This window comes from Garra rufa, chromosome 10 (assembly GCF_049309525.1).
Source record: "Garra rufa chromosome 10, GarRuf1.0, whole genome shotgun sequence".
NCBI classification, from domain to species: Eukaryota; Metazoa; Chordata; class Actinopteri; order Cypriniformes; family Cyprinidae; genus Garra; species Garra rufa.
The window spans coordinates 26,730,329-26,845,772 of NC_133370.1; the positions used below are offsets into that span (position 1 = coordinate 26,730,329).

The 115,444-nt window shown below is 36.4% G+C and overlaps 2 protein-coding genes across 2 annotated transcripts; one reads left to right on the plus strand and one right to left on the minus strand.

The window, feature by feature from the left end:
• Window positions 1-1,564: 1,564 nt before the first annotated feature.
• Window positions 1,565-4,115, plus strand: ghsra (growth hormone secretagogue receptor a). Its single transcript, XM_073849604.1, has 2 exons — window positions 1,565-2,342; window positions 3,539-4,115. The coding sequence occupies exons 1-2, from the start codon at window positions 1,565-1,567 to the stop codon at window positions 3,841-3,843; spliced, it is 1,083 nt and encodes a 360-aa protein (XP_073705705.1). The 3' UTR covers window positions 3,844-4,115.
• A 5,514-nt stretch (window positions 4,116-9,629) lies between these two features.
• On the minus strand, window positions 9,630-89,120 carry fndc3ba (fibronectin type III domain containing 3Ba). Its single transcript, XM_073849411.1, has 24 exons — window positions 88,970-89,120; window positions 88,289-88,365; window positions 82,646-82,877; window positions 80,925-81,206; window positions 64,055-64,113; window positions 59,317-59,474; window positions 56,421-56,480; window positions 55,290-55,428; window positions 53,042-53,095; window positions 52,562-52,686; window positions 50,361-50,535; window positions 49,834-49,920; window positions 47,133-47,271; window positions 46,166-46,237; window positions 45,618-45,736; window positions 43,156-43,261; window positions 42,180-42,352; window positions 39,533-39,646; window positions 38,476-38,625; window positions 36,095-36,375; window positions 25,108-25,323; window positions 22,912-23,078; window positions 22,247-22,374; window positions 9,630-13,115 (listed from the first exon to the last, which is right to left on the minus strand). The coding sequence occupies exons 1-24, from the start codon at window positions 89,118-89,120 to the stop codon at window positions 12,804-12,806; spliced, it is 3,576 nt and encodes a 1,191-aa protein (XP_073705512.1). The 3' UTR covers window positions 9,630-12,803.
• Between the last annotated feature and the right edge of the window lie 26,324 nt (window positions 89,121-115,444).

Consider the following 115,444-nt stretch of genomic DNA (forward strand, 5'->3'; position numbering starts at 1 on the left):
AAAAACGTTACCTACAGGTAATAAATATTTCAATAGAAAGACAAAAATATCATTCATTACTAGTCAAACAGATTTCACCAATCAGCTGTAAGAAAAGTGACACACTTCTGACGTAAAACGTCACACCCCCTGAATCTCTCTCTCTCTCTCTCTCTCTCTCTCTCTCTCTCTCACACACACACACACACACACACACACACACACACACACACACACACACAAACACACTCCAATTTAAAGCGCACTTCTCCATTTTTATAAACCCACAAATCGTCTTTTTAATTTTATGATAACCCCCTCATTCTAGATATGTGACCCTAGACCACAAAACCTAAACTGCTTTTCGTTGCCTTGTACTTGTACATGTGTAATGACAATAAAGTTGAATCTAATCTAATCTAAAAAAAAAAAACAGTCATAAGGGTAAATTTTTCGAAATTGTGATTAGCAATGCATATTACTAATCAAAAATTAAGTTTTGATATATTTACGGTAGGAAATTAGATCTATTATTATTATTATTATTATTATTATTATTTTAAATAAATAGTGAGTTTCCAGCTGAAACGAATGCGTTGCACTGCATTCTATCCTATTACCATACGATGGCAGTGTTCAACAAGTATCCATCCTCATACAATTCGCTATTTTGTCTTTTAAATAATGTGAATGTATATTTTCCGTCTTCTTACGAAACTACCCATATTCCGCATCCACTTACTCAGTGATGAGTCAATGACATCAATGAAAGTGTTCCTCAGCACTGCGCAGCTGACAGGCAGCGCGCATTACGCGCGTCTCTCATCCTCTGCGAGGTGATTTCATCTCTCCGGCTCTCACCTTGTACACTTATCTATCTTCCTACACCAAAGTTGCCTTAAATAGCTTCAAGACTAACGATTTTCTGTCTAGTGTGGACAGATAACTTGGAGCTGAATTGCCATCCTTAAATCTTTAGAGTTTTCCTATCAGTTGGAACCGTTTTTAGATGTGGAACGGATGTGTCATGAGGACATTTATTTGACAACTACAAATAGAGTACAACAGGGAAATACTGAACGACCTTCAGAGGAGTCGACTTTTTAAAGGAAATCTCTGCGCGTAAGCGACAACAACTGCGCCTCTGAAAGTTAGCCGTCAGGTATTATACAGACTTTTAAACACTAGCCAAACATTTGTGTGGCTATATGTAACCTTATGGCAGTTTTGTCGTTTTCACGCACAATGCTGAATGGAGAGAGCAGTGTACTGTTGCTATGGTTACTTTTGCGCGCGGACGAGACTTCTGTTAGTGAACTTTTATTTAGCGCGCTAATGTGGAAACATATAGTGTAAAAGAACATACTTTGAAGATTCATTATACTTTATTGTTTCGACTGCTTATTGGAGGCTTTAGACCCTCTAACGCCAGCATAGGTCGCATCCTGCGGTACAGGTTGTATAAGTTAGCTACATTGTAAATGTCGGGTAGCCCTGAGCGCAGCACGATGGGGAGTCGGTGGGGAGACTGTCCTCCCCGAGCTCTCTCTCACTGGACAATCTAGACGCTCCATGATCTCTCAGCATGCCTACCTGGACGAACCGGTCCAACTGTTCCTTCAACTGCAGTTGGGATGATAACGCGACATACTGGGGATATGAGCACCCGGTCACCATTTTCCCCATTCCAGTGCTAACCGGGGTCACCGTCACCTGTGTGCTCTTCTTCTTTGTGGGTGTAACGGGGAATCTCATGACTATTTTGGTGGTGACAAAATACAAGGACATGCGAACCACCACCAACTTGTACCTGTCCAGCATGGCCTTTTCGGATTTACTCATTTTCCTCTGCATGCCTTTGGACTTGTACAGAATCTGGAGGTATCGACCTTGGAATTTCGGCAACATACTTTGTAAACTCTTTCAGTTTGTGAGCGAGTGTTGCACGTACTCGACCATTCTGAACATCACTGCTCTTAGTGTGGAAAGATACTTTGCTATTTGTTTTCCTCTGAGAGCAAAAGTAGTCGTGACCAAGGGTCGCGTACGCGGGGTCATTTTGGTCCTCTGGATAGTATCTTTTTTCAGTGCAGGACCTGTGTTTGTGCTCGTCGGGGTTGAGCATGAAAACGGGACAAACTCGTGGGATACTAACGAATGCAAAGCGACGGAATATGCCATTAGGTCTGGGCTCTTAACCATCATGGTTTGGGTCTCCAGCATCTTTTTCTTCTTGCCTGTGTTCTGCTTAACTGTACTGTATAGTCTCATTGGGCGAAAGCTCTGGAAGAGAAAGAGGGAGACGATTGGGGAAAACGCATCGAGTCGTGATAAAAACAATAGACAGACAGTCAAAATGCTGGGTAAGTGCCCGGTTTCTCCACAGGCGCAGGTAACCGCGATTAAGTTGTTTATCATTTGCGCACTTTACGCACAAGCGCACCCATTACGCACGGGATGCGCGTGGCACAAAACAACAGCACAGTTCTGCATACCATGAAATTGTTTAATTAGGGAACCTAAAATGTATTTTATGTGGTAACACCTATAATTAAATAATTGTATTGAAGTAAAATAATATTATTAATACGTTTTTTTAAATATCAACTTTCTAACTTCCTAATTGCTAATTCAAATGTGCTGTGCCATATCAAATATTCATTAAGTAGTTATTTTATCTTATTAAATCAAGGTAACAGGGTTGAATAATTAAACTCCTTTAAGAACAAACAAAGATAAAGGGGTAAAAAAGAGAATTTGTGTTATGTAAGGGTGAAGTTATTTATAAAAATGTACAAAATTTTAATAAGGGGGAGTTGTAACAGGGTTGACACAAAACTTTTGAATAAAATCTGTCCACTAGAATCTAACCATATATATATACATATATATATATATATATATATATATATATATATATATATATATATATATTATTTAAAATATATTTAAAATAAAATAAAATGTAAATTTACAGCAGAAAATTGGTTATAATGACAGTAAAAAAAGCGAGCTTTTTATGTTTAAGTCTATGTTCACACACATATGTGACCCTGGACCACAAAACAAGACATAAGGGTCAATTTTTGGGGGGTCAATCTCATGAAAGCTGAATAAATAAGCCATTTTTTATTGATGTGGTTTGTTAGCATAGGAGAATATTTGGTTGAGATACAACTATTTAAAAAATCTGGAATCTGAGGATGCAAAAAATCTAAATATTGGGGAAATCGCCTTTAAAGTTGTCCAAATGAAGTTCTTAGCAATGCATGATACTAATCAAAAATTACGTTTTGATATCTTAATATCCTAATGGCAAAATTTTGACCCATACAATGTATTGTTGGCTATTGCTACTAATATACCTGTGCTACTTATGACTGGTTTTGTGGTCCAGCGTGACATACTGTATATCCACGAGATTCTTTTGATTTTTCCAAATGGTATTTTTGCATGACTAATATATATTTTTTTGTACTAATAATATTTGCTTTCTGCAGCAGGGTGAGGAAACTGCTATTACACTGTTGAGTTACTTTGATTCCCTCTCTTCTAACAGCTGTGGTGGTGTTTGCCTTCGTGCTCTGCTGGCTTCCCTTTCATGTCGGACGTTACCTGATCTCCAAATCCACAGAGATGGGCTCTCCCATCATGTCTGTCATCAGCCAGTACTGTAATCTCATCTCCTTTGTACTCTTTTACCTGAGTGCAGCAATCAACCCCATTCTGTACAACATCATGTCTAAGAAGTACAGGATGGCAGCTTGCAAACTTTTCGGACTGCAGCATTCTCCACGAAGAAGCACATCGGTGGTGAAAGGAGAAAGTTCCCCATGCTGGACGGAATCCACTGCCAGCCTGTGACTCTGACAGACTGTCTTTTGCATTAACATCAATTTCACCTCATCTACTGCTGCCACCATTTTGTAAAATAATAGCTTCTTAATTAGACTGAAGATCTACATGGATATCTCATACATTTTCAGACAGATCAGGGAGTAGTTTAGATAATATTCTATTCATGAACAGCCATTAGACCATCCAAGCTCAACATTTCATTAGATGCCTTGACGTTTTATAAAAATATGCTTGTAAAAAGGGAAAGGATAAAAAGATAACTTCAGTTGCCTTAACTCTATAATGAAATCTGGAAGACAAAATTAGCACTGTAGATACAGCAACCTTGTGCACCCGATGACAGGGACTGCAGAGGTGATGCCATTCATTTGCATTGTGCCTGAATGCACGTCATGCTCTCTTACCAAGTGTTGTCACTTTCTTTATGTGTGTTCATAAGGCTCGGCTCCAGACATGAAGCAATACAAAGAACTCAAAAGCTTCTGAGGAAAGTTAATTAAAAACAAAGAAACATAAAAGTCAGAATTGCATTGGTGCATTTAAGTACTCAAGCATCATAAAAGCTTGCTTTTTTGTTCTGAGTGTTTCATGTGCTAAATGTATACACTACTGATATGGAATTACCCAGTTATACAGAAGAGTTTTATTCAAAACCACTGCAATAAATGTTGTGACAGTATTTGTATGTTACATCCAGTAGTATCTGTTGTGGAAACTGCATGTCTTGTATACTAAATGTTGTACAGTATAGAAACTTACATATTTGTATATTGTAAATATGTAAATATACCCATGTTCCATTGGCTATTGGTTGTGTTGGAGGTTTTCTTTTATAAATGTTGGTTTTGACAGTATTTTATGAATATTTTACCTCAAAATATGCTAGTAGGCTAAATTTCACAATTAATTATAAAGAAACGTAACAGCGAATTAAATGTGAAATTTTTAAGTAGGACTAAAATAGTATGTTCTTAGTAAAACATACTTCAGCATGTTTTTATTCACAACTTTGAAAACCGTTTTTGTTTTAAGAACAATGACTATCGATTTTAATTCATTCTAATTTTTATGAATTGATTCTTAAATACCTAGAATCGATTAGTCCAGCCTGTTTTCAGTTAAGGAACGCACCTCACAGCTTTGTGCTTTATAGCTTTTGATATAAAACAAAGTTTCACATTTTAAATTCTCTCAATTTTTTTATGGTATTCAAACAATAAATGACGTTTTGGCGCTGTTTGATGTGGAGTGACAGATCGCTGTAGCGCCTCAGTTCAAAAGAAGCGGCAGAGAAGAGAACGCAAACTGACCATCTCCTCTGCCTTAAATACCAGTTTCAGCACGAAATAATTTAAACATGAACATCTGAAGGTATGTTAAAAGAAGGAGTACAGCTTGCCGAAACCTGTTTGTCTCATGTAATCGCTCAAACCCTGTTTCAACCGCGAAAAGTCGTCAATATAACAGCTTGTAAACAATATGTCACGTAACGTCACATTACCTCAGAAAACATATTCGGTGACCATAAACTTGTTAGTCAGCTAGAAAAATCAACTGAAATGACGATTTTGCTAAATACATATACACCATATAAAATATTAATACATATTTGTACTGTTATTCAATGTTTGTTTGAATAAACCTGTCAAGTTTTCATGACAGACACCATTTAAATGTTTATATTTCAATTAGAGTAGAAATATAATTATGTAACTGAAACTTTATTATTATAAAACTTCATAGAGTGTAAATCATGCATTCGTATACAAATCAGTTAATATTAAAGGAACATTCCCCTTTTTTTGGAAATATGCTCATTCTCCAACTCCCCCCGAGTTAATAAATTGAGTTTTACCGTTTTGAAATCCATTCAGCCATTCTCCTGTTCTGGCGATATCACTTTTAGCATAGCTTAGCATAGATCTTTGAATCCTATGAGACCAATATAACATCGCGTTCATGACCAATGAGTTTCGATATTTGTCCTATTTAAAACTTGACTCTTCTGTAGTTATATCCTGTACTAAGACTGGCGGAAAATGTAAAGCTGCAATTTTCTAGGCCAATAAGATAAGGAACTACAATATGGATGCTATATTGGGCTCAATCCCAATTCTACCCCTTACCCCTACATTTAGCCCTACCCCTCCATTTGGCGCGTTCACGTGAAGGGGTAGGGGTGTCTCATTTCTCTTTTGGTTGGAGGGGTAGGGGTAAGGGGAATGGCCAGATAGCCCTCCAAATGAAGATTTTTCGGGACCTCACTTCAAACGAAGGGCTAAGAGAAATTTCCAACATGGCTGCTCACTCGAGCAAGCAGACTAGTAATTTTTGCCTTTAATAAGGATTTGTATGACAATGTTTCATTATATGTATATTACCTTCAATATTGTGTTTGTGTTTATGGTGTTGTTTTGTAAATAAATGTTTGCAAAAAAATCGCTAAAGTTTGCTAGCAGACAGCACTGATTGCACGATATTACAAAATATATTTTTATGTCATATACACTTGACTGCATGTTAGAAACACGAAAGACCAGTGGCACGGCAATTTGCAACAGTGGTATAGTGGAGGGTGTACGCAGGTATACGGTGTATACACACTTCCACTTTCCCCTCTGATGTGCATTATTCAGTAGTGTCCTGTATTCGCCAAAATCATGGCAGTCCACCACATCCAGTCATGTGAATAAATGTAAATATTCGCTAAAAACACCCAATAAAGGCAGTGATGATGCAGTCAGGACCGTGGCGCCGGTATTGTGCCGAATTCTGACCCCCGCCAGATTACTACCCCCCTAGTATTGGTAGGTTTAGGGTTAGGTGTGGGGGAGGGGTTAGGATTAGGGGTGGGGTTAGAATTAGGCAATCAGGTAGCGCTTTCAATGAGAGGGGGTGATAATTTGGCAGGGGTCGAAAAAAGGCACAACACCGGCTTGCTTTGAAATGTATTTAATGATTGCGCATAATGCACCTGCGCCCGCCCTGTCTCCCGCACCAGTAATTTAAATCAGTACATAATAATGAAAACAATACCTTACAAATGAAAAGAAGCAAATTTTTACGATCAGAAATTTCTTAAACCAGTGAACCCCTGTAAACATTTTAGTCCAAGGATCCAGTAAACGAATGCGATCAAATAGAAAGTTCAAAACGAAATTCACAAATGAAGCATATACCCACTTCTCCCTTCTCTTGTTTGTTTTGATTTCGGACATATATGTACATGTGAATGAATGGTACATACACCGTACATTTGTACTTTTTGCAACATGACAACATTTTTGACATCTTGGAATGTGTGATAAACATCTGCGCATGTCCTCTGACGTAACATTAGGAACTAGCGACAACGTATGATGACGCACAACAGTGTTGTAGTGGTGTCCCATTTCTTAGGGGAAATATTTTAACCCTTCCCCTTTCCACTTTGTTTCAAGGGACAAGGGGAAGGGGCGAGGGGTAGGTGAAGGGGTAGAAAATAGAATTGGGATTGGGCCTTGGTCTCATAGGATTCAATGATCTATGCTAAAAGTGATATCGCCAGAACAGGCGAACGGCTGAATGGATTTCAAAACGATAAAACTCAACTTATTAACTCGGGGGGAGTTGGAGAATGAGCCTATTTCCAAAAAGAGTGGAGTGTTCCTTTAACCTTCAATATTAGGCTAGTAGTATGTATAGAACCAACAGACTCTCATGTATTTTACAGCATTAGTTGAGAGATTTTTTTTCTTGATAAAATGTGGCATGTACTGTACTTGATACACTATATTGCCAAATGTATTGGGACACCCCGTTCTAATGAACAGGTTTGACTACTGTAGTAATTCCCATGGGTACAAATCCTAATGTTTAAGCATATAATGATATTGTAGGGGATTGTGTTCTTCCAATTTGATAGCAACAGCTTTGACAGGACCCTTTTCTGTTCTTTCGTGCCTCTGTGTTTAAGGCAAGGTTCAAAAAGAAATGATTGATTCAGTCAGTGTGGAAACACTTGACTGGTCTGCAGAAAGCAAAGTCCTAATCCCAGTTGAACATCTCTGGAGTGACTTTAAATGCAGACTTTGAGCCAAAAACTCAAAAAAAAAAAAATAATAATAATAATAATTTTCAGTCATTTTTGACACTTCCAAAACAGTCCAATGGAAATACAATCTATAAATACATGAATTGTTTCCATCTTTGTTGCCACCATTTTGGAAGTGCCTTTTTTCTGTTCTAAGAAAGGAGTGTCCCAATAATTTTGTCCATATAGTGTATGTACAAGTCATTGGTGTTTGGTAATGGGTTTTTGGCTCAAGGTCTGCATTTAAAGTCACACCTGAGGTGTTCAGCTGAGATTGGGACTTTGCTTTCTGCAGACCAGTCAAGTTCTTCCACACTGACTGAATCAATCTTTTCTTTTTGATCCTTGCCTTATATACAAAGGCATTGTCATGTTAGAAGGGTCCAAACCTGTTCATTAGAAGGGGGTGTCCCAATACTTTTGGGAACATTGTGTATATATCCAAAATAATCGACATCGACAAATCAGACATTGAATTGTAAACCCAGGCCTTATATATATATATATAGACTGAAATCTACCCACATCACATTTCTGTAGATATACAGATATAGACAGAAAGACAAATAGATGTGTCAGATAATAGCTGGAATAGTAATTAAATCTAAGACTGTGTGGTCATTTACAGAAATTATAATGGGCTTTAAATAAATAATTTGGAATGCTCTTATACTTCATGACGGTTTCACGACATCTCGTTACAAAGCCTGCTTTCTTCTGTCCTGTGTCCATGTGCAATGTCTGACTGTTGGTGTTTTATTGATGTCAAATGAAGGTCAGAGCCTCCAGACTGGATAGCAAGAGAATGAAAGAGGAGGGCAGTTTCATAAATCAGTCAGATCTCCTTATGAGGCAGAAGGTGATGCTGGAAAATGAGATTGTCCATTCACACATGCCACTTCTGCCTTCCCTTACTATAAAACACAAGAAAAAAATACCACAGCCCTGATGGAGAGGGGGGAGTGTAAACACTCTTCAAAGTGTCAATTACAGGTAAATTTAAAATAAATGAGCACCATACCTGGGCAATTAAAAGTACAGGCTAATAAAGGTCAGATTTTAATTAGTGATTGTAGTCAATTTCCAGAGTGTCTTCACTGTTCAAGACAGTCACAAACTGAGATTAGTTGCACAGACAGTACAAAACAACCTTTTATTTTCACTGTTTGTATGATGCAAATGCTTTGGCAGTAGTGTAACTGGTCATGTCAATAAAGAAAACTGAACGGCGAAATGGAAAAACGAGACCGAAAGAAAACATTCTGTTGCTTTGATGTGTCAACTCCAACAAGCAACAAGTACTTACCACAAAAATACTCCAACATAATGTAACACGAACATTCATTTTAATGTAAATGATACAAAATAAGCACTTTGCTTTTTAGGCAATTAGATGTGTTATTCAGTATGATTTATTATTCATTAAAAATCTTTACACTGATGTGTTCATTGAATATTTGCTTCAACAGGTTCATATGAAGCACTTTTGGTGGTGGATGAAATTGGACTAGCTGCCTCAATGAACAACATCTTTCCACGTCAAACACCTCAGCCTTTAAATAATTTCAACTTGGTGGGTTTTGGAGAATAAGGACATAATTTGAAGGTAGGAATGTGAAGTATTGTGCTATGATCAGTATTTGTATTTACTGCAGGGGCTTTAATATTCATGACATGCAACAGATGAGTGACTTCAATAACATCTCCAGTACAAAGCACGTTTCAGAAAAAATTAAAACATTTATTGGGTATAAATATATTACATACACGCTACAGATACAGTTAAGTCTTACATACATAGGGTAGTATTTGCAAAAATCTATACATTAACATTGATATGGCAGTTTTTCTTTTATATATATGCATATGAAATCGTCTAACATTTACAATACGAGAAAAATGTATGACTTTAAAAATTGTAGATCATGACAAGCCTGGAATGTTTTGTATATTTTTCCTTTTTCTTTTTTTCTTTCTTTTTTTCCTTTTTTTAACTGTGAGGTAAAAATACACTTTTTTTGGAAAATAGTTGAATACACTTACGGTTCTATACATTTCTCTGGGATGACTCATGTTCAAATTCATTTTCATATTTAAAACAGAGCACAGATAAAATGAAATAAAATACAATATAAAAATACAAAACTGCACTTGGGCCATAAAAAAAAAATTGTGAAAATCTTTTGAAATTTTACAAGGACCAATATGAAAAACAAACAAATTAAAAAATACTTAAAAGAAAGAAAATTAATAAAAATCGAGATCACCAGTTAGGACCAAACACGACTGGGCGAAAAAAAAAAAAAAAAAGTCATTAAAACATTAAAACAACGCCAATGGACTTTCAGACTTGGGCCAGTTTGACAGACATTTCTGACTGCATGATACTCTCGAATTGAAAGCAACAGCAACAATGACTAGGAAATACAGTTTGACCAAGATAAATCTAATAAAGATTAATGTTTCGCTTTAAAAAGTGCTTCATTTCTGTTAGTCGTCATACTATATATCTATATATCTCTATATATAATTCCTTAGCAAAAATACTGGAATAAATTCACTATTGCGCTATGTCTGGAAAAAAAGGAAATGAGAAATGTCACTTGCCTCGAAACAGTTTGATTGTTTTGTTTTCCTCTCGGTGTGAAACGGCATGTAAGATTTCACCTCGGAAGGCTTATTCAAAATAATGGCACAATTTTCACTACCAAAAAAAAGTGTAGTCACAGATGAAGTTTAACTTAAACGTATGTTTTAACGTATGTTCTAGTGTCACAAGAAAGGATTTCTCAAGTAACCCTTTAAATAACAACAACAAGCAACGTAAAAGTGGACAAGCCTGCGCTTTGGCAAACAGTAAGATAAGCGTCATAACACTCTTTTTAGCAATGCCAAATGTAGCTACGTACGTATGTCCCATTACATTAAAAAGAAAACAGATTAAACATCTGCTACAGTTCTCTACGAAGCTGGAGTTCGGCACTTTCTGATAGGAGATGAACAGGCATTTGGTTATACATAAATGTTTCAGCATGGTACATGCTACATGTTCCCAATTAATGAAAGACATAAACATAACCAGAATTATGAACAAAAGGAATGCTGGCCTTAATCGTTAATCTACAATACATAACTGGAAAACAAAAACATGCTACGAGAGATAGAGAGAGAGAGAGAGAGAAAAAAAAATAGTACATAACTACATCTCTTAATTTTGAAAAATAAATAAATGAAGATTGCACTTTAATTGCCATTTAAAGTACTGTATGCAATAGATAGTATAAATAACCCTAAAGAATGATACCTTACTTTCCCATTAACTTTGGCAAAGGTATTCTGAGCTAGTAAACGCTTACGAACAACTGGAGCAAGGCACAGCTTAGGTGAGAAAACAGATCAAATAAATGCATTTTAAACCGCAGAGGCAAATACAACGGAATGACGCTACTGATGACAGCAATATCAGGATCATTCGGCAACGTTTAGTGTTTTTCGCAGCACCCTCTCAGAAACATAGTATTTACTTCTTCACCTCTGAAAAGTCCATGTCCCTGAGGTACAATACAGGCTGTCAGTCAAGGAGAAGAAGAGCCCTTCCCCAGTTTTTCTGTTCTGCAAGTGTAACGTGGGAGAAACTCTTTGGATCGACGGGAACTGCTGGTTTGTACCTTTTACTTGGCTAAAGATGCACCGCAAGGCTGTTTTGGCATGGCGCGGCAGCCGGAGGAACTCACTGCCGCTTTTGACGATAACCTCGATAAAGCACCTTAGAAATGTCCGACTGGCTTTCACGGATTCAGAGAAGACGAAACATTCAACGACGTTGAAGTCCCGAGGGCCAACGCCATTCACAGAGTGACGAAACAGGCTAATTCGGTTTCACAGCTACGCACTGGCTATTGTGACTCCAGCCATCAAGCTGGTCCCTGGATCTACAGACACCACGCAGAGCCCAAAGTCAGTCTGAGAGGGCGGCGTTAGACTAGCCAAAGTCATTCGGGGGCGGGAAGGCGAGGAAGTAGCCCTGTGTCACTGCACCTTAGGACTAGATGGCCAGAGAAAGAGGGTGGCAACGTCCGACTTCCCCTACTCTCGTCCGCCACCGCTACTGACCACAGATAAAGCACCATAGATTGTGAACTGACACGCTCCATTAGAGAGATCGACTTCAAACTTGTTACTTATATTACAATAGCTCTATAGAATCTTATATACTTATATCTCTATATATTAGATAACTGATTCCGCTCGTAGGAAAAATAAAACACACAATAGCAGCATCACTTAAACCACACTTGGATTGCAACTTGCTTTGGCAGCTTAAATGCAGGGGGCTTTACAACAGCCTTACTACGGTAACAGTATTTTGTGTTTCTGAGAAGGATCGTGGTGATGCGAACATCGTGTGATATCTGGGTGAACTGTGATCGTGGGTGTTACGTCATGATAAAGCTATGATTCCAACAACTCGTGTATATATGGCTGTGAAACAAATGCACACTTGATAAAAACAAAGTAAGGCCATGAATGCGGAGAAAATACCGATACATTTTCCTCCCAACGTATACGTACACTTAAAGGGATACAAAAAACGAAGCATGCAAAAACAGGCCGTCGCGCAACTCTTCGTAAGGCTTGATGATGTGGTTTTGCAGAGTTCGGAGCAAAATCCACATGCTGTAAAAGAGTGAGTGACACAGCGATGCACAGGCAGGCTGGAAGGCATCAGAGAGAGAGAGAAGAGAAGATAAAAGAATAAGAGAAAGAAGAGCCTGTATAACATACTCAGCCTACAGTACGTCGCGTCGGATGTATACTTTAAGTGTTCGTGTGTTTCTCAAAAACGTTTTTTCTTGGCTGGCTGCTGGATCTGAGTTCATTTTGATGTTTGTCTTCACTTCATGAAGAAGTATTCCACCACAAATGCGATGAGGAAAGACAGGGCCGCGAAGGCCCCGACTAAGACCGCCGCGAAGCGTTCGTCTGTGGCGAACATGCCGCTGGGTTTCAGGGTCTCGGCCGAGTTGAGATCTCCGGGTAGGACGAGCTCCGTACGCCGCAGGGTGAAGAGTGAGGATGGGCTGAGGGGGCTGCACAGCTCCTGCGTGCTGTCCTGACACCGGCGACACACGTACACGCGGAAGCGATAGTCTGTGTTGTTCTGCAGGCCAGATATCTGGAAGCTGGTGTCCTCTCCCTTATATAACTGAAAGAGAGAGAGAACGTTTGTGAAAAATGTTGCTTATTTTCAACAACATCCAACTGGGCACAATCAGCAATTGTTTGTGTTACGGGTTCAGTACAACTGCAGTAAATTGCACTTATGGCAGTATGTTGATGACCACAGAAGAAATTTCAGTTGTAATTTTCAAATTATGTAAGCTATGAAGGACGCCACTGTTTCTGTGGTATAAAAACAGTAATGTGAAGCTCTAATGTTAGCAAAATTAAAAATAAAAACATTCAAAATATTAATTTTAACTATAATATTATCTCAATGATAACTAAAATAGCACTGCTTACCTATAAGCAGTATAATAATATATACAGTATAACAAAGATGCATGTTATTAACACTAATAATAATAATAATAATAATAACAATAATAAATAAATGTAACTGAACTAAATCATGAAAAAAAATCATTGAAGTAAATTAAATGTGAAGCTTGTATTATTGTTGATGCATTTGCGGTTAATAATATTAATAATAACTATCATTATTAACAGCATAATTACTAATATTATTAGTACTATTATGATTGTTAACACCAAATACAAATAAATGTAATGTCTTTAAAATAAAATAACAAAATAAAATGAATTAATTCATTTGAAAGAGTGGCTATGATTAGTCATTTTATCTATTGGGATAAAGTAATAATAGTTGCAGCTATAAGTAATAATAATAATAGTCATATATAGATTAAAAAAAGACAAAAAGGAAATAAAAATGAACAAAAACACAGCAAAATTACTAGAACTTTGGTGAAAAAGGGAAAAAAAAAACATTCGAAATATTAATAAAAACTATACCAGTATCTCAAAGATAACTTAAAAATTATATAATAATGATGATGAAGATATTGATGATGATTAATATAATATACATTATAACAAATAATTAATGTTAGTAACACTAACAATAATAATAAACAAATGCAATTGTGAAATAAATTTAAAAAAAATCATTAAAATAATTTAAATGTAAAGCTTGTATTTTTGTTAAAGCATTTGCATTTAATTATAGTATGTATCATTAATAACAGTATAATTAGTAATATTATTACAACTATTATTATTTAATACAAATAAATGTAATTTATTTAAAATAAAATAAAATAAAATAAAATATGACATGAAGGTTTGGCTATAACTAGTAATTCAGTCAACTAATATAAAATGTAATAAACACACACACACACACACACACACACACACACACACACACAAATAAAAATGAACAGAAAAATTACAAAATCTTTAACTGAAATTTGAGAAGAAAACACAAAAATAAAAAACTGATTCAAAATATTATTAAAAAACAAAATCGTATCAAGGATTATACTGCTTATAATAATGATTATAATAAATAACATAATATATAAAATATATTATATATACATAATATTAATAATAATAATAATAATAAATACAGATGTAAAATAAATGTAAACATTAAAATAAAAAGTGAGAAGCTTGTATTTTTGTTAAAGTATTTGCATTTAATAATAATACTGTTATTAATAGTATAATTACTAATATTATTACCAATAAAAATAAATGTAATTAATAGACAGCTGAAAAAGAATCTGTCATATTTACAGCTGTGATGATGAGCGCTTATCAAGATCAACTAAACGCTGGTTTTTTAAAAGTATAGGAAAAATGTAAAGTTCACAGAATAGAATCTTTAAAATATGTCTAAGAGTTTTAGACGCCGGTCTGTTATTGTGGCAACATTTCCACACCCATAAACATGACGCGGCACAAAACGAAACATGATTGGTTCCTTTACATGTCAGTCATATGGCCTCTTGGGCGGGCCTTGGCCATTCAAAGAGACCAAGGTTCCCAGACCTTCTGCCGTCAGTCTGAACAAGAAACATTCAACACACATCACAGAAGTTTAATTAAATTGCAGAATAGATTGCATGTGGGGAGAAAAGTCCTTTCTAACTGATGTAATACAGAGCACTTTCTATGAACGAGGATTTTCACATGTGGCTGCTTTTGTCAAACAACAGCTGTTCAGTTTCTATGAAGCCACCCACAATTTGTAACCTTTCTTATTCCCGGTGAAGATGGAGGACACGTTTTCTTTTGTTGACACAAACGAAACAGAGAAAAGTCAATGTAAGCCAAAACGTGCCCGAGCTTCACATCACCATGCTGCTCTAATAGCCCAGAGAAGCCTGGAGTTAAATATTAAGACCTTTATTGTTTATTCCAGATGCACGGATAGAGTGCCACGGCACGATCGCTTTAGAAGAGAATTCCACTGAGAACTGGAGTCATTTTTTCCAACTCCAAACACCTTTTTGCCTGTTTTTCAGTGAAGAAAAGAAGTTCAGTTTACAGTGCACACCAGACTCTGGCTACTTTTGATTTCCAAAGAAAAACCACTAATGTATCAAAGAAATACACACGCTATGCAAATACATTTGGAAACTGTCCCTCTCAGCATTATAATGCATTAAAAAAGATAAACTTAATATAAGTTGTTTGTGGCAACCCCTTTTGACAGCTACTATTTCATTTTTCCATTTGCAGAGAGGAATGAAACAGATGCCATTTGAGTTCAGAGGAGCATGTAAAACTGAGACTGCCACGGCCTCCCTTAATGAAAGCTGGCAAAAACAAGCCAATTACTCATGAGCAGACAAAATAAAACAAAAAAAGCTAAATCTAATAGAATAAAAATGAAAATAAAATAAAACAGTTTATTCAACTCCGTGAGTAATGACATTTTTTATACAGTACCAGCATAGGAAGGCTTCACTATTTGTCTCACTTAGCTTGTATGTTTTCAATACAATACTGGATATTCATCAGTCGATATTGAATTTTAAAAATTCATACTCATTTATTTTACTATTGCTGTTATCTATTGGTAACATAAAATCAATCTAATTGAAAAAACTGTTAATCCAGCATATCTCAAACTGAATATTCATTTTCATCTTGTATATTATAATACAGTGATGCCTAAATTCACTTGTAACATTTAAAACAGTTGATTTAAGTGTTTTGTGTTTTATTTTTAATTTATATAGAGGGAAAGAAGTGTTGAATTAAAAAAATGGTTTGTAGAATTTATAGGGGCCTATGAAATCTGCTTTGTTTTTTTTCCCAAATTACATTTTGTTTTGTTTTTTTTTTCAAATTTTTCTGGATTCCATTTTTCCGTTTTAATTTTTCTAGACAATTTAACAGCACTTTATGAAAAGTTTATCCAAAAAACCAAATTATTTTTTAAGGTTCTATGAAATGCATTTTTCTTTCTCAAATTTAGTTTTATTTTTACCGAATTCTGCATTTTCTATTAATTGTCTGGGTTCCATTTTAATGGTTTCATTAAATTTTAATAATCAAAAGCATCTCTAAATAATACATTTTATTAAAAAAATAATTTTATATTATTCAATTCCTTTTTTTTCTCAGAAATACTGTGTTGTGTATTTTTATTTTTTTCTGGTAAATAAATTCTAGCAAATAATTTAAAAAAAATTCCTTAAAAATAATGTTTAGTAGTAGTAGTAGTAGTAGTACTGTTATCATACATTAGTCTCGCGTAGCCAGACCTTCAGACTGACGGCTGAAGGTCTGGAATTCATGGCAGCTTTCATTGGCCAAGGCCCGCCCATAAGACCGTTTGACTGACATGTCAAACAACCAATCACGGTTTGTTTCGTTCAGCGTAACGTTTTGGTGCGTGGAAATGCCCCCACAACAACAGACTGGCGTGCAACAAGTCAGCCATAGAAATAACCAGCACTGAAAGTTAAATAAGAAGAGGGAGAACAAGCAGTAAGTCAGTAATTTGTTTGCGAACGTCACAAATGTGTTTAACAACAACGGCGTCTGCATAAGCACATTTTAGCAAAACGCAGAGTAAATCAGTCTGCGCTTTGTTTCCCGGCGGACCGAAAGTAAACACGACACTCGCGTCTCCCTGAAATCCGGTCAAATTCAACTAATCAGATGACGACTTCGACATTCCTGAAGTATTTCCAGTTAAGTGTACCATATGCATCAGATGTTTAGCCAGCGTTCCATGGGCATGACGTCTGAGGCTGAGACTAATCATACATTAACATTTCTGTCACAGTTTCTTTAAGTTGAAACAAACTTTTATTTTGACAGCTTGCTGTGAACCTTTAAGTTTCTGTTTGTATATGATATGATGGTAGCAGGGATGGAAATTAACTTTTTTGTCCACCGGCCAGTGTGGCTGGTGGATTTCAAAATCTACCAGCCACTAAAAGTTTTTACCAGCCACTTTAGTGTAGCTGCATGTGAAAATTAATACTACACGATCTACTATACTTGAGCATTTATTTAATCTCAAGTCTCAATAAAATACTGACATTTTCTCTCTCTCTCTTACAAACCCAGGGATCAAAGCAAAAAAAAAAAAAAAATAAATAAATAAAAACTTCTGACTTAAAATTTTTCCTCCAAAAAATCTTTGCCAAACACCATTCCACAGCCACCTGTCACACACCCACTTTATAAGCAGTTTTTTTTCCTTCTTACAGTGCGTGTCCTACTGATTTAAAACATGTTGAAGCATCTTCTGATCAATAATAAAAAATTCTGATAAAAAATTAGCCTTGAGGTGATAATTGACTCATTAATGTGATTTACAGTGGCAGTTTCTTTTTACCTTTGTTATGCCATTTTTTTAATTAAATGTCATTATATGTCAATTAAAGAAAATTATTATATTTTATTTTTAAAATTTCTAATTAAAACAATTTAATAGCAGAGTAAGACAACCATATTACCAATCATATAAAATTAGTATTAATAAAAAATAATTTGCACTACAGAGGTGGCACAAAGGAACACAATAGTGGCTTGTAGGTGCAATTTCAGACATTTAATGAGGCTCAGGGGTGGCATAAGTGCAAATAAATTCATGTTGAGATAAATTTATTAAATATACATTTTTTTATATAAAAATATTACGTTTTAAATAACTAAGTATACGTTACAATGACACTAAATCCACCAGCAGGTGGCAGTAAGACAAATTATCTGTTTGAATGCCTGATTCATTCGGGAATGAAGCAAGTGACTGTCTTATTGAACGGATAATAATGAACTGAAGATTGGTTCAAAACGTGCTTTCATTCATGAATGAAACACCGCTGGTTTGCTTTTAGAGATGCGCAGCGGCTGAGCTGTTACTCATTTAGAAATATTTTCATTTAAAGAAATAGAGTAAAATCTGGCAATAGAGATATAGTCAGACAACGCAAGTCATTTTATATTTTCTTGTTTTTGAACTGTTGTATTAAATCAGTATTACATTTGCTTACTCCCTTAACAATTGTTTAAATCTGTCACTCTCCTTTTCGCGTTCTGTGGGCGCACAGACAATAATCTATAAGAGAGCACGCAAATGAGTCTCTCTTTCACTTTAAATAAGCAGGACTCAAAAGCACGTGCAAATGATAGATTCCAATGTGTAAATAACGAATTGTGAATGATGCCGAGATGATTTTTTGGTTTGCCGTCAGAACAACAACAATGTATATACGTATACGTTTATATATAGACGTTACACATTTTTTTTGAAGGTGTGCCTCCGCTAAAAGTGTCCGCCGTCTTCTTCTTCTTCGTGTATTTTAACGGCAGTTCGCAACCAACGTTAAGGTGCATTACCGCCTCACGCAGTCTGGTTGAAGTATGTTATTTTTATTTACCCGCCACGGTGGCCGGTGGGTGAAGCGAGTTTACCCGCCACAACACAAAATCACCCGCATTTGGCTGGTGGCGGGTGTTAATTTCCATCCCTGGATGGTAGTTTTAGTTTTTCTCACAAGAAATGGTAAAATGATCATAAAGTGACTCTCAGAGCAGTTCTAGAGATTTTACGTTTATAGGCGGCAGAGGCTAAAATCACTGCGAACGTCACTCGCGCTTCAGTATGTGTGTAGTAAATAAAACCGGGCATCTGCGCTATTCACATTTAAATAGTATTTTGTGGCCTAATATTCACAGACACTACTCCATATCACATTTTGATTTAAGTGTACTGACCTACTTTTGACTTATTCAAATATTTAATTTAAATATAGCTGCAAGTAACAATTAAGGGGCCAAGCACTAGGCAAGCAAGGCAGAGCATCAGAGTTCGAAAACGTAGGTTTTCAATGTAAATCAAAAAGGCAGACAAGAAGTTCGGGCTGACTATGGCAAAACTGGCATCTATGTTCTTGGCATGACCCAAAGAATACATTGAGACCAGTTTCATTACAATTTATTCAAACGTTATTAGCATTTTTTTGTAACTTCTTTATAACTTTTGGCCACAAGGTGGTGCTGACCCCAAACTTTTTGAGTACTGTCAGAGCATGGTGCCAAAGATACATACAGTGTTTTGCAACGATATGACAATGCGTTCATAAAATAAAGCATTTTACAACAAAATCCGGTCAACGCCCAAAATGGCTGACATGTGAAAATTGGGTATGGTTCGACTTGGCATGCACCACCAAATCTAAAGAGACAAGTTTTGGCCAAACCATTCAGAATTTCTGGGCAAAAATAGCCATTATTCATATCTCCTGATCACTAGGTGGCCAGGAGGTGGAAACTGTGCAAGTAACCTCAGGTCATGCTTGTCCACAAAGATTGGTCTCAATATGCCAAACCATTGTGGAGATATAGCCTCACATCCATTTTTGCGTACTTTTCATCAAATTTCTGCGTTATTAGAAAATGGTTTGTCCAACTCGAATTCTATAAGTTTTTGCTAGCATGGTCTGAAGATGATCTGAGCCAATTTTAATTAAAATTCGACAAACCATCTAGGATGAGTTCGAAAAAGTAGGTTTTACGAACTATTAAAAGTAGTGAAAAACTAAACCTTACAATTTTTAGATTTTGGTGTTCATTCGACTCAACATTAGCCAAGAATTAACAGAGGAATTTTCCTTCTAGACCTTACGGTTTTAAAAGTTATTAGCAAGCAACTTTCCCGCAAGCAGTTCTATGGGCTGCTACAGACTCGAGCAGAAGAAATGGAAGAACAAGAATAAGAAGAAATCTAATGGTTTCAAAAGGTTCCGAAATGCGATTAACTTGAATATTAAATTATGAATTGATATCTGCATGTGCTCATTAATGTACAGTTAACAAGCATTATCTAGGTGAAAATGCACACAGGATTTGTGCTGAGCCCCTTTCACGTTTTTTTATAGTAGATGCTATTTACAAGTTCACACAGATGCCCTAGAACCAGAGCAAACAGAAGATGGCATCTGCTGCCATTAAACCCTTGCTTCTCTTTACATGCAGACAACACACTTCTCACATCCATTTTAACAGCTCACAGGACAAGGAACACATTAACACAGTAATAGGAACCATGCCAGCTAAATTAGACATCAGAGCAGCAGCAGCTCGTACCCCTAACAGAAAAATATCCTAGTCAAGGAAGGGATCCGATTGGCTTGCTCTGGAGATTGCAACTCCCTGGAGAGACTTTGCGGCCTTCACAAGCAGTCAATGGATTTATGATTCACAGGCTGATCTACTAATGTGGCCATTAAATGCAAAATGACGGCACATTTGTAACCGAACTGACAAAAATGTGTGCAATAATGTCACTTGTGCAGTGAATGATAATAATCCTCTCTCTGAATCACAAAAGTCACTGATTCTTAGAAAGGCAGGTTGCAATATTAAGAACAAGGTTGTGTAAACTTCAGAATATTTAGGACTTTGTGTAAATATCTGTTTTGCCCAATAGTTTCATCAGCCTAAACTTTATGCTGTTTCCCTGTATAAATAGAATTTCAACAACCAGGAATGCAAAATAACCTGAAATAGATTTAAATGTTTTAAATGCATGCTGTTGTTTTCCTTCAAATTTATGAAGTATGATCGATGAGCCGGGTGTTGGTCTCTTTTAAGCCATCAGCAGTGGCATCAACATCAGTCGCAGAATACTAATAGTCTCAGGCAGAGGATGCAGACCTATCATCCCACTTCTATCTCCGACCTAGTCTGTGGGGATGACGTCTTGATCTTTTTCACTTTCCTTGAATAACAATGCACTGCAAAGACTAGCAAGAAACTTCATGCATTTCTGTTTTGCCTACAAGTGTGGATATATTAATACAAATTTAAATAAAATGAAATTTAAAAAATAATAATAAATATAGCTGCAAGCAGCAATTACCAGGGTCCAAGCTCTTTAAAGCATTTAGGCACATATGAAAAACATGCCATATTATTTATAAAGCCTGTAACGACCAAAATCAATGACCAAAAAAAGCATTTTTGGAAAATCCAAGTCGTTTACCATTGAAATATGATGTTTTTTTTTTTTTACATTTATGACTGTTACAGTGTTACAGCGGCAGCTGTGGCCTAATCTTCCTAAAACTTTGTATGCTTGTTTAGAATCAACTGTCGCATGTGCCCACCAGGTTTTGTGAAGTTTTGAGTTTTTGTTTAGGCTTTATAGGCTTTTGGGTATATTTGGACAGGCCGCTTTTCTAAACGACCCCATTATAGCTTCCCAAAGGGTACATTTTTTTTTTTAAAATTTATGTTGTCCGTGCATATCAATTTTCACATTGATAGGACCTATTGCATAGTTATGGCAGTTTTTGTGTTTTTTCCCTTTTATAGTGCCACCAAGTGGCCAAGCTCTGTGATTTTTTTTCATGTGACCTTGGATTCAGCCATTACATACGCAGTGTTTGGCCAAGATATCTCATTTCTTTCAAAAGTATGTTTTTCCAAAAATGCAAAATACCTGAAAATGTTGCCAGGGTGACAAATGAATCCGAGGCATGCGTTTTGTCCGGCGTGAGCCAAGGATTCCAACGCAATAAGAACGGTTAAGGAGTCACAAGCGATTTCCCACTTTTGATCGCTATAGTGCCCCCATCAGGCCGATTAGGGCGAGCCTTGGTGATGTTGTAGAGGGTTTGAGTACTACCATCCCTCCAAGTTTCAAGTCTCTACAACTTACGTTTTGGTCTGCCTGCCTGATCAGTTTTATCTGGAGATTGCTGATTCTTGGCCACTCTAACAATTACAATAGGGTTTCAGTGTTACGTGCTTGAACCTCTAAAAAAAATGCAATCTCACCTGTTTGTAATCGGACTCCCGGCCCACCAGCACCTGTAGGATGTAGTAAATGGGGTCTCCTCTCATAGGTGGAATGCTCTCCCAGCTCACCTCACACACATTCCCTTCTAGCTGTACCACTTTGGGAGCTAAAAATACAATAATACACAAGTTTAGCTGTAAGCATCCAATATGTGCCCATCCAACACATGAACACATACGTGACCCTGGACCACAAAACCAGTCATAAGGGTCAATTTTTCGAAATTGAGATTTATACAAGATCTGAAAGCTGAATAAATAAGCTTTCCATTGATGTGTGTTTTTGGCAATATTTGGCTGAGATAAAACTATTTTAATACCTGGAATCTGAGGGTGCAAAAAAATCTAATTATTGAGAATATCGCCTTTAAAGTTGTCCAAATGAAGTTCTTAGCAATGCATATTACTAAATTAAAACTTAAGTTTTGACATATTTGCGGTAGGAAATTTACAAAATATCTTCATGAAACATGATCTTTACTTCATTTTCAGCATAAAACAAAAATCGTTCATTTTGATTCATTCAATGTTTTGTTGGATATCGCTACAAATATACCCATGCTACTTATGACTGGTTTTGTGGTCCAGGGTCACATATGTGGCATGAAGCAATGTGCAAATATTCTTGCATAAATATACTTTACCCTTGAGAGCTGGAGGAACAGACTTGGTCGTATGAAAGGTGTGTACTTCAGAGAACAGGCCCTCTCCTGCCTCGCTCACAGCTTGAATCCTGAGACAGTAGCTGCTTGACTCATTTAGTCTCTGTACCTTATATGTGTGGCTCGGGCCTCTGTAGATTGTGACAAACCTAAAACATAAACATTTCACTCATGTTAACGGTGTGTAATTTAACCTTGGCACCATAAAACCATAAACAACCACACAATGTTAAAGAATGCTCTTTTATGCCCATTTGTGGGCTTCTAAGACAAATAAAGGACATAATGACATTGTAGACCAGCCCCAGACTTCTAAAATTTAATTTAACCTTTTTTGGTCTCAATTACAATAAATTAGGTGCAGATTTCTGCTATTGGCCCATCCTAGTGCAACACCATCAGACTACACAAACAACTCAGGTCAAAACAGAGAACAAAGCAGCAGCTGCTATTTAATGACTGCTTCCAGACATATTTTGCCAATCTCAAGAAACCCTTGCCAGCTTGATGTCTGACTAATGAGATGGAAGTAACAGACCATTGACCTGCAGTTTGTACTTAATATTCACACTATAGCCTGTCAAACTCTCTTCATGTTCTTCTCATCCAAGTCTGTGTTGGAATGCTGGCTTGGATTGATAGTGTTTTATGTGAATATGAAGGAACAGTACTAAGCAGAGTCTTTTGTGCAGGTCCAGCTCCAACACGCAGTACCAGATCACCTACTGAATTATAAAATGAACTTTAGAAGAAAACAAGAAAAAGAGGAGTAGTCCACAGAGAGGGGCTCTAATACAAAAGCTGCTATTGTTGGTTTGATGGATAGTACATCTGTGGTTACTATGGCAATCTGACCAGAAATAAAAATGTATAATAGCAGAACAATTAAGAGCCCATTTTAGAGCCATGCTGAATCTAGTCCTGCCCGATTGGGCAGTTGGCATTTTATTTTGATTAAGCAGATAAATCAATCATTGTTAACATAGCAAATACTACTAAAAATAAGAAAAAAACACTATAATGCACACAGATGAGGGCAGTTGGACCTTAGGCCCATAGTAAATATGCTTATTGCTATAATTTTATCAGGACTAACACAAAGTGAAGTGTTACCAATTGTTACCTCTGTTATCAAAAATAGTTTGTAATAATAAATAAGTAAAAAATAAATAAATAAATGCTTTTATTCAGAAAGGATGCATTAAATTGATTAAAATCACAGTTTCCACACACACAAAAAAAAACCTTCAGTGTTGACAAAAACAAAAAATGTTTTGTGAGCAGCAAATCAGCATATTAGAATGATTTCTGAAGGAACATGTGACACTGAAGACTGAAGTAATGGCTGCTAAAAATTCAGCTTTAGAAAGAATAGAAATTATTTTTAACTGTAATAATATTTTACAATATTACCGTTTTACTTTATTTTTCATCAAATAAATACAGCCTTGGTGACCATCAAGAAACTCTCTATGTCCAAATATTTAAAAAATTAATAAAACTACTGACTCTAAACATATGAAAGTTAATAGTATACATAATTTATACAAAGTTTGAGCTAGAGTATATAAACTATATACACCCTTGGTGCATGTTTGTTAAAGATGAATACTTTTATCACCTCTCCCCTTGTAAAAAAAAACTGTTACTAGCTAAAGAGAATCATTAGAATAATAAAAAAAATTAACCAGTCTACCACTGACAGTGTCAGTTGGGGAATTCATTATATTTTCAATTAAATGCCCATCTGTCAGGCCTGTTGCCCACTCACAAATACTGCCAAAACGCCACTCTGCCAAGGAAAACAATCAACAGTTACAATTAAATTAGGATGTGAGTCAAATTGAAACTTGGGGAGGTTAAAAATGTAGTGGCCTGGTTGATTTAAAGGTATGTCTATAATAGTAAGACCTAAAGACCTATAACATTAATTACACCCTTAAATCACTAATTCTTAAAGGATCAAATCTGTCAGCTGTTGAGGTAAAAAAAAATAACTACACAAGCTGAAATGTTTCAAAACAAAATGATATAATGCCAAAACATTGCTGCCATCTAATGAGGGTTCACCTTGACTAAATTACATCAGTGCTCACAGTGCGCTTTCAAAATGAATTCAATTTCCCTTTTAGCGGTGCATATATTGCCATTTATGAGGTGTAATCGAGATGAACTGACCTTCTGTTCTTGTCCTCCATCTGCAAGTTGTAGACCATCTCTTCTGCAAGCAAGCTTCTGGCATTGCTGCTGTCTCCCCACTTGAGTTTGAGGCTCTGGGGTCCGGCGGCAGTGCATTCCAGTCGGGGCGGGACAGGGGGTAGCGGCCTGGTGCGGGCCAGCAGGGGAGGGCAGAAGGGACCGGCACCAATCTCATTCACTGCCTGAATCTGCAGACTGACAAAGCAAAGAGAGTCTCATTTAAACCTTGTACATCAGGTGATCCTTAGGGCTGGGCGATTTGAACTGTACACAGTGCAGAGCTAGAAATGCGTATACTGTTAGAGATATAGTGTTTATATTTGTGCTGATATCAGTGAGCAGGACTGCCTTATGTCATGTTAAAGTATCACATCTACTGGGGTATCAAAGCAGGTATTATCACATGGTTATTTTAGCTGAATTTCCTCCAATAATATCATGATACATCACAATTACTGTCTAGAGTCATTTTAAATCACATTAATAGTAAATAAGATTTTGGTCACTCCTTCTAATCCTACATGATATATAGAAAGAAAAATCCTGAGACTGAAAACCTCTGACAGCGAGTAATAACACAGAGCAATGTGATTGATAGGCTCCGTAGGAAATTCTTCTTTACTATAAAATTACATTTTCGTGCATGTGTGTCACAAAAACATAACAGTCGTGGCATTACAAGAGTCAGAAGTAAGGTGAAAGCTTCAAGGATCAGTACGACAGACCTGACCTTTCCCACAAGACCTGCTGATTGAGACAAAGCAGCTTTGTGACTTAAATCAATAACTCATTAAGAACGTAATTCTTCATAAACCGGCTCTTTCATCAAAACCTTTCAAGAACATGTTGTATGCCACACATTGTATTGCAAGCTTTGAGTGAGCTGAGACAATAATCAGATACATTTCCTCAGCTCCTCAGTCAGTAGCATTTGGGAAGTCTGACTCATTTCAAACACAAAACACAACACAAAACAACAAAACAAAAACAAAATGCAAGAAAACAAAATCAAACAAAACAATACAAAACACAAAAACAAGACAAAAAAACTTGATGTTCCGCATTTTGAAAGTCTAACTCATTTCAGGGAATTAAAAAAAATCTAACTAAACAACACAAAACAAAAAAAAGCAATATTCCTAGAAGAGTTTTGAAGCATGAAGCATTTTGAAAGTCTAACTCATTTCAGGGAATCAACAAAACAAAAACAAAATGCAACAAAACAAAATCAAACAAAACAACACAAAACAAAACAAAACAGCATAATACCAAAACAAACAAAGAAAAAAAACCTCAACGTTCCTAGCAGCATTTTGAAGCATGAAGCGTTTGGGAAGTCTGACTTATTTCAGGGAATCAACAAAAACAAACCAACAAAATGCAACAAAACAAAGCAAAGCAAAAAAACAAAAAAACAAAATGCAACAAAACAAAACAACAACAAAAAAAATGCAACAAAACAAAAAAAAATGCAACAAAACAAAACAAAAAACAAACAAACAGAATGCAACAAAACTAAAACAAAACTAAAAACTCAATGTTCCTAGAAGAATTTTGAAGCATGAAGCATTTTGAAAGTCTAACTCATTTCAGGGAATCAACAAAACAAAAACAAAATGCAACAAAACAAAATCAAACAAAATAACACAAAACAAAACAAAACAGTATAATACCAAAACAAACAAAGAAAAAAAAACCTCAACGTTCCTAGCAGCATTTTGAAGCATGAAGCGTTTGGGAAGTCTGACTTATTTCAGGGAATCAACAAAAACAAACCAACAAAATGCAACAAAACAAAGCAAAGAAAAAAAAAATGCAACAAAACAAAACAAAAACAAACAAAATGCAACAAAAAAAAAAAATGCAACAAAACAAAACAAAACAAAACAAAACAAAAAAAACCAAACAGAATGCAACAAAACAAAAACAAAACTAAAAACTCAATGTTCCTAGAAGAATTTAAGCATGAAGCATTTTGAAAGTCTGACTCATTTCAGGGAATCAACAAAACAAAAAACAAAATGCAACAAAACAAAATCAAACAAAACAACACAAAACACAAGACAGCACAAAACAAAAACAAACAAACAAAGAAAAAAAAACACAACTCAACGTTCCTAGCAGCATTTTGAAGCATGAAGCGTTTGGGAAGTCTGATTTATTTCAGGGAACAATACAAACACTAAAACATTAACACTAAACAAAACAAAAGCACAAAAGCAAACAAAACGCAACAAAACAAAAACAAAACATAAAACTCAAATGTTCCTAGAAGCACTTTGAAGCATTTTGAAAGTCAAACTCATTTCAGGGAATGAAAAAAAAACTCAAACACAACACAACAAAACAAACTGCAACAAAACACAACCAAACAAAATCAAACAAAACAACACAACAAAACTAGAAGCATTTTAAAGCATGAAGCATTTTGAAAATCTGACTCGTTTCAGAGAATTAACAAAACAAAACCAAACCAAACAAAATGCAACAAAATAAAAAGCTAGAAAACAAAATCAAACAAAACACAACAAAACAAAATGGAACAAAATGAAGCAAAACACAAAACCAAAACAAACAAAAAAAAAAACACTAAAACAACTCAATGTTCGTAGAAGCATTTTGAAGCATTAAGCATTTGGGAAGTCAGACTCATTTCAGGCAATCAACCAAACACAAAACAAAGAACAAAATGCAACAAAACAACACAAAACACAAATTAACAAAACAAAAAAAACAAAACCAAACAAAACTAAACAAAACCAAAACAAAAGAAGCGTTTTGAAGCATATGACTTATTTCAGGGAATCAACAAAACAAAACAAAAAACACTAAACAAAAACAAAAAACACTCCATATAGACCTTTTTCCTGAGTAAACGATGAGCGCCGCCGTTACAAATTCTAACGTCAGATTGAATGCTTTTCTGTTCCAGTTTCCATAGGAACCCATTCAAATAGCGTCCATCTGTTTTTAATGTAGCTAACGTCCGCTGCTTCGTGTCATCTACACACTCATTAAAGTGAGGCACTGACAAATGACGGTCATTGCGACATTGCCAAGTGATGGCGCTATGGAGCCATGTGCTTTTTAAAAACTTTAATAGGTTTAACATTAGTTTATTAGCTTTTTGACTAGAAACAATGCAGACCGGAAATGCAAAGCATTCTTTCAGTTAAGAGTCGGACTTACTTCCGTGTTCAGGAAAAACGTCTATTAATAGAAGCATTTTGGAACATGAAGCATTTTGTGATTTTTAGTAGAACAAGCTAACATTCACAAAACAAACAAATATAATGTTTAATTGGTTTATAACTTTCTTTAATCACTTTTTGATTTAGTTAAATGTATTAGAGTGTTTTTTTTTTTTTTTTCACTGAAGTGTTCAGATTTATGCTCTCAGCCTAATTGAAATCCTCATTATTTTAGCACCACATAAAATGTGATCATTAAATAAATCATACAATCAGTTTTAATGATATAATTAAAAAGATACTGCTCCCTTTAGTATCTTCAATGTAGTTTAACATTTTTAATAGTAGCTTGTAGTGCAGCTAACTACGAAAAGAGTATCTTTACTACACTATTCTTTTCAGAAGAACACAGAAATCTTCAAAGACAAGATAGCTACAAAACTAACCAAAGCAGTTCAGAACAGCTAAACAATCAGGCACTTATGTTGCTTCCAAAAGTACGAAAGCCAAGCAACTTATTTACTTCACGTAACCGCTGAACTGTGTATTGTAAGCAACGGCACTGCAACATTAAAGCATGGGGTTTTCCATTTGTTTTCAAAACACAACAGATGTCAACAGAGACACATGGTATCATCAATAACAGGGTTAACGTGACTCAATATACTAGACTTATTCATGTTCATGTGTTAAAAAACATTTCCCTTTGCTTACAGCTGCCGTTCATGCAGGAGGTGAGCAGATGACACTTATATGAGCAGCGCAATATGAACATGCATGTATTAATCACATATGTTTATGAACAGGCCAACAGATGTGCCCTAGCTTTTCTGACATGTGAAACAGCATTTCAATGGCACAACACAAACATACTCATTTCTTTTATTTACACTGTTACCCGTGTAAATAAATTATTAATGTTACTAGCCCCCACTAGAGGGCACTCCAAGATGGACTCTCTGTATGTTATTTGTTGTCCCAACCAACCTTGTATTTCCCTGGTTTGTGTGTCATTCTCTGATTGGTCCCTCTGTTCCATGTGTCTGTTCCCCATTGGTTGTTTCTGTCATGTGACCCCTAGTGTTTGTTATATAACCTGTCCCTTCCCCCTCTGTGGTCACGGATCGTTGTTTAGTGTTTAGCTTTGCTGTTTCCTGCGTTTATCGCGTTTTCTTGTTTTCCTCGTGTTCCTGATCTTGGACTGTTTCCGTGTTTATTGATTCTTGCCGCCTGGCCCCGAACTTTCGCCTTGTATTACGGATTACTCTTTGAATTATCTTTGGTGTTGTTGTTTGCTGTTGTTTGACCCTGCTTGTTTTGACCACGACTACAATAAAGCTGCATTTGGATCTACCTCTCAGCCTCCTCTGTAACATACACAGACATATGCACATAAATATAATATTAAATCTATAATATTACTTGCAACTTATTATTAAAATACAGTAAGAAAGTCCAACTAAAACTGGCTTTTCCCTTTACAACAAGAGCTGTTTTTACTCAGTATTTTGTAGCTTCGCTTGACTCAGCCTTGATGTGAAATGAGATGCGCTCGATTTGTTCACTCACTACCACTGTAAAAAGTAATAAGCCAAGTCATTCTGAATCTCCCTGACTTGAGGATGCAAATAACTTCCTTCACTTTCACCTTGCTAAACAGATTTATATTTGTTGGCTGAAAGTACTGAAAGTTCATGTAGGAGCCCATCGTTCAAGGATAATGCCTTGTCATATTATTAAATCAAATAGAAACAAAATCAATTTCTGGGTTTAAAAAAAATTGGAGGGTTGGAGAATCTGGACTGGAATTAACAGCAGCTCTTCTACAACACCAGACTGTTTGTTTGACATTTAACTGAAAACAAAACATACTTTAACCTTTCAAGAGATTTCATTAGTCTGTACGCCCCTAATGACAAAAGACATAATCGATCTAGGAGAGATCAAATGACCGTACAGTCTGCTTCACACTGGGCCTGGCTCAAAGATCTGGTCCTGGGTTCAAAAAGTCTTAGGGCACATTAAAATTACTTCTTATTTTTGCTTTAACCTGGAACTAAATTAACATTATCCTGTAAGTAAAGACATATTTGTGACCCTGGACCACAAAACCAGTCTTAATCAGCAATAGCCAGAAATACATTATATGGGTCATAATTATACATATATTTTTTTAATGCCAAAAATCATTAGGATATTATGTAAAGATCATGTTCCGTGGAGATATTTAGTAAATTTCCTACCATAAATATATCAAAACTTAATTTTTGATTAGTAATATGCATTGCTAAGAACTTCATTTAGACAACTTTAAAAAAAAAAATTCTCAGTATTTTGATTTTTCTTGCACCCTCAGATGCCAGATTTTCAAATAGTTGTTTCTTGGCTAAATACTGTAAATCATACATCTATGGAAATCTTACTTATTCATCTTTCAGATGATATATAAATCTCAGTTTTGAAAAATGCACCCTTATGGGTCACATTTAAGATTCTTACTTTTTAGAGTCACTGATCACAAAGCACATTATTGGCATTACCTAACCGCATTTGTTTGAATAAGATCTATTAATTATATTGAACATAAAGAGCTTCAGCTTCTTTGTATGAGCAGGGCAAATAACAGCGGTTACACTGCTATTAGGCCAGTCTGAGCACTGGCAGAAGATTGCTGAGATCTAGTCTACTATCAGATAATGAAATCTGAGAGGACTCCTGCCTTTGATTTTGCTTCTAAAATTGAAAAGCAATCAATGAATTAAAAAAAAATTGTATGAAAATAAATAAATAACTTGGCTATTATTATTATTGTTCCATGAACAGTATCAGAAAACTAAAACACAGTGGGGTATTTGATTCTTGGCTGAGAATGCTAACCAAGAGGAATCTAACAGCAGACACATACAACAGATGGACAGCGCGGAAATAGAAAGGTCAACCATAACTAGAAAATAAACACTGATCTTCCCTGCACAAGAATCCTGAACATGCCTGGAATACTAAATAAAATAGAAAACACTTAAAAATGATGGAGAAACATTAAAAAAAAAAAAAAAAACTAATCTACAAAGTTCCAACCTCTTTCTGAAAGAGGATTTACAACCTAGATTTTCGAAACAGAGATTAATCTATGTTAAAGGGATGGTTCGGAGTAGAATTGACTTCATTGCTATGCACTCCGAAGCCCATCTAAATACCCCATCCGAAGTTTTTTTTACCTTAGTCGAACATTTATGGAGATATTAGAGTTTTTCGAATTGCTTGTTACAGGAGTGAATGGTACATGTAATGTATCCCGTAAATTGCACCACTAAACGTGCAAGTAATCTTACCAAACTTGTACAGTAGTGTAAATAGGTTATGTACTCACAAAACGCTGCATCAGAACATTTGTAAGTCCACCATGAGTGTTTTAAAAACCCTTTTTTTACCTGAGAACTACTAGTCTCAGAAACTACAAGTCGACGTCACTTCCCTGGTTTGAAAAAAGCACGTAAAAGTCCTCCTACTACATCTGTGTGCATGACAACTTGTAGGAGGACTTTTACGTGCTTTTTTCAAACCAGGGAAGTGACGTCGATGTGTCGCCATTTGTAGTTTTTGAGACTAGTAGGGATCGGCTAAAACGTGTTTTTAAAACACTCATGGTGGACTTACAAATGTTCCGATGCAGCGTTTTGTGAGTACATAACCTATTTACACTACTGTACAAGTTTGGTAAGATTACTTGCACGTTTAGTGGTGCAATTTACGAGATACATCACATGTACCATTCACCATTCACAAGCAATTCGAAAAACTCTAATATCTCCATAAATGTTTGACTAAGGTAAAAAAAACTTCGGATGGGGTATTTACATGGGCTTCGGAGTGCATAGCAATGAAGTCAATTCTACTCCGAACCATCCCTTTAACGTGTAAGCAACATTTAATAGTTTCATATACTACTATATAGTACTACTTTACTACTATATAGTATACAGCAGGGGTCATCAAACTTGATCCCGGAGGGCCGGTGTCCTGCAGAGTTTAGCTCCAACTTGCCTCAACACACCTGCCTGAAAGTTTCAAGTATACCTATTAAGACCTTGATTAGCTGGTTCAGGTGTGTTTGATTAGGGTTGGAGCTAAACTCTGTAGGACACCGGCCCTCCAGGACTGAGTGTGGTGACCCCTGGTATACAGTATATTCAACTTTTGAGCAAAACAAATAAAATTTACAAATGAAAATACTAGGGCTGCCCTCGACTAAAGATCTTTCTCGTCGACTAGTAGTCATTTATTTTAAGCAACCATATTAATAAACCATATAAATCATAATAATGAGCCTTTAATTGCCTACATAGCCTAATAAGCACTCAGGTGCACACAAAAAAAGCTTGCCACAGCACACCGGCAGATATAATAATTATGAATGTGTCAGAAAAACAGCAAGGACACTGCATTAACTTTTAAATAATTTATTTCTAAACTCGTGCTTGCTTTTGGGTTTTCAGTTTAAGAGATGAAGTCGGCGACAGTAGTGATGCACCTGTGCATGTTTTTTATACGGATTACATAATCTGAGAATATTTGTTTTCTATTTGAATTGGTTTATTTAAAAGTAGACATTTCACTCTCTATAGACAGATTTTTCATGTCTGTATGCAAGTATACACAGTTTTAAAGTTTGGCGCACAAGTTTACAGAGACTGAGACGACAGAAAGCGCATCCTGCTTTTATTATTTTACAAAAGCGCAACGCTTCTTTCTGAGTGCACATTAATTAACGTAGAGTCGAATTTACAGATTTGAAATATGTATTACTTTTACCTGTATGACCAAAAACAACAGAGTATTTTAAGAGCAAGTGACCTTACTGGTGCCTCCATTTCTCATGCAGTAAGCACTCTACTATCTCCAACACATCAATAGTAGGGCTGGGCGATAATTCGATAACGATAATTATCACGATATCTCCATTCAAACACAGCGGTGTTTCGTTAATGAATGAACGTGCGTTTTTAAAGGAATCTAGTGAAATGATTCAATTTCCCATTCATAAAGACAGTCACTCGCTTTATTCCCGAATGAACCATCCGTTCAAACGAATCAAATAACTGATATGATTCAGTAATTAAATCAGTGTCTTGCCGCCACCTGCTGGCAGATCTGTTCAGTTATTTAAATCTTTAATATTTCTGTTTTCAAAAGTTTATATTATAGATTTTACATTAATCTCAACATGAATTTATGATTTTGATTGCACTCACCTCTGAGCCTCATTAAACATATGAAAAGGTAAAAAACTAAATTCCCCTGTAAATCACTTTGAAGAGTCAAATATCACCTCATAATAGGAAGGCTAATTTTTTTTAATAAGAGTTTCGATTATTGTTTAGAATGTGCTCCTAAAATTTTGACTGCTCCTAAATTTAAGTTAGGAACACAAGTGCTCCTAGCAAGAAAAGTAAGTGTAGAGCCCTGAGCCTTTTTTTTTTTATTTATATTGTCAGCTAAAACATTTTACAAAATGTGTTAAATCAGCTGCACAAAGGGATTGGCATGCTGAAAAGATTTGTCTATTCTTATTTTTGTTGAATGATAAATTTACTTAAAAATCACTTTAACTCTGCATTTACAGTCAGAGCCATGTTACAAGTGTTGTATCATTGTATAGTTCTTATTTTTTTGATTATTGCTAGGAAAGTATTTGTCCTGTTCTGACAATAAACCATAAATAATAATTAACTGTCGAGAGTAAAAATCTGCCTTTAAAATTCATAGATATAATTATAAAGATTTGACATTTATCGCGATAATTATCGATATCGACTGATATGAAAAAAATTATCGTGATAATTTTTTTTGCCATATCGCCCAGCTCTAATCAATAGCGTAATTTTTCCAAGGTTAGCATTAGATTACATATTTCAGATGAAAAGCCATATTTGAGGTTGATGAATGATAGGTGAGCATTTGGATCTCCTGCTCGATGGACTATATTACCACATAAGCCAGCCTTTAACGATCTGTCCGCCACAGACTGCGTGACTTCGACACTTCCTGTGGCTTTTTTTCTGTGACTAAGCAACTAATAAACTTTTGGTCAGCCAAGCCTCTTCTTATCGACTAACGGTTAGTCGACTATTAGGGGGCAGTCCTATAAAATACTGAGAATTTGAGACCTGGTGAAAAAAAGTTTAGATGGTGATAAGGCCATCACTACAGTTAAAAAGTTTGGGGTCGGTAAATTTTACAGTAAAAACTGTAATATTGTGAAATATGATTAAATTTTTTAAATAATTTTCTATTTTATTTTAAAATATTATTTATTCCTGTGATGCAAAACTGAATTTTTAGCCATTACTCCAGTCTTAAGTGTCACATTATCCTTCAGAAATAATCTAACGTGCTGATTTGGCGCTCAAGAAACATTTATTATTATTATTATCATCAATTTTGAAAACAGTTGCTCTGATTCTTTAATGAAAGTCCAAAAGAACAGCATTCATTTGAAACACAAATCTTTTATAACAAAAGTACTTAAAAGTATTAAGTAGTAAGTATTTACCCTAATTTTTGATCAATTTAATGCATGAATGCTGAATAAAACTATTAATTACTTTTAGAAGAAAAAAATCAGACCCCAGACTTTTAGACGATGGTGTAAAATAAGTGGGAGTAGGCAGGAAGAAAATCTTTAAGCGGGGAGCAGGTGGACGACGAGTAAAAAAATCTGCAGGAGGCAGAGAAAAGTGGAATGAAATTGGAAAAAAAAAAAAAAATCAATCCCACGCAGATCTCCTTGTTTCACCCAGAAACAAGAAATCTGTTATAAATTACTCACCTTCATGTTGTTCCAAACCTGTAAGAGCTTTGTTTTTCTTCGGAACACAAAATAAGATATTTTTGATAAAATCCAAGAACTTTCTGACCCTGCATAGACAGCAATCCAACGGACACGTATAAGGCCCAGAAAGGTAGTAATGACATTCTTAAAACAGTCAACGCAACCATAATGTTATGAAGTCTTGTTTTTGTTTTCTTTGCGCACAAAAAGTATCCTTGTAGCTTTATAAAACTACAGCTGAACCACTGATGTCACATGGACTATTTTAATAATGTCCTTACTACCTTTCTGGACCTTGAACATTTCAGATACATTGCTGTCTATGCAGGGTCAGAAAGTTCTCAGATTTCATCAAAAGTACCTCAATTTGTGTTCCAAAACTAAACAAAGGACTTATGGGTTTGGCACAGCATGAGGATGAGTAATTAATAATCAAATTTCAATTTTAGGGTGAACTATTCCTTTAAAAACCATAATCAAAGCTCTCGATCAGACAAAAACATGGGTTGCGTAAGCCATCTGATAGAGGCATTATTTGTGCGCCGTGGAGGCCCCATGCAGAGATAGATGTCCTGTTATGGACACCACTTTATAGATACACACACAAATTCTGCCCTCTGGCCTTCTCTTTTCATTAGTTTCCGATTAGCATCATTAACACACTGCTGTTTACCCACTGTTCTCATGGGCAGGGGGAGGAAACAGGCAGCGGGGGTGATGAGTTGTGGCGTCACGCTTCGCTGAAATGGACAACTTTGCTGAATGCAAATGAGACCTGAGATGAAGTGTAACTACTCCCCGCAGGACACAGTTTTGGCTCAGAGGGAACCGGAAAGCTAAGCAGTTATTAGTTAAGACTTGTTTTCCCATATAGCAGAATTTCTTATGTAAATCACCAGTTGAATGTGAACTCAATGCTTTTGTTGAGTGTGTATGTACATACCTGTATTCACTGTCAGGCTGTAGGTTCTGTAGCACATAGCAGGTGCTGGCGCTCAGGCTGATGAGCTGCTCTCCCAGTTTAAGAGTGTAGGATGTGATCTCCGCTCCATTGTTGCAGGGCTCGTCCCATTTCAAGGCCAGGCAAGTTGAAGGTGTGTAGACGCCACTTTCTGTGGGGTCATGCTCAAGTACACACAACACTGAGACCAGGTCGGGCACGGTGGCGGGGGTCTGACAGCTCACATGATCACTGTATGGTCCTGCACCTGCCTGATTTGCCGCCTTTAAAGAGGGGACAAAGTTTAACAAAGGTCAACAAATGAGAACCTGGAACTAGTCATGAAAACTAGTCATAAGAGTAAATTTTTTTAACTTGAGATCTGAATAAATAAGCTTTCCATTGATGACTGGTTTGTTAGGACAGTACAATATTTGGCCGAGATACCATTTGAAAATCTGGAATCTGAGGGTGCAAAAAATGTATATTACTAATCTAAAATTAAGTTTTGATATACTTACGGTAGAAAATGTACAAAATATCCTAATGATATCCTAACGATTTTTGGCATAAATGAAAAATCGATCATTTTGAAACATCCAATGTATTTTCGGCTATTGCTACAAATATACCTGTGCTACTTGAGACTGGTTTTGTGGTCCAGGTTCACAAATGTATTTTCACATTTATTTAATTCACAGTTATGACTGGTTTGTTCAAGTTCTGTGTGCTTTCTAAAATATGAACCGTAAATAACAAATGATGACGCTATCTAGTAGCATCCACACAAATTACCGAACTTAATTACACGTACACTTGTTTTTATTTAGTCTTCTTTCTCTAAAAAGGAGCTAAATGTGTTAGTGCATTAACTATGAAAAATGTATGTATTAATCACAATTAAACATTTTAATCCACTGACAACCCTAATGTGTTGTGCAATAATGATAAATGCTAAAAAATAAACGATAATTAAACTGACTGATTTATTAACAAAAAAATCATCTATTTTAGTTCATCAGCCTACATTTTTTAAATATGTGACCTTGGACCACAAAACCAATCATAAGGGTATATCCATCACATGAAAGCTGAATAAATAAACTTTAAAAAAATCTAAATACTGAGAAAATCGCCTTTAAAGTTGTCCAAATGAAGTTCTTAGCAATGCATATTACAAATAAAAAATTAAGTTTTGATATTTATATTATATGGCAGGACATTTACAAAATATCTTCATGGAACATGATCTTTACTTAATATCCTAATGATTTTTGGCATAAAAGAAAATTTGGTAACACTTTACAATAAGGTCATTTGTTAACATTAGTGTATTTACTAACATGAACAAACCATGATCAATATATTTATCACACTATTTATTCATCATATACAGTAAGTTAGTTACTAAAAATACATGTTGTACATAATGTTTACAAACAAATCTTGTGATTTTAATAATGAATTAGTGAATTAACATTAACTTAAATTAATAAATACTGTAAAAGTATTGTTCATTCGTAGCTCATGTTAACTGATGTAGTTAACTAATGTTAACTAATAAACCTTATTATACAATTTTACAGAAAAATCAATAATTTTGACTCATACAAATGTATTTTTGGCTATTGCTACAAATATACCCACATGCTACTTAAGACTGGTTTTGTGGTTTAGGGTCATATATACATATATATTTATAAATACACATTTTTATATCTTAACCAAATTCTGTAAAACATTTTGAGCTGCATGACTACATTTCCTATTAAACAAAAATGATTACAGTAATAATTATGCTGTTAATCCCCTTGTTAAATTCGCCATATAATATCTTGACATGACTGTCACCAGCTCATTTATTTAAAGCATAATGAAACTTTTTTATAGCCTCACTGCAGTTAATGAAGTGGCAACTTTCATTGTTCCTTTCGCTTTTGCCTGTCACACTTTTTACTCTTCTATTAAATTGGCTAAAATAGAAAAGATAAAATGCTGACCATGTTAAATATGGCACAAAAATCTATCTAAAGTTAGTTTTCTAATTTTATTCTAGTATGACTCACTCTAAATTGTAAAATATAATAAAATCACATGATGCGCTAATCAGTTATTTACACTTTCCTACTCCCAAGGGCACTGCACCTTATAAAAGATAGTAATAAAATAGCTATATATTATTAATTAGAAACAAAACAAAGGACATTTCTAAAACAATTGCTGTCAATGCAAGGTCAGAAAGCTCTTGGATTTCATCAGAAATATCTTAAGTTGTGTTCCAAAGATGAATGAAGGTCTTACAGCTTTGAAACAACATGAGGGTGAGCAATTAATGACAGAATTTTCATTTTTGGACGAACTATCCCTTTAAAAGACAGTAATACCTGTAGTCTGCAGTAGTAATGAGTAGCAGGTGTCAGATCTGAGATCTCGCACTGCGTATCAGAGCCCAAGTAGATCAGCTCCATAGTCTCTTCCTCTCTGCCCCACTCCAGACGGTACTCCGAGATGTCGGCCCCTGAACTTTCAGGACTCTGAAAGAGAGAGAATAATTGGCTTTGAATCAAAGAGGTACTTCAGCTCATCTTAAAGTAGTAATTCACTTCCAGAACAAAACTTTACACATAATGTACCCCCCCCCCCCCCCCCCCCGTCATCCAAGATGTTCATGTCTTTCTTTCTTCAGTCGTAAAGAAATTATGTTTTTTGAGGAAAATATTTTAGAATTTCTGTCCATATAGTGGATTTCTTTGGTGCCCCTGAGTTTGAACTTCCAAAATGCAGTTTGGATGCAGCTTTAAAGGGCACTAAACGATCCCAGCTGGGAAAGAAAGGTCTGGCGAACGATCAGTTATTAAAAAAAAAAAAAAAAAGGCAATTTATATACTTTTTAACCTCAAATGCTCATATCTTGTCTAGCTCTGCTTGAACTCTGTGTATTCCAGTTCAAGACAGTTAGTGTATGTCGAAAAACTCCCATTTCATTTTCTCCTTCAACTTCAAAATCGTCCTACATCGCTGTTTTACCTTTTTTGTAAAGAGCGTTTGACTTTCTTTGCATGTTCACTTTGTAAACACTGGGTCGGTACTTCTGCAGCAATGTAGGACGATGTAAGAGCTAGACAAGACAAGCATTTGAGGTTAAAAAGTATATAAATTGTACATTTTTTTAGAAAATAACTGATCGTTTAATAAAATAAGACACTTGTTCCTCATCTGGGATCATTTACAACCCCTTTGAAGCAGCATTTAAACTGCATTTTGGAAGTTCAAACTCGAGGGCAGTATAGAAGTCCATTATATCCTAAAATGAAAAAAAAAAAAGAAATCCTAAAATGTTTTTCTCAAAAAAAACAAAAAAACAATTCCTTTACGACTGAAGAAAGAAAGACATGAACATCTTGGATGACAAGGGGGTGAATATTAAATATGATAAATTACCTCCCAGCTGACCAGCACACAGGTATTGGACATTAAGGTGAGGGATGGCGCCGCACACTGGCTAGGAGGACCAGCTGCGGTTGTTATTTCTGTTGGTTCAGAGAATTGCCCATACTGTAAGCATAAAAAAGAGAGACAAAGAGAGAAGTGCAATTTAACATTCACTACATGGCATGAAGTTTATTTCTCTCAGGATAAAAAGTGAAAAACAAGCAAGACTGAAACAAATAAGACCTAAAACAATCTTGTTGCATTACATCCTTGTGAATTCATAGCATGTTTCCAGTACTGCGATCTGATGCGAGACATATCAGTTCTTCACTTGTGGGAGTTTGTCTCACGCAAACAATATAAAGTAAACAGAGAGGGGGATTAAATTCACTCCTCAGGCCAGGCTCTAGTGCTTACTCTGAATGCTATATTGACACCCCTGGAAAAGAGACAGGGAAATGTATTTATTTCCAACAAAGAAAAAGTTAGACAGCCAGAGCTGATCTCTGTCTCGCTGAACACTGATGGATTAAACCCTGTCAGACTGAGAGGAAGAGATATTCTTGGAGAAGCTAGAGAGAGATATATGCCAACCCATTTCTGCCACTAAAGAAAAAAATAAATCATGCTTTGGTGAATCGTAAATGACATGAACAGGCAGAATTAGGAGATCAAAATTATAACATACAAAACTGAACTTGTAAGATAAATGGCTAAATTATGACATAAAAAGACACAATTATAAGATTAAAAATTAATATAATTATGATAAAGTTGACATTATGACACTAGGAATCACATTTATATAAACAGCTGAAATCACTAGGCAAGAAAATGTGTCCGTCAAAATTGACTTTTTTTAACTTATGTCTTAAGGATGACTCTTTAAATTTTCACTTCTCATAATTATAATCTTTTATGTCATATTTATCTCATAATTATGCTTTTGTTACTTGTGTCATAAGCATGTCTCTTATCTTACGACTTTGTCATAATTTCAACTTTTATGTAATTTATCTCATAATTATTATTTCTTTACTCATGTCATAAGAATGACTCTTTAAATTTTGACTTCTAATTGAAACTATTTGTCAGAATTTCAACTTTTGTCACATTTATCCCATAATTATTGTCATAAGTATGACTAAATTTCAACTTCTCATACTTACAACTACTCGTCATAATTCTAACTTTTGTTACATTTATCTCATAATTATGCTTTTTTACTTATGTCAGAAGTATGACTTTAAATTTCGACTTCTCATACTTACAATTATTTGTCATTATTTCAACTTATGTCATAGTTATCTCACAATTACGCTTATTTTACTTGTAAGTATGAGTCTTTAAATTTCGACTTCTCATAATTAAAACTATTTGTCACAATTTTGACTTACGTCATATTTATCTCATAATTATGCTTTTTTTTTAACTTGCGTCATAAGTATGACTCCAAATTTTGACATCTCATAAGTACATCTATTTTCATGATTTCAACTTTTGTCATATTTATCTCATAATTATACTTATGTCATAAGTATGGCTCTTTAAATTTTGACTTATAATTACAACTTTGTCAATTTTTACTTGTTTTATTTATCTCATAATTATGTTTTTTTAAACTTATGTATAGTATGATTCTCATGACTTCTCATAATTACAACTATTATCATAAATTTTTGTCACATTTATCTTTTAATTATACTTTTTTACTCATGTCAGAAGTATGACTTTAAATTTTGACTTCTCGTACTCAATTTAAAATTTCATGTCATTTTTATCTCATAATTATGTTTTTTTTTTACTTAAGTCATACTTTACATTTCAACATAATTACAACTATTTGTCATAATATCAACTTTTATGTCATATTTATCTTATAATTATGTGTTTTTACTTGCGTCATAAGTATGACTCCAAATTTTGACATCTCATAATTACATCTATTTTTAATGATTTCGACTTTTGTCATATTGATCTCATAATTATACTTTAAATTTTGACTTATCTTATAATTACAACTTTGTCAATTTTTACTTGTTTCATTTATCTCATAAGCTTTTTTAAACTTATGTCATGAGTATGATTCTCATGACTTCTCATAATTACAACTATTTGTCATAATTTAGACTTTTGTCACGTTTATCTCATAATTATGCTTTGTTTACTTATATCATACTTTAAATTTTGACTTACAACTATGCCATAATTTCAACTTTTTTGTCATATTTATCTCATAATAATGCTTTTTTAACTTATGTCATAAGTATGACTCTAAATTTTGACATCTCATAATTACAAGTATTTGTCATAATTTTGACCTATATGTCCTATTTACTGTATGTCATCATTATGTCTTAGTATCTCAGAACCTTCTAATTCCAGATGGATTCAAATTATTATTGGCTGGTTTAGATGAGTAATGCGATAAAAACACTGAACCTAAGGTGCATTATGGTTAGGATAGGTCAGGATGGTCAGGACCGACTAGTCAATTAGTGAGAAACTGAGAAGGTTTTACCATGCTGTTAACCTGGTATGTTAGCCTGGCAGTAGTCCTTTGGACAGCCTAGTCAACTAGTTACGACAACCTATCATTACTTAGCACTGGGTGTGAGTGAATCTCTTGCTATTAGATTCTTGAATTGTCACTCACCCCTGCCTCATTGGCAGCACGAAGGCGGAAGCTGTAGGTGGCGCCGGGGAGCAGACTGCCCACGGTACACTCCAGATCAGAGCCGTGATAGACCTCCGCTGGCTCAGACTCTCCCTCCCTCATTTCCAAACTATACTCACTCACCTCACATGCCCCCTCAGATGAGGGACAGTCTGAAAAGGAGGACAGAGACAAAGCACTTCAGTACAACAAAGAGTTAAAAAAAACTACAGGTTCATTTCATCTTTTATAACAGAAGTAAGGAGTTCTTTAAAGGCAGAGCAAATTACAGCTTTACAACTTCAGATCAAAGTTTCTTGTCCAAAAGCCTGAATTCAAAGTGTTCACTTAAAAGTCTGGAATCAGCAGCTCAACAAAAGATCCCCCAACTTTCACTCCCCAATAATAGTGTTAAGCTTTCAACTCCAAACCGATAGCTCTGGCACAGGGAGTCAGTGAGTCAAGTGCACTAAAAGAGCATCATTCTAGTCTCGTACTGGAAAATATGTGCAAGCTGATAATGCTAAATTGAGGAAATGTTGCAAAGATGGTGGAAATATTGATCTTAGCTATTTCTGGATATGACAAAGGGATTGTGTGGTATTGGGTGAATGCCACAGAGAGCCTTGGTGAAATGTAATTTCATATCATCAGAAATAAACCAGACACTGCAGAGATCTTGGGAGAACGGAAATTACCAACTTAATGCGGTTTCTTGATAGCAAAACTGGGAAAACATGGTGTTAACAACATTGTGGCTTTGATTCACAAGAAATATTGCCCGAAAAACTTGGCTTGAATGCACTATACATCATTTTGTATAACAGCATACAATTAAAATGCAAAAACTTAAACATGAACTTAAAATGAAAGAGGCTAAGAAATGGAAAACTCTCAGAAGTGGGATGTACTGTACAGAAAGAACAGAGATGGATAAAGAAAAATTCATTTACATAGCATACGCAGAAAATCTTACCCCATTGTAAGTGCACTTCTTTGTGTTTGGCTTTACCCACAATTCTGGGAGGCTGGCAACGTCCTGGAGCTACGGATAGCGTACGCATGGGCAGACTCTCAGAGCACTGCAGGTACACAAGCATACCAATTATCTATAACTATAACTGTAGAAAAAAATGTGTGATTTACACTACTTTTCAAAAGTTTGAGGGTCATTTTTTTTTTAAAGAAAGAAAAAATACTATTTTTATTCAGCAAAAGTGACAGTAATCCTTTGAATGTTGTTACCATTTCAAATAAATGCTTTTACGGTTTCCACAAAAATATTAAGCAGCACAACCATTTCTAAAATTGTTAATAATAATAAAGTTTTTTGTAAAATCAAATTGGCATATCTGAATGATTTCTGAAGGATCATGTGACACTGAAGAATGGAGTAATGATGCTGAAAATTCAGCTTTGCTGTCACAGGAATAAATTACATCCTATAATATATTATAAAATACATTAAAGTAGAAGTCATTCTTCATATTTCAAAAGTCACAACACACAGTCTGCTTAAATATCACACAAGCAATGCTATGTTTTGATTTCTTTTATTGCCAACACCAGACTCCTCAAGAATATTGCTGAAATGAAAAAATGGAAAATTTCTCCTGAACTTTGAGCAGATCTGATGCACAATAACATTTAGAAAAGGTTAATAGAGGTTACTGTTGCCAAAGGAGGTTCAACCAGTTATTAAATCCATACTTTTCCCAACCTGCACTATAAATGTTTATATGGTGTGTTCAATAAACTCTATGAAAAACAGACTGTTTTATTATTGTTGTGAATTCATATACTTTTTCCAGCAAATGCAGAACTATTTGGTATTTCTATATAGATACAATTCACCCATTATCCGGGATTCAGTTCAAAGTTACGTGCAAAATTGGATCCGTTTAACATAAACTGGCACTATATATCACTAATAAAATAGGAGAAGCCACTAAATATAGTAATTTTCATATGTAATAAATTACTCGCGCCTCAGAGCGAACAGATGAAACACAATAAATGCGATCATTGTTTTTGGAGGTGGATGCCTGCTGTTTGGAAACACAGATGTGTAAGACAGTTCCTGGAGGCAATTATACATTTTATGCTCAGGCGGGAATTTCAGTATGACCAAAACAACATTTCAGATGCTGTGGAACGAGATCGGTCCGCTGCTTAGTCTGGTTTTGCCACCCCATAGCACAAAGCCACATGATTTATTGATGCGTATGGAGGAATTTATTCTGCAAATACGTTTCCATCTCTCATTATTCGCATTAGTTCTTTTTTGCACAAGAAGTCTATGCTATTTCATTTAGTTTAGTAGTTACATTTTACATTTGATAAAAACTTGTCATCTATAGCAATGGTATTAATGTTAAGTTCCCACTCCTAACCAATAGTAAAGTATTAACAGATTTTGATGCAATAAAAATGATATAATTTAAAATTGATATAAAACTTCCATCTCATTTTCTCCTCCAAATTCAAAATTGTACTACATGGCTGTCAAAAACCACCTCAAGTGAGTGTAAGAACTTTTTTGTGAATTAAGGGATTTTTAATCGAAACGTGGCATTTCCATCACACATTACTGATGCGATACTTCAAAATGCTCCTAAAAACAGGGTGATGGAAACATAGCTAGTGGCTGCATTTACACTGGCGCAAAAAAATCTGATTGGAATTTGTTGCACATGTGTAAACACAAAACTCTGATCTGTACTGACATAAAGATAGCGTTTTAATGCTGCCGTGCTGTATGCGTCGCATTTTATTGAGATGGAAACTTTATATAGGTGAGAAATTACACTTACCCTGCAAACAGCTTTGCTACTAAAAGCTGCATTATATTTCTCAGCAATGAGGTGATAACTTAGCAACTTTTGTAATTAAACCAACAAGTTTCACTTATTTGCAAGCTTCACACTCGCTTGAGCATTCTCTCTCTCTCTTTTGATAATTAATTTGAATTTACTTAAATACATATCATCTTGGCTCAACTTTATTTCACTAAAGAATTCTACCTCTAACAAGCTGTAGACGAAATAACAAATGAAAGTTAACGCTATTTCCAATCTTTATATGTTCAATCAGATTTTGTGCTGCAAAATATCCATGACAGCTCCAAGCTGGGAAATAATAATGGCTACTCGACGTGAATTATATAAATTATTTGAATAGCATGGCCATTCAAAACCTGAGCATCAACCATGTGTATTGTACAGCTATCACTGGCAATCATTTTAGGCAGGTATTTAGTTAAACACAGACATCGGATACCAGTCATGTCTAAAGTGAATGTAAAAAGGCAGGGCAAAAAAATCAGATATGGTCAAAAGATCAGATCTGTGCATTAAGACTTGCAATGTAGACGCAGTACTCTTTCCAAATGTATTTCATTGGGGATCACATTTGGACAAATGTGACGTAAACGGTTACCTGGCTATGGCCGCCCGTGCTGATGCTGCATGTGCGCAGTCTGTACAATGTGCCGGGTTTCAAGTCCTCACACTCACACTCTGTGGCAGGCCCACTGTAGGCAATGTCCCACTGATTGGCTACCAAATACAAGTAATCAAAGAGTAAAACATTGGCCAGGCAAACAGCTCATCACACTGGATATCAGGGAATCAGTCCATTATCTAAACAAGTCCTAAAATGTACCCAAAGCTTAATAAATCCATTGTCAGATAAAACAGAAAGGTAACATTCAAGAGCCATTTTTTGTATTTAAGTATTTTTTGGCTATATGAAATTCCTTTTAGTGAAATAAAAGCTCTGAGAGCATTAATGGACTATTTGTGTAAGAAAAGAAGGACAGAACTGCAATGTTCTCATGAAAAAAGACAAGATGGATGTCTAAACACTTTTGAAATAAAATTGAGATTTAATATTTAACCGAGGACAAAAATATACTTAAACATGCAGACAGATGGCGAGCAGCACAAAGTGTGTCAAAGGGAGACATCGGAGACATTAACACATACCATCAGAATTTCCTTCTGAAATCTCTAAGAGGTATTTCAAGATTTCTGAACCTCCGTTGTCTTGTGGAGGATCTGTAGCGTGACAAAACAAACAGGATATTAGATATTGATAAACAGAGTGTTTATCATACAATACATACAGTGCAGTTTATCAGTTAAGTATCTAAACAACAGCTAAACTACTAGCTGTTATTAAAGGGTAAATGAGTGTACAAAAGAGATGAAACACTATTTATGTATTTTTTTCCTAAAGTCCACTTAAAGTGTTAATTGTGTTGTTTGTGCCAAAAACATTTTAGTCATTTAAAGTTTATTATGCATTTATTGAGCCAGAATAAAGTAATTTATTTGCTACCGTAAGCACTGTTGTTTTAATTGTAAGAATAAACTCATTTCTCATGATATGGCCCTTTAGGTATTTAGACCTGATTTTTATTCAGCTGTTGTCTCCCTCTGCATTGACTGTGCAAAAGTCTAAACTAAATTTTAGGCATTTGCCCTTGAAGTTTATTGCAGCTGTCAGAAATTAACTGTTTGCTTCAATACTACGGGAAATAAAGAGAAAATTTTCACACTGAGAGCGCAATACAATTGCAGACCTCTTCCTACTTGTTTTTGCAAACAAGGAACTGCATTAAAAGGTGGCAGACACCAAGCAGCGCATCACAAAAGAAGGCATCAAGACGAGATGTAGTATGACGCACACGTCCGATAAAGACGCAAGCGCAATACCATCACTAATAAAGATTGCAATGTATATGTATATAGGTTTGTAAATACGAGTTTTACAACTTTATTTTAATGCAAATATTACATTGGCAGGTGTCCTTTCAACTTCCAAGATTCAAAAGGCCGAGCTCAAATGCAAAACAGATTGTGTTTGCTTCCAAACATAAATGAGATTTCCAATTTCCCCTCACAGCCAGAAAGCAATTCAGCAAATGCAACAACGCACAAAAAGCCATACCCCATTTGACACTGAAGCTGTAGGGTCTGATAGGGCCCTTGATGCAGGGTTTGGAGGGGGGTCCAGGTTTGTCTGGGCTGGTGTTACACACCAACACCTCACTGGGACTGCTCCTGCCCTCCAAGTTCGAGGCTATGAGCTGCAAGACACAAAAACAAGACTGTTTAAAAACAGAACAGGCTTAATTCTGTATATCAAAGGTTTTAGTGCCTTTTTGCCACCAGGTGAACTTTGTAAGTCTGCTTAGAAAAGCATCACTAGTGCAATTCTTATTAAATTGCATGTTTTGAGATGTCATCAGTTCATATGGTGACCATACATTCTCTTTATCCAAGACTTATAAATGTCCTTAATGTTTTGGCTTTGTTTTCCTATTGTTTTCAAATTTGCTAAAGGTAATGACTGAAAAGTAGTTTGACCAACAGCATTAGATACGTATGTATCTACCCCACCTTAAGTTTAACTAAGCGCAATAGCAATATTTGACATATGTGACCTTGGACCACAAAAACAGACATAAAGGCCAATTTGAGTTAAATTGTGGGTCATAAGGGTCAAATTGAACTTTCCATTGCTGTATGGTTTGTTAGGATAGGACAATATTTGGCTGTGATATAACTATGTGAAAATCCAGAATTGAGAAAATCGCCTTTTAAGTTGTCCAAATGAAGTTCTTAGAAATGCACATTACTAATCAAAAATTACGTTTTGATAAATTAATGGTAGGAAATTTATAAAGTATCTTTATGGAACATTATCTTTACTTAATGTCCTAATGATTTGTGGCATACAAGAAAAATGGATCATTTTGACTCAATGTATTTTTGGCTATTTCTACAAATATACCTGTGCTACTTAAGACTGGTTTTCTGGTCCAGGGTCACATAGTGATGAAAAATAGATTTACAAATGTCAATACGAGACATGCATGATACATAAATCTGACAGCTTGAGATTCAACTTCACATAAGATTACAACAAAAATAGAAACCTTTACACGCTTCTGTACGCAAACAATCCGTCACAAATGCATATTTAATGACATACCACATTTACACACTCCCATTATTTGCACCTGCAACTTTAATGGACGCCTCCACAAAATGCACACAAACAAACCCAAGAGGTGTGTGCACCATTCAGACGAATTACTGTTAATTATGAAAGCACTTAAGCCAGACCCGCTCACTGCATTACGGCAGCTCTTGACGTGGGCTGCGGTTCACTCATAATTGGATAGGAGAGTTCACTACATGAACGTGACAGAAGAAACTATCTGTGCTAATAATAAAAAACAACTGTAGTATGAGTCAGTGGAGCACAGAGAGAGGTTAAAGAAGTTTACTGCCACTGTAATTAACAATGTATGACTCCAGGCTTCATTTGGTCAGGTGTCCCTGTAACACAAAAACACGCTTCCTGCACATACAGTTACTCACCCACACAGGTAAACAAAACACTGTGTGCCTTTAAAAATCATGTGTTAAATGCTGCACACTTCTGGCTAATCATTAACGCACTACACTTGACCAAAACACAATGTCACTACAACTTGGCAACTAATATTTGACCAGCACTATAGAGAAAGCATTGTTCTCTTTAAAACAGACAAATGCAACTCTTAGTTTTTCGTATTTTTGAGAATGTCAATAACAATACATTTGCATATGTGGCAAATGTGAGGTTTCAGATTTCCTCAAGTGGTTTTAAATGTTTTTTGTGGCTTTTTTTGTCACACCATGTACTGTACCACCTCACAGATCACACTAAATCAACAAGCAGTAAACGGTTAAAAAAAAAAGTTAAAGTGATAGTTCACCCAAAAATGAAAGTTCTGTTATTAATTACTCACCCTTGTGTCCTTCCAAACCTGTAAGACTTTTGTTCATCTTCGGAAAACAAATTAAGGTATTTTTGATGAAATACAAGAGCTTTCTGACCCTGCATAGACAACAACGAACTACTACATTCAAGACCCATAAAGCTAATAAGGAAGTTGTTAAAATAGTCCATGTGGCATCAGTTGTTCAGTTGTTGACTTTTTTCAACAATTTCTTCTCTTCCGTGTTAGTCTTTAACGTTTGTCTTTTTCATTTATGTCTTTTTTGACTTTCTAGGCCTGGAACGTGGTAGTTGCGCTGCTGTCTATGGGTCAGAAAGCTCTCGGATTTCATCAAAAATATCTTAATTTGTGTTCCGAAGATGAACGAAGGTCTTACAGGTTTGGAGCGACATGAGGGTTGTTTCATTTTTGGGTGACCTATGTTTTTAACATACCCCATGTGGGACCATTTTTAAGGATTTTTGTCATTTGTTTTCTATATTCTGTTTCCAAAACAGCTGCATTTGTCTGTCAACTCTAAAATTGAAAATTTTATGTTTGGACCAATGATCTCACTGTAGGCCTGTTTGTAACTTTTTGTGACACTTCTGTGTCATGTCCTTGTCTTAAGCAGTGAAGTAGCCCACAGTTCCCAGCATGCTTTGGACATTTGTGTTTCTCTCCAAAGTCCCAAATGATGTTGTGATCTAGATTTGCCCCTAGGACAACCGAGGGACTCTTTTTGGTTTAAATGGCATGCATTATGGTTACAGCTAGGGGTGCATAAACTTAAAAGCTCTGTAAAGCACATAATAATGACATTTCGCACACAGTCTGTGATTTTCTAAGCTACAAGACAAAAAAAATGAATTCACTCACCCTGAATTTATACTGCGTGCTTCTCTTCAGGCCCTCTACAGTACATATCAAGCTTTCTCCAGTGTACTTTGGGTGAAACTCTGTTCCCTGCAGAAAATGACAGTAAACTGCATCTTAGTGACATTAGGTTACCATTAACACCACAGCAAGCAGCATTAGGAACTGTAAGGAATCTATCATTCTGATTACGGTTTCACAGTCGCGATTTTCAATTCTTTTACTTTTTTTTTTAAACAGAGTATCTTGTCAATAACTGGTTTTACAGTAACTTTATATTAAACCAATATATTACTATGATGTACAGTGATTCTCATAAATTTGCATATATATTAAGTACAATATGAATGCAAATTTGACTATTTGTTGTTTTGGTGGAACAATGCAGACGTCCAAACACTAACTCGAAACTATTCTGTTCAGGTTTTTTTTTTTTTTAAATGATGCCTATCCAACTTAATGACTGGTTGCTAGGTTTCCAACACAAGTTGGGTTTAAATATCTAAATATCTAATATCTAAATGACATACAATGTTCTCCTCCTGGATCTCCAGCGTGTATGTGACGGGTTCTTCAGCAGTGCAGCCATCTGGTCGGCTCCACCCCAGCGTGATCCATGTAATGCCAGCACGCACCAGCCGAGGAGCGTGGGGCAGGTGGGGCAGACTTCCAGTCGTGTAGAAGACCACCTCAGGACTAAAGCCACTGATAAACAAAAAAAGAGACAATAAAACAATAAAATATGAACACGCACACATAAACTGCCATTCAAAAGTTTGGGATCAGTAACGGTTTTTTTAAAGAAGTCCCTAATGTTCATTAACGCTGAATTTGTTTGATCAAAAATACAAAAAAATTAAATAAAATTTCAAAATATTATTAAAATATAAAATAATGGTTTCAATTTTAATATACTTTAAAATATAATTTATTCCTGTGATGCAAAGCTGAATTTTCAACAGCCATTACTCCAGTTTTCAGTGTCACACAATCCTTCAGAAATTATTCTAATATACTTATTTATTATTAGAATTATCAATGTTGGCATCAGTTGTGCTGCTTAAAAATTTTTGGAACCTGTGATTCTTTTTTGAGGATTCTTTTATGAATAAAAAGTTAAAAAGAACAGCATTTATTAAAAATATAAATCTTTTTTTTACCAATATAAGTCTTTGCTATCACTTTTTATCAATTTAACATATCCTTGGTGAATAGAAGTATTAATTTATTTAAAAAAAAAAAAGAAAGAATAAAAGATCCCAAACTTTTGAACGGTAGTGTATATTGTAAGAAAATATTTCTATTTTTTATTTCTATTTTATACATCAAAGAATTCTTAAAAAAAAAAAAAGTTTCAAAGGTTTCAAAAAAAATATTAAGCAGCACAAGTGTTTCCAGCACAGATAATAAATCAGCATATTAGAATGATTTCTGAAAGATCATGTGACGCTTAAGACTGGAGTAATGATGCTGAAAATTCAGCTTTGATCACAGAAATAAATTTGATTTTAATGTATATTAAAATGTTACTTTACACCATGACAATATTTCACAATAGTACAATTTTTTCTGTATTTTTGATCAAATAAACACAGCCTTGATGAGAGTAAGAAACTTCTTTAAAAAAAAAAATCTTACTGATCCCAAACTTTTGAATGGCAGTGTACACACACAAACAAGAAGCCAAAAAGACGCCAGGAATAGAGTCCATCAGGGAGGCCGTATAAATGTGTTACGCATAAACTTGGCAAGAGTTTCCACATCTCATTGCAAGGACTGTTCATTTGCATCTCTCTCAGGTCAGACACTTTAATCAAGTTTATTTTAAACACGGCTCCAATATGAATAACTTTCAGGCTGATTTAACGAATTTGAATATTTTTCCTCCCCTCTCGATAGCGGCTTTAAATCTAGTTTCTTCCAATTAACTGGTTGTGACAAGTTTACTAGAGCCCCCAGTATTTACTGTGTGTAGGAGAGTGTCTATAACCGCCACTGGGAAACAGGAGATGGTAAATGAGCTTCTCTCAGTTAAGGAAGTAATAAAAAACGTCCTCTTCAGAATGGGCAAAAGGTGGTTTGCTGGAGGTGGAGTCTCATATTTCAGCGCATTGCTTCACTCTCTGAATGTCTCTCTGGTATTAATGTCCGGAGACAGAGGAGACGAAGGATGGCGTTGCATTCAGAGTGATGACCACCTTCCCTCAACAACTACATTTACACCCACTGGACCAAACATTACATATTTTATAGATATATTCTACTCTATAGTTACTCAATAGATTTGTGTGAGAGACAGATGGCTTTCCCTCCTAATTTTCTCTATTTTTAGAAAAAAAAATACAATTATGTAATATAACACATAATTTTATTTTGGCATAAATATTTTTAAGTCACCGAGAGCGAAAGAGAAAGACAAAGCACTCCAACGGCCGTCTGTTCTCCTGAATCAAGGTGACTTTATGGCTCTCCTCGTCCATTAAGACTTGAGGAATGGTGATGCGATCAGATTACAGAGGGATAATGGTATTGTTCTGTCACACACAGGGTTTAATAAGATGCATCCTGTTCAGCAACCCATAGAAAGAGCCTTGTTATCCTTATATTACCTCCAAATCTCTTCTAACATAGTTGGTCAAACAGTGTTTAAATATTTGGCAGTATCACAATTCCTACTAAACAGTACAATATATAACATTTTGTGTTTATGCATATAATTCCGCAGTGATACCTCATTCCAATGTCGTTGCGCGCCGCCACTCGAAACGTGTAGGCCATGGCTGGACACAGATGAGCGAGTTTGTAGTGCCTTTGGCTTCCGAAGTAACATTCTCTGAAAATGTTGTTCTTTTTGCCCTAATAGATGAAGCAGATGATTAACACATATATTTCAATCAGTACATTGCATAAAATCACTGAAGCCATTCAAGCTTCCTAAACCACTGTGATGATGGCTGGAGTGAGAAATTTATGAGTGGCAACAGTGTGCCGTGGTCTGTGAAGGATGCAGAGGCATCACTCAGATATGAATCTTTAAATAGAGTGAATGTGAAGAGGACTGATGCCAAAAAGACATCATTAGTGTTCAAGATGTTGAAATGCAGTTCATCCAGAAGGTCTTTTAACAAAAAAATGTGAAAAGGAATTGAATAATAACAACGAAAAACTCTTGAAAAAGTCTTTCTTGTGCGCTAAATAAATATAGCAATACCTCATCCCACTCTAAAAGGTAACTGGTGATTTTTGATCCATTATCGACTGGTGCCTAAGAGGAGAGATATAAAAAAAACTAATTAGAGCTGCACATAAAGGAAAACTGAATGAAAAACTTTTCCTGATAAAAAAAGGGGTTGAGTAACACGAAGAACTGTCTGTGTATTGGACCATGATAATCTTAAAGTAGTGATGGGGAATCAACTATGTTGTTGTATAGGACATCACTCACTTTTTTCACTCCCTACCTAGTGCATGGCAGTTAAAGTGCAAAGGACTGAACAAAATGAAGCAAAGAATTCAGACACTGACATCTTAGTCTTAGGTAATGATGTTACTCATTTCAAGGTAATGTCATTATTAAACTGAACGAATTTGGACAATAATAGACATTTAAAGAGATAGTTCACCCAAAAATGAAAATTCTTTAATTACTCACCCTCATGTTGTTTCAAACACAGAACACAAATTAAGATCTTTTTGATGAGATTTGAGAGCTTTGTGACCCTGAATAGATGCAACTACCACATTTAAGGTCCAGAAAGGTAGTAAAGACATTGATAAAATAGTCCATGTGACATCAGTGGTTCAACCTTAATTTTATGAAGCTACAAGAATACTTTTTGTGAGCATAGAAAACAAAAATAACTTTCTTCTATTCCCTGTCGGCAGTACCATGCATGCGTTGTGGTACTTTCACGAACGTGTGTTGAACACTGACACGGAAGAGAAGAAATTGTTGAATTAAGTTGTTATTTTTATTTTCTTTGCCTAAAAATAATATTCTCATGGCTTAAAATTAAGGTTGAACCACTGATGTCACACGGACTATTATAACAATGTCCTTACTACCTTTCTGGGCCTTAAATGTGTCACAAAGCTCTTGGATTTGATCTGAAATATCTAAATTTGTGTTCTAAATATCAACAAAGGTCTTATGGGTTTGGAACGACATGAGGTTGAGTAATTAATGACAGAATTTTCATTTTTGCTGGAACTACCCCTTTAAGGCTTTGTGTCCAGAAAAAATGGAGTTTGTAATAACGACTGAAACCTTTATTCTTTTCCTGACCTGTTTGGATTTAAAGTAAATGCAGTCATGAAGTAGATTCCACAGACTCCTACGGAAGGAGTCAACTCCAGCTTATTAACTCTATCTTATTGGGAACAATCCCTACTTAAAAAGATAGTTCAGTCAATCATGTAATCACACTTATGTTTTTCCAAAACCCTTATGATTTTCTTTATTATGCTGAACACATAAAGAGAGGGCAAAATGTCTTGAACATAATTAGTGATTAGGGGCTGTCAAACTATAACAAGGACCAAAATTAAAAAAAAAAAAAAAACACACACTGACATGTCCATACAACCAGTGATAATAAACACTGAAGTAATGATGCTGAAAATGTAGCATTGCCATCATAGGAACAAATTACATTTTAAAATTAATTTAAAATACAGAGCAGTTACAATAGTTGCAGATGTAATAGTATTTCCCAGTTGTTGTTTTTTTTTACTGTGTTTTAGATCAAATAAGTGCAGACTTGTTGAGCATAATTTACTGCACGATTCATATCCATCTCATTTGTAAACTTTACAGGTCTGGCTTCCGGACTCTTCCGCGTCCAACTATTTTGAGCAGTACAAAACAGATAGTTTTTCTGCTTGAAATTGCAAATTGGTGTGTCTTACCATATTATTTTAATGTATTATCTTAATTATGAACACACTGGTTTGTAGTGCAAGCAGTTTTACCATTAACTGCACGTTGTTATTCTTGTTATTTCCCTACAGCGGCTAATGAACCAGAAGTTTTGCCCAAAAGCTTGCTTTCACGTTGAAGAATAAAGTGGATAGACTATTTTATGGTGCTTTCTGCATTTTTGAGGCTCATGATCACTATTGAAAAGTACAGCGTGATCTTTTTCTACTTTCTCTTTATGTTCCACAGAAGAAATAAAGTTCTATAGGTTTAAGAAAAAACATGAGGGTCAGTAAATGATGACAATTTTCATTTTCTGCTGAACTCTCTTGATCTCTTTAATACTTTAGTAAGGAAGATGGAACTTCTCCTTTAAACCTACCAGGCTCATTAGATTTGCAAAAAGTTCTCATCTGCAATAAAACTTCACACACTTTGAGCTAAAATGTACTTTCAGTATAGAATTGATATCTGATGCCCGGGAAACTCTCTGGCTACGGCTTCAACTTCCATGCTAGTTTATGATAAACAGTGGTCTCACCTTCCACTGCAGGGTAAGCGTGCTCTTTGTGCGGTGGGATAGTTTAGGGGGCAGCGGGCAGTCTGGGGTACTGCTGTGGGTGGTGAAAGCCCCCACCTCAGAGCACGAACCCTTCACAGAATTGCACACGGCGTTCACTCTGAGAAAGACAAACACACAAATTTAGCATGTTCATTCAAAATCACCCTTACTACATTTATAGTAGAAACTGTTTTTGTTTTTGTGTTTAACAGAAGATCACTTTAGAGAGAAGGTTATAGTGCATTCACGGTGCATTTTATCACTAATCGAATTCATGACCTTGCCCTTCCAATGCCATTTGAGTTACAGGAACAACCTTTTTCAATTCTTCACTACACTACAATCAAAAGTTCAATGTGTTTTCTGGTTGAGTCCACATTGGTTTTACAATGCCGGGAAATTCTTTTTAAAAAAAGATGAGCTCATTTCTTATTCTAGACAAAAATCATCTAGACACACAGGACATTCCCAACAGGTCGCTCGAGTTTATAAAGAGCGAAAAATAATAACTTTAGGGACACAGAGCATTCAGGGTTACATCTAACTGCAGACACAGAGTCTTCCACAATCCCTTAATCAGAACATATATTCGGTTACCGGTTCAACTGCTGCCAGGGGTCAAAGGTCGACTGAAAACTCAGCCAGCAATTTCAATGCGTTTTAATGAGGATCCAGGCAAACTGACCTCCGGCACTGGATTCTCCACTAACAAGAGCTCCCGATGACAGAATAGACTAACAGTGCCTATTTGCGGCGGCAGGGATTACATCAAATGTGGGCTTGAAAGGTTCTTTGAGGAACAGTACATGCATCATATTTAATCTTGACCTTTCCAGCACTGTGATGCACGGCACTTTCGGCTCAGTTAATCACAGGTAACAGGCAGACCATTAGTGAGACATTTCGGTAGAGCTGAGGTCATTAATGAAAAGTGGAAGTTAAAAATGATGACTAATATTCCATTAACGTTAACTTTCATTATTTAAAAAAAGAAAACTGCAGATTATTGGATCACAGTAATAACTGATCATCCAAAATAACACGAATTTCTGGAACAATGGGTTCTAATAACAGCAGACTGTAAGAAACAAAGCTGACAGCTACACTTACCGTACATGGTAGTCTGTTGCTGGTCTGAGATCTTTTAAATTGCATTCCAACTCGTCTCCACTGAGGAAACACACATACATGATGGTTACTGACCTTAATAGATCCCAGCTATAGAGTTGTGTTGTTCAAAGTGCAAAATTGACTAACATAAGAGATGTTGTTTAGCTATTGTGCACAACTGCTCAAGGGAACAACTGTGATTGTTTTTTGCCTTGATAGATTTTAGGTTTTTCCAGCGACCATTCTTCCTTGCGGTGTGACTATACCTTGTTAGAGGTCGTATTGGTGCAACTCCAAAATTGGCCCATTCTTTTAAATGATACGCTGTCATTTTCTTTTTGAGTGTGGAAAACAACTAAAGGAAAACACTCAAGAATGGACTGGAATGGTGCTACCCGACCGTGAGGCCAAATTGAAAAGCCATGCACAAACCCATTTTAAACGCAGCACGAGAAGTGCGTCCCACTTAAAATCGAAACAATTCTGTTACGTAAGCTTCTATGGAAACAGCAATGATTTTAATATGGAAGTTAAAACCATTTTAAACATCCATGATGTTACCAACAGCGGTGAGGAAAACAGGAAAAAATTGATTTATGCACAAAAACAAATTAAGAGCTGTACTAACAAGGGTATTTTAGCACAATTTGTATAAAATATATGTAACCCTGGAGCACAAAAGTAGCACAGGTATATTTGTAGCAATAGCCAAAAATACATTGTATAGGTCGAAATTATCGATTTTTCTTTAATGCCAAAAATCATTAGGATATTAAGTAAAGACCATTTTCCATGAAGATATTTTGTAGATTTCCTGTCATAAATATTTGATTAGTAATATGCATTGCTAAGAACTTCATTTAGACAACTTTTTAAGGTGACTGCACCCTCAGATTCCAGATTTTCAAATAGTTATATCTCAGCCAAATGTTGTCTTATCCCTACAAAACCATACATTAATGGAAAGCTTTTATTTAGCTTTCAGGTGATGTATACATCTTAATTTTCATAAAAATTGAGCCTTATGACTGACTTGTGGTCCCAGGTCAAGTTAACTTTATTTTTAGAAGAAAAAAAAGACCAAGTTACTTTTTTAGAAGAAAAAGACTTCTTGTCTGCGATAATGACAAAAAATGATATCTCAGTATTTTCTGGAATATTGTCAATAACGATAATTAGACTATATTTTGCTTGAGTGTGTTTAGGTTCCATATACAGCTGACTCTCAAAGCTTAATTTTCTGTGCGGCGGTTAATTTGAGTAACAAAAATTAACTTTTTCAATAAGTTTAAATTGATTTTTACCTTTTATGGGCATTTTTGCCTTTACGAGGCCAAATTTTTTCTAACCTAATTACATGCATGTATAATCTTTTTGTCTTAAATTCAATCAATAAATTTAAATAGTAAGAAACTAAACCCCAGTGTCACAGAGAACGTTTAAGCCTAGTCCTGGACTAAAATGTAAGTCTGAGCTGTTTCAACTGAAAGGAAACTTGTACTGACTGCTCATAAAATATATTAGTGACTTTTTTTGTCTCAAGATGCACAGCAGTAATTTTTTTTTTTAATTTATGAAAATTACTTAAATTTGAACTATGGTCTATTCCTGGCTTAGTCTAAGCCCTGTCTGTGAAACCAGGCCTATATGGCTGTTACCAATCAAATAAAATCAGTCTCAACAAAATTTGCATTTGCAATGCAGAGGTGGCACAGAATCTGCAAATGAAGTGGCATTTAGATGCATTTACACAGACTGTTTAATGCAGGACATGAATGCTTTTAACCTACAAATTCGTAAATAATGAATTGATATTTCAAAAACAAAATGTTCAATGGTGATATTTGAAATGATTTTAGGGGAAAAAACTAAAATCGCCAGTAGGTGGCGGCAAATCGGCATTTCAATTAGTTCAAACTGCTGATTGATTTAGTAATGAAACATGACAGGGTCATGTTGCTCAGAGATGCAGTTCTGCTGTGGCTTGGTTTGAAACTATTTTCGTTGACGAAATACAGCAAAAACAATCTATAATCTATATAAATGGTAACTATATTAGATAATATAAACATAAAAGACATATTAAAGTCATATGAGGCATATTTGCCCCCTTAACTGGAATTTTGGGGAATTCTAAATGTATTTTAATAGACTAAATCACACAGTGAAAGCATAAACTCTAAATGTGCTTGTGCAGTAGTCTACTCTACATAATGTAATGCATGCGTGCACCCTCTGGGTGTGTTTTTGTTTGGTTTTTGCAATATACTCGATAATGTCAAACTAAACTAAACTAAAATGTTGACATTTTTGAATACAGTATAAAACCCTGATTTTAATTTAGCAATACACAGAAATATATATTTAAAAAAAAAGTTAACTTATTTACCATGATATGTTTTTTTTCATAAATAGAAAGCTCAAAAGGCCAGCAGCTTTACTGAATAAAAGTATTGATTTCATTAACAAAAAAATAAATAATACATAAATAACTGATTTTTCTGCCCCCAGGATTTTGAACAACAACAATATAATATAGTATAATTTAAAAAAAAAAAAAGAGTTAAATATCACCAGCACTACTGCTCTCGCCATATTTTAAGTCTAAAGCTTTGAGCTTTGAGTCATGCTTTGAGACTCGTGCTTCAAAGCGGTGATGACAGGGTGTGAGGGTTCTGATTATCTTTCCTGTCTGCTCTCTGGATATTGAATCATACACATCCTGATGGGAGAACAGGCTGCATCCAATGATTCTTTCTGCTCGATGGATGATATATTCATGTCTAACGTGCTCCCTTGTGGTGAACTCTGCTAATTTATGAGAACATAAAGATTTCTCAAGGATCCTGAGCGGACTTACAAAGCTCCTCTGTGATTATACTCCAGTCTATCTTACCTATAGATGACGCGGTACTGGCCATTACGACCCTTGTCTGAGAGAGTGACCTCGTAGCTGCAGGTTAAGGGATGTCCATTACTGTGCCTGTCTCGATTCTGAAGACCTGCCGGTGGAGCCCAGGTCAGCCGCGCTGTCCTGGCCTGGACATTAAAAACCTGTCCACAAACACAGAACAAACAACATCAAGAACTTGAAACAATATTACTAAGCACACCAAATGTCTCTGAATCTGTGGAACCTCAAAACTTTATGTAATGTTTTTAATAGAACAAATATTCAATATAGTATCTAAATTAATATGATCATAATGCAGAACACATCACTTTACAAAACTACTCCAAGTCAACCACCACCACCACACAAGTCACTATTATAATCCAAAACTATGAATTCAGCAAAAGAAACACAGTGATTTTCTCAAAAGTAGCTTTCAGATGCTGCTACAACGAGCTCCAGTAAACCAGCCAAATCCATTTTAAGACAAAAATTGAAGGAGCAAGTCATTTTAAAAAGAGTTTGTGGAATTGTCATTTCATTATGAGGTTCGCATACAGCTAACCCAGCTTTAAAACCATTCATTTGCAAAAATCTACCAGGATTATAGACCTGCGAATAAAAAACCCTGGTGAAAAAAAACAGCTAGGTAGTTTTGATGCTGGGATGCTGGTTAGGTATGTTTTGATGCTGGTTTAAGCTGGTCCTATGTCAGGTAAGAAATTATTCAAACGTCTTTGTTTTTAAAAACGTTTAGATTTAATGTGTGTAATTTATGCTTTTCAAGCATAAAACAAAACGTAAACATTCGTAAACCTTTAACAATAGACGTTATCACTGGCTAACGCTAACTCGCATTTCAGTTTTAGCCCTACGATCCGCACAGCTTTATACCTCCGCAAGGCCAACCATTTATGTGTCAAACACCGAACCGAACTGAAGGTATAAATGGAGAAAGACATAGCGGCTATAACTCCTCTGTTAACAGGTAATTCAACGTAACACTCTATATGAGGGTATAACGCTGACGTGAATGAGCTGCAGACGACTCCGGTAAGCTTCAGTCAGGCAGAAGCAATCTAACACCTGAACCAAACAGCTCTCAAACACAGTCAATCTGTACTGCGGCAAGAGTAACTGCAGGTGAAAGTCTGTCTGTGGATAAGCGATGGTTGTTGCCTCTCAGATGTGCACAGCTAGCATTGCCACTGGCACTTTTGAAGCAACGGCAATATGTTCTCAATAAAGCGGATACCATTAGACCAGGCTTTCTCACAGAGATACTTTAACACTTTCACCAAAGGGAAAAGCTCAGAGGCGTATACAGTTTAAAAGTTTGGGGTTGGAAAGACTTGTTTTTGAAAGACATCACTTTTGCACACCGAAACAGCATTATTGTGAAATATTACTACAATTTGAAGAACGGTTTCCTATTTTAATATATTTAAAAATATAATTTATTCCTGTGAGGGCAAAGCTGAATGTTCAGCATCATTACTCCAGTCTTCAGTGCCACATGATCCTTCAGAAATCATTCTAATATGCTGATTTGGTGCTCAAGAAAGATTATTATCATCAATATTTTTTTTTTAAAAATGTGCTGCTTAATATTTTGTGGAAATCATGATATCTTTTCGTCATAGAAAGTATATATAGAAAATGGTACAGTATAGAAAAACAACTAGTATAGAACAAAATTGTATAGGCCGTACAGGTTTGTTGTTGTTAATGTGACTCTTTTCTTGTGACTCATCCCTAAAGTTCATGGTGAGGACATCTAACAGGAAGTCATGCTTTGTCTTGGCAAAGCTTTGACACATTGAAATGGAATTTGGTCTGTGACCTTAGAAGCCCTTACGGTGCTAACACATTTGGTGACAGTGCCACCTACTGTTCTGTTCAAATGTTTTAAATTATGATCTGCTTCGATTTGTAAGAACTGTCATAAGTAAAAAATAAAAAAAAAAGTTTTGTGATTTGCTGGGAGAGCAACACCAGCTAAATTCGAGTTCATGAAGAAACCAAGCTCTATTACAGGCTTTGCAGACATCAGGATGAGGGCAAATTGAAGTCCATTACTTCCAATCCCACACAGCCCTCCAGAAGGCCTCATCTTGAGACACATTAAGCCACAGACCTTTTTCAGTCTCCATGCCTCCTGCATCCATCATGGTATATTCTTTCTGTGTGCCTGCATTTCTCCCATTAATGGAACGCCTTGTATATATCTACACACTGCCGTTCAAAAGTTTAGGATCAGTAAGACTTGTAATGTTTTTTTAGAGTGTGTTTACACTTGTCATCTTTGGTTAGATTAAAACAAACTCTGGTGCAATTGCTCTGTTAGTGAGGTTCATTTGAGTAAATGTGAACGCTGCTATCCGAACTCCGGTGCGCACCAAACAAGTTGACAGAGATCCATTAAAAATATGGGTCTCGGTCTGCTGCCGAACGAACTCTGGTGCAGTTCAAATGGAAAATTAATGTAACACGGAGCAAATACTTCTAAACAAACCAAAAACAAGGAGTAATGACAAGATGTGATGCTATGCGACATGATTTCATGAAGGGAAGAAGTGGTTTATCCAAAACAAAATGGCCATTACGTGGCGCAACAAGGAGGTAAAGTGCCTTCTATGAGCTCTTTTTGAGTGAACAATGACAACAATGAGTGCACTTAGCCCAGCAGATAGCATTATGTGTATTCGACTTAAAGCAGTGCCGCTTTAAATCGAATACACCTTTTCCTTTTGTTTGGAGTGTTTGGTCTGTTATGCCTTTAGGTTTGATATCCTTAGGTTTGCTGAAAAAAATGCCAGTGTGAATGCAAAGCGGACCAAATTTATCAATTTCCTTTTTGGTTCGGGCCAAATGAACCAACCGAACCAAACTACACGCATGAACACACCTTTAAAGAAGTATCTTATGCTCATCAAGGCTGTTTTTATTTGATGAAAATACAGAAAACAGAGTAATATCTCTAAATGTTGTTGCAATATAAATTAATGGTTTCTATTTGAATATACTTTAAAATATCATTTATTCCTGGGATGCAAAGTTTAATTTTCATCAGCCATTACTCCAGTCTTAAGTGTCACATGATCCTTCAAAAATCATTTCAATATACTGATTGATTATTAGAATTATCAATCTGTTGTGCTGCCAAATATTATTTTGGAACCTGTGATAATTTTTCAGGATTCTTTGATAAATAAAAATTTCTTCAAAATAGAAATCTTTTCTAACAAAAGTCTTTACTATCACCGTTTATCAATTTAACACATCCTTGCTGCATAAAAGTATTAACTTCTTTTAAAAAAAGAAAGAATTAAAATTTACTGACTCCAACATTTTAAACGGTAGTGTATATTTCAAATAAAAGCTGTTCTTTTAACTTTTTATTCATCAAAGAATCATGAAAAAAGACACTAAAAATATATTAAGCAGCACAACTGTTTCCAGCACTGTTAAAAATCAGCATATTAGAAGGATTTATGAAGGATCATGTGACTCTGAATAGTACAGAAATGATGCTAAAAAAACAGTTTTGATCACAGGAATAAAAATATATTTATATTAAAACAGAAATTTTTTTTTACATCATAATAATATTTCACAATATTTTTTTCTGTATTTTGATCAGTTATTTAAAAAAAAGTAATTTTTTTTTTAATATTAAAAATGTTACTGATTCCAAACTTTTGAACAGAAGTGTATATATTTTTTGCATGTATTTAAATGCATGAAATGCGTCTTTATTTGCTCACAAAGGCTGCATTGACTTGATAAAAATACAACAAAACAGTAGTAGTATTACAATTTAATACAACTATTGTTGATTTCCTGCTCAAGAAACAATTCTTACTATTATCAATGTTGAAAACAGTTGTTTTTGTGGAATTTTTTCAAGATTCTTTAAAGTCTTTACTGTAACTTGTAATCATCTTGGTTCACTAGAACATCTTAATTTCTTTAGGAAAAAAAATCTTGTCAACCTCAATGTCAGATGTCAAGTTTTTCTAGAATGCAATATATAAACAGATAGAAAGGGAAACAGATGCCTGAATTATTATTTTTTTTGTTATTATCAAATATAATACAAATATAATCTGTCTGTCTAGACCTTTTGTTTTATTGGCAGTGATTTTCTTCTAAACTGCCTTGATGTCACTAATATTAAAATAATGAGGGATTAATATAAATGAGACAGCTGCTCAAATATCACACCAATACAAACACTAACGAATGAATGCAAACTAAAACTCACAACAGAACAGATGATTGATGGCTATGGGTTAGTTTCACTTATGGATTATCACTTAAAGTGACAGGATGTCCTTAGATACTCCTCAACTGAACAACAGAAAAAAGCAACATGCTGAGTGAACAGATGGGAGAAGAACGAAGCAAAACATATCGGTCAGAAAACGTTGTTTTGATGGAAATGTTCACCCAGTCAACCACTGCTTGAAAAAAAAAAAAAAACTATATAAAATGCTGCCACTATGTGGCTGCAATAGGAACAGTTTGAAACAAATCTGGAAAGATCACCATGACTTTTACAAAATGTCCCCCTTATGACATATTAAAATAATTAAACATGTCATGTTGTTTTTATATGCGCTTAAATTTACAGCCTGTACTTTCCTTTGGCTAATAAAGGTCATCTTGTTTATCTGACAACATTAAAACCATTAGTATTTTTCACTTGTGAGGTTTGTAACTCATATTCCAGACCCACCTGTGGTTTTTCCATTCCCGAGAGAACATCCTGAACTCTCTTTGCTTCTGAATCATGATCTGCAAGCAAGAGAAAGAGGAGAAGAGACAGAAAAACAGAAAAACAAAAAGGTGTTATTCCATTATGAATCAGCAGGGGTCAGGTTAATGTCAGAAATGGAGCAGGAGATTCAAGCATACAGTCTTAAAGAGATAGTTCACAAAAATAAAGAACTTTAGGGTGAACTATTTTTGTAACCACTAGTATTCGCCAGGTCATGGACTTGATGGAAAACAAAACAAACAAATTTGAAGAGAAAACACCAATGTGTTCGAAAACGGAGAAACTGTAGTTTTTGCCTTGTGTCAATCTAAACGTTTTGCACATGACATCAGACAATATTCCTGCAGAGCCCACTAAAAGACTGCTGGCCCAGCAGACACATGAGCAGTCTGGAGCTTGTGCTTATATCTCTCAATACCAAATCATGTCCATAACTCCTATGCAACTCCTATGCCAAAGTGAAATCCGCACGTGGAAAAAATGCTCAATTACCTCATGTTCCCAAGGCCAGATTAGCTCACTTAAGCTACCAGATCATCAGCGACAGACAGTCTGACAGAATACCTTTAAATCTTTACTGCCTCATGTGGTTACACACACACACACACACACACACACACACACACACACACACACACACACAACTGCCCACTAACCCCTGATTTATAATTTCCACAGGATCCACATGAGCCTCCATAAGAGTAGACTTTTCTCCTCTGGGAGGTAAACTCTTGCTTGATTTCACTTTCTGGATGTCAGCATTGTAAATCAGCGCATACTGAGAAGCTCATGTGTGTGGCCTCCCTTGGTATCTATAAAATTCTGTTCTTTTGATAAAGGGGTTTACTGAAGTGAGAGTGGATTATATAGCACTTAGAGCTGATGCAATTCACCTTGTGAAAAATGACTGACATTTGCCTCCCCTTTACTGAGTTTCCTTTTCCAGAATGTCAGTATGAGCAGCTGAATCAAAGAGAAAAGAAAAATGGGTGTAAATGGCCAGTTGACACTGACAGTGCCCTGCAGGATGACACTATTTCATCTAAAACTATTTGCAGAAAGTATTTTTACAATTCTTTTATCTTTTAGGGTTCACATACTTTTGGATAATGGATGTTCCGTTATTTTTTTCACTGCTGTGCAAAAGTTTGGGATAAGAAAGAGTTTTAAATGATTTTCAAAGTCTCTTATGCTCATCAAAGCTGCATTTATTTGATCGAAAACAGAAAAAAACAGTAATATTGTAAAATATTATTGCAACTAAAAAAAACAGTTTTTTATTTTAATGTGCTTCAAAATATATTTTATTTTTGTGACGCAAAGCTACATTCTCTTTAACTCCAATCTTCATTGTCACGTGATCCTTCAGAAATCATTCTAATATGCTGATTTATTACCAACAGTTGTGATGCCTTATATTTTTTGGAACCTGTGATACTTTCAGGATTCTTTGATGAATATAAAGTTAAAAAGAACAGCATTTATACAAAATAGAAATCTTTTCTAACAAGGTAAGTCTTTACCATAACTTTTTATCAATTTAACACAACGGTATTTTAACAAAATGTAATTTAATTTAACAAAAAGTATTAATTTCTTTCAAACAGAAAAAAGAAAAAAATACTGACCCCAAACTTTAAACGGTAGTCTATTCTATATTATCACAAAAGATTCTTATTTTTTTAAAATAGTTCTTTTTAATGTTTTATTCATCAAAGAATACTAAAAAAAGTATCACAGCTTCCAAAAAAAGCACAAGTGTTTCCAATAGTGATAAATCAGTATATTAAACTAATTAATTCAATTTTCATCACAAGAATAAATTCCATTTTAAAGTATATTAAAATAGAAAACCACCCATTTAAATAGCAATAATATGTCATAATTTTACTGCTTTTGTGTATTTTTAATCAAATAAACACAGTCTTGATGAGCAGAACAAACTTTAAAAAGCATTAAATAATCTTTTCGAACAAGAGTGTATATACATCTCAAAAAATGCATAAAATTTTACAAAAATTAACACTGGCTTCTATTTGCACAAACAACTAATTATTTAAATAAATAGATTTAAACATTTAGTCATATTGTATATTTCTCCAAAACAATAATTCTTTGTCCAAGACAATATTCAAAGGCCCTCCTATCCAGGTGTACAAATAAATCAAGAAAACTCAATCATGTCAGTTTTATATAGTAGATTTTTTTAACCCTTGTGCGTCAAAAAAAAAAAAAAAAAGTGTTACACATAGGTGCAAAATGGACAAAAACTGGCATAAAAGTATGATTTATTAATTTTTTTTTTCACTTTCACTGATGTCGATTTTTTAACCAGCATCTGTTCTATCCATACTGTAGATACCAAACATTCATTCATTTTCAGATTTGTAACTCTTTAAATGCTGGTTTGTTTGCATAATGCCACAGGTGTTTTTTTTAATAAAAAAATGAAAAATAGCAGTAATTTCCATATACTAAATGCTAAGCAGAATTTTTTTCTTTGCTTATTAGATTCTTGGGTGTGTCAGTGAATAACAACAACATTAATTTTGAGGCATTTATATTTTTATGTAGTGTTAGATTTTGTTTTTTAAATGTATATGAAAAAATGGCACAAAACTGTAAAAAATGTTAAAATGTAAAAATTTGAATATTGCATCATTTTATAGTCAAATGGCCCTGGGGTTTCAATGTGGACATTTTTGTCCTAAAGGTCCTGAGTGTGAGTATTTTTTGTATGGAGGGTAAAACTGATTTTTTTGAAGGAAATTAGGGTAAAATATAAAAATTTCAATAAAAATAAACACCTGAGCCAAAATGTATGCAGTTGGCATTAACACAGGCACACTTATAACAAAAAACAAACAAAAATTCCATAAGGTCGCACAAGGGTAAAATACATTTTATTTAAGATTTTTAAAATAACTAAAATTAAGTTTTTAAGACATATTGGGCCCTCTGGAAGTTTTCCAAGGCTCCTTAGTGGGCCTCACTCCCACGATTAAGATGAAATAATTGGTGTTTTTATGCTGGTTTGTGAAAATGAACAAAGAGCCAAATGTTGCCAGTTAATAGTTCTATAACAGTTCTCTCACCCTCTCAAAAAAAAAAGAAGAAAAAAAGTTTTAATTGTCAGACTACATGGAATGATAGTGATAAACTGTCTAGTCATAGCACCAACAATATAGTACATATACACAGTTCTAAACATTAATTGAAAAAAAAACACCACCACCACCAACAACAACAGAAAAAACTTATCCTGAAAAAAGAACATGTTCACAAAAACATTATTTGTCATCCACCCAAATATACTACATGTGTATGATTGATTTGTGTATTTATTTCTAGAGTAGAGAGCACACTGGGAGTTCACAGCGCCTCTGGGCCTTCATGAGTCACAGCAACAGTGATGTCATACACAATCACCTTAACATGACCCCGGGAGGTAGGCACAGGGAACGCTTCCCTGAGAGACAAAAACCTTACTAATGGCGTGTGTATGTGTGTGAATGCGTGTGGGGGACAAATTGAGTTATTACTGAGAAGTGATGAGTAATTGTGCAGATGTGGAAGAATATGAGGTCGCCTTCCTCTTGCCATTAAATCCACCCTAACACGAAAGATGGAGTCATCTTTGTAGAGTCATAGTCTATAAGCAAGATTGGTGTTTTGTAGCTTTTAGCCAAATCAAGGTGCATGGCTGCAACAACCAAAAACAGAGAAGGATGTTGACATGTCCTACTAAAACTTCCCATTTCAAAAGGAAATACATCAACACAGGAAAGAACATGGGCTCATTATGCAGTTTTCATAAGGTCTGTAAGTCATCCCCGCAGGGGAATGACTACCAGCTCATCACCTCCACTCAACTAGTCACCAGGTTCACTTCCTGTGTGTCCATACTCTCCTCTCCTTCCGCTCTTGCCCTCAGAGGGAACCTCTTTCAGTTTTGCTGCTGCCAAGCACAGCACTCGACTTTCCAAAGCTTCACGTCTGTTTCTCACGCATGCAGCCTCCACGGGGAGCCGTACAATCGAGGCTAGCTGTTCACTTTCTGTCTCGCCCTCCTGCCACGTTCTGAATAACTGCTGCTTCACAATATATAAACGAAAACAAATAGAGGAAGAGAAGATGATAGAATAGGAAGAAAGAAACAAACATCTCTCATTTTAAAAGTAGAGCTGTCTAATTCTATTGTGCATGCTGCTGAAAAATTTCATTTTCCTCTTTCTCGAGTCTCTCTGGATATCTGGGTGGAGAGGAGTTTCTGCCTTCAATTATAGGCTAAGGTCAAAGACGGGAGAGCGGAAAAAATGGGGTGAGAATAAGGAATGTAAAAAAAGAGACTAAGACCAAGTGAATATGAATGAAAAAAGGGGAGGAAAGTGGAATGGAAAGGGGAAAAGAAAATATTTGACCAAAGTTTTTAAAGTGGAAGATGACAAAACACTGCACACCTTCAGAAACCAACCACTGCTCTACACAAACCAAAACAAAACAAAACAAAAAAATCAAAAGCAAGAAACCAAACCAAACAACAAAAAACAAACAAACAAGAAACAAAATCAAACATGCAAAAAAAACATACCAAATCAAACCAAAAATCTAAACAAAAATAAAAAAACAAGAAACAGAACAAGCAAAACCAAATCAAACAAGCAAAACAAAAACAAAAATCTAAACAAAAAGAAAAAACAAAACAAGCAAAACCAAAACAAAAATCTAAACAAAAATCAAACAAGAAATTAAACAAAACCAGCAAAACCAAAACAAAAATCTAAACAAAAATCAAACAAGAAATGAAACAAAACCAGCAAAACCAAAACAAAAATCTAAACAAAAATCAAACAAGAAATGAAACAAAACCAGCAAAACCAAAACAAAAATCTAAACAAAAATCAAACAAGAAATGAAACAAAACCAGCAAAACCAAAACAAAAATCTAAACAAAAATCAAACAAGAAATTAAACAAAACCAGCAAAACCAAAACAAAAATCTAAACAAAAATCAAACAAGAAATGAAACAAAACCAGCAAAACCAAAACAAAAATCTAAACAAAAATCAAACATGAAACAAAACCAGCAAAACCAAAGAAAAAACTAAAGCAAAAAAATATAGAAATCTAAACAAAAATAAAAAGCATACAACAAACCATACCAAACAAGCAAAACCAAACCAAAATTATGAAATCTAAATAAAATTAAAAACAAACAACAAACCAAATCAAAAATCTAAGCAAAAACAAACAAGAAAAAAAAAACAAGCAAAACCAAACCAAAAATCTAAACAAAAATAAAAACAAACAAGAAACCAAACAAAAAAACAAATGAAACCACAAGCAAAATCAAGTCAAAACAAAAATCAAACACAACCAAGAAACAAAACCAAAGTAAAAAAAAGAAACCAAACCAAACAAACAAAAACAAAACAAAACAACAATCCAAACAGAAAACAAAAACAAGAAACAAAACCAAATAAGCAAAACCTAAACAAAACAAAAATCTAAAACCTAAACAAAAATAGAAAACCAAAATCCAAACCAAATAAGCAAAAACAAAACAAAACAAAAATCTAATCAAAAATCAAAAAGAAAAAATAAGTCGAACCAAACAAGCAAAACCAAAACAAAACATCAACAAAATCTAAAATCTACATAAAAAACAAAACCAAAGCAAAAAAAAAAAAAAAAAAAACACAACAAAACATGAATTTTAATATTAAGTGTTATGTTTACTATAAAAAAGTATTTTTTTATAATGTCATAAATATGCTGCTTGCAAACTATTTTTTACACAGGTTTTGGCTATCAGTGAATTCATATTGTCCCCAGATGGTGTACACAACAGGACCCACCAGCAGGGGCTAACTAGACCATGCTAACCAGCCTAGCCTTAAACGCTTGCTAACAAACAATCATAACACACTAGCAACAGCATAGCAACATGCTAAAAACACTCTGAACACCTTAGCAACTGCCCTTAGACCAGTCACATAGTTAAAAACCTGAAGGTCAAAGGTTATAAAGGTCATGCCCTAAATGAGTCATGAGAGAGCTCACATTTGACCCCACAACACTCTTTAAACCAACATGGAAATCTCTCTTTGGATGTCAGGAAACATTTTGACAGTGGTCTAGAGCTGCAGTGTGAGTGGAGTGTTTGGGTGTTTAGCTCAATGCGAATGAGAGCGTGCGTGTGTATATAAAGAGGTGCTAGGTAAACATCCAAAACTGAATTTGCAGACTATCGGAAAAAAAGTCTCCAAGAACACCCACAGAGCCGCAGACGCCAAACGGTCAGGCCAGTAACTACACCCACATGTCTGTGCGTGCGTTTGTAAATGTGTGTGCACCGTACAACTGCTACAAATGCTTAAAAACAGCTCACATCCTCTAGCTAGGATCCTGAATACGGGTCGCAGACAGTCAGAGACACTAGGCTGCCGCTATCAGGAGGGCTGATCAGTCAGACATAAACAACTTTCACAGTCCCCAATTCTGTTAGAGGGACCGATTTGTTTGTTTGCTTTTAGATTAAAGCCTCCTGGAATTTTTCATGCAATTCACCCTGAAAATAAAGAGCTCTTTTGTGGACTCATTCATCTTTGAGCAGAAACATGCACACGCTGATCATTTCCGCCCCCTGGTGGATTGAGACGAAACAGCACATTCTTGATTAGTGATGGTCGTTACACACAGGCACACACACACACAGCCCTGCAGGACCAGAGAGGTGTTGTGAGTCCATACAAAAATGTGAAAATGACCGAGCAATGGCTTAATCAACCAGATGATTATTAGGAAAGACAAACTGAGGTTGTGGCTGTACTAACAGAACACGCTCAGGATGACTAGACTGCCTGGAAGTCAAACTATATTTGGGATTTTCTGTTTTTACACAACCTCTTATGTTAAAACAGATATTGATTTTTAAGGCACCGCAAGAAAGAGTATATCGCCAGGTGATCAAATTAAAAAAACATGCACATTTTTGCAGAAAATGTCACTAATAATGGGTTGGTGAGGAAGGGAGGGCGTGTGGGAGGAAGAGAGAGAAAGAGTTGCAGGCTCCCAATCGTTCTCATCTCCGCATAGCACACATTCCATCTGCTCAACAGCTGGCTGTCTAATCCCTCTCTCACACAAACCTGTGCCTCCCTGAGAACCACTGCCACAAGCACTCGCTCTCACACTCACACCAACATACAACTGACACAGCCACTCCTGCCCAAAACAGACATGCAGTGTTGTCATAAAGAACAGGGATCATGGTGGACAGTCCATTCATGAGATCATTCTTGCCTGTTTCTTGGGGAGATCTTATTAAAGAAACAGTTCACCCAAAAATGAAAATTTCGAACAGAAGACGAGCAAAACAAAACACTAGTCACGAACTAGAAGTACCAAAAAAAAAAAAAAAAAAAAATGGAGGATTTCAATATAAGCCAACAGAAGACTAGACTTTTCCTTTGCTGTAAACAAAACTTGGTTCTCATGAGACTAACATGTTCTCACTGGAGCTTACGTCATGCTTACATCATACATCATCCACTGGAACGCCACTCTCTCGTGAACACGTGTACAACAGTTAGGAGAAGCTAGAAATTATGGTTTATAAAGTTTTAAATATGGATTTTATTACCCCCCTGGAGCCGTGTGGAGGACTTTTTAGGATGGATGAATGCACTTTATTGGACTTCAAAATCTCAGCACCCATTAACTTCTATTATAAAGCTTGGAAGAGTCAGGGCATTTTTTAATATAACTCAGATTGTATTTGTCTGAAAGTATAAAGTCATATACACCTAGGATGGCTTGAGAGTTATTTTCATTTTTGGGTGAACTATCTCTTTAAAGCCAAAAGGTATAGAAGATATTTAGTCAAAATTCAACAGGTTTTGAATAAGATGTAGCATCTGGTAACTATATAAACATTCACGCCGCTATCTAGATATCCAGCTGGCTGATGATGCCTCAATTTCAGTCAAATAAATGCTATAAATCTGTTCAATACATGCAATATGCATCAAATGGTTATTTATACAGTGGTGGCCAAAATGATAGAACACTAGTATTTTCAAAACTAAAAATCAAAACTAAAAAATAGTTTTAAGTCAGTTAGTTCTATCTTTTGCTGTAGTGTGTCAGTAGGATATATCAGTTTAGATTTGCAAACATTCATTTTGCCATTCATTGTAATAAGTGAGATTTTTGTTTGCACAAGGAGTCTGACAACAGCCAGTGCTCCACACAGAGATCTGATCTCATCATTATCCAGTCTGTCTGGAATGACATGAAGAAACAAAACAAACTGAGCCAGACTAAATCCAGAAGAACTGTGGCAATGTCTTCAAGATGTTTCAATAGACCTACCTGCAAAGCTACCTGAAAAACTATGTGCAAGTTTTATTAAACGATGGTCAGACCAACTGTTGATTTAATTTAGTTGCCAGAAGCTAATTGATAAAGAAAATCTATTTATGACATTATTTTTGACTATATCGTCATATTACAGCATTTTAACACAAGTGGCTAAACTTTTAACAGTACTGTAGCTTTGCAGGTAGGTCTCTTGAAGCACCTTGAAGACGTTTCCACAGTTCTTCTGGATTTAGTCTGCCTTTCATTAGTTCTTTAGTTTCATGTCATTCCAGACAGACTGGATAATGATGAGATCAAATCTCTGTGTGGAGCCCTGACTGTTGTCAGACTCCTTGTGCAAACAAAAAAAAGTACACTGGATTATTGCAATTAATGGCGAAATGAATGTTTGGAAATGTAAACTGATATAACTGACTTTATTTAGCTGGTGGAAATGCTAGTGTTCTAATAATTTTGGCCACCACTGTATATATAAATATACATGACTTCAACTTCAGGATAAAACAATGTAGATGTTGTGGGAAACAAATAAAATGTTACAGTATGACAGCTGTTTCTCTCCTTCACAATGTTGAAGGCCTGCCCAACTCAGAAACTCTGGTATCAAAATTATCTCTGAGTTTCCCAGTTGTATGACTTGCTAGGCTGTTCATGTCCAATTTCCATATTTATGATATTCTGATAGCAAGTAAAGGCATTAATAGTTTGTCTGCCTATCTAATTACAGAAAGTATGTTTTTTTAGATACTCTTTACAGCAGTCTATTTGTCTGCCTGTCAGTCTGTATATCTATCTATCTATCTGCCTTCTGTCTCTAGAGAAAGATGATTATTATTATTATTATTATTAGACAGAAAGCATGTCTTGTCTGTCTAGTTAGTCTGTCTCGATAGTCTGCCCGTCAGCAGTGCATTGCCTCTTTCACTCTACATCATTTAGCACCAGACTAAACTGGTGAGCCTACGACGAAGAGGTTGAAATGAGGACATGTAGACATTCAGTCAAAACCTTCAGAGCATATTAGCCTTGCTCATTTGCTTTTCGATTTTCTACAAAAAGCATAGGATAGATAGTGTAGGTGTGGGTGTGTAAATGTCTGATAAACAATTGTTTGCTTTCGTTTTAGTATCAGAGAACATCAGCCCTTTCAGCAGAATGGATTGCTGTTTTTCTACAACTGCCAAGCATCAGTCTCTAGCCCTTAGTGTGCTAGCTCCATGTCTCTAGCTATCTCCAGAGGGACTCTCAGTGGCATTCGCTCACAGCAGAGATGCATGGCCTCACTACAGCCAAAGGACACAGGGATACGCCAGCGATTCCTGGAAAGGAACTGGAAAGAATGGAGAAAGTTGGCAGAGGTTAGAAAGGAGGGGTAGAGGGGAAAGGAGAGAGGAGGAGGGAAAGAGACTACTGAGAGCTACAGAGAGACTAAACCAGAGAGACCTGGTCTGGACGCTATCTCCACAGGTGCAAGTCTACTTTTGTGTTTATTTTGTACATGCTTATTTAATTCAGTACTAAGTTATTATTCCTACTTATATTCTAATTCTTATTTTGTCTGTAATTTGCATACATTTATACTACATCTTAACCTTTAAATGCATGAATATTTTGCCAATCATTATTACATATTCGGGTCTTTAGTGACCCAAACCTATATATCCAGCATGGATGGATCTTTAACTTCTGCAATAGCAAAAAAAAAAATCTCTTGATATTTTAAGAACAATTACAGAAGACTAAAATAAAGCATGTATCGTTACCTTTTGAAACTTAGAAGGGTTCAGTTTGGACAGATAATTTAACCATTGCAGTCATCCTCAGAGAGCACTTCCACAGTACATTCAGCATTTGGCTCATATTCGCAATCCCTAAATTATAGTTTTCAGTGACTTCAAAGTCAATATTTTGATCACTGGCTGTTTATTCACCACATCCACCACCAAATAATAGTGACATTTATATTTTATTTTGTACAGTAATTGCTCTGGAGTAAAGCCATTCAAACCAGTAAAATTTTTGCTGATTATATTATTTTGTTTTATGCCTGCTATAATTATGAGTGAAACCTCACATCATTATTGTCCATCATACAGTGCCACCTCGAGGAATAAAGGAGAATTGCACGTTAAGCCATCAGATTTTTACATATTTTTTTGTGCATCGTTTTTTTCTTATCATCAAAATGCTTGCTAAGGATCCAAACTTTTTTATGACGGACAAAAGTTTTGGAGGCAGTGTGTAAACGTGACTGACACAACATGAGTTCGTATTTATTTTTTAATGTGCAAATATTTCGGACTCAGTGTGCAATGACCTTTACACTATTACACACCTTGTGTCTGTAGCGACCCAATATACTTTTCCCTGTTATATTGTTTATAATGAACAGATCGAGGAATACTAAGAAAGCTGACGTCAAACTTTTAAAAAAATTAAGGCGAAAGATGGTAGTGAAAGAGGTCCTGGGTGCTAAAGACCCAAGGTATACATTTAAGGTATGCAAAAAAAAAATGTATATTTTAAAAACAATTACAGAAGAACAAACCATATTTCATTTCTTTTTGAAACTTAGAAGGGTTCAGTTTGGACAGATAATTTTACCATTGTCATCCTCAGAGCGCACTTCCACAGTATATTCAGCATCTGGCTCATATTCGCGATCTCAAACATATTCTCAAAATTATAGTTTTCAGTGACTTCAAAGTCAATATTTTGATCACTGGCTGTTTATTTACCACATCCACCATCAAATAATAGTGACATTTATTTTTTATTGCGTACAGTAATTGCCCTGAAGTAAAGCTATTCAAACCAGTAAATTTTTTGCTGATGATATTCTTTTGTTTTATGCCTGCTATAATTATGAGTGAAACCTCACATCATTATTGTCCATCAAACAGTGCCACCTCGAGGAATAAAGGTGAATTGCAAGTATTAAGTCATCAGATTTTTACATATTTTAGCACATCGTTTATTTCGTATTCATCATTCTTTCCTATCAAAATGCTTGCTACGTGAAATCACATTGTTGTTTATAATGAATAGATAAAGGAATACTAAGAAAATTGACATCCTAGGTCACTAAAGACCCGAGGTATGCATTTAAGGGTTGATGTCTTGAATACTTTTGCTCTTTTATAAATGTGCAGCATGAATGACCAGCTGAACTTGAAACGTGAGAAAGTTTTTAAGAAAATTTTCACTGTTGCATTGTTCCTTAACATTTTATATTTGTTGAAACTGGATGTCCATTTGGAAATCACATACCACTGAGAGGCTTGTCTTCACATGCACATTTAGCAGAAACCACCACTAATACCCTGGCACAGACAAACACTTCCACTGAAACAGACGCAGTTTGTACATTGTCTTACTGTAAGAGCTGTGAGAGAGACTTCTCAGAAACACACACACCCCTAGTTCTCAGCACTTACTATGGCACCTTCCTACAAAAACAACTTAGCCAGACTCATAAGATAGGTGAGAGTTCTGGTATGCCAACTGTAAAGATTGAATGAGCACCAGCAGATAATTAAAAGGTCATGTTTAACTAGATGGCGAGCTAGCATCCGGTTACCAGGTCTTATCTGCCCTTGACCTTCTAATATGATTCGGTTTCCCCAAGTTGCGTCACCCATTATTGCTCCATCGCATGGTGTTATCGAAGTGACCTCAGGGCATAACCTTTCTCGGTGACTCATATGTTGTGAAAGAGTGAATGTGGGAAACTATTACCATTGTGGCAAAAACACAAAGTCAAGATTAAGGAACATCTGTTGCTTCTTGACTGTGATGATGGAGTGAAAGCACGTGGTTGGAGGAAATGCACAACGCCAAAGAGAAGCAGAAGAGAACATCTGTTTCTGCTAGAGTCCAAAGGAAAGCTGGAGATAGAAAGGAGTTAAGGTTGAAGTGTTGCAAGCCTGAGACCATGAGAAGGTTAATCTAGTGGCCAGTCTTGCTCTGCACACAGGCTTAACCCCAGCCTAATCTAGTTAATGAGGGTGGAGCGGTAGAAAGCACTAATATCCTTGCAGCTTAGGAAAGGAGCTGATGGGCCCCAGGATGTGGTTTCCTGTCTTATGTAATCGAGCTGAGGTGAGCGCGCTTGTGCCCGTGGGGTGATCTGAGTGAAGACAGTCCAGCCAAAGTGCGGAGAGAGGACAAGTTGAGTTGTTTTCACTGCTCTAGTCGTGTCTGGTAGCCAGGCCTGGATCTTCAAGCTGCTATGCCAACAACAAAGTAGTTTCGACAGCTGGAATGTCTGCCCTTTTGTTGTCCGTCTCTTTCTCATCATGTCCATTTCTCTCTCTTTTTTTGTTGTTCAGTCTTAAGAGTTTGATCACACTATTACAGCTTCCTCTCAGAAAGAAAAGAATCTTAACCTGATCTCCGGCGTGACCCAGGGAGCCAAATAGTCTGCATTTGTGTATATGTGGTTGTGATGATTTATGCCTAGAAGCAAGGCTGCAGCGAGGCCCAGATGGCTGTAGCCCTCAGCAAGTGACGTGAGCAAGAAGCCTCAAGTTTGTTTTCTATACTTCAAGCGTTCAGTCGATTCCACAGAGGAGAGCCGCATGCTGCGGTCTATTAGATTCGACCCCAGTGCCCTGCTTCTGGTGACCTCCACAACACTCATTCAACTGGCCTACACTGAGTCCAAGGTTTTACACTCTATTATGCTCAAAAACCAAACAGATGTAAGATTATTTGTCAGCTTTAAAGGATTAGTTCACTCCAGAATTAACATTTCCTGATAATTTACTTTTCCCTATGGCATCATGTTCATGTCTTTCTTTCTTCAGTTGAAAAGAAATTAAGGTTTTTGAGGAAAACATTCTAGGGTTTTTCTCCATATAGTGGACTTCAATGGTAGCCAAACAGGTTGAAGGTCCAAATTGCATTTTCAAAGGGCTCTACACTACATTAGCAAAATGATCTGTCATTTTCTAAAAATGCCAAATGCCCTTTACAAAAAAAGAAAATAACAATGTCGGATGAAATGAGATGGAGTTTTTCCACACTACCCCACCTTTTTAAACCCAAGTACACAGACAAAGAACTAACCACATGATGTGACCTTTCCAACGGTATTACAAAATGTGTGAAGTCGTAGGCATGCATTGCAGAGCTAGTGCAAGACAAGCATTTGTGGTTAAAAAGTATATACATTTTTTTTTTAGGTAAGACTCATTCCTCAGCTGGGATCGAGCTCTTCAAAGCCGCAATGAAAATGCAATTTGGACCTTCAACCCGCTATATGGAGAAAAATCCTGAAATGCTTTTTCTTAAAAACCTTAATTTCTTTTCGTCTGAAGAAAGAAAGACATGAATATCTTGAATGACATGTGGGTAAGTAAAATATGCGGAAATTTTAATTCTGAAAGTGAACTAATTCTTTTAAATCGATAGGTCACCTGAAAATTTAAATTGTCATCATTTACTGACCTTCATGTCATTTCAAACTAGCATGACTTTTGTTTTCTGTGGAATACAAAAATGATATTCTGAAAAATGTTAAACCTTTTTGTCCATGGGGTCCAAAATACAATTGGATCCCCCTGACTTGTATTGTCTGCACCAAATCAAAACAAAACAAAACAGTCCTTACAGTGAGAGTCAATGGGGTCCAAAACAACATTGGATCCCCCTGACTTGTATTGTCTGGACCAAAAACAAAACAGTTAATACAGTGAAAGTCAATGGGGTCCAAAACAAAACTGGATCCCCCTGACTTGTATTGTCTCGACCAAAAACAAAACAAAACAGTCCATACAGTGAAAGTCAATGGGGTCCAAAACAAAATTGGATCCAACTGTCTTGTATTGTCTGGACCAAAAAAAAAAAAAAAAAAAAAAACACACACAAAACAGTTGATACAGTGAAAGTCAATGGTGTCCAAAACAAAACTGGATCCAACTGTCTTGTATTGTCTGGACCAAAAACAAAACAAAACAGTCCATACAGTGAAAGTCAATGGGGTCCAAAACAAAATTGGATCCCACTGACTTGTATTGTATGGACCAAAAACAAAACAAAACAGTCCATACAGTTAAAGTCAATGGGGTCCAAAACAAAACTGGATCCCACTGACTTGTATTGTATGGACCAAAAACAAAACAAAACAGTCCATACAGTGAAAGTCAATGGGGTCCAAAACAAAATTGGATCCCACTGACTTGTATTGTATGGACCAAAAACAAAACAAAACAGTCCATACAGTTAAAGTCAATGGGGTCCAAAACAAAACTGGATCCCACTGACTTGTATTGTATGGACCAAAAACAAAACAAAACAGTCCATACAGTTAAAGTCAATGGGGTCCAAAACAAAATTGGATCCCACTGACTTGTATTGTATGGACCAAAAACAAAACAAAACAGTCCATACAGTTAAAGTCAATGGGGTCCAAAACAAAACTGGATCCCACTGACTTGTATTGTATGGACCAAAAACAAAACAAAACAGTCCATACAGTTAAAGTCAATGGGGTCCAAAACAAAACTGGATCCCACTGAATTGTATTGTATGGACCAAAAACAAAACAAAACAGTCTATAGTGAAAGTAAATGTATCACGCTTGTCCTTCATTAGCAATCGCTCCAGCATCCACGTTTTGCTGCCACGACTTTCAGACTAGCAGTGAAAACTTACATATTGTGCCTTTAATTTTATAGGTTCATAAACAAATAGGCTCAAAACTGAATTAAAAATACAGACGATTTAAACAATATCATGTAAAGAGGTTTTTTTTTTTCAATTATTCAGTATGCAACACAAAATAATTATCTAGCTAGCATTTATAAACTGTACAGCAGCCAAAGTTATTGAGTAATAGCTTCACAGGCATTCTTATCTCCTGGGAACTCTGCCACAGCCGGTATTTGCCTTTGATCCTGAAGACACTGTAAGTGTGTGTAACACAGAAACACCATATGGATGTACTGTATGAGCAATTCTTGTTTTGCTTGTTAGACTGCGAAGGCCTATCGTGAGCTGATCAAAGGACAGACGGCTTGCGCTTGCAGCAGACAAATCACGTTTGCATGATGTCAGTGCACATTGAGTCAAGTCTTACAACACCTGCATATAATGTTCTACCTTTAGCATAAAACACAGAGACTAATACATAATTAAATGTGGATTTTTTTTTTGAGGGCCAAAACTGCCCTATTGGTAGATCAAATGAACGAAGCGGCCATTCCCTTTGCCCCACTTGTCAGCACTTGCAAATGTGCATGCATTGACGAAACACCTGGGATCTGTTGCGCTTACATAATTTAAAGCTAAAACTTCAAGGACACCAAAGGCTGGGAGAACAAAAAAGAAAGGAATTTGGCAGAAAAACAGCAATGACCTTCTGGAGTGCAGGCGTGCTTTCAAATAATTTAGACCAGTTATGGATGTATACTCTAAAAAACGATTATGTAGTTGAGAGCGGGAAACAGCATGTGAACAGCATCTTAAATGGAGCTGTTCTCTAGCCGGCATTGCAGGGGGCCTGATAAGGCACATGTGGAATTGGCGAGGATCGGTGGCCAAGCTCAAAGGACCCCTTCATTGGGAGAACGTGACTCCGCAGGTATGTGGGCTGCCTTTCAGCAGAGGCCCAACCTGAGACACAAGGGCCACATTGTGGGTGCTGGAAAAACGATAGCACCTTGGCGATTCCCAGCTATGCAGTTTCCGTGGCATGACGACCCCCTTTACCTCTATTGATGCACTTATCTTTTTTTTTTTTTAATAGGGGAGAGAAAAACATTGTGGGTACACTGTGGGGAAACATGCATTACAGATGTCTAATGGAAGCCGTGAAACATCAGAGGCTAAATATTCTAGCCATGTACAAGATGATTTAATGTAACCACAATAACATCTATAATGTCTTGTGTAAACGTTGCTGAGAATTTTTGGCACAAAGCAGAATGTAACCATCTCACTCTGCTCTGACTCCTGCAATTCCATGCAACTTAGCTTTTACATTATGAAAGAACAGGACTTTACATTGATTCATTTTTATTAAATAAATAACATTACAATGTTTTAAAATGATATGAAAACACACATATCATATACTGTACACAAAGTTTGGGGTCAGTAAGATTTTGAAAAAGGTTTTAAAAATACAGTAGAAACTGTAATATTGTGAAATATTATTAGAATTTAAAATAACTGTTTTCCATTTCAATACATTTAAAAAAAAATTTTTACTGTGATGGCAAAGCTGAATTTTAACCAGCCATTAATTCACTATTTAGTGTCACATGATCCTTCAGAAATCATTCTAATATTCTGATTTGGTGCTCAAATTTCTTTATTGTCAATGTTGAAAACAGTTGTGATGCTTCAAAGTGTCAATTTCTTAGAAAAAAAAAAAACTGACCCCAAACTTTTGAATGACAGTCTCCAAACTTAGACATACACCTGCAAAAGTTCTTACCTTGTAAGTCTGGCTCACTGGACCTTGGGCTACTTCGAGCTCCACGGTTGGTTTTTTTAGCTCCAGGACTGCCTCCTCCTCCTCCTCCTCCACCACCTCCAAGATTTCCGTGGACCTTGCCGTAGCCATTGTACATATTGTTGCAGCCCATGTTGCTCTTATAGATGGAGGGAGGGCTGTTAAGACGATTCTGACGCTCCAGTCTGTCCTTCATCTTCTTTGGTGGTGGTTTGTACTGCTCATCTCGCCCAATGTAGTTCATCCCATACACAGGAATTATCTCTGCAGCAACAACAACAACAACAAAAATGACGTTCTACCATGAAACTGTTATGTAAGTTAAAACTTTTACTTTCAAAAACAGAAAGGTTTTGGCTACCTAAGAGGACACTGCGATGGAAAATAACAAGAGATTCTCTCACAAATGTATTACTTTCCCCCGAGAAACTGCATTCGCTTACATGGCATTTGTGTTCATTTGCAAAAACTACTGCATTCTCCCAAAAAACTACTCCTGCAAAATTATTGCATTCTCTCAAAAAAGTACTGTGTACAGCAAAGAATGCAAAACTGTTGCATTTATTCACAAAAGTACTGTGATTCCAGAGAAACTTAGTATTTACTTTCAAAACATTCGCATTTTCTCGCAAAACATTTGCATTCTCTCACAAAACCATTGCGTTTTCTCACAAAAGTATTGTGTTGCCTTGCAAAAGTAGTGCATTCACCTGAGAAATTATGCATTTGTTGACAAAATATTTGCGATGTCTCTTAAAGGGATAGCGCACACAAAAATTAAAATTTAGTCAATAATTACTCACCCTCAAGACCTTTGTTCACCTTCTGAACACATTTTAAGATATTCTGATGGAATCAGAGAGCTTTCAGACCAAAACTACCATGTTTAAGGCCCAGAAAGACAGTAAGGACATTATTAAAATAGTCTATGTGGTTCATCCTTAACTTTATAAAGCTATGAGAATACTTTTTGTGTGCAAAGAAAAACTTTTTTTTTTTGCATGTTCAAAGAGGTACCATGAAATTGTTAAACAAAGGTCACTATTTTTGTTTTCTTTGCGCACAAAAAGTATTCTCGTAGCTTCATAAAATTACAGTGGAACCACTGATGTCACATGGACTACTTTAATGATGCCCTTACTACCTTTCTGGGCCTTGAACGTGTCAGTTGTGTTGCTGCCTATGCAGGGTCAGAAAGCTCTTAAATTTCATCAAAAATATCTTAATTTGTGCTCTGAAGATGAACGAAGGTCTTGTGGGTTTAGAACAACATGGAGGCGACTAATGACAGAATTTTCTCTTTAAAACTATAGTGTTCTTCTGAGAAACTTTGCGTTCGTTGTCAAAACATTTGAATTCTCTTGCCAAATGCTTGCATTATTCCAAGAAACATGTCGTTCTCTTGCAACAGAAATTTTCCCTCAAAATTCCTATCACAAAACTATTGCGAAAAACATTTTTCCTCATTTCATTTTTTTCCATCACCATCTCTTTTTTAGGTTTTCGTAATAAGCTAACAGACAGAATGAATTTCAAAAGCAGCATTTTTTTTATTTTATTTTTTTTATTTCTTTTATTAATGTGCATAGAATAACAGTTTTGGCTATGGCACTGAAATAGATATAGAAAATAATGAGATTTCCCTTGATATAATAAGAGGAGAGTAGAAAGAAGAATAAGTCTGTGATCATATGTACTCTTACCTTCATTGTACATGGGTGGGATATGATGCTGGTAGTACTGGTGGGGGGAGATGTCCCCAGGGTTGACGGGTGGGTAGAAAGCAGTGTGTGAGTTGGGGATAAAAGGTGGTGGGGCCATGTATGGAGGTAAGTGATGAGTTGGAGAGATGGCTGGGGAATAGCTGGGAGGATAACATTCTGGAGACTGAGGGGTGACCACCACTCTCCGGACCCCTGTGTTGTCCTCCAAGACCTATAGTGAGAACAGAAGATTTTATTTATTTTAATGAATTTTTCAGACGTTTCCAGTTTAAAATCATATAAAATGTACAAATACAAAATGTACGAACAGTAAATATTAATGCAAGGTTCTAAAATATAAATGCAATATAAAAAAAAAATAACAAGTATAATTATTTCATAACGCCAAGTCTCAGGACAACACCACATGATACTGCAAAATCCTCTTCAACAGCTGAACACCACTCCACCTGTCTGACCTGCTGACCCTGGGAGTGTGTTTACGTGTGTATGTGTGTGTGTGTACATGACAGCATGTTTGACAAGCCTATCAATAAGACGACGGCAGTGTGAGATGAGGTGTCAGGAGTAATCAGCAAAGCTTAGATCAAGTTCAGGCCTGCTGTGCATTCAGTATTTGAGCAGAAACATTGTTTCATTATGCATGCCTATGACAGACATCAGACTGACTGAGGATGAGGAATGTGAATGTATGAGAGTGGAGAATGGGTCTTTGGGTCAGTGTTATTTTAGTATCTTATATTTTCAATTTCAATTTTCATTTTAGTAAAAGTGTTATTTTTGTTGTTTTGTTTGTTTTTTATACTTCTATGTGTTTTTAAAAGTAAATTTAAATAAGAAATGTTGCATTGACAACTAGCTGCTGTTGGTTATTGCTGTTGTCGTAGATTATTGTTGCTGCAAAGCAAGTACAGAAACTTGCTACTGCCAATACATATGCCGATACGCTGATGTGAGTATTTAGGACATGCTGCTGCTGCACAAATAGCATATATAATAATCCATAGGAGATCAAAACAGGTGGAGCTAGGGAGGTGGAGGGTTTCAGAGTAGAGACCTAACGCAACAGAGTGCGGCGCGGGACAAAACTTGATGGGCAAGTGCGGGTGCCGGCGGGTAGAGACTTGTGTGTGTGTGCGGGATGCGGGAAAATAAAATGATTCGTGGGACTCCCGCAAAATAGAAATATCTAAACATAAAATATCTAAAAACAAAAAATTGTTATTCACCTATTGCACAAAAGCTGCAAGAACAACATAAATATGATTAGTAAGCGTGAGAATACGCAGTTTCGATTTAAAGCTTGTTTGCAGCGTGGGGAACGTAGCCATCTGCTGATTTCTGAAACGCATCGCCAATCAGTGGTGTTCAAGTTAAAATCCACTCACTGCTCAAAAGTTTTGCACAGTGCTGAATATTGCGTGCCTACGAATTACAACACACAAAGTGTAGACATTTATGAAAGGCTAATTGTGCATAATATCAATTGTGTTATAAGAGCTTTATGAGATTGCGTACTGAGATGTCAGCTTTAAAGGAGCTTTGTTTGTTTGCATTCTGCCGTGGATGCACGCAGTAGCTCATGTTTGCTTTTTTGTTAAGAATAACAGTGGTTTGTGAATGTTGTTGCTTAGCCTAAATAACAAATATTTCATCCAGAGCATTTATGCTGGGGTCTAGTGGAACTTACGAGATGTTACAGAACTTTTTCATGTAAATTCAACCGATGTACTGAAAAAATCTATATAGGTTAATTTTATGCGGGCTTTTGCGGGCGGGAGCGGGACAAAACATGAATGTCGCGGGCGGGAGCGGGACGAGATAACATTTATTTCCGCAGGAGCGTGCGGGCGCGGGACACAATCTTGCGGGAGCGGGACTGAAAAATCCGTCCCGCGCAGGTCTCTATTTCAGAGGAACTCATTGTAAAGCAGCAAGCTCATTGGCTGTGTATGCAACATAAACCAAATTAGCTTGTGCCAAGTAACTTAAATCTGTGAATATCATCAGTTTGCATTAATGACCATCAGCCAGCGCCATCTAGAGTTTCATGGCGGAAGTTGGCAATTAACATCTATTTTAATCAATCATTAAAAATGCTTTTATTTTATTACTTTAGTTAATTATATTTACTGTACTGTGGGTCTCCAAACATGGTCTACTAATATGACCTAGATTTTAAAGGAGGTTTATGTAGTCAATTTTACTTAAAGTGCATTCAATTTATACATTACAAAAGCCAAATTTTCATGTCAATCCTAACAAAAATCAGGAGCTGTTCAGCCCCACTACAGTACTAGAAACACAATTATGGAGGAGAACTCAATGACACTGCCAGACGGCGCAAGGTCAAGTAGGGCGAAAATATGACTGCTAAATATCAGAAGTCCTTATGATTTCATAATACTCAGCTGATGTGATCTCAGTTTGGAGAGCTCTACTGTACTTTAACAATGAATTAGTCTGAAAATAAAAAGCTGCTATTAAAAGTGTGTCTGGATACTGGGCTCCTGTAGTTAAATCACACAGTTCTGACTGTGCTTCCCGCTCATAGCTGGCATTGACCTAAATTAAACACAAATACAATGACCTTTGGACAATTAGCGGATTCCTTCAACTGCCAAAGGAGGGGCAAAGAGTCATGCTCATTTAAACTAACAGGGCATGATTTTTTAAGTCAATCAGTTATATAATATTACATTTTTCAGTGGTAATATAATGTAATATACAATTAAATTAAAGAGTTAGTTCACCCAAAAATGATTTGTCTTCTTTCAGACAAATCCAATCAGAGTTATATTGAAAATTATCCTGGCACTTCCAAGCCTTAGAATAGCATGGGTGGGTGTTTCTCTATCAGTCCAAAAAAAAGTCCATTAAAGCACATCCATCCATAACAAAAAGTGCTTCACAAGGCTCCGCCTGGAACTGCTTCTGTGTGCGATCAGTTGGTGCAATCTAAATTAAAGTGATTATTACAATTTAAATATGGATATTTTTCTTAAAAAAATGCATAATGCATAGATTCGCTACAGGAGACCCCCAGGATGGATGCACTTTATTGGACTTGTTTTGGACTGATGAAGAGAAACCCCCGCCCATGCCATTCTAAAGCTTGGAAGTGCCAGGATAAAAAGGAGGAAGTCATACACCTAGGATGCCTGGAGGTTGAGTAAATAATGGGCTAATTTTCATTTTTGGGTGAACTAACCCTTTAATTTAGATATAAATATAAAAAAGTGCCAACCAAATGAGCCAGGACTACCACTCGCACACTTTCAAAAAGAAAATAGATGCACGACACCTTTCTGTTTTCCTTGAGAGTACAGGGTACAGAAAAAAAAAAAAATTAGGAAACCCACTGAAAGTAAACAGATGTCTAATCTGTTTGTGTTCTAATGTGGCTTTCTGGGAAAAGCATCACCAGATAACAACCTTTATTTAACATTGGTTACAGGGTCATATGGCTCCCCAACTTTCTCTCTCTGCTGTATTTACTCTCTGCTTGGTCTTCCATGTCATTTTAGCAAGTATTTGCATCTTTTACATAAGCGGTTAAGTGCGCCATGAGTCATCACCACTGTGTCCTAGAGTAAGAATGTCCCAGGAAAAAGAGCACAGCGAAATCAATAGCAGCATTGCATAAAACTCATGGGGAAAAAAAGAACCACTGCGAGCCATTTTTAGGTCATTTTTGAGGTTTAAATAAACACCCTTGTAATTCACAAAATCAACATTTCTTACATCACAAACTAGTTGAAATACACATATTCTTAAAAGTCCTTTTCAGCATAGAGGTAGAAGCTGAAGTGAGGTCTATGAAGACGTAATGTAACCGCTAGGCTCCAGGCCCAGAGCTGCTGCCGTGCTGATTGTATCTCTCCAACAGCTACTGGACGGGGGTATGCTTTCATGTCTGGCCGATCGTGAGTAAGATAAAGATTACGGTTTGGAGAGCTCATTCCAGATCAGTACTTGCTACATATTGATTACTTCTTTCATCTGCCAGATAGGAATCACCATGCGGTTTGGAACGACGACAGATTCTTATTCTTATTCTTAGATATATAATGCCTAATGGATCATAATAGAGATGTAAGAGCCCTGGACAGACCACAAGTCTCACTTACAGAGGTGAGAGGATGAGAGGTACCCGCTCCTGAGGGCATTATTACATTTTGCATTGATTTTTGTTGCTGTTGTTGTTTTGTTTTAAAGATGGAAGCTGTCACATTCATGCACACCTGCAAACACATGCTCAAAGTTTTGCCACGAAACAGGCATGTTATTTTTTATAATTTATAATGTGGAGCGGAATTTAAATGAAGTGGAAAATAAATATTCTAGCTTGTGTTTATGTTTATGTTTGTCTAGGTTATGTTTTTGGACACGTGGCATGTTTTCCCTGTCCTTTTGAGTGTATTATCTATTAAAAGAAATTAAAAGAAATTAATATAATAGCAATTTCTCAAGTTTATAGTTATGTAACAATATTATCAATATTGTGATACCGCGATAGCAAAACTGTCTCGATATCATCATGGTCACATGACGATATGAAACGATAGGTCTTCTGGGCAAAGAATTTAGTTTTTAAAATATATTTAAACTTCTTATTCTAACATAAAAGGTCTTTAAAGTTGTATTTTGGGCTAATATGCTTAGACGGAGTATCTGTCAAACAAACTAGAACCGAAAGCATAATATGGCTTAATTCCTTCATCAAGTCTATTTTAGCTGTACGTTTCAAAGTGAAGCACTCTCGTCGTTCAGGTGATCAGCTTGTGATCCGGTGTTTTCCATGCCTCAGAACGGCTCAGTTCAAAGTGAATGCAGTGAACTCGCATGTTCTGTGAGTTTAGCATGCATTTGGGAATGCAACGGCCACCAGTTATGCTTTATTTTCACAGGAGATGATTACACCATATTACTAGATTTGTTCTTGTAAACCTGTTTTCACTGCAGCTGGAGTTTTCCTTTAAAATAAAAGCTCTACTGCCATATCCATCAAAATATAAGCTTAAAGGTGCAATATGAATTGCTGACAGCTAGTGGGTTAAATGGGTAACGTTACAGTCCAAATTCAAAATATCTCTTTCAAGTGTAGAAATTAGGAAAGAAGTATTGTAATTTCCCTACTGTAGTGTGAAGCAAAATTAATACACCTATAAAATATTCATTTATTTTACTGTCTATTACTGTCATTGTTGTTATTATTATTATTATTTTAATATTCTAATTTGTTTGACTTCATAAATCACCAGTGTGAATGTAATTTAGACTGAGAGAGTACAGTATATCACAAATAAAAAGAGGAGTGAGTCCCCTTTAAAGTCAATTCACTGACTTTTTTTCTGACTGTGTGTGCTTAGTTAAGAACATGGGTTGGAGCTCATTATTTTGAACTCTAAAAGTGCAATAGATAGAATAATCTAACCTTAAAATGTACAAAATGTTAATTTTTTTTTCCAATTCTTAATTTGCCTTTTTATACATAATCGCAATAAATATTGTATTGTGGACTTTATATCGCGATATTATATCGTGTTATCGTGAGATTTGATATTGTTACATCCCTAATGATACTATTCTGAAATTATGACAGTGACATTTTGCACTTACCTGGGAGATGTAGCCAGGAGGCACATGGATGGGTGGGATGGATCCATTGGGTGACATCATTGGAACCTCTGCAGGTCCTGTGCATACAGGAAAAGAAACATACAGTCAAATATTCATATTCACCTCAGTATGTTATAAGTTATGATAAGCATACATGCATTACAGTCAACTAAAAACAAATAGGCAAAAGAAGACACTAAACCAATTTTTTTATTATGTCATTAATTAATCACTCTCATGATATTCCAAGACCTGTGTTCATCTTCTGAACACAAAATAAGATATTTTTGATTAAATCTAAGAGCTTTTTTTTGGGTAAACTATCCCTTTAAGAAGGAATACACCCTCTTAATCCCGTGAATGTTCCCCTTGTGTGGCTGACTTGATCTATGCTTTAAGAAAGCAGCATTCTTAATTCCATTTAATGCATTCCTCTAAGTTTAAAAACAAATATCTGCAGATTCTGTCTGGGCCTGCTGATAAACACCCAACTACGCATTGGTAAAAACTATTATAAATAGATATCATTCCATCCTCATTGGCAAGCGGCCTAACTGCTGGATACTAACCAGAAAGGGATAAAACATACAAACAAACAAAGCAAACTGGCCAATAAAGGCCGCCCCACTTGGCACGACACAGAGGGCTGTGGGTAATGGAACTAGAGCAGTCCAGACAGACCGTTATGCAGGACTGGAGAGGAGTCAAGCAGCATGGAAACTCTCTGGTTGCTCTGAGTGCCTCTCATCAGGCCTGATTTACTGCACGTCCATTCTCCAGATCCCTCAAGTTGCTTTGACTTTATGACTGATGGGATCACTGTACATGACATTACTCTTAATAAACATTCCCCTCATTTTCCTTGGTTCAATTGTTTGCTAGCAGTATCATTTTCACCAGGGTGTTCTGTTTACACCCTGAAGATGTTAAGCTTGATAGAGAACAAACAGATGTATAAATGAGGAAGTGTGTGATTTTTAAAAGAAAAATGGAATTACTAAAAAAGTGGTTTCCAAATATACTGAAATTCAGAGTCAGCAGCTTGAATATAAACCTTCTAGGTCTCATCCACTAGTTAGTCTAAAGCAAACCTGATCCAAATCCCCCATCAGCCATTTTTAGATTCGCTGGAACAAATATTCAAATCCAAGGTAAATCCAAATTGTGCCGTTGACTTTTCCATTGCGGTCTCTCTCTGCTCACAGTAGTGGAGGTCTGACTAAACCTGGTAAAGACATCGTCCCCTCTGGAGACAGCAGCAGTCAGCTTTGCAATGCTTTAGCAAGCATAAATCACAGGATGGACACTGTAATGAATTCTACAGTTCATTCTTCATTAGCTGCTAAAGCCTGTTCACAACAACATTGCTAGAAAAGATGGATGAATGTTTCTTAGACAATGTAACACAAGTAAAGCATGAAAAAAAATACTGTGAGAAGTCAGTGGATCACTTTGTTTGGATGTTCTAGTTCGTCCAATTTACCTCGTAGCTATTGGTTTGATTGGTTTTTCAAAAAAAACTGACTGACCTGATGTAGCTAACTACACTTTCACAAGAAACTGTAGCTAGCTACATTTTCACAAGAGTAGCCTGACTGTAGCTAGCTATTTATTACAGCTTATAGCACTTTTTCTAAAAAAATGCTGACAGTAGCTAGCAACTCATTGCTAATAGCTTGCAGCTAACTACATTTTCACAAGAGTAGCCTGACTGTAGCTAGCTATTTATTATAGCTTATTTTTTATTTAAAAAAAACTGCTTACTGTTGTTAATAATTTGTAGCTAGCTACATTTTCACAAGAGTAGCTTGACTGTAGCTAGCCATTTATTACAGCTTATAGCACTTTTTCTTAAAAAAAAAATGCTGACAGTTGCAAGCAACTTATTGCTAATAGCTTGTAGCTAACCACATTTTCACAAGATCACACCAGACTGTAGCTAGCTATTTATTATTAACAGCATATAGCACTTTTAGCAAGCAACTCATTGCTAATAGCTAAATATTTATTACAGCTTATAGCACTTTAAAAAAAACTGCTGACTGTGGCTAGCAAATAATTGGTAATAGCTTGTAGCTAATTACCTTTTCACAAGAGTAGCCTTAAGCTAGCTATTAAGTACTAACAGCGTATAGCCCTTTTTTCTAAAAATAAAATACTGACTGTAGCTAGCTAGTATTGCTAACAGCTTATAGAACACTATTTTTAAAACAGTAGCCTGGCTGTAGCTAGCTACTTAGTCACTTGCAGCCTACATTTTTAAATGACCAGAGATTTTTTGGAGAATAAATTCATTTTGTATTTTGTTTAGAAAGCTACAGTTTCAAAACATGATTTTAAGAAGACTTGGTGAGGCAAAAGTTGTAAGGTGAAAAATGAAGATTATAATTAATCCAAAAATTCACGGGACAACATCATATCTAGAGGGTAAAAAGGGTTTTTCAGAAGCTGTTTTTCCAGTAACAACTAGACTCCAGCTGACTTCAAAGGGCCCTTCTTGGTTAACTGGTGAGAACAGAGGAGGAGTCCTTACTGGAAGTGTGTGTGTACGTGTACAAGTGCTGCACAACAGGGGCCCTGTGTGCGTGGCCCTAGACTGTGACCTTGCTAGCAGAACAAATCCTTGTAGAACAAATTAGTCTATGATGATAAACACAAACAGCCTGTCAGTCAGAGCAAAGTCGAATGAGTGGGTGTTTGCCGGTTCTCATGTGTATGCAAGTATATGAAAGTGTGCAGGTGGGTGGTTTGCAGTAGATGCAAGTTGTGTGTTTAGTCATCTTTAGTTAACTAGTAAAATAAATCAAGGTCTGCTCTGTGTACATCCACCCACATAAGTATTTACACAAACTCAGATGACACAAATGTACCAGGATCATCGTAATACGTAAAATAATTAACTCGGAGGAACAGCAGACAGACAGGAAGAGCTGTGGCTTCTTCAGATTATTCCTGTGACGTAAAGGAGACTCAATCCAACCGTGTGTGGGGATCTTGAACATCTTGAACTAATAAATGAATGATGTCTGTGAAAGTTGTAATAAATTATAGAATTTTCTCTATTTGTAAGCCATGGCAAAGAAAAATTAGGCAAGTAGTAATGGAAAAAAATCCAAAAATGCTGAGGAGGTTTTATTTCTCCAGGCTTGGCCATAAGGCCTACCCAAAATTGGCAATGCCAAGACTGTCAAAAGATGAGAGACAGTGGCCATTTGACATGAGAACTGTGTGTGCTGCAGTATCTTCATAGAAAATGTATCACTACACACAGCATATACTAACAAAAAAAGTACCATAGTATTCTTTGATGTACACGAATATGCTAATAAAGTACTACAGTGCACATATTATGCATTATGTAATACTCATGACTCCACTGTACCATGGTACTACCAGAGCTTTTTCTTTTGTACCGATGTGTCAGAAGTACATCCTGGAAACAGGAAGCATGTTTAATATGAGGTAGATCTGCTCTGGAGAGCCCATGAGTGTCCAGCACATGACTATGCAGAAGGAAAAGAAGGCCTCTGTCCTTTAATGTGAAATACATTATTCATCCCTTCTTTCTTGCACAGTGGAGCACAGGGAACACATGTGGGCCTAGGGGAGTCGGTATGCTTTAATGAAGCGCTCAGTTTGAGGTGGAGAGCTGCCTGGAGCCACGGTCAGGCCTGGTGGAGTGCGAACTCGTGTGCGTGCCGAACACACAGAGGATGCCTTTTCAGCCCTGCTCTCCCTGGTGGCGTACTGTACATACACAGAGAGCACTCATGTGAAGTCTATGCTGAGGCCACACTGGTGGCTTTCTTTCAGCCACTCCACAGCAATGCAACCAAACTCATCTCCTCTGCAACCTGAAGCGAGCTAAAGAACTAAACTATACTCACATATCTAAAGCATTCAGTGTCTTTGAAGTATGCTTGTATGTCAAAGGACACTCCAGTGTTGGTCAAGCACTGCTTGCTTGAACAGATGGATGAATGATGGATGTCACATTAGGTTTTCATATGGGATCTTCAAGAGGGCATAAGGCCCCGTCAAACTGGCCTAGGAAAGTATAGGGCTTTCTGGACTTAATCTGTGCTTTATACCAATGTGGTGAAGCTTTTTTAACCAATCTCTTAAAAAATAATAATATGGTACAATATGAAGCATTTGGGAAGTCCAATACACATAATAAAAGTCCAATTCTAATAAAGAGACTCACCATTTTTTGCCACATAAATACACATCAAATGATCTAAAAACTATAAAATAACTATAATCACCTGATTTCATCTGACAGAATCCTTTGCAAAAAGATATAAGATGCAAGCGAATAAGACCAAATGAACAACTGATAAAACTAATGAATTAACAAATGACAATAGATAAATAAAACAAAGCATTGAACGAATGATAGAACGAATTCTAAAACAAACATTGTAGAATGTTATATAGAATGATATTTATATCCATATGGATGGATGGATGGATGGATGGATGGACGGACGGACGGACGGACGGACGGACGGACGGAATGAATGATAGAGTGAATTAAAGATGGAACAATGACAGGCAGACACTGGGGAATTAGCAAATACTTTTCAGGTAATAACCTGATGTTACAAAAGTACATCAGGATGGGATGGTGGTATGTTACAGTCCGCATGAGGCAGGGATATGGGTCCACAGAAAGCAAGCAATTTGAAATCTGATTAGAAATTCAAGGTGGGTTAATCTGGAAAGGAATGTCTTTAGACATAAGCCAATAAATCACACCATCCACTTTATTAGGCCCACTAGAAATGGGAACAGCAGCGTATCCTCATTCTAAACCAGATAACCATAACCCAACATGCACTCTGACAAAGTCTACATGAATATGAGCAGCACTGGAAGGCTGCAGCACTGATAACAGGTTTCTAGGTTTTCAAACAGGGTAACTGTGTCTTCTTGTAGCACTTCCAGAGCACTGGGGAGGGCAGTGGCACTAAGCACTGTTGTCTTTCCAATCTCAGCAGCCAGTTCTCCTCTCTCTCTCTGCACAAGAGGCTTCATTCAGGGGCCAGCCACCGAGGCTCCCAGCACAGAGACAGTAATATGCTCCCAGTTGGCAAACAGACATGTGTTTGTACAGTCTCTGTAGTTCTCTCCACTTAGCAAACACCAGCATTCCTGCAGCTCTGCAGCCAACGGACACTCACAACAAGAACCCAATAAGACCAAGTCTAAGTCCCTCAGCCTGACCTCCATGGAAGCAACTGGGCCTCTTGGAAGCTGCAAGAACTTTGTTCATCTTCAGGACACAACTTACAATATTTTCAATGAAATCTGAGAGCTTTCTGACTCTGCATAGACAGTAATGGAACTGACACATTCAAGGCCCAGAAAGGTTGTAAGGACATTGTTAAAATAGTCCATGAGACATCAGTGGGTCAGAAAGCTCTCGGATTTTGTAAAAAAAAAAAAGCTTATTTTATAGCAACATGGAACATATCAATCTTGTCTCAATGCCTTGCAATATTTTAAATGAACTCAGTCAAACCAGACTATAATTAGAGTAAGAGAGAGGCGCAGCTCTGGAGAATGGGAACTCTGTCAACTTTCTTCCGTATATCTGGAGAGCGAATATTTTCCATCCTAAACCTTCACCCAGCCAATAAAATCCTTTAACATTTGTTATTTATTGAGTGAATGCATCAATTTTCCAACAATAAAGAGATTTGGTGAATATTTGTTTACTTTAACAGCAGCCCTTAGGACATCGATGTAATTTTTATGACATTTCAATGAGCCCCCGTTGGAGGCATAATCTATAAAACCATATTTGATTTGGCACACAAAACACTGAAATTCCTACCACAGATATCCAGCCTAGACAAGAGACTGTAGAAATTCATGCAGGAGCACAGCCTATCCTTAACCATCCATCCTGCTAAGAGGAATCTGGGGCCAGAATAATGCTAGTATGTCACTCAGCAGGCCCTAGTTAGTCAGAAATTTATCCCCTCAGGCAGTAATATTTCAATCAATCAGTCGATGGGTCACTGCTAAATTCAGTCAGTCATTCAGTATTATATAGAGTTAGTCAGTCAGTTAATCGGTCAGTGGCACATTCAGTCTTTCAGTGAGTCATCAGCACTATATTTATAGTCAGTTAAACAGACCAACAGATCTATTATGCAGAAGATTCAAAGGGCTTTATGATGATGAGATGGCTAAAATCTTAAGAACATCACCCAAAAACTTTGATATTTTAATCTTGGCATCTAACTTCCTAAAAAGTCCTAAAAAGCCAAATGACCTAATCTTAATGTGGAAGATCGGTTTGATCCGTGCCAATAACCACAAATAAGTTCTGAGCAGTCTGATGGTGTTTGTTGTGATTGGATAAGAATTTAACGTGCCTGACCGACTACAATTGGCCGACAGTCATTGACAGGTTTTTATACAGCAGAGACCAATTAATACAGTTTGTCTTCCAGTCTGGATATAAAATTTAGACGTATAATGAGGGTGTAAGTGAAAAACAGTCTTATGTAATAATCACTGTTTGCTAAGTAAAAACATGTAGGTGAGACGTCTATGAACAGAGCCAAACAATAACAAACCTTTTCAGTGAATTCACATCTCTAATCTTGATATATTGTTCCAAAATCTGACAATAGTGTCAATGAAAAACACTTTCTGACATCTTTCAAATGAATCTGCGACGTACGTGTGCTAACAGAGCAGGGTACAGTTTATCGTTCTATTCTGGTCCGGGGTTTTGCTGAGGCACGTTTAGTCTGACAGACAGATGAATGTCAGAGTTTAATGCCATGTTCGAGTCGTGTCAGGATTATTGCAATTACCAGATGTTAACTCGAAGATTGTACCTGACCTGCTCACGCCCTTGAACTCTGAAATGTTCATTCTATGGCAACATTCATAACACCAAAATGGATCCATGTGCGGCTTTGTTGTTCATGGCAGCAAAATACAGTACTAGATCATATTAATGTACTTTTCTTTGTTGAGACAGAAATAGGTGTTGAGGTAGGTCTACCTACTGTAGCAACCTTTAACTGCTGAAAATGCAGCTATTTGTTTTGAGCTACAACCTAGATACACCCTTATGAAAATTAACCATGGTTTTACTACAAATAAAACCACCCCCACATGTACATCACGGAAACGTCAATTTGATGTGTGCATTCCCTGATAGCACGTGTACATCTCAGAGACATCTATTTGACATCTGCATTTGAATCTGCAAGATGTTTTTTTTTAAGTGTTTGCTCATCTGCAGTATAGAATGTTTCCTATCAGATGTCAAACAGATGTCTATTAGATGTCATTAAGACTTTTATGATTTAGAATGTATGTAAAACTGACATCTGAAAGACATGTGCCGTACGTTTGTACACAGCAGATGCTTTCCAGATCAAGAGATCTTTAACAGACATCTTGCAAATGTATCCCTGCAGAAAAAAACAGCTACAACCAGCCTAGGCTGGTTGGCTGGTCGTAGCTGGTTTAAGCTGGAAGTAGCTGGTTTTAGCTGGTCTCTCAGCCTGGCCAGACTGGTCAGGCTGGTTTTAGCTGATGGTTTTCCAGCCTGAACAGCTAAGGCTGGGAAAGTGGCCAAAACCGCTCTAAAACCAACCTGCTGACCAGCTAAAACCAGCCAACCAGCCTAGGCTGGTTTTAGCTGTTTTTTTCACCAGGGATGTGTGCTACCTGGGATGGTTACTACAGTTAAAACATAACCATGGTAGTTTTGCTACACTAAGCGTAGTTAAAACCATGGCATTTGTAGTACAAAATGTAGTTAAATGGTAATCAATACGCCAAAAACCAACTTTTACTATAGTAAAACCATGATTAATTTTTCCAACCTGAAAAAAAAACTGTTTATATTTTCAGTAAACTCTTGACTTACTGATATCTTACCAGTAAATCCAAAAAGTTTAGAACTCTTCCTTAAAAAAAAAGACAACTGCTAAGCTACGCTAGCTTGTTTCCTCAGGCAGTAAAGCAGCTACTTTAAATGTAGCACGCTAAATGTTTGTGTGACGACCTGTAGGAATTTTTTTTTTTTACTTACATAATTTACTCACCTACATCATTCAAATTGTTTTTTTATTTTATTTGCGAAGATATGGTGTTTTTTGAAGAAAAAAAAAAAAAAAAAAAATTCCAGGATTTTTCTCCTTAAAATCTTCAATGGTGGCCAATGGGTTTAAGGTCCAAACTGAAGTTTCAATGCAGCTTCAAAGGGCTCTACACAATCCCAGTCAAGAAATAAGGGTCTCATCTAGTAAAACGATTGGTCATTTTCTAAAAAAAAATAGAAATTTATATACTTTTTAACCACAAGATGTTCATCTTTCAGTAGCTTGACTTCACGCATTACCTACTCATGTTTGAAGGGTCACGAGTGACGTAGGCGGAAGTACCGACCCAGTGTTTACAAAGCGAATGCAAAGAAAGTCAAACGCCCTTCAACAACGATATCAGATGATTTTGAAGTTGGAGGAAAAAATTAGATAAACTTTTCACCCTACCTGCCTTTTTGAATCACTAGATAAGACCCTTATTCCTCAGCTAGTATCGTGTGAAGCCCTTTGAAGCTGGATTGCAGCTACAATTTCGAACTTCAACTTGCTGATCCCCATTGAAGTCCATTATATGGAGAAAAATCCTGGAATGTTTTCAAAAAAACCTTACATTTCTTTGCGACTGAAGAAAGACATGAACATCTTGGACAACTGGGGTGAGTAAATGATCCGGAAATTTTCATTCTATAACTGAGCTAGTCCTTTAACTACTAACATACAGCATTTCAACAATATTATTAGATGTTTACTAATAAGGGTTTTAACAGTTTGCTTTTGAATTATTATATTTGGTCCACTAATCCGAAGTAAGGATTAGACTAAATGTGTTAGCATGATGTTGTTTTAATCAACAGCTTGATGACATGCATTTGTTGTTGCACAATGCAGATGGAGAGTGTCAGACACACTCAAAGTGTCGTGTTTACGGCTGTGGTTGACTGTAAAGAGAGTTGAAGACACGCTTCGGCACAGCTGCAGTCTGTAGGGAATATCCTCACACACATATAAACACACACTTTTACTTACACCATCATTAGAAAACTCCATTCGCATACCACATGGTGCTTTAAAAGCTGCTCATCTATCACATTAGAGGAGTACAACTGTCAAGACTCTTTGAGGAGAGAAATGGGCCCATAAAAGAGTATGATTTAGAAATCCAGTAAAGAGCCGCGCTCATCATCTCTTCCTGGCAGGATCTCGGACTCGATTCATCACCAGCTCCATTAGAATCTCATCAAGTGTATTATTAGACCAATTGATGAGTATCTGGTCCTAACTAAACTAAACTAAGCATGAATTGGGATTACGCTGTGTCACTCAAACATTTTCCTAAGAGATTTCTGCAACTAAGCATCACAATATCACAGTTTCTTCTGCAGATTCAGTTGGATTTAGGGTCATATCTACCAAGCTACTTTGTGAAAACAGGGGAAAGTGCAAGAACAACAACAACAAAAAAACATCTGATGATTTATAATGATGTTTTTTTGTGGTCTGTGGGCTTTATTATAAAAAATGAAGAAGCAAAGAGGTTGAAACAGAGGTGAAAGCTACTCGGCCTTACTGCACATACATCCATTTAATGAATGGCAGACATGCACACCGCCACAGGCAGGGCAGGGTCAAGACACAGACCGCATGGTATCCGTCACATCTGACTGTGCACGCCTAAGCTTGCTCAAGACGCTTCTCTACTTGCAAATGCTTAAAACATCAAACAGTCCCAAATTTAGAACTGTTATATCAATCAACCAAAGACAAAAGGGTTTGGCCTTTGACCTAGAGGTCATAGTTTGATCACCTAACCAGCCTAGGGCTTTTTTGCTACCTGTTAAAGTAAGGACATGCAGTCTGTCACAATCTACATGTGAGAATTTTATCAGGTGAGCCTGAAAAAGAGAGACGGCACTAAAATTAGCTATAGGAAAGGATCACTAAATCTAGTACAACACACAAACACAAAAGTAGGCCTACTAGTAACAGACACTAATAGAGCAAAACAGATGTACGACAGGATCCCAGCGAAACCCACATCAACCTAAACATGTCTATACACACCAGTATATATTGGGGCCATACTGAGATGACGTCCCCCCTGCCCCCCTTCGTTTGAATTCCTTCATTAGTCAAATTTTCTCTTTTTCTCAGTCCATCTCAAATGCACACATACCCTGTAGGAGCAAAGACTGAGCAGCTGCATGCTCCTGCTATAGGAACAGGCGAACGCTACGTTTCCTGAAAAGTCTGTCAAACATGGCTTCCAGTCATGCAAAGTGTGTGCAGCGTGGGCCGTGTGCTGGGTGTGCTCCTACACGTCTGTCCTTTTAAACTCTGGCAGCTCCAGCTGAATGCTGCACGTCCCCACCCATCTAGGTAGCCAAGTCTCTAATACCCTAATGAGGACACTTATTATTCTCTTTTACTCTGCTAAAGCTTTTACTTTTTTTTCCTTGTTCATAAATACTGTACTGTAACTAAAGCAAGCATCATTATTATTGGTCATACTCCAGGCGTTTTAATAACATTTGTGCTAAAGAAAGTAATGACAGCTGAAACAGTGCAGCTTGTGCAATTAGTGCTACTTTTAGTCAGAATAGTGGGATATACACTCGCAAACTTGCAATTCTGACTCTGACAAATGCAAGTTGATATCTTTCAATTCTGATTTTCTTTCTCATAATTCTGACTTTCTTTCTTAGAATTGCGAGTTTATATCACACAATACTGACCATATAATTCGCAAATGCGAGTTTATATCTCTCAATTCTGAGAAAATGTCACAATTATGAGTTTGTATCACACAGTTCTGAGAATAAAGTCAGAATTGTGTTTATATCTCACAATTCTGACTTTCTCAAAATTGCGAGTTCATCACGCAATACTGAGAAAAATGTGAAAATTATGAGTTTGTATCATGCAATTCTCAATAAAAAGTCATAATTGTGAGTTTGTCTTGCAATTCTGACTTTCTCACAATTCTGACTTTCTCAGAATTGCAAGTTTATATCCCGCAATACTGACTTTATAAAGTTTGTCTTGCAATTCTGAGAAAAATTTCACAATTACGAGTTAGTATCATGCAACTCTAAGAAAAAAAGTCAGAATTGTGAGTTTATATCACGCAGTACTTACTTTCTAAAGTTTATATCTCGCAATTCTGAGAAAAATGTCAATTACGAGTTTGTATCCCATAATTCTGAGAAAAAAAAAGTCTGAATTGTGTTTATATCTTGCAATTCTGATTTTATTTCTCACAATTCGGACTTTCTCAAAAATGCAAGTTTATCACGCAATTCTGAGAAAAATGTCACAATTACAAGATGTATCATGTAACAGAAAAAAAGTCCGAACTGTGAGTTTATATCACACAATACTTAATTTATTAAGTTTATATCTTGCAATTCTGAGAAAAATGTCAATTATGAGTTTGCATCACGCAATTCTGAGAAAAAAAGACTTTATTTTTCACAATTCTAGCCTTCTTTCTCAAAATTGTGAATTTATACCACACAATACTGACTTTATAACTCCCAACTTCAAGTTTATATCTCGCAATTCTAAGAAAAATGTCAAAATTATGAATTTGTATTATGCAATTCTACAAAAAAAAAGTCAGAATTGTGAGTTATATCTCGCAGTTCTGACTATATTTATCACAATTCTGACTTGCTTTCACAGAATTGCATGATACACATTCATAATTCTGACATTTTCTCTGAATTGCGAGATATAAAATTGCAGTTGGGAGTTATAAAGTCAGTATTGCGTGGTATACACTCGCAATTTTGAGAAAGAAGGTTAGAATTATGAAAAATAAAGTCAGAATTGCAAGATATAAACTCACAATTCTGACTTTTTTTCTCAATTGCGTGATACAAACTCGTAATTGACTTTTTTTTCAGAATACCACGCAATACAGAGAATTGGTAAATATAAACTCAAAATTGTAAAAAAAAAAAAAAAAAAAAGTCAGATATGTGAGATAGTCTGAGAGAAGAATTACCTTTTTTAATTTTTTTTTTGTTTTATTGAGTGGTGGAAACGGGCTTCCATAGCATATGTAATCCATCATCAATCAATTAACCTCTTATTTATCATAATAAATTAAAATCTGATTTTAGAATTGAAAGAAAAATGTTTATTACTAACTACAAAACAAGTAATTTCGATTACTGATTGATGAAAAAATAAACCTCTTGCTATTCCAAAACAAAACTCTAGATATACATCACTGAAGCTGAAACCATCTATTTACCGCAAAGTATGCAGTATTTAATGTCAATTTTACCAATGTGAAAACACACTGTAGAAAATACCAAAAAGAAATCAATTCAAAACAGCTGGCAGGAGTGCATCTCTTCAGCACGTACACCACTCAAAGAAACTAATTAAATCCTCTTAGTCCAGAACTACCAGCCAGTGTCCTCTACAGTGACCTCATCAACACCAAACCCTGCCCTTATTGAAAAGATGACCCATACTTGCCTCCACCCCTTTAAAGGAGCATACCGAAGTATGTACTCCCATCCCTGCTCACAGGCAGGTCAGACAGCTGTAGAAGTATTAGGCCTCGTAAAGCTGAAACCTTGGGAGCATGTAAACCTTTGAGAGCACAGTGCCCCAAGGAAGACTTGTTCTCTCAGCGAAGGCCCAGCCCCGGCTCTTCCCTGCCAGCTCAGTTTTCTATTACCCTTCCCCTGGGACGGCTCCCCTGTATAGTAGGCCTTTGTGGGAAAGGAAAGCCTCTGAACCGAGACTGATCCCCTCCTGAGAACACACGCCCCTCCTGACTTACTCAGGCTTCCTCTATATTTACACAGAGAGCTCATGCTTTATCCCAAAAAAATGCTCCATGGAAAAAAGTGTAAAGCATACGCACGTGGACAAAACGGTGATTGATTTAAGGGGTATTTAAAATAGGTCATGTGTTTTCACTGATACGTGGCCAAGCGTAAATGGAATGTAAATAGCATAATGGACAGATTGGACATTATTAGATGGGAAACTAGATCAATAGAAATGCATGAAATGACTTGGCCTGTACTATAGAAACATCTGTTTGTGACAAGCTTATGTTTATAGGGCTTAAAAACACAATAGCGGGCAATTACAGCCTGATGTGTTCCTGCTGTCTACCATTCTGTCAAGGGTCATCCAGCTAAATGTTTTTTATGAATTGATGTCAAGTTATATCATGAAATGATGGCTGCTTGGAGAGGAGATGGTGCTGCACAGTACCTTAAAGTGAAAGTTCACCCAAAAATTAAAATCACTGTCATTAATTATTTAGCCTCATGTCATTCCAAACCTGTAAGACCTTCAATCATCTTCAGAACACGAATTAAGATATTTCCGATGAAATCCAAGAGCTATCTGACCCTGCATAGACAACAACACAGCAACACAACTGACACGTTCAAGGCCCATAAGGGTAGTAAGGACATTGATAAAACAGTCCATGTGACATCAGTGGTTCAACCATAATTTTATGAAGCTACAAGAATATTTTGTGCGCAAGAAAACAAATTAAAAACAAAACTAAAAGCTAAAACTACAAGAAAACAAAAAACTGAGAACAAAAACACACAAACAATAACTAAAACTAACAAAAAACTGACGAAACAAACGCAAAAATATGAAACAAACTAAATGCAAAAAAAAAAAAATTAAACAAAAACACAAAAATACAAAGCTAAAAACAAAAAAACTAAACTAAAAGAAAAAAGATCAGAATACGATCTAAAAACGAAAAAAAATGAAAACAAAAATACAAATCTAAAAACAAAAAAAAAACTAAACTAAAAATTAAGACCAAAATCAAAATAACCAAAAACACAAAAACAAAACAATAAAAAGAACAAAACACAAACAATACAAAACAAACACCTAAAAACAAACTAAACTAAAAACACAAAAACTAAGAACAAAAATACAAAACAGAAAACTAAAAACACAAAAACTAAACAAAAACAACCAAAACTAACAACAAAATAAAAAAGACAAAAACAAAACAAAACTAAAAACAAAAAAAACTAAAAAACTAAGAACGAAAACAAAAAAAAATAAATACACAAAAACAAAACTAAACTAAAAACCAAGAACAAAAATCACGAAAAAATACAAAACAAATAACTTAAAACAGAAAACTAAGAACAAAAAATGTATATACATATTTTTGTGCGCACGGAAAGCAAAAACAAAACAAACTAACTAACAACAAAATACAAAACTAAAAACACAAAAACAAAACTAAAACTACAAGAACAAAACAAGAAACTGAAAACAAATATGCACAAAAAAAAAAAAAAAACTAAAATTAAACAAAAACTAAGAAAAAAATAAAAATAAGAATTAAAAACTAAACACAAAAACAAAACTAAAACTAAACTAAAACCACAAAAACAAAAAAACTGAAAACAAACAATAAAATAGAAAACTAAAAACACAAAAACTAAACTAAATTAAAAATAATTAATAAATCACAAAATACAAAAAATAACACTAAGACATTCAATCATCTTTGGAACACAAATTAAAATATTTTTGATGAAATTTAAGAGCTTTCTGACCCTGAATAGACAGCAACTGACACTTTCAAGGCCAAGAAAGGTAGTAAGGACATCAATAACATAGTTAATGTGACATTATTGGTTCAACTGTAATTTTATGAAGCTACGAGAATACTTTTGTGCGCAAAGAAAGCAAAAATGAAAAAACAACTTTATTCAACAATTTCTTCACTTCTGTGATGGCCTTTGATGCACAAGAGTATACAACGCACTGCTGACGTTAGTGTGAATGTGCTCGCTATGTACCGGCATTTCCGTCAGCCACTGAAAAACCTGTATCTGTCAAGCACTAGTCACTTATAGTGAGAGCATCACTTATGAACTTTCCCCATTAGCTGGACGTGTTGTTTGTCTCTGGATGATTTCCTGATGTTTAATGGTGTATATACATGCAGGTGCCTTGACAACACGGCTCTGTAAACCTACTAATCGTAAATCGCATGTGTGTACAGTCGTGGGTCCGTGCTGTTTAGATGTTGTATGTGTGTGTGAAGGGTTCTGAGCTCAGAGACCCAGGATCTCTTGGGGATGCCTGTGTCAGTGAGTGTGTGTTTGAGCAGAAGTCTGTGTACATGGGTGGTCCTTCACCCTTCCAGTACAACTCCTCCAACACAACGTAAACCGACGGGACCTCCGGGGCCATGCTCGTCCTCCATCCTTCAGCCTGGTACATGCACCACACCAAAAGTGAAAGATCTCCCAGAAAGCATTCAGGGTGATATATGGACCTCAGCAGGGCCACGGAGACACACACTTCATGTCCTGTAAACACTGCAGAGGCAGCAGGCGGCCCAGCTGAGGCAGACAACCAAATCAAGAGCAATTTACAGATTTATATCGGCCGCCGGGAAAAACAGGCACTCAGAGGGGAGAAGCATTAATCTCTAGGAGCCTTAATATCTTGCACTCTCTATCTGTCTCTTAAATGACGCTCAGTGGCAATTCCCTGCTGAAAAGACCAGCGAACACCAGTGTGAATTTCCATGCTCTTCCAGTCTTGTTAATGCTGGTGAGTGCTGGTTAAACGTGTTGAAGGATGAAACGAAACAAAACGAAACTAAAAACGCAAAAACAAAAAACAAAAAAAACAAAACTAAATTAAACTACACTAAAAACACAAAACTATACCAAACAAAAAACTGAAAACATAAAAACAAAACTAAAACCACAAAACAAAAATTGAGAACAAAAACACAAACAAAAAAAAACTAAAAACTAAAACACTAAAAACCAAACAAGTAAAAAACTAAGAAAAAAAACGAAATAAAAACTAAACACAAAAACTAAACTAAAACCACAAAAACAAAACAAAAATACAAAACTAAAAAACACAAAAACTAAACTAAAAACTAAAACCACAACAACAAAACAAAAAACGAATAACTAAGAACAAAATACAAAAATAACTAAAAACAAAAGAACAAAAAAGAACAAAAACACAAACGATACAAAACTAACAAAAACACAAAACTTAAAAAAAAACAAATACAAAAACAAAATAAACTAAAAACTGAAACCTGAAAACACACAAACAAAACTAAAAAAAAAAACTAAAAACTAAGAACAAAATCAGAAAAAATACAAAACAATTAAAAGCACAAATACAAAACTAAAAACAAACTAAACAAAAACAAAGAAAACATAAAAATACAAAAACAAGACTAAATGAAAAACTGAAAACACAAAAACAAAACAAAAAACTATTAAAACTAAGAACAAAAACTACAAAACTAAAAACACAAAACTAGACTAAAACCTAAGAACAAAAACACAAACACAAACAAGACAAAACAATAAAAAAACAACTAAAAACAAGAGCATAAAAAATACAAAACAAATAACTAAAAACGCAAATGCCGAACTAAACTAAGAACAAAAACTAAAAAAAAAAAAAAAAAAAACTAAATAATGAACAAGTCAATAAATATTACTTACAAACAAGGTTTGGTTTCCAGAGCGTGCTAATAAACATTATTTTTCTTTGTATTATCATCATCATCATCATTATCATTATTAATAATCATCATTATTATTACAAAACGTAATGACAGAAAATATGATCCTTAATTTGATCAAATCACTTGTACATCTGGAAATAATTGGTATGACTGAGGCCTAATGAGTAATTGGACAATTGATTACAGTATGCGATACTCTGAAAAAGACTAAATATTGGCTGATATAACAGTCTATCACTATTGGTGACCAGCTGATGATTTTTTAAGCAGGGCTGATAGACACTTCTCTCACAACATCATGCCAAGCGCTTCTTCCGGAAGACATCCATGTGACCATCTCTCAAGGGGGCAACATGTACGTATCATATGTCTAATCCATCTCTAGAGTTACAGTTTCATCTCCTCTCCATGCCTGCAGTCCCCTTTTCTCACAATAACCGTATCTCAAAGCCTCTCCCCGCCGCACGCACATCACAACACAGATTATGACATGCTGAGCTGTGTCATGTTCTCTGCTGAAACCTGAGCGGGCGCTCTGGAAACCCACCTCTTTTTGTTGTCATTCTTTTAGGGTGGAGATAAAGACGCGTCTGAAAGAACAGACAAACCTAGTTACAATAAGAAAACAACAGCCTGAGAACCGCATGTGGATTTAGCACTTGCCCCTCTCGCTCCCTCTCCTTCGCTTCTTAAGAAAAGCCGCACATGTGGTGACCACATTGAGAGGAAACGGCAAAGCTCCGGTGCGGCGGAGCTATATCACATCACTGGGCGCGCTTTGTTTTGGGAGCTGACCTACATACAGGGGCGTACTGAAGAGAGGAAAACACCCTAGTCGCCATTAGAAGAGAGGGGAAGGGTTGATGTTGGGTCGAAACTGGTGCTCAACCTATCTGACACCCCTTTTCAACCAAAATGGCGCCTATTGTTGTGTCAGAACTGCAGCTTGTTTCCAATCTTAAAAGTCTAATGACAACAAAACTGTGAACAAATTGTGTTTTTTCGTTACAAGTGTTGAGTTTTGAGGCCGTATTTTGATATTTAAAGTCCACATGAAATCAAAATTGAAGTTGTTTGGCTTTTAGTATGAATATGTTATCATTAAAGTTATCTATAAACTAGTTTGCTCCAAAACAATGACAAAATTGGCATTTAGAAGATATAAGCTTTCAAAACTTAGTTTTTGATGACATCACCCTGTACTTCAGCTTCTCATCAAACTTTCTGTCCAATCAAATGCTCTCTAGAATCAGAAGCGCGCTGCCCCCTACATTATAAATGGATGCTGAAGCTGTGGCAGAAATCCGTCACGTGTTCACAGAATTAGTATTTTTTTGTACGATGAATGGCACATAGTGCACTATATAGGGGATAGGGACAGATTCAGACAGTGTAAATATGCTTTTCACAGTCTGCTCTGGTCCAGAGACAGAGAGAGCACAAGTCGACGCAGACCACAAAACACAGAATGCTATATTTTATAGCAATATGGATGAGATTGTGGCTGTCATATGCTGTCAGATGGGGCTTTACCAAGCTCAACAGCTCTGGCCTAAGCGAATATAAACAAAACGCTATTGGCCACTTACAAAAACGGGCGGGTCTGCTTGATATGTCCCATCCTGTCTTCCTGTTTCAATTACAATTACGTCAACATATAGAATAACACTGTGTTTCAAAGCACTTAAGTGGAGCTTAAGTTTGATTTAGCATTATTATGCCATTACAAGCTGCTTTTGAAAAGAATTATATAACTATTATACTATATACCACAATAGGTTCAGATTGAGCACTGGCCTTGGCACCAGCACCAGTACCCTATCGGTGAAAAAGGGGCTTGAGGAGCTTTAGTGGGTGACAGAGAAAGGGAGAGAGAAGGAAGGAAGTGGACATCAAAAGTGTGGTGAACAAGATGCAGATGTGTGCTCAGGTCTGTTATTGTTGTTAGTCTGTTGTTGCTGTCAGAGAGCAGCACTATTCCCCTTAAAAACACGGCAAACGAGAGAGGGAGAGAGCAGGAACTGACCGAGACAGGACACACCGCTGAAATAGCAGCAAGGCAGACAGAGTACAGCCTGGGCCAGATTTACTGCTGCATACAGCAACACACAGACATACTAGCACAAAATGCACAATATCAACTGCCAACCCCATTTGGGTTTCTTGAATGTTTCCTGGCAAATGCAGACACGAGTGATCTATAAATGTTTCCTCAGAGAAAGAGAGGAGAAAATAACAAGAATCAGCAGACAACTGGAGCAGGATTGAGTTCTGTTCACTCTCACAGATCCCAGATCAGTCCTGTTATTAACTAGCCCAGAGAAACATTTACATTGTTTAGATATCGTGGGATGTACAATACAGCTGGTCAGAATTGAGAGTTATAAACTGGCAATTGTGAGAAAAAAAATCTAAATTTCGAGTTATCTCGCAATTCTGACTTTTTCTCAGAATCGCGTGAAATAAACTCAAAATTGTGAGAAAAAGTCAGAATTGCAAGATAAAAACTTTTCTCGCAATTGTGAGTTTATATTGTGCAATTCTGACTTTTTTCCTTAGAATCGTGTGATATAAGGGGCAGCCGTGGCCTAATGGTTAGAGACTCAGACAGTAACCCAAAGGTTGCAGGTTCGAGTCTTGGGTCCGGCGGGGATTGTAGGTGGGGGGAGTGAATGTACAGCACTCTCTCCACCCTCAATACCATGACTGAGGTGAGTCCCTTGAGCAAGGCACCGTACCCCCAACTGCTCCCCGGGCGCCGCAGCAATGGCTGCTCACTGCTCTGGGTGTGTGTTCACGGTGTGTGTGTGTGTGTTCACTACTGTGTGTGTGCACTTGGATGGGTTAAATGCAGAGCACAAATTTCTAGTATGGGTCACCATACTTGGCCTCACTTCACCTCCTTTTTCCTTTTCCTTTTCCTAAACTCACAATTGAGAGAAATAAAGTCAGAATTATGCAATATAAACTCACAATTGTGAGAAAAAAAAAAGTCAGAATTGCGCAATATAAACTCACAATTGCGAGAAAGGGTCAGAATTGCGTGTTTTTATCTTGCAATTCTGACTTTCTCAGAATCACGTGATATAAACTTAAAATTGTGAGAAAAGGTCAGAATTGCAAGATAAAACCTTTCAATTCTGACTTTTTCTTGCAATTCTGACTTTTTTCGTGTGATATAAACTCACAATTGAGAAAAATAAAGTCAGAATTGCGCAATATAAACTCAATTGCGAGAAAGAGTCAGAATTGCGTGTTTTTATCTTGCAATTCTGACTTTCTCAGAATCACGTGATATAAACTTAAAATTGCGAGAAAAGATCTAAATTGCAAGGTAAAACCTCTCAATTCTGACTTTCTCACAATTGTGAGTTTATATTGTGCAATTCAGACTTTTTCTTGCAATTCTGACTTTTTTCTTAAAATCGTGTGATATAAACTCACAATTGAGAGAAATAAAGTCAGAATTGTGAGAAAGTCAGATTTGCACAATATAGTTGGCGCTGTTGCGCTAAGAGCGTCCCGTGTTCAAATCCCAACTCGAGGACCTTTCCTGATCCTGCCCCCTATCTCTCTCCCACTTCGCTTCCTGTCATTTCCGATAATAAAGACAAAAATTCCAAAAATTAACTTGAACAAAAAAAAAAGTTTTATCCTGCAATTCTGACTTTTTCTCAGAATCACATGATATAAAGTTAAAATTGTCAGAAAAGGTCAGAATTGCAAGATAGAAACACAATTCTGACTTTTTGTGAGTTTATATTGTGCAATTCTAACTTTTTCTTGCAATTCTGACTTTTTTCCCAGAATCACATGACAAACTCACAAATGGGAGAAATTAAGTCAGAATTGCAAGAAAGTCAGAACTGCGCAATATAAACTCACTATTGTAAGAAAAAAAGTCAGAATTGCACAATATAAACTCAGAATTGTGAGAAAGTCAGAATTGCACAATATAAATTCAGAATTGTGAGAAAGTCAGAATTGCACAATATAAATTCAGAATTGTGAGAAAGTCAGAATTGCACAATATAAACTCAGAATTGTGAGAAAGTCAGAATTGTGCAATATAAACTCACAATTGCGAGAAAGTCAGAATTTTGAGTTATCTTGCAATTCTGACTTTTTCCTCACAATTTTGAGTTCATATTACATGATTCTGAAAAGTCAGAATTGTACAACAACAAAAAATCAGGCAATTCTGAGAAAAAAGTCTGAACTATGAGATAAATAGCTGTAATAACCTTTTTTTTATTCAGTGGTGGAAACTGGCTTCCATAGAAAACAAATAAGCTCTGAACAGTTTTTTTTTTTCTAGAGATAAACTAAAGATGAAAACAAACGGGCTCTGAGCAGAGTTTTGTGTCACTGTGTTCTCTCTCCTTATGATAAAGCCATTACATAAGGCCTCAGTCATAAACCATACAGGCTTTAGTGTAGTTTATGATTTCAGGTCAGTCACTACCCAGAAGATGTGCTATACTGTGGTTCTGGAGGCCTGTGAGGGCCAAACACTGCATCTGTCCCAGTCCCAGACACTCCTAAAGCTCACCCTCACCTTCCCTTTCCACTGATCTAACTCCCAGTCATCCTGTTCTGGTCCTGCGCTCAGACCTCTGGGACATTTGCTCACCGCCTTTCTGTTATGCCTGGCCCTGCTGTTCATATTTGCATTAGCCTGTATCCAAACTATTCACACTGATCCATCTGGTGAATGACTATACAATACAATACAAAACAATCTCCTAAGCTATTAAGGAACAACCAAAATTTTGATATTAAAGTGTCGAAGGGCATTTCTTTGTAAATATGTAAATATGGTCTCTTCCTTCAAACTTGTGATTGACATTCCTGAGCAAATCTGAACAAGATGGCGCCGCGAATGGCAGCCTCTGTGCTTAGCTCTCCAGTTGTTTTAGTGTTTTTGTTCGTTTTTCCTGTTTTTTGTTTTGCAAACACGATCAGTTTTACAAGGGATGAACTGCTAAACATTAGGCAGAACATACCACAAAATCTCCTACCGGTTTTTGATTATTCGGACGTTTTGCTCAACATCATAGTTGGCGGAGCGGCGGCGCTTACCAAAGGCTTCAGGACGCGCAGGACGCGCAGGACGCGGGGGAAGCGCGCCGGCGCGCTCGTGAAGCTTCGTCAGCGTGGATTCAGGATGACACTGCCAGGCATACATTTGGCAAATCTCCGGTCTCTACCAAACAAAACGGACGAACTCCTTCTGCTCTCCCGGACAAATAAGGACTTCTCACACTCTGCTGCTCTGTGTTTCACGGAAACCTGGCTGAACGCGGCTATACCGGACAGCGCGATTCATCTCCCGGGATATCAGCTGTTCAGAGGAGACCGCGACGCAGAATCGACGGGGAAATCGCGCGGCGGCGGGACGTGCTTTTACATCAATGAGAGGTGGTGTACAGATGTAACAGTGTTAAAGAAAATATGCTGTTCTGATGTTGAAGCGCTTTTCATAAACTGTAAGCCGTTCTATTCGCCGCGAGAGTTTTGCTCGTTCATTTTCGTGAGTGTGTACATTCCACCGCAAGCGCACGTGAGCCTGGCGTTACAGAAACTCGCTGATCACATCACAGAGACAGAACAACAACACCCGGACTCTGTTTTAATCATTCTTGGGGATTTTAATAGAGCAAATCTCTCCCGTGAACTTCCAAAATACAGACAGCACATCACATGTCCGACCAGAGATAGAAATATATTGGACCACTGTTACACCACAATAAGGAATGCATATCACTCTGTCTCACGGGCAGCTTTGGGACTTTCTGATCACTGCCTGGTTCATCTTATACCAACCTACAGGCAAAAACTTAAATCTGCTAAACCTGTAGCAAAGTCTGTAAAGAGATGGACCAACGAAACAGAGCGGGCTTTACAAGCCTGTTTCGAATGTACTGATTGGAGTGTTTTTGAAGCTGCTGCTACTGATCTGGACGAGCTTACAGAGACTGTTACTTCATATATCAGTTTCTGTGAGGATTTATGCATTCCTACCAGGACTCGCTTAACTTACAACAACGACAAACCATGGTTCACTGCAAAACTCAGACAGCTTCGTCATGTCAAAGATGATGCTTACAGGAAAGGGGACAAAGTCTTGTATAAAGAGGCCAAATACACACTGGAAAAGGAGATCAAAGTGGCAAAGAGAAATTATTCCGAAAAGATAAGGAACCAATTTCATTCCAGTGACTCTTCATCAGTGTGGAAAGGTCTAAAACACATCACCAATTACAAGACATCATCCCCCAGCACTTTGCAGAATCAGCAACTGGCAGACGATCTGAACGAGTTCTATTGTCGGTTTGAAAAGACACCATTTACACCTCCAACATCACCCCTCTCCCCCACTCCTGCAACTCCCATTCAAATCAGTGAAGATGAGGTACGCAAGGTCTTCAAAAAGAACAAAAGAAGAAAGGCACCAGGCCCTGACGGTGTCACACCAGCCTGTCTGAAAACCTGTGCAGATCAGCTGGCACCCATTTTCTCACAGATCTTCAATAGGTCTTTGGAGTTGTGTGAAGTCCCCGCCTCTCTCAAACGTTCTGAAATCATCCCCATTCCAAAGAAACCCAAAATAACAGGACTTAACGACTACAGACCTGTGGCGCTAACATCTGTCGTCATGAAGTCGTTTGAGAAACTGGTTCTGGCTTATCTGAAGGACATCACCAGACCCTCACTGGACCCCCTGCAGTTTGCTTATCGTGCAAACAGGTCTGTAGATGATGCAGTGAACATGAGTCTACATTTCATACTGCAGCATCTGGACAAATCAGGGACTTACGCGAGGATCCTGTTTGTGGACTTCAGTTCAGCCTTCAACACTATCATCCCAAACCTCCTCCTGCCCAAACTAACTCAGCTCTCTGTGCCCACATCAGTCTGTCAGTGGATCAACAGCTTCCTGACAGACAGGCAGCAGCTAGTGAGGCTGGGAAAATTCTCATCCAGCACCCGGACTATCAGCACTGGCGCCCCTCAGGGTTGTGTCCTCTCCCCACTGCTCTTCTCCCTGTATACAAATGACTGTACCTCCAAAGACCCCTCTGTCAAGCTCCTGAAGTTTGCAGACGACACCACACTTATCGGCCTCATTCAGGACGGTGACGAGTCTGCTTACAGACAGGAGGTAAAAGAGCTGGCTGTCTGGTGCAGTCATAACAACCTGGAGCTCAACACGCTCAAGACTGTGGAGATGATCATAGACTTCAGGAAAACCCCCCCTGCTCTCCCCCCACTCACCATCATGGACAGCACTGTAAACACAGTGGAGTCATTCAGGTTCCTTGGCAACACCATCTCTCAGGACCTGAAGTGGGACATTCACATAGACTCCATTGTGAAAAAGGCCCAGCAGAGGCTGTACTTCCTCCGCCAGCTGAGGAAGCTCAACCTGCCACAGGAACTGCTGAAACAGTTTTACTCTGCCATCATTGAATCCGTCCTCTGCACTTCAATTACTGTCTGGTTCAGCTCAGCTACAAATTCTGATCTCAGAAGACTACGTCGGATAGTCCGGACTGCTGAGCGAATCATTGGTACTACCCTCCCTACCCTTCAAGATCTGTACTTATCCAGAGTACGAAAAAGGGCTGCCAAAATTACTCTGGACCCCTCACATCCAGCACACTCACTTTTTGAACTGTTACCATCCGGTCGGCGCTACAGAGCACTGAGCACTAGAACGACCAGACACCGAAACAGTTTCTTTCCTCAGGCAATCCATCTCATGAACACTTGATCGTGGAACATACAACACTATACATTCTTTATTCATTTTTCCGTTATTTATTTAAAGCACATACTTACTTCCATTCAAATGTCTTTGCTATTTTTGCACATTGTCTGTCTTGTATACTTGTATATTGTTCTTTTTATAATATGTATCGTCTTGTCACTGTCATTCTGTAGCACTGTGGAGCTCTGTCACAAAAACAAATTCCTAGTATGTGCAAACATACCTGGCAATAAAGCTCATTCTGATTCTGATTCTGATTCTGATTCAAATCATCAGTGCATTTTTATCATCTCTTCTCCAGCACACTATATGGATGTGAAAGCTTTTAAGAGGCTGATTAAGTGTGTCAGGAGTCGTCGCTACTAAACGTTGTCCTTTTTATTGTAACCACAGTTGCCTGGCAACAGTTCCTGCTCTTATCTTGTTCCGTCTGAGCCTGATAAGCTACTGTGTGTGTCTGAGGTGGATGGAGGTGTTTCGTAATAGAGAGAGAGCGATTTCACAGCGCTGAGAGAACCACGCAACAGGATGGAGATGTATCTAGAAAAACAGTCTGGAACGGTCCTCTAAGGAGGAGGTTACGTGAAATGGGACGGACATAAGAAAAGAATGCAGTTTCAGAAGAAAAGACGACGAGAAAGAAAAGCCTCTTTAGAGGAAATTTCTCAACTGTTTTTGCGGAGATGATGGCAAACAGAGAGCAAATAAAGACTTCCAAAGAAGAGGGGGGAAAATAAAAACAAATAAACATTTGATCTTTAATATCGAAATTGTTTCTCAAGGCTTTAATAACGGTAAACTGAGAGCAAATAAAGACTTCCTTATGAAAGGAGGGTAAATAAATAAACAGATCCCTGTTTCGGTTTCTTTTAGGCAGCAATGATGGTAATCGGAGAGCAAATATAGGAGGTAAAATAAAATAAAAAAAAATACAAAGTGTACAAACCTCTGCAGTTTCCAGTAGAAATGAACACTAGAGGCAGTAAAACTCTTTTTTAAACTTTTATACCTTTTCACACATGCAAAGTCTGATTTCCACAGAGTTTTGATTAATAAAGTCCAATTTTCACACAATTACTTGCAGAATATTACTTTAAAACATCTGCGAAAAGTAAGGTACGTAATTACGGTGTTGCAGAAATGTATATAGAGGCACAGATTTTCAATGAGCCCGAGTTGGCGTTGTGCTGTTGTAAACGTGTGCCGGGGTTATTTTTGTTTTCTTTGCCCACAAAAAGTATTCTTGTAGCTTCATAAAATTAAGGTTAAACCACTGATGTCACATGGACCATTTTAACAACTACCTTTCTGGGTCTTGAATATTTCAGTTGCATTTCTGTCTATCCAAGGTCAGAAAGCTCTAGGATTTAATCAGAAATACCTTAAAGGTTGTATCAGCGATTTCTAGCCTGAAACATAAAGTGTAAAATTCAGCTGATCTTTCATCACGATCCGCTCGCTGCCTGCCCCATAAATTGTCTGTGAAAAAAACGCGTCTCTCTGGTCAGCCTAGGGTCCGAGATATGCCAAAAAAACAATCGGCACTACCAACCATTCCACAGCAAAAACAAACATTGTTCCAACCAATCAGCGCCAGGGGTTTGGTGTTGTGGACTTTCGCTCCGCCTCCCTCACATCCCTGCACCAGTAGGAAAGTCCACAACACGAACCCCCTGACGCTGATTGGTTGGAACACGGTTTGTTTATCTGTGGAATAGTTGATAGCGCCGATTGTTTTTTTGGCATATCTCGGACCCTAGGCTGACCAGAGAGACGCGGTTTTTTCACAGACAATTTATGGGGCAGGCAGCAAGCGGATCGTGAATAAAGGTCAGCTGAATTTGACACTTTATGTTTTAGGCTAGAAATAGCTGATACAACCTTTAATTTGTGTTCTGAAGATGAAGTTCTTACAGGTTTGGAATGACATGAGGGTGAGTAATTAATGACAGAATTTTCATTTTTGGGTAAACTAACACTTTTCTTTTCCCTAATCTAAAGTATTACCCATTTTTATTTCTCCTAAAGAATTTTGGAGAAACATCTACAACCAACTTGTGCACTTCAATGAAAGTGAGAACTCATGAAGTCATCTGAGCAATGATCATTTCCTCTGGGAATAACAATGCTGAATCAAGATTTTTATTCTGACCTCATTATTTATTTTCTCACTTGATGGGGGTGGAGTGCAGAATAAACAAATGGACTATATGAATACGTTTCTCTGTGGTTATCAGAAGGAAATGGTCTTATCGGCCACAGTAAACAATACGTAAACTTCCGAGAGGAAAGTTTCGGAGCTCTTAGCAGACACTTTCCAAGAACAAAGTCACAATGCTTAGCAAGCGCTCCAAAGGAACCTCCATAGTCATCACCTCAGTTTCCATACAGTTATGTAAATATGTTGAGGAAGTTTTATGCCCACTGGACACTGAGAAACAAAAGCATGGAGGAGCAGTAAGAGTTAGCAGCAGACCCTCCCTTGTTAGGGACTATTTTTACTAACCTGACCTATTTCTGAGTCTGGAGGAGCTCCAGAGAGCCAGGGCTAACGTCATGTCTCCTGGGCCAGCAGGCCTGCCTTTGTTTCTCCCTCTTCCATGTTGAAGGGTGGAGAGTGGAAAGAGGCAGACAAACAAACACGCGGCCGCTAAAAGTAAATCAGCAAGATGAGAGTGTGAGGTGTCAGTGTCTGGTCTATGAAGGAACCTAACACATCTGCTCTTTCACAGCTCTGGAGGCTGGAGCCTCAGTTTCATTTAAGTATC

Excerpts from the sequence above, each read along its gene's own strand:
- ghsra (XM_073849604.1), top strand. The coding sequence starts at position 1,565 with ATGCCTACCTGGACGAACCGGTCCAACTGTTCCTTCAACTGCAGTTGG. Across the intron at positions 2,343-3,538 it reads ACAGACAGTCAAAATGCTGG|CTGTGGTGGTGTTTGCCTTC; the intron begins GTAAGTGCCCGG and ends CTCTTCTAACAG.
- fndc3ba (XM_073849411.1), bottom strand. The coding sequence starts at position 89,120 with ATGTCATGTACAGTGATCCCATCAGTCATAAAGTCAAAGCAACTTGAG. Across the intron at positions 46,238-47,132 it reads CAGCTTCAGTGTCAAATGGG|ATCCTCCACAAGACAACGGA; the intron begins GTATGGCTTTTT and ends GTCACGCTACAG. Across the intron at positions 36,376-38,475 it reads ATTACTACTGCAGACTACAG|GCGGCAAATCAGGCAGGTGC; the intron begins GTATTACTGTCT and ends CCCTCTTTAAAG.